The sequence below is a fragment of the Aedes aegypti genome, chromosome 1 (genome assembly GCF_002204515.2).
Source record: "Aedes aegypti strain LVP_AGWG chromosome 1, AaegL5.0 Primary Assembly, whole genome shotgun sequence".
Lineage (NCBI taxonomy): Eukaryota > Metazoa > Arthropoda > Insecta > Diptera > Culicidae > Aedes > Aedes aegypti.
Genome location: NC_035107.1, coordinates 83,614,518 through 83,758,696, shown reverse-complemented (window position 1 = coordinate 83,758,696; position 144,179 = coordinate 83,614,518). Strand labels below are relative to the sequence as shown.

Genomic DNA, 144,179 nt, shown 5'->3' with positions numbered 1-144,179 from the left:
TTCATCATATATGAAAGAGGTTTTTGATAGGCATCTTGCAAACTAAGAAAAACTCAAATTATTTTTGTAAATGTTGCAATTGCATTGAATTGGTAATTATAAACTATTTCTATAGTGTACACATTCAATGATGTTCAAATTTACAGAATTCGAGGCATTTCTAGACCGTGTCCGGTATTGGGTGCCACCTTTCAAGATCGATCAATTTGATACTAAAATACATCATCAAAACTCAATGTCTAAATTCATATTTATATTTTCAAATTTATTTTTGTACACTATAAAAATGATAGTATTTATCATAAATGGGTAACACGAGCCCATCATATCAATATTTTTCGAATTATGAATTTAGTGGCTTAAGTGTCCGGTACTGGGGGATCTCCCCCTACTCAAAGATCTCTGATCAATTAGACCAGTTTTTTTTTTAATTTTTCGTTATTCTCCAAATTTATCCTGACGTTTTCTCATATTCTCAAAATATTTAATAATAATCTAAAAAATCTAGGAATTTCTCGTTATCATCTGCATTCCCAATTTGTACAAAATTCCATCCAGAGTTTCTTAGTTATTCAACAACAATTCAGAAATAATCAAAGAGTTCTTTAAGATCCTCAATAAGTTCAGAAATATACTGTAAATTTTTCAGCAACATTCCATAAGTGTCCTAACATTCTTGCATAATTTTAAATTATTTGCTAACAAATTAGAAAATAACTCGGAGATTCCTTTAGTCCTAATTCAGCTTAGAAATATTTTAGGTAATTCTCTACTTAGTTCAGAATTAACATACGAATCTCTAGTTATCCGTCCAGACATTCTTCAGGGTTCTCTATACTCCTCAATAGGATCTGAAATTTTCCTTCAACATTCCCATTTTGTCCGGATATTCTCTCAGATTTTTAAATTACTAACAATTTAGAAATATCCTTGAACATTTCTGCAATCTTTAATTAGTTCAAAAATATTCTTGGAATGTCTCGTTATGTTCAACATTTCAAATAAGTTCAGACATTCAGAACTCCAAGAGAGCTTGAAGTTGTCTGTAATCTTTCTTGTGTTTAGAAACAACTTAGGAATCATGTTATCCGTAAATATTCCAAATTTGTCCATACATTCTCCAAGCATTCCAATATATTCACCAATAATTCAGAAGTAATCTTATACTTCTGTATAGTCTTTCAATTATTTAGAAATATGCTGGAAATTTCTGGTCATCCTTCAACACTTCGAATTATTCAGACATTCTCCCAGAATTCTAAAGTAATCAACAACGATTCAGAAATATTATCATAGATTTCTGCTCAATCAGCTCAGATTTCTTGGGAAATTCTAGTTATCCTTCGATATACCATTTTTTTCAGATTTTCTCTCTGTTTCTCAAAGTATCCAACAACAATTTAATAATAATTTTAAAATTCTCTACAATCTTCGATCAGTTTAGAAATTTTCTAAAAATTTCTCGTTATCATCTGCATTCCCAGTTTGTCTAAAAAATGCCTAAGTTATCAAACAACAATTTAATAATAAGCAAAGTGTTCTTTGTGATCCTCAATAGGATCAGAAATATACCGGAAATTTTTAATTAGCATGAAAGATCCATACGTGCCCAGACATACCAACAATTCAGAAATTCTCTCAGAGAGTTATGTGATACTAAATAAGCTAAGAAGTATTCTTGGTATTTCTGATAATGCTTATATATTCCAAATTTATTCAGACATTTTCCCAGGATTCCAAATTATTCATCAACAATTCAGAAATACTTTAATTTATTTCTGTGATAATCAAAGTATTCAACAACAATTTGAAAATAATTCAGCATTATCTTAAATCCATTATAAATTTACAAATAGTCTAGGATCATCAACATTTCCAAATTGTCCAAAATTTCATTCAGAGTTCCTAAGGAATTGACCAGCAATTCAGAAACAGTCCAACAGTTCTTTATGATTTTGAATAAGTTCAGTAAGATACTAGAAATTTCTCGTCATCATCAGCATTTCCCATGTTCCCAGACATGTTTTCAGAATTTTAATGTATACAACAACAATTCCAAAATTCGCTTAGAGGTTTCTGTGGTCCTCAATTAGTTCAGATATATTCTAAGTATTTCTGGTAATTCCTTAACGTCCCCAAATTTATTCAGATATTCTCTTAGGATTCTCAAAGCATTCATCAACAACTCAGAAATACTCTATGAAATTTTTCTGCGTGCTAATTAATTAAAAAATATTTTAGGATTTTTTCGTTATACTTCAATACTCCTAATTTTTTCAGATATCCTCTCAGAATTCCAAGGTATTCATCAACAATTGAAAAATCATCTTACAAATTCAAAAATAATCTTAGCAATCTTTGTTATTTTCAATGAGTTCAGAATCTACATGAGAATCCCTCGTTATCTTTCCGTATAACATTTGTTTCCAGACGTCCTCTTAGATACTCAAAGTATCCAACAACAATTTAATAAAAATCCTGGAATTCTCTGAAATCCTTGGTGAGTTATCATCAGCCTTTGTTTTTCTTCCAGGATTCCAAAATATTGAGCAACAATTCAGAAATAATCCAAGAGTTCTTTGTGATGCTTAATACATTCAGAAATATACTACAAAGTTTTCGTTATTCTCAACATTCCCTAAGTGCCCAGACATTATTTCAGTATTTCATAATAATTATTAATTAACAATTTAGATACACTCTTAGAGATCACTGTGTTACGTTATTAGTTTGAATATATTCTACGAATTTCTCGTTATCATAAATATTCTAAATTTGTCTTGACATTTTCACATAAAACCAAAGCGTTCAACTACAATTCAAATATACACTCAGGGTTCTCTAAAATCCTCAATAGGAACAAAAATGTTCAAAACAATTTCCTCTCAGCATTTCCATTTTGTACGGATATTCTCTCAGATTGCCAAAGTTTGTAAACACAATTCAGAAATATGCTTGAACATTTCTGCAATCCTTGATTGGTTAAGAAATATTCTTAGAATATCTCGTTATGTACAACTTTCCAAATAAGTTCAGACATTCTCTCAGAATTCCAAAGTATATATCAACATTTAAACAATCATCTTAAATATTCAAAAATATCCCTGAAATTCTTTGTTTTTATATTTTGTTCTGAAATAACCTAAGAATCTAACATTTTAATTTTGTATGAATTTCAAAGTATTAACCAACAATTCATAAATACTCAAAGATCTATGTGGTTCTCAATTAGCTTAAACATATTCTGATTTTTTTTAATATCTTCCAACTTTACCAAATGACGCAGACATTCTCCCATAATTTTAAGATATTTACCAACATTTCAGAGCTACGCATCCTCAATAATTTCAGAAATATTCTATGAATTTCTGGTTATGTTTCGACATTCTCAATTTTTCAGACGTTCTCTCAATCCTCCAAAGTATTTACGAACAATCCAAAATCAATATTGCATTTTTAAACATAATTTTAAAGTTTCCTGTAATCCTCAACTAGCTAAGAAATATCCTAGGGATCTCTTGAATCCGCGATAATTCAAAATGTGTACAGGCATTCTTCATGAATTCCAAATTATTCACTTAAAATTCAGAAATAATCTTTGCATTTTCTGTGATTTTCATTTAGTTCATAAATATTCTAGGTAATTCTTGTTATTTTTCAACATTTACGATTAGTCCAGAGCGAGAGTTACAAATTATTTTTCCACAATTTAAAAAAAAAAACATTCAGAAATATTTTGAGAAAGTCGAAAGTTCTCGTTATTCTTATCAAAGATCTTAGAGGTCTATGTTAACCTTCAGGTTACCCTTCAACATTTCCAATTTGTCCAGACATTCTCTCATAATTTTAATGTATTTTCCAACAATACAGAAATACTCTCAGGGATCTCGGTGATCTTCAAATAGTTAAGAAATATTCTATGAATTGATCGTTATCCTTCAACATTCTCAATTAAAACATTATGTGGATAATGCAAAAATAATTTGATTGTTCTCTGAGATCGTCAAGAAGCAATTTTTCGTTATCATCAACAATCCCGATTTGCCTGGGCATTCTTCGGGAATTTCAAAGTATTACAAACAATTCAGAAATTCTCCTATAGATGTCTATGGTGCTCAATCAATTGAGCAATATTCCAGGTATTTCTGGTTATCTTTGAAAATTTCTAATTCGTTGAAACATTCTTCCAGGATTTCGAAAGTAAATTGTTGATCTCTAAAATAATCTTGTTAATTCAATACTGATCTTAGAGTTTTCTGTGCTCCAAAATTTGTTGAGAAACAACCTAGGATTCTCTCTGTTATCGTTAACATTCCAAAGTTGTCCAGACATTCTCTCAGAATACCAAAATATACAACATCAATTCTGAAATAATTTACCAATTCTCTGTGGTTCTCAATTAGTTAATAAATTTTCAAGAAATTTCTCGTTGCAATCAACACTTCCAAATTACTCAGACAATCTATAAGAATTTTAAATTATTCACCATCTATTCAGAAATAAAATAAATAACAATAAACTGATTATCTTTAGGAAAAAAAAGCTTTCAGCCGCTGTTTATCCGTCTTTATATTTTGAAATACTTTCAGAGAGAATATTTTCGTGATCTATGTTCGTTTCTGATATATTCCAGGAATTTGTCGTTACCTGGCTACATCCAAATTTTTTTTTGAGACTTTCTCTAAGAATACCAGGTATTCAACAACAATTCAAACATATTTTTATAATTCTTGGCGATCCTCAGGATTTCTTGTCATTATCCGCATACTCAATTTGTGCAGAAATTATCATTAAATTCAAAAGTATTTATCAACGATTCAGAAATATTCGAAGAGTTTAATGTGATCTTCATTTGGTTACGAACTAATCTATCAATTTCTGGTTATTCTTTAACATCCCCAATTCATTATGAGATTCTCTCAGTATTCCAGAGTATTCATCAACAAATATGAAACATTAAAAAAAAAAATCAAAAATGACCTAAAAGTTCTCTGTAATCCTCAATTAGTTCAGAAATAACCTAAGAATCCCTCGTTATGCGTCATCGTTCCAAATTAGTCCAGTTAGTTTTTTTCAGAATTCCAAACTATTCACCAATGCATCAAAAATAAGCAGTGAGAAACAACTTAGAAATATATTGTCATATATATTGAGGTGTTCGGTAACCAAATCCCACTCGCTCTACGCGCGTGTGTGTACATGAAATTGATAAATATGGGTTGTAAGAAGCTAAGGGCAAATATGATCTCAACATCGATGTTACTGAATCGATTGAAATTCAACATGTCAAATCGATTGACCGATGTTTGCTCCTAAAATACGACCAAATGCAATTTCGCACGATTTCTTAATTGTTTCCATTGAATAACGATTGAAATACAAAATTATATATGAAACACTTACAGGCTAATTCAAATCTAGGTTTATGATTTATCAAGTCATTAAAAAATACTTATCAATTTCTTCCTCTTGAATCGAAACAAAAAATTAAATGAAGAAAATCGATTCAATCGATTTTTTGTGCTCCCAACATCGATAAAAAAAAATGAATTTTCGGAACATCCATTCAAAATCACCAAAATTTTAAAAAACTTCAAAATAATCTTATAGTGCTCTGTGAGGTTCAGAGCTTTTCTTCCCTTTCTTACTATCATCCAACATTCAAATATGTCCACAAATTCCCTCAGATTTCCTAAGAATTTGCCAATACTTCAGAAATACTCAACGAAATCTGCTTTGAAAAATCAGAACAAATTGAGGTTAAGAAATATCACATATTTCCAATATGTCCAGGCAATCTCCCAGAATAGCAAAGCATTCACCAACAATGCAAAAATAATCTGAGAGTTGTCTTTGGTTCTCAATTAATTCATTTTATGCTTCAACAATCTGATACTGATGGAGAATGAATGGACTTCCCCGCTATGTGGTTTCTTTCGATGACAAAACGAAGTTTTTTGTGGAGGTGCTGAAAATCGAACCCATGATCACTAAATTTTTTTGCAATAGGGTCGATGTACCAATAGCCGCATAGCTTAGAACAAAAAATCGTATAAAATCGACAAATAACGCTACCGTCATTATTTTTTCAACATCTGAAAGCTTTTTATCTTGGATTTGTGGGAAAAATATGAAAACTACGAAAACTCAAATGTTTGCATTTATTATCGCGTGTGCCACTATAGGAATACATGTGCCTATAGTAGCTCTATTTCTAATTTCTGTTCCTATAGCACTAGCATCACAGCGTTGGCAAAATACTTACCAAAACCGTATTTTTACAAAACTTTTATATTTTTCCTACAAAGTGTGGATCAAAAGCTTTCGTTTGATGAAAAAAAAGTTGTTCATTCTTCAATTATTTTGTGAAATAAAAAATAGTTTCTCTCAGTAGTGCTACTATAGGAACAATAGGTTTACTATAGGCGCAAGGGAGCTCAAATTTTAAGCAAAACTAATTATTTCGATCATTTTTTGAACAATATCAAGCTGTGTATCAATGGTACTTAGATAAATAGCTCCTGACCTTCATGTCAAAAAATGTTTTGAAAAGGTTTATAGCTAAACCGCCGCAAAAAGCCACTAGTGTGACTATAGGGGACTGTCCACTAAGGGAACACCAACCCTAGATATAAAAAAATGTTGCTCACATTTTGTTTGCCGACAAATTGTTATCGTTTTTTTTCAATTTTTATCAAACGTTTTGCAATACTTCTTACAATTTCTTTGATACTATTGAAATGGAAAACTAGCCTATATGATTTCAAAGCCAGGTAGATCGAATTTTCGATCCACAAAATATAGTTTATATCTATGCTATATAGTTCGTCGGAGATAACAATTCTCAAAAACTCATATCTATGACTATAGAGAAATTGACTGAAAATTATGATATTATGCTCCACTGTGACAGGCTACCAAGGTCGTTCAGCCCAAAGTAAGTTATTTCAGTTTCTTGAGTAATTGTTTTGTTAATGTCCACCCGATTATGGCATTCTTATAATTTCCATTATCTGAATTACACGCGATTACAATACTCCCCATAGCGGTACTTGGATGAGCTCACTACTACCAAGAAAATTTGAATTTGAAAGCTGACTATGTTAATCCCAACGGAAAAGCCTCCAGTTTCGCCTTAAAGCCGCCCGTTACATGGGAGTTACCTTCCTCCGATTTACAGAGTAAACGATTGGGTGCTTCGATCCATCTTTCCCGAAGTGCCCTTTCTCCCCGCATTTCCTGCACATCTCGGATCTGTCGCCACCGTTACAGATTGTCACCTGATGTCCAAAGTCCATGCACTTGAAGCACCTCATCGGTGGCCTTTCGGGTCGAGAGACGAGCCTCAGTGGGCAAACCGACCATCCAATTTTCACCCTTTCCTTCTCCACCAGTTTGTTGGCTGCGGCCACTGGTAGCCGAATCGTCGCTAACTGTGTGCCACCGTACGACTTTGGAACTAGGATTGTCCGGACCACATCTCCAATATCTCACTTGTCTCGTTTGTCTTGTTTTCCAACGAATTAGAAACCAACTCCTGGCAGACCGAGCTCTTGATCACCAGATCTTTCTTGAGCTCAAAGAGCATTTCTCCTCTCTGAGTTTGCCTTATTCTGACCACTTTTTCTCTGAGGTCTTTCGGCTTCGGATCGTCTCTGATCTTGCGAAGAATCGCTGTGTAAGTGGTTTGGACGTTTGCCTTTCTTTATACCTTTCTTTTTCTTTTCACTTCCTTCGCTGTGTTTCTTCCCTCTGTTCTTCTGGCTCTTTCGTCGCTTTCTTAGTTTTCTTCGAGTCCACTCCTTCTCCTGGCGAATCTCTATCACGCTTCGTCGACGGCTTTTTGGCATGTGCCTTAGGGGTTTTAGGCGCGTCAGCAACTGTTTGATCCTTAGCACTTTGTAGTGCCTTTTCGTCTGCCCCGGCTCTCATTTTCAGCGCTTCCTTTTCGTTTTCGGCTGCATTTATAGCGGATTTTATGCTCGTAACTGGATTCCTAATCTTGTGATGCATATTAGTGCTATATTTCATGTACTCGTAGAGTTCATTGACCTACTTTTTGACCTCCATCAACTTAGAATTCCCCGTTAGGCCTTTCTGGCAAATGCTGTTGCTCGATTACAACACAAGGTAACCATACCATCTACCAGATCTGCGGCAACAGCTTTAAAAGTTATGGGTGATATGCAGAGCAACGTGTTCGGGTGGCGGCCGACCAATGAGAGAATGTGTAATCAGAGGATCAGAGGCCGGTTCTTCAACTTCATATTAAACGCACACGGAAGTGCTTATAATATGATAAAGACGATTTGTACAGTCACCCCACAGTTATGGATAGCACAAAAACTGGGATATCTCATAAAATAGAGTTGCAATTACGCAGAACACATTTTCTATTTGTGAACCATAAATCTGTACAGCATCGCAATAAATTAAAACAGGGTTTCTCAACCGGTGGTTCGCGGACCCCTAGGGGGCCGTGACGAGCTCTCAGGAGGTCCGTGAAGCCATTGAGAATAAGTGTCGTTTCTCTTGATATGAGGAATCTTTTCCTAATATATTAGGCGTTGTCAACAAATTACTTCTTGGGGGAGGGGGGAGTAGCCTCAAGCGTTGTGGCTCTCACAAAAATTTGAAATTTTTCATACAAAAAGCGTTACGGACGAGGGTCATAAATTTCCAATTCTAGCATAACGTAATTAACTGTCATAACGACACTGTCTTATTGCCCATTTGCAAATTTTGCGTCTTCCAAATATGTTTAAGCCGTAATTTTTATTGTTTCATTCAACTGTGATAATACTGGGAAATTACTTTCTGTCGACTAACATAGCAAGCCAGAGATGGTTTCTCAACGCGGATCCGTTCTTGTTCAATTTAGTGTGATCTTTAAAATAGTTCATTTCCTGGCAAGATTCTCCAAAAATTTCTCAGAACTTCGTTGGTTATTGGAAATATTGAACAAAGCAATATTTTTCACAGCTTTTACAAAAACTATTCGCGGAAGTCTTGTGAATTTTTCATTAGGTTTTCAAATACAATTTTCTATTGATATTTGTTGCAGTGATCTATGGTAGATTTCTGCAAAGATTCCTCACGGATATCTGACAAAGCTTTCGAAGATTTTCTGGCGAAACTTTTGACAAATTCTCCCCTCAGCAGAATATAGCAGAGCATAGAAGCCCATTAGCAATTCTTTAAAATATTTAATGCAGAGCATCCAGAGCTGACGATTTCTGATGAAACCTTCAATTATAATTATTATTATTATCTTTATTAACGAGATTTGCAGCCCGAGTCTGGCTCATCTCGGTGAAAAAAATGAAACCTTCAATTGGGTCCTTTGATTTTTCGATAAAAACTTATTTTTATTAGGTAGGGTCGTGTTCTTGTTACTAATTTGGCAAATTTTCCCGCACAAATAACAGCTATATCTATTGAAATTTTAATTTAAAAAAAATATGGGTTCAAATTTGACCCTGACCCTTGACACTTTTGATCATGTTTGACGTTCACTTAGTCGACAAAAACGCCACAGGGGCTACTTTGTAACACTGGGGTTGTTCCTATCTAATGTCGAATTCGTTTTTGAACCCAGGTTGGAACTGGCGCAACCCGTTCTGAATCACAGTTTCAACCCCAACCCGATTCAGGATCGACCGAACTACAATTTGCATGACGTTTGTTTGTTTATGTGTTGATCACCGACCCAGTTCCTAAAATCGAAAACGACATAAGATTTCAGGGAAAACAAAATAAATACAAAATTTAAGTATCAAGGGGTGTGACAAAATCAAATATATCAGGAAAAAGGTTTTTTGGCCGTAAACCAACGAAATGCATATAAAAATTGAGTAAATATTCTGGCCTAAACTTAAGCATTTGGTACTAAAATTGGGATATGGCTTTAGGACTCTATTGACTCCTGGGAATATTTTTGTTGAGATGCTAGTGGGATTTAGAATCTTGAATAATGTAAATTATTCTTTTCACATTTGTTTCACGTCGGCAGGTTTTTTTTGAAAGCTGCTGAGCTCACATTTGGGCTAAAATGCGTTGTTTTAAAGAAACATTTTATTTGCAAAGTTTCGGCGGAGAAAAATTCATCATCTAAAAGTGAATCGTTGTTGTCCCAAGTTTTTCTTTATTCTAAAACAGGACATAAATACGATTTACTACAGAGTTTAAGATCTTCGGATGCAGAAAAAATCCACAATGTTGAAGAAAAAGATTAAGATGCCCAAGGTTTATTCTATTTGGCCTGTATTAGTTATGGTTGGATTTTGTCAGAGTGCATATTTTTGAAAATATGCTAGTAGTCAGAAATCTACCGTTTTGATTCATATTACGGACACTTAAGGCCTCAGTGAAGTATGACCCAGCTTGGACCATTCTGTGTGATTTTTTAGCGTTATCGAGGTTCGGAAGCCCTTAACTTTCGGATGGTGGGTAAAGAATACGCGTCCGCAACTTAAATAATTTTAAATAAATCAAAACGTGTGGCCTTTTCATGATTCTTATTCCGGACTCTCCCTCACTTTTGCCTCATATTCCGGACGCTTTGATTCGAATAACGGACAGTTACTGATAATCATTAATGGAACAGTCAAATCATCAATTGAAATCGTTCAACCACTTAAGAGACGTCTAACGTAGTTGGGCATTATAAATTTGCAATGATATTTATGGAAAAAACCTAATAAAACGAGCCTCGAAAATAAGAGCTTTTGGATGGCGAAAATTGAAACATTTCGTGTGAAATGTTTCCCATACAAACGAGAGTGTCCGGAATTTGAAGCTGTCCGTAATATGAATCAAAACGGTACATTCCTGACACATTTATTAGTAAACTCCTCCAAAGAATCATAGCAGGAGTCTTGCATTTGATTTCAAGAACATTCACCTTTGAGGGTCCGCAAGACGTTTGTAAAGCTTCGAAGGGGGTCGCAACATCAAAAAGGTTGAGAACCACTGAATTAAAATATGCTTCAGCATATTTTTTCCGTCCTTAAGAAAAAAAATGTCAACCGTATTCCCAGAAGCGTTGATTCATGAATGTGGGGCATTGAAAACCATACCACAGTTATGAATTAAAGGTAAGACGATATCGAAACAAACGCCAAAACGTATGCTTTCACAAGCACGCCATTCGTTTTCCTCGCAGATAAATTATAGTGTTTCGATCCATAATATGAGTCGATTTGATCCATAATAGGGATCCTCTTCTCCCACTGATCCACATCTGTGGGGTGGAAATCGTTTGAAATTTCTATCGAAATCGACACATTTACGTAAATAATCGAGTATTTTGAGGTGTAGTATCAAAAACAACTTTATTTTGCAGTGCCAGGGAGGTAATTTTGTTTTGTACAGCGTCACAATGTTTTTTAATCGTATCTTGTTCTGAAAAATGACCCTTAGTTGATCCATAACTGTGGGGTGACTGTATGTGCAAATTGAACGCGAGTACGACAGCTGCCCAAGCCATGACGTCAAAATCATCATAGGAGATCTAAACGCTCAGGTTGGCCAGGAGGAGTTCAGACCGACTATTGGAAAGTTCAGCGCCCACCAGCTGACGCACGAAAACGGCTTACGACTACTTGATTTCACCGCCTCCAAGAATATGGTCATTCGTAGCACCTACTTCTAACACAGCCTTCCTTACCGATACACCGGGAGATCACCACAGCAGACATATTCGCAAATCGACAACGTTCTGATTGATGAACGGCACTTCTCCGACATTATCGACGTCAGGACCTATCATGGCGCTAACATCGACTCTGACCACTATCTGGCGATGGTTAAACTGCGCTCAAAACTCTCCGTCGTTAACAACGTACGATACCGACGGCCGCTCCGGTATGACATAGAGCGGCTGAAGCAACCGGATGTCGCAACGGCGTACGTGCAGCACCTCGAGGCTGCATTACCAGAAGAGGGTGAGCTGAATGAAGCCCCTCTTGAGGACTGCTGGGGTACAGTGAAATTACCCATTAATGATGCAGCTGAGAGCAACATCGGGTACGTGGGACGGAATTAACGGAACGATTGGTTCGACGAGGAGTGCCAGGTGGTTTTGGAGAATGCAGCGCGGGCGGTCATGCTGCAGCAAGGGACCCGGCAGAACGTGGAACGCTATAGACGGAAACGGCAACAGCAGACCCGCCTCATTAGGGAGAAAAAACGCCGCCAGCTTCGTGCCGCGAGCTGAGATGTGCAGGGATAAGGATGAAAGCATTTTGACGGACGAGCGTGAGGTGATCGAAAGGTGGAAGCAGCACTTCGACGAGCACCTGAATGGCGCTGAGAGCACAGGTTATGAAGGTCGGGACAACGGAGGAAATGCCTTCGTTGATACTGCGGAGGATAGAAACCAACCAGCCCCCACTTTGAGGGAGGTTAAGGATGCCATTCACCAGCTCAAGAACAATAAAGCTGCTGGTAAGGATGGTTTCGGAGCTGAACTCATAAAGATGGGTCCGGAGAAGCTGGCAATTCGTCTGCACCGGCTGATAGGCACAATCTGGGAAACAGAACAGCTATCGAAGGAGTGGAAGGAAGAGGTAATATGCCCCATCTACAAGAAAGGCGACGAGTTAGATTGTGAGAACTTTCGAGCGATCACCATTCTGAATGCAGCCTAGTATTATCCCAGCTCATCTTCCGTCGGCTGTCACCTGTAGTAAACGAGTTTGTGGGAAGTTATCAAGCCGGCATCGTTGACGGCCGATCGACAACGGACCAGATCTTTACTGTACGGCAAATCCTCCAAAAATGTCGTGAATACCAGGTCCCAACGCATCACCTTTCCATCGATTTCAAGGCGGCATACGACAGTGTCGACCGCATAGAGCTATCGAAACTCATGGACGAGAACAGCTTTTCCGGGAAGCTCACGAGACTGATATGAGCGACGATGGAAGATGTGCAAAATTGTATGAAGGTTTCGGGCGAACACTCCAGTTCGTTTGGATCCCACCGGGGACTACGACAAGGTGATGGACTTTCGTACCTGTTGTTCAATATTGCGCTAGAAGGTGTTATGCGGAGAGCCGGGCTTAACAGCCGTAGTACGATTTTTACGAGATCCAGTCAATTTGTTTGCTTCGCGGATGATATGGACATCGTCGGCCGAACATTTGAAAAGGTGGCAGACCTGTACACCCGCCTGAAACACGAGGCAGCAAAAGTTGGACTGGTGGTTAATGCGGCCAAGACAAAGTACATGCTAGCTGGTGGGGCCGAGCGCGACAGGGCTCGCATAGGTAGCAGTGTTACGATAGACGGGGATACGTTCGAGGTGGTAGACGAGTTCGTCTACCTTGGATCCTTGCTGACGGCTGACAATAACGTTTGCCGTTAAATACAGAGGCGCATCATCAGTGGAAGTCGGGCTTACTATGGCTTCCACAAGAAGCTGCGGTCGAAAAAGATTCACACCCGCACCAAATGTACGAAGTACAAAATGCTCATAAGGCCGGTAGTCCTCTACGGGCATGACACGTGGACGATGCTCGAGGAGGACCTGCAAGCACTTGGAGTCTTCGAACGTCGGGTGCTTAGGACGATCTTCGGCGGTGTGCAGGAATACGGTGTGTGGCGGCGAAGGATGAACCACGAGCTCGCCCAACTCTACGGCGAACCCAGTATCCAGAAGGTGGCCAAAGCTGGAAGGATACGATGGGCAGGACATGTTGCAAGAATGCCGGACGGCAGCCCTACAAAGATGGTGTTCACGTCGGATCCGGTTGGTACAAGAAGACGTGGTGTGCTGCGAGGTAGGTGGGCGGATCAAGTGCGTATCGATTTGGCGAGCGTGGGACAGAACCGAGGATGGAGAGATACGGTCACGAAGCGAGTATTGTGGCGTGAAATTGTTGGATCAGTGTTATCCCAGACAACCAAAATGTACATATAACCAAATCACCTTTTGCGTTATGCGATGCTTATATGTTCAAAGTTTCACGTATAAGATATCGCGAAAAGGCCTTATACGTACAAAAGTGGAGGCGATATGCGTGCATATTTTATATGATGAAACATAACATGCAATGCGATTGTGTAGATTTTCTTGCGAATTAGTCTGTACTCTTATGCGACTTAATTTATGATAACAAAGTTTATTTGACAGCTGCTACGGATTGATCCGACTTACTTTGTACGAGTATACGGGACGAAATAGAACGTACATATGAACTCATAAAATAGCGTTTTATGCGAGGAAACTCATCGATCAAACGATTTCATCCACCATGTAGTGTGGGGCTGATGCAGTTTGTACAAATAAACGACTTTGCTCGTATACTGTTATGCGACTTCTGGTTGTCTGGGATCTGTTTAGATGTTAATTAAATTAATGAATGGAATCACCTCAAAACACAGACAGCGTAACTTTTTTTAGCACAGGCAGAAGGTTGAAAAACAAAATTTCTTCATTTATTTTTTCCTGACTTAACAAGTTAAAACGTGTCTATTTATCTAGCAAATCTGAGTAAACAATCCCGGCAGTTGATTGCTCGAGATTCCAGTTCAAAACCCGTCTTGTACAGATAATCCGTAATAAATGTCACATTGAGCCGAGCATTATTGAAGAAAGTAATCTTCCTCCCATCGATGCCTTCCGATGAAAAATGAACCATCGCCAAGTGATTTATGAGTTCTGAACGAACCGGCAGATAATTCCAGTGGCTTGCATATTTTCTCCCCCCGTTCCAAGTTGTTTTATGCTCTGCTAGACGGAAAATGCCTCTCTCTCAATGTGTTAGGAAAAGACACGTTCGGAAATCGAAAAGTTCTTCAAATATTTCATCGCATCCATGCAGTTTTCCTCCGATCTTCGCTCCACCGCTTTCTGGGCTAGAAAGTCATATGGCGAAGGGGAGGAGAAATTTAAATTTGGGTAACAATGCAGCTGTGGAAGTCGGAACGACGATTCGATTTCAAACTTATGATAAGGAAAAAGTTTGTCAAATAGAAATAAGAATTTACGACTGCCGGAATCAGGAAGTCCCCTTATTTGAAGCCTTCCAAAGCATTGCTTTCGGATTTCCGCTGCGGAATTTTCAGCAAAATTTCCCCCTTTTCACCATTCCATCAAATGGAACGCAAACAAAGTCCCCCTGCGTTTTAATCGTTTATTACGCAACACTTGCACTCCAGACTCCCAAACATCGCGCGTCCCGCTTGCTGATTCACAGCCATTGCGTAATTGCGATTCAACGGAATTTGTATTCCAAACAATCGTCGCACAAAGGGGTGTTTAAGTGAATCGAGCTGGCCAAAAGTAATGTTTAAATTCGTTTGCTGACGTCATGAAATAATGTTTTGCACGTGACACATTAATAGTTAATAGCTCATACATTTAAGGCGCAGTGGTTTTTTTTTTCGGATTATGCAAAAGATATCCTGGCAACACTGTATAGAAAAAAGAACCTGAAGTTCGTGAACACAAAAGTCAATTTGAAAAAAATGAAATGTAAAATTGTGAAAAATAATGAAATCGTTCTAGTAAGCTTTGATCCCACAACTTGCAATAGGCTATACTGGGCGCGTTTACCAACTATGACACAGAAAGTGTTAACCCTGGCTAAATTAGGCCTAGAAATAGTTTTGGCCAGCTAGTTTCACTAAATCCCCCATAGTGCGTCGTCGTCTGTCTTTTCAAGACCATACCGTCAACTTCTTCGCGTCGCCGTCCGACGTTTCCTTGTTCTAGCCAGACTATGTTGAAGTGACTGCGTTGTTCCAAATTCCGTTGCTCTCGAGAGGGGAAAGATGCATCCACTTCACTCCAAGCCAAGTCACAAATCAGCACAGCAGCATTAGGTATGGGTCATTGTTCCTTAGACAACCCCTCTCGGCGACTCTCAGTCAAACATCCCGAGCAGAGGGAAATTGCTGCAGAATACCAAACTACGGTACTGAATTCCAGATAATTTTCATGATTTATCACTCTAATGAGATTGACAGAGCCCTCCCCCTCATATTATACAAACACCAAACTGATAATTGGATCAGGTATTGCAAAACCTGAATAATACATGGTGAATTTCCTTTCAGAAGTAACATTTTTCAATAGTGGTTCAATACCTCGTTATTTATTCTTGCTCGGGAAACGACCAAGACTACGACGACACACGTTCTCCTTAGCTATGATTAAGAACGGTGGCAGTCTGCTGCTCCCCTAACCATCTTTGTTCCCATATTGGCGGAAAATTGCGTATGAGAGATTTGTTTACAAAACGTGCATTGAATGGGGAATTCTTCCAGCGTCAGGCTGCGGGTAAAACGTTTATTCCTCACAACAACCGATGATGACGAAGACGTCGTCGGCACTAGGATTGTGTGAAATGCAACGCAAGAGAAACTGTTCACACTTGAATTTTCCTTCGTCGGATGTCGCGAGTGGAAATTTGAGAATGATGCTTTGTTTTTCCAGCCTCCTCGTTATGTTTTATAGTGTGGAGTTTGCTACAACCGATTCGGAGAGGGTGCGATACTGCTGTTGGCATGTGTAAAAGAAGATAAGAAACCGTTCCGGAGATAATGATACGCTTGTTAATTAGTGTCCAACCATTGATACATTGGTGAGTTGCCATACAAAATTGTGACAAACCCTTAGAAATTTGTTTCTTTTAAATATTTTTGGAAAATTCTTAGTGTTTCTTGAATTTACTGAAAGAATCTCTGAAAGAGCTTCTACAGAAATATTTAGTTTAGAAATTGGATAAAGACAATTTATATATTCATTACATTTCACTTTCATTACACATCCTCAATGCGATTTTTGAAAATATGTTTTTATCAAGCATGAGTTCTAGATGTTTGACTTCAAATGACCAACTTATTGGAGCCTCTCGTGACAACATGTCTACTTTAAGTTTTCAAAGAAATAGTTTTTGGTTTAAATACGAATATCATTAGTTGATTTTGGAAGCGTTAGGAGAAATCTTCCATTTTTGCAAGTATGAAGAAAAAATATCCAAACTTATTGCAATCTACTACAGATAACACGCAGGATTCGTCCTTTGGCGGACAGGCCTGTGTCATCCGCAAACAAGAATTTTTGACATCCCTGAGGTAACTCAGGTAAGTCAGATGTGAAAATATTGTATAATATTGGTCTCAAAATGCTGCCTTGGGGAACACCAGCTCTTACAGGAAGTCTTTCAGATCTAGAGTTCTGATAATTAACCTGAAGTGTACGATTTGACAGATAACTTTGAATTATTCTAACAATGTATGTTGGAAAATTAAAGTTTTTTAATTTTACAATCAAACCTTCATGCCAAACACTGTCGAATGCTTTTTCTATGTCCAGAAGAGCAAGACCAGTAGAATAGCCTTCAGAGACTCTATGACACTACCCCGAACGCCACTACCCCGAATGAGCCATTACCCCGAATAGTATGAGATACAGTGCAGTATCTTGTTTTGCGAGCAAAAAAGCGTCTCTAATGAAAACTGGTAATCAATGGCACGTAATGGTAAAATGTTCATCATTTGTTTCCCTTCTTTTATACGTCAGCTATTCTTTCGAAATATCTTGTTGGCAACTATCTTCTTCTCTTTCTTTCTAAGACAATGCCTGTTTATCAGCTCAGTGGACACTTTCGCAGTTCATGGGTTCATTCATAAATTTCACAACGCCAAAAATTGCCATTTTTTACACCTGCCCACCCGCTCGTACATTGGCAAACTTGAATTTTCGTTTATGTGGACCATCATTCTGTTCAAAATGACCTTTTAAAGAAGTTTATTGATGGAGGAAAGCAATTTCCAAAAGGGCTGCAGGGTTCAATTGATATTTTTTTTAACATTTTTGTTTCTCAATTGAGAAAATCGTTTTTCAATTCCTTTCTGCAGATACTGCCAAATAATGTTCATAGTTTATGTTTATGTTTATTGGTATTCATCAACAGGCTGAGTTGCCCAAATGATGATAAAAAAATAAGTACATGAAACGTCATTAATCAAACAATAAAAGCGAACAAAATTTACAAACAAATTAAAGCAAAAACAGACATTTAAAAACAACTATCTTCTAAAATATTCTGAGAATCTACTACGGAGTACTTAGCGAGACAAGTGGTAGTCAAAGAGAGACGAAACGCGATTGAAGGTTCGTTGGAGTCCATTGATAGCTCCATGCATTGCGTAGTTTGTGCTACGATAGGGCAGTCGCAGCATTGCACTGTTACGCAAAGCCCGAGGTTGAACGTTGACGTTTATCTGTTGCAATATAGATGGGCAGTCAATCCGGTTACCCAGTGCATCAGCGATCAGAAGAGCCTTAGCAGTATCCCGTCTGGATGAAAGTGGCTCCAAACGAATCAGCTGACATCGGCTCTCATAGCTGGGCAGACGAAAAGGATTATTCCAGGGTAGTCTTCGAAGGGCATATCGAAGGAAACGCCGTTGAATGGATTCTATTCGTTCTGCGCCGTTGCTGTAGGATGGGCTCCATACAGTTGAGCAGTATTCTAGCGAGGAACGGACTAAGGAAGAGTAAAGTGCCTTCAGACAATGAACGTCGGTGAAGTTTTTGGCACAGCGAAAAATAAACCCAAGCGTCCTGGATGCCTTGTCTACTACGTACGAAATGTGCTGTTTGTACGTTAGTTGGGAATCCAAAATTACTCCCAAGTCCTTAACATGCTCTACTCGTTCTATGTCCGTTCCACGCAAAGTGTATTGATAGACAAACGGTTGCTTTTTCCTTGAGAAGGTTATCACAGAGCACTTGTCAGGGTTGACTACCATACGATTCACACTGCACCAGTTGGCAAAGGCGTCAAGTTGCTGTTGCAGAAAACGGCAATCGTCGATGGAGCGTATGCGGAGAAATATTTTGAGATCGTCCGCGTAAGAAAATCGTGGTCCTTTAAGCCCCAAATTCACATCGTTGAAATACAGGAGAAATTTCAGGGGGCCCAGGTGGCTTCCTTGAGGGATACCCGATGATGCAGAGAAAGTTTCGGAGTGACAGTCTCCTATGGCAACAAGTAGATGGCGGTCTGTCAAATAGCTATGAAACCATTGTAAAAGATTCCCGTTAATTCCAAGCCTTTCTAATTTTGCGATCGCTATGGCATGGTTTAGCTTGTCAAAGGCCGCGGACAAATCAGTATAAATCACATCTGTCTGCGCTCTTTGGGTCATACTTTCAGTAGCGTATGAAGTGAGACACAGTTGGTGGTCGTAGAGCGCCCAGCGATGAACCCGTGCTGCCCATCGCTCAAATACTGTTTGCAGTGGGAAAGTAATGGTCCCATGACTACTAGTTCGAATAACTTCGAAACTACACTCAGCGATGTTATTCCACGATAATTATTTACATCTTGTTTGCATCCTTTCTTATGAACCGGGAACATAAGTGCTTTCTTCCAGAGCAAAGGGAAAGTTCCGCATGATAATGACAATCGGAACAGCCGACAAAGAGGGTGCAGTAAGTGATCGATATTTGTCTTAATCAAAGCTGGAATGAAGAGACGAACCAGCCAAGGGCTGAAAGTCTCGTTAATAAAGACAATTCAATTCAGAAAAGCTGGAGGTACACCGTCAGGTCCTGGATTGAATGATGTTTTAAGTTGGGAAGCAGCATCGGCTATCATCGGTTCATCAATATGGAAGGTGCTTAGCGAATGACTAAATAAAGGCAGCCCATTGACGGCAAGGTTGACTTGGTCCGCATCCAACGTTTCGGCGGAGAACACTTCGGCGAATTTGGTACCGAATAGTTGACAAATCTCTGAAGTTGATGATCCCAATCGGCCGTTGTATAACATTGATGAGGGCAAGCCAGACTCTTTACGCTGCTCATTCACAAAATTCCAAAAAGCTTTCGGATTAGCTCTCAGTTTTCGTTGAATTCCACGTTGATAAAGTGAGTAGGAGCGTTGACTCACGCGCTTATACTCCTTGTTCAATCTGAGGTACCGGCATTTTAGCTGAGGAGTGCGATGCTTGGTGTATTGTCGTAAGACGGCTCGTTTCGAAGTTTTTAGTCGCCGAATCTCGTTGGTCATCCAAGGGATACGCGTTTTGTCCTGAAAAACCTGTTTCGGAACATGTCGATTGATAACGTAGGAGAGCACATTCGAGAAGGTTTCCACTGCTGCATCCACATCTTCAGCGTCAAGAATAGTGACCCAATCCAGGCTAGAAAGCAGATTAGCAATACCGTGGTAATCGGCTTTTGAGAATTCATAGTGAACAGCTTTGGGAGCGATAGTAAACTCGCAAATCAATTGGTTTTCGACGGAAATAACAAGAGGGGTATGGTGGATGGTTGACTCCACTAACGGGGCGAGGGCGCGATAAATCGGTGGAGCCACTTCGATCGAACTGACGAAGCAAAGATCCAAAATCTGATTGTTTTCGTTGGTCACACTGTTGATTTGAGTAAGAGTAGCTGTACTATAACCGTCGATGAGAGTTATTGCAGCCGGATGCAGGGTTGAACGCTGGGGATCTGGGTATAGAAAACCATTCCCGGATGACCGCCAAGAAATGCCAGACATGTTGAAATCACCCAACACGATGACCTCGTCGTTAGCAGAAGCGTTTTCTGCAACCTCCAGAACTGATCGACAATGAGTTTCGATGAGATCATTGTCACGTACGCGATCTGGTGGTATGTATACAACACATAGAAACAACGTGCGATCTGCTAATTTTATGGATATCCAAACTTGTTCCAAGCAGGTGCATGAATCGTTTTCGATTGGATAAGCTGTTAATTTTCGGATTACGGCAAGCAGAACGCCACCTCCTGATGACTTCCGACTGTTTCTTTGTTTGCGGTCACAGCGAAAAATTTCATAGTTGGAACCGAAAACCGAGTGGGATGTGGTGCGACAATCGAGCCAGGTTTCGGTTAGAGCAATTATGTCGTAGCAATTGTCAGAAACAGTTAAGCGGTAATCCTCTAACAAGCTATTCATTCCACCGACATTTTGGTAGTATATGACTACATTGTCGGCACGATGTTGGTTCATCGTAGACTTACAGTTACTCCGAGTCCCAAGGTTCAACGTTGGAATTTGTTCTAAGCGTAAGTGTAGAACTAGCCCTCGTGCGTTAAAATACACTCAAATAAAGATTTAAAAAAAAAAAAAAAATTGTTCTAAGCGTGGCGCTTCGGCTTGGTTGCATTCCGTTGTGCTCATCATATTACCGAGTGTCCCATCAGTCACAGCACTGAAAAGTGAGTTGATATGAGACAGCGGAAGTTCGTTCTGATAGTCGTACTTGCCTGTCAAAACAGACTGGAAGACCCCCGAACACCTACTAACAACAGGGCCAGGACGGCTGTGATGAGCGCTGGCAGGATTATGCACGACTGTGTTAGAGGAACTAGGGGCTTCCAAAAAGCTTTCTACGGTGCGTCCTTGCTGAAGATTCGATCGGTTGTGTAGAAAATTGTTTTCAGGAGTAACGTCACGCCCAGCCGTTCGTACAGTAGGCTGCGTGAGGGGAACTGAATCACACAACGAAAAACAGTTACGAAATTGGTACTTGCCTGTGCAAGCTTGTTGGAAGACCCCCTCTCTACATGCAACCACAGGACCGAGACGGCTATGATGAACGGAGACTGCATACGGCCGGACTGGGTTGAAGAGATTGGGGCTTCCATCAGGCTTTCCAGAGTGCGTCTCGGTTGTAGTCCGCCTAGTGTTGCAGAGTCGACGAATGCGGCTGTTGAATGTAGGCTGCGTGATCGAGGCAGCCGAACTTGACGTTGGGAGCTGAAACATGAGCCAACGTCAGGAAGCGAAGAGGTTCTACGATATGGATACTTGCCTGGAAGAGCGGTCTGGAAGACCCCTTCTATATACCCAAACACAGAAACGGAATGACTTGGATGGCTGGAACATTGTTGATGTGTGAACGAATTACAACGGAGAACGTCGTCGGTTGCTGGCACGACTGTGTTTGAGTGAGAAAGGGCTTCCAAAAGGCTTCGTGTTATGCATTCCGCTTCCGCAGCAGACGATTCTAACTCCTTGTCGTAGGAAATGAAGCGTTGGTTGTAGAGTCGCTCGTTGCCGGATTTAAAGCTGGTTTTGGGGAAATTCTGACAATGGCTGGCATGTTTTTTGATTGGAGGTCTTCAAATTCACGAAACAGCACATTTTGAGGCCAAGATTCGCGTGAGAGGGCATCGTTCTTCAATTGTTCCTCCAGACCGACTTTGAATGACACAAGGTTTAAGGTCGATGGGTCACGGCCTTTCGGAACGAGTTTAATGACTTTCATCTGTTGATTTTCGCCGATGGTCAAACATTCGCGAACCAGGCTGCTAATATCATCTTCGGTGGTAGTTGGGCGGAAGGCCGAAAGATGAAGCCAGAATAAGTTGCTATGTAAGCTAACCGTCCTAACAGAGGCACAAATTTCCTTCGTACCACTGCATTGCTTGGGTTGTGGCACTGGGGCCAGCAAATCACCGTTGTTTCCACGTCGTCGTTTGGAGCTTGTAGGTGTGATGTTGTCACCCCATTTGAATCCTTTGGAAGTAGTTGGCTGCGGTGTTACAGGATTGGATTCTATTCTAGCAGACAAGGTTGCAACACTTAAGTTCAGTTTAGAGATGTCATCTTGGATAGCTTTGATAGCAGCGGGTAAGAAACCGCCATCTATTTCATATCGGCTGACGATGTTTCGGAAGTGCCCATTGGAAAAGAGTTCGGAGTAGTTGTCGCACATCCAATAAATGTTTTTTTCATGCTGACGAAGTTGATCAAGTGGGAAATCAATTTTGGCACAAATTGCGTGAAATAACTCGCCGCAAAATCCTCTGCAGAAAATGCCTTCTTGATCCTGAACAACTTTTTGGCCGCATTTGCAGGACATGGTGATCTTGTTTGATAGAAAGTGGTGAGTATATCACCCGATTGAAAAACAGCCCGAAAGTAGACAACAGTTGAGCCACGGCTTGTGTACAAGTGTTGAAGCTTGCAACTATTCCTGGTAGATGGCGCTTCGAGAGAAAAAATGCGCGTGGAGTTTACTTGTAGCGAGAGATAAAAGCAGTAAATTGAACACTTCAATCGAAAAAATTAACGCGACGAAACCTGACGATACACTCGATACAACGTTTAACTTTCACAATGTATGAATAACACGACACGAGAACAAATGGAGCTTTATCTGACCCACGTAGACAGCGAGCAGTGTTGCCTTCTCTTCACGTTTTTAAGATGGATCAAGAATTTAAGATCATCGTCTATACTCCTAGCGCAGACAAACAGACGTCACACTCTCATCATTGTCCATCGACCACCTTTTTAACGGTCAATTCAAAAATATGTTAGGTAGCCAATCCACCACCCGCAGCGCTCGCATCATTTTTGTTCGTGTTTGACGTTTACACACTACCGCCATCTGTTAGCGTGTCGGCCAAACACACCGATTTTAGCATTGGGCGTACATGTCCTCGTGACTATGATTTTGATCCAGATTTGTTCTAAGTGTTACGTCTGTTTGTCTGTGCTCCTAGATTAGAATTTTACTTCACATTTTTGAATTGCAATGCTCCTGGTTTCAACAATGGAATTTGTCGATGTTTCAAGATCATTGTCTATATCAAGTTTTGTTTGTAAAGAGAAAGTTACATCAATATTATTATCGATATATGTTTCATATATATTCTAGCCGGCTCGAAAATGATTGAAAGTGGAGCTGATATGATTGAACACCGCTTTATGAGATATTTGGAATGTGTCCGGGACATTATCAGAATTAAAATCAGCATGAGAAAACCAGATGGCTACAATGGTGGCTAGAGTCGGTCAACACCAAATCAATCGTAGAAAGGATTTTAAAAGAGACACAACACGTAGAGCAATCAGGGTATTGAATTGAGAAATATCCTGAAGCGCACTCATCAAATAAAATTCTGCCGTTGGAATTACTTTGAGAATTATTCCATGACCGATGTTTGGCATTAAAAACACCAATGGCAAAATTTTTTGACATATTGCGAGTAAATTTTTTGTAAGTCAGTTTGAAGCAAATTAACTTGCTGTCCAGAGCATTGAAAAGGCAAATTGGCAGCTTTGAAGGTATATTTACCAAGCTGAGTTTCAACAGAAACACCCAAAGTTTCAAAAAAATTGGTTTCAAACGACGAACAAAGTTGATGTTTTATACGCTTATGAATGATGATTGTAACTCCCCCACAAGCTCTATCAAGTCCATCATTACGATAAAAAAAAGTTAGGATATCTTTTGAGTTTGGATCCATGTTTCAAATAAGTTTCAGTAATATCTGTTATATGTATGCTTATCTGTTAGAAAATTAAACAGCTCGTCCTTTTTACCATTCAAAGATTGAGCATCCCAATTTATCCATCCATTATAATCCGATTACAATTTTATGAGTCAATTTTACACCAACTTGTACTGCTTCAGCCATTGTGGTGGCTTCAAATCAAAAGTAGTTCTTCTTGCCTCCACTAGAATTGTTGGAAAACTACCTGAATATAGAAAGATGTTCACCAGACAAGTTCAATACACTTTGTATTGTTTACTTTCTCAACTTTGGTAAGGTTCTCAAAATTCTCTCTTCACTATTTTTCAACTGTACGTACATCTACCATCTTCTGCAGGTACCTAATTCATCTCCTCCACTATATCCCTATGCCTCTTAATAGTGAGACAAATCTTCAGAGCGTATAATGTCACCATTTTTCCTACTACAATACGTTGTTCACCACGTAAAAGGCAGCAAAAACTAGTCTCTATCATTAATTTTCCAGTTTCGTGCATGTGGCGAAGGAAAAAGACACCGCATTTGCTCACACCTTAGGGCGCTGCCATAGTAAACGCGTCGAGCGATGCGTGCGCGTGTGCGAGCCCGCAAAGCAGAATATCAACAACAGGAAATCCTTTGATCGCATCGCGTTCGCGGACGCGGACGCGTTACTATGGCCGCACCGTTAGAGGAAAAAATAAAATAGTCGACTCTGTGGAACGTGTGCTTGCCGCTGCACCCATTCATCATTGCTCGGTGACCTGTGGTTACGTCGTCGTTCGTGTCCGTGTCATTCTCAGTTTTACAAACACTCGCACCCAAAACAAGGGAGAATGTGGTGCGGAATGAAGAAGCATGTCCTTTGTTTTGACCGACAACTACGACTACCTCACATGTACCTTGTTGTTGTAACCAATGGCGTAGGAACAGGGAAGAGGGGCAAGGCCCCTAGGATCCTGTACAGGGTGTCCGCAAATTATCCGTACAAACTTTGAAAGCACGGATCTATGCCATCAAGTGGAATAAATTCAGTATTGCACGAATTAATACATTGACCGATTATATTCTTTAGCAAAAAGTTTGACACATTTCCATTTAAATATTTGTAAAACAAAGCCACATGTGTTGAGTGGTCTTAAAGAAAGCTGTTTTTGAGCTTTATGACGGAAGAGAAATGGCCATAGAAGTCACTGGAAATGAACCGTATAATTTTCCATTTCCAGCTTAACTTGAAACCAATAACCTGTAGGTTACTTCAAATAGTAATAAGAAATTTGGCTCCATCTGTTTGAGATTTTAGGGAGAAAACATCTCTCGAAAAAAAAAACATCTCGGAAAAATTTAAAATCGCCTATCACGGGAAGTAGCAATCATTTCAAAATTATTTAAAATTCTATTTTGTGTTAACATATAGATTAGACTGGCCCTCAAACAAAAAAGTTGTAAAACTCAACGGGGCATCCCCTAGATATGAGCCTTAGGGTAAGAAAAACGCTCTCTCAAAATTAATTGGTTGCTCCACCAGCTGGCGCATTCGATTTGAAGTTTGTATGGGATAGTCGTCTCAAATATATTGAAAATTGATCGTATGTCACTGTTTCGTTCCGTATACTAATTGTTCGCATTCAAATAAACCCAGAATGATAAATACACTAGTTGATACCCTAATGAACATAATTGCAGAAGGTTTTATCTGGATTTAATCTCATTTTCATTACTCTTTCAGTTGTTGAAACTTAGGCTTAGATCAGCACTCCCGTACAGTCACTTATATGCATGCGACATGTGCCTCAGCTCGCCCAGCGTCATAGGTGGCTATGATGCGCTTAGTGGCTACCTCCAAGCTATGTTGAAGAAATACAAGCAGTATTGCATGATATACTTCAGATGGTTAAACAACCAACTTTATTAATTTTGATCATGGTACAATCTTCTACAATATTCTTCGCTATTACATCAAGTAGTGATTTTGACATTTTGGGTCCAATTAAACGCGATCATTAATTTTCCTGAACCAAACAGTAGATGGTGTGCTGTTGCTCATATGTTTGAGCTGAAAATCCCATATTAACTTCAATTCAAATGCGCCAGCTCATGGCACGACCAAATGAGCTGAATTTTTCAGAAAGGCTTCCTCTAACCCCAAGAAATAATCCTGGGGGGTGTCCCGTGGAATCATACAACTTTATTTTTCTCCCATACTGAGCTGGGCCAGTCTAAATAGATGTATTTAAAAAGGTACATGGACATTGATTTTTTATTGTTTTCAATGCGAGATCATCTTTCTTATATTTTGTTGTTGTTGTTTGTTGTTTTGTTGTTTACGAACACCCTGTAGGCCGTCCCTAATCTATTAACTTAGGACGAAATCATAAGTTTTGCGATAAATATTTCCTAAGGGTTTGTTCACAAATTTCATAACGCCAAAAATGGCCATTTTCAACACCCACCTACGCCCTCATAACGCATTTTGTGAGAATATGTTCCAAATTTTGTATGACCTGTTACATCTTACCACCCCTTTCAGCGTTATGAAATATGTGAATGGGCTACAATAACTTCTTACATCATTATGACCAATTTATGTAGGATTGTCAAGGTTTTTTATGAAAAACAATTAAAATGAAGCTTGAGACAGTTTTTCGATTATGCGTATATTATTTGTCATTTATGCTTTTTAAAGCTCTTTTGACCAAGAACAACTTTACCTTCCATGCCAAGGTGTTCAAATAGTTTGATCTTGCAGTTTGTCCCGTATCTCTATACGTTCAACGCAATGTGCGTCGGTACAAAAACACATACCCATAAATACTTTACACAAAATTAAAAAAAAATGTTCTGGACCCCCCGACCATTTTTTTTTTTGATTTTGGTCGCACATAAAAAAGCAAAGTCTAATCGTTTTTAGTTTGAAATTTCAGACTTACCTATTTTTTTGTAATAAAGTTTATCCACAAAGACACCGTGAAACCTTACACAAATTTCGGAGGACTTAAAAAACAAAAAAAAACATGACAAATTTGGAAGGGGAGAAGGTAAAAAATGTTGAAATTTAGCGTGACATAATTTATGTACCATCCCTAGTGCAAAAACCTCGCTTGTCGTACACAGAATCATCGACATGAATCGCGCGACAAAGGAAAGATAAGCCGATTGATTACTACTGAGCGGTTCCATTTGAATTCGAAAGTCGGTTTACTTTTGTATTTTTTGATTTGGATGATATTTTGCACATGCTTTTTTTATGCCCAAAAATGCCTTTTTTGCATCATCGGCTCGCCATTTTGACTCTAGCCTTACTTTTGAGAAGGGCCTAAGAAAAAAGCCTTAATAATTTTCAAAAAATTATAACTTAGAAACGGTTTGTCCGATCAGTTTGGTGTCTTCCGCAAAGTTTTAGGTTATTGTTGGGACTATCTTAAAAAAAATATACACTGTAAAAAAAAATGTTGTATTTTTTATATATCGAAAATAAAGCTTAAAAATCAATTTTCTCAAAAATCGTATTTTTATATGTTAAAGTAGACAAAAAATGAAGTCTTTTGCACAGTGGGTCAAGATGGAGAAATCATGGACAAAAAAGTTATGATTTTTTTTTAAAAAAGGTGAATTTGTTGCCTGTTTTTGTGTGCGAAAAGGGCCATTTTGAAACATCGGCGTGATACAGAAAAGCGTCAATATGCTGGAAATACGGGTCCCAAAATTCGTATTTTCTGAAGAATCCAAACAATGCTGTTTTAAATGTTTTATCATAAAGCAGCATATTCACTCCATGATGATTTGCCAAATTTATAGTGGATGGCCTGCATGATGATGATGATGATTTCTCTCATAAGAATTCACCTAAGTAATCCATACATTAACTCCAACTCGTATAATACCCGATTTAATTTATTGAAAACTTTGTCGGATATTATAAAAACAAGTTTTCTTCAGATCAAATAATATTGTGAGATTTGTTAATACTTTCAACGTGATTTCTTCTTCTTTTTCTATTTTTAAATCCACAAAATGATTCCGAAAAAAAAACCCAAATTCAACTTAAAAATACTTAGCTTTTCAGAAGTTCAAAGTTTGTCCCCGCATCCCCTCCCAAAAATCATTGATTCTATTAAATATTGTACTTCACTGAAAATTCCTTCATTTATGCTGAATACCTTCAATAAATTTTCCCAAAACATTATTACAAATTCTTCCGCGAAGTTCATCTAAAATCCTTAGGCAATATTTTCAAAATACGTCAGAAATTGCGTCAGAAGTTCTTCAATAGTTATTTATCTGGAAACTCTGCTTCAAATCATCGGATAAGGTATACTTCAATTATTTATGAAAAGGGTTTTCGAAACGTATCTTGTCTCCAAATCTCCAGAGAATGTTTTTGGAAAAAAAAACAGGAATATGTTTGCTTCCGAAACTTGCATAGTAGAAAAGGAAACTGTGGAGAAGTATTTATAAAGAAATTTGTAAGTATCTTCCTTAAAATTTTCTTTGGAAATAGTTATATCAATTATTGTCGGAATCCATGTTTTCGGATTGAATTTTTGCTCAATTCCAGTACGAAATCCCTAGAGGCTTTCTGACAGGGGTTTTGGGCAATGCTGAAGTCAAGGAAGGAATTAAAAAATATTAAGGAATTTCAGTAGTTTTTTTTTTAATTTGCTAGAGGTTTTATTTAAAAAGTTTTGAAAAACTGCAGAATTCTTATAAGTGTGGCTCCTAATTTCTGAACTTTCATCAGAAATTCCTCAACACAATTTGAAAGTAATGCTTTAATTTACTCCAAAATTAAAATTCAGTAAAACCAAACATTACGAATGTTGCTAATGTCCTTAAAAAATACCGGCAATATTTTCGAGTTAATTTTCTGCAGACTATTTTCAACAGCGCGCACACTTTTCTCTCAGAGAGTTGTGTGATATCTCCTACCAGGACATGACTAGACATGTTTGAACAAAATTCTCCAATAGGTCCGAATTGGACCAACCCTGTTCCAATTCGGACCCCCCCCCCCCTGTTCTAATTCGGACCACCCTATATTTTATCGTTTTTGCTATGGTAGTTATAAAATACAACTCCGATTTATTAGGTATCAAAGCTTATTGAAGTTATTCTGCAAGCTCAAGCATAAAATATAAACCCAATGAGTGAAAAATTTCATTTTAATTCGAGTTAGAAGCTTAGCTTAAGTAAAATGTGGGCCTTCCTAAGCCGAGTGGTTAGAGTCCGCGGCTACAAAGCAAAGCCATGCTGAAGGTGTCTGGGTTCGAATCCCGGTCGGTCCAGGATTTTTTCGTAATGGAAATTTCCTTGACTTGCCTGGGCATAGAGTATCATCGTATCTGCCACACGATATACGAATGCGAAAATGGCAACTTTGGCAAAGAAAGCACTCAGTTAATAACTGTGGAAGTGCTCGTAAGAACACTAAGCTGAGAAGTCGGCTCTGTCCCAGTGGGGACTTTAATGCCAAGAAGAAGAAAATGTGAATTTCTTAAAAAAACGGGAGTGAAATCCGAAACTGGTTCAAAATTTAGGACAGTCAACTCTTTCTTTCTTGATTTTAAACGGATCATCGTGAATATATCTCCCATTCAGATAAAGATCAGATAATATAAGATGATGAGATAAAGAACATATTTTTTTTTTATTTTGTAGCTTTCTGTTGAGTTGATAAAATAGGGGAACTGTGGGTAAAATGAACAGAGGGGGTAAAATAAACAGGTTTGTGTTTTTCGATGATTATGCTATAAATCTATGCAAAACATAGCACCATCCTTAATCCTCAGACTAAGGAACTATTTCGACAACTGTAGCGCTATCTTGAACTGTCAAAAGCTGGAAAAGTAAACAAAAACAAAGTACAACTCTCCGTTTTCTCATATGATGTTAATTTTCACTCGTGGAATTTAAGGTTTTTATGACTAAAACCATAAAAAATCTATTGAACTGCGTAACACATCATATATTTAAAGTATTTATGATAAGTAGACGGGAATTGAAAGAATTTTTACCTTCAAAATTCTTAGAACAAATGATTTGAAGATATTGATTATTTGAGGGTAAAATAAACCACTCGAGATGGGGGTAATATGAACACCACGGCAGGGCGAATACTACCGGTTTTTATTTCAGATCCCGAGAGTTTTCCGGAGAAAATACAAAGACTAAACGTTCCATCGATTCCGGAAAGTCTGTGAGATATGCATTGATCATGTACCAAATGTCGAGAATCTTGCTGCAACCCGTTCAATTTGAATGGTGTTCATTTTACCCCCACTACATGTTCATTCTAACCCCAGCATGTGTTCATTTTACCCCCACTATATGTTCATTTTACCCTCAAGTATATGTTCATATTACCCCCGTTACATGTTCATTTTACCCACATGTTTGGGACATTGACTGTGGAAAGAAATTTTCAAAATGATAATAATGTTGATAGAATTATATTTCCATCACAATATATCAACTTGTTACATTGCATAAACATTCTTCTTCAATTCTGAGCAATAGAAAAAGAATCTGACAGCTTCATAAGCAAGAAAACATGAAAATTGCTTATGGTGTTAATTTTACCCCCAGTTCCCCTACATTAAAAAAGCCTTTTTTGCTTTGAACATATGTACATAGTTAAACATTAAAACTTTGCATAAAATATCGTTTCAACCTGGTGAATCCGGTGGTGAACTTATATGGAAAACTGAAAAAGACAGCATCGAGTTTCGGGACATCAAGTTGGAAAAGTATCGGCTAACATTTAAGGGTCAAAGTACGCTGTATTAAAGTGATTATAAAACAAAGGCAAACATTAAATTTTCAAGCTCAAAACACATTATATTGTGTAAGTGAAAGTTGAATGTATTGTTCTTAGCACTCGCAAACGTTTTTTTTTGTATCGTAATGTCAAACTATTTTGGGAAGCTGTATCCAGAATAGGCTGTATATGCTTTTCAAGTAACTGGTTTATTAATTCCTTGGTTTTTTAAGAGGTCTACCGTTCTACTTAGATTTCTTCGAAGACTTTTTCTAGACTGCACCAGATACAAAGACATCATCGATCAATATTACAACTTCTGTGATTTTCTACCAAGCCGAGAAGACTTTCACGGAGTGGAGGTCTTGAAATAGACTGAGTGCTCGTTGAAAATCAAGGGGTCCCTATTGAACCATATCAAAAGTTCCGGATTGGACCAACACGCATTTTGTGATTTTAAAACTAGTTGAGCACAAACAGTGTATAGACATATAAAAACCATATGATCAGATGAAAGTTTAGGCTTGGGGGATTTCATTATAAAATAACACAGAAACTTTGAAGATTTATTGTCGCTTACAGAAGATTGGAAATAATGCTGACCGACAGCACATTAGAGCACTTCAAAACAACAAACTAATATAGAAATCAAACGAATTAACTGAAAGGCGTCGAATTTTTTGTGTTAGATTAAAGCCAGACGGTGTGTAGAACAATGATATACACGATCTTTACCGACGCGCCAGTATTGAGAAATGCTTGATGGTCCGAATTAAAACAGGGTCCAAATTGGACCAGGTTTCCCTATGTTGTTGACCCCAGTAAGGTATTTTAATTCTTTAAGACCCCGGTAAAACGACGGTTCGTAAGACAATTGCGGAAGGAACTAAAAATAGTTTTTTTTCTACTTTTAATTTTATTGTTTCTTATTTATTTCTTGAAGTTTTACAGCAAGTTTTCATTCCTTGAAAATTGTATGGGAGCCAGAAAAACAAGTCAATCTTCTACGAATAATGTTGATTTTCCTGTTATACGCCAAAAGCACCTAAAAATACCATTGGAAAGCTTGAAAGCTGTAGAATGTTTTGGTATACTCAAGTCAAAACTGGTAAAATGTCACTCACATCCCTTTGTGTTTGAACCCCTGAATTGTCTTAGAAAATTGTGAAAGGAAGTCTGAAGTCATTCCTAGGATTTCCTCCATAGGATACTCCTAAACGAAAAATCGCTAGCTACGTCAATGTTTGTAACGCCTTATGACTGCAAAAGGATGAGGGATGATGCAGCGGTAGAAGCAGAGACAGCGCAGTTCAGGTGCTTTGAGGCGTCATAACAAAAACAGAACCTAGCATTATCCTCGGTAACTGCTACCTCTTTGTCTCATCCCATCATCGCAAGCTATCGAAGCGTAGCGAACTGTAATCAAGGCTGATTCTGTTGTGGCGCCTGTTGACTCAGGGTTGAACCTGCAATCCACGAAGATGCAGCCTTTTGAAGTTGTACATCCGGTTAAATCATCCCTGTGCAATGTGGTCGAATGCAGCCCATCTACGACGTAGACACAACCGGAACCAAATCCACTCATTCGAACCGAAATCGCAATCCATCCATGCAGGTGAATTCATACCACATCCATAGAAGGGACGCATACCTTCCCATTTCCACAGTTCAACATTCTTACCAAAAGATAAGTGTTGAAACGTCCTCAACTGGGGTCGTCATTCATCTCCCTCTTCAACTCTTCACCTGGTCGTCATCGTGTTCGGTTGGTGCATGCAGAGTTCAAGTGGCGCGTGACTAAGTGAGCTCACGGATTGCATCTTCGGGCGGCTGAAACGATGACGACATGATATGATAAACAACAACGTCAGGATTGAGTGCAGGCAGAGATGTTGGCGACGAATGTGATAAAAGCGAGTCCGAAGTAACACACCCAGTTTGTAAAAGTGTTGGCTTTCTCGGAGGAAAATTTTCTCAATGTTATGGGAGAGTACGAGAGAGAGTGCGCACTCGGGAAAGCGTAAACAAAACGTAAACATGGCAAAAAATACGGAAGAATGGAAACTCTCGGAAAGTGGTTTGTGCTCTGGACAAGAAAGCGGAGTGAAACATGCTCTCAGTTTGATAACTCCGGAAATGAGAGCGTATTACTGGCTTGATTCATTCCGAGCGATGGAAATTCTCCCGGGACACATTGGCTTTATGGTTTATTGCCACGCATACGAATGCTTCATTATCTTTTAGTTGTTCAGTTCAAGGCGTAGAAGCATGGTCCGAGTGGAAGGATATACTACGAGACATTTGTATTATCTAACGTATTGATTAACAGACTGAGAAGCAAGCACTAAAATGTGTGATCGTTATTTCAAGAATCTCACAAATATACAATTAATATTTGAATGTGGCCTTACATTAGGTATTTTGTTAACTCCTCTTCAACAAAATTTCGCCAATTCACTTGATTCATGGCCGTCTCTCTTCATTCTAGGCTACGAATTATTTTCTCCAAATCTTGGTGCACCAGGTTAATCAACCTGTTTTGATATGCCCCCGCCTTCTCTTTCCGACTCGGTTCAAAGCGAATACAATTTTCTAAAAGGATGTTGTCTGGTATTCTTGCTGTCTGCCCTGCCCAGGGTATCCTTCCGGCTGGCCTTAGCCATCTTCAGCATACTGGATTTGCCATAGAGTAAATGCATAAGTTTGTTGAATTCTTTGCCGCCACATATCGCCCAACTGCACGCGGTTTTGAATCTTTTATCGTTACTCTAGTCAATCTTACGAATTTCTAAGGATGGCTGTTCTCGTCCAAGATCCTTCATAGCTCTACATAGTCGATACTGTTGTATGACGGCATGCCGCACGGGAAAGATCTGATCCGTTGTTGAGTCACCGTCGATTGCCCGCTTCATAACTTTCCACGAGCTTTTTTGCTATAAGATAGTGATTGAATTATAGTTTCCACACTCCAGTTTGTCACTTTTCTTGCATGTAAGGTAGATTCTGAATATCAGCCGATGTAGGCAACCGGCCCATACTGATGAGTTCAGCTTATTGTTCTTGAGCTGTTGGATGACATGCTTAACTTCCCCTATAGTAGCTGTTTAGTATCCATTGTCCGCTGCACTGACAACTTCGCTGTCATGACCATCTGTGCCTGTACTCTCTGCATCATTCAGGTGTTCATCATAGTACTGTTTCCGCCTTTCGAACACTTTGCGTCCGTCGGTCAAAATAAAATGCTTCTGTGCATTTTAGCTCGTGACACGAAGACTTTGTGGGACATAATTTTCGGATGCACTAGATTCCTCAATCAAAGGCGTACATTGTGGACGATGTTAATTAGAAAACAAATAATTCCAGATTTGCAAGTAATACTTAGGGAACAAGATTTAGAAGTTTTAAAGACAATAGCCGATTTTATTATCGCATGTGATGTTGATATATAGTACTATACTTGAATTACCACTTGGCAGGCTATGTGTTATTATAAGTGAAGCCAAATAAATATAAGGAAAAAAAAAAGACTTTGTGGGATGCGTTGAGTTTCTGGTAAAACTTCTGGGATTCTTGGGAACTGTACAGCAACGTGATGTTAAATCATTGATAATTTTTTTTTCGCAAAGCTTACTGAATGTGAATAGTGGATTTTTATGAATCAATGGCTGTTTGAAACGATGTTAAGTGGACTGTAGTTTGCCACTGCTTCCTGGATAGTTGAATGGGAAACCCAGAACGAAACACTTCAACATCGGATTACTCTCGGAACGACAACTAAACTTTATTCTCCCGGAACGTTTAACTTGATTTACTGATTCGCGTTACACTTCTGTTGGGTCGAGTTAATCAAAGAACGTCACAACTCTTCTAAAGACCACATTCACATAAAACTGAAAATAAAAAAGTTAGACCAAAATAACTAATTTTTTGGGTCCACCCTAAGACAAAACTTTCAAAATCAATTTTCTTAGCTCAAATGAAGAGTTAGATCAATAGTGTCTTCGACAAACTTGTTCAAAATAACATTTTCCAAAAGTTTGCAGAAGACCGCAGCCACAAATTTCATCAAACAAAAAAGTTGGGTAAAAATTTTAACTTGACCCTATTCAACTTTTTTCTTAAAAGATGCAAAACTCAGTTACGAATAACTTCTCTGAAGACATCGTACTTCTAAAATCGACGAGAACAGAGAAAACACTTTTTTCCGGATAAATTGTCGATTCGTTCCATTGTGCATTGATTTTTTATGGAGGGTGGCGAATCAGGAACACCATGGCGAAAAATAGGTGCAAAGGAGCAAAAATTTTAAGGAAAATGAATTTCCTAGCGAACACTAAATAATTGGCAACCATATATGTCATGAAACGGTAAATAATCCGGGGTGGCGAATAACTGGTACATGGCGAATACCGGTACACCTTCCCTACTAGACTTTTTGATTGAGGCTACACGTGACCTTGAGCATACTAGCGACGTACATGGAAGTGAACGGCAGAATACATCGGCTAATCTTGGTTTGCTGGAGACTTGCCAACTACTGTGTTTTGAACTCTTTTATCCTTCCTCCACAAGCCTTGCATGATGAGCTTCAACACGATGATCATGGGTCCGGCCAATCCAATGAGATTGAAAACTCTTAAGATATTTGACAGAATTTCTCGCTTCGTACCTTCTGCCTTTCTGAAGATGATTCGGTCAACGTTGAGAAAAAAAACATCTTCGTCAGGCTTCCAGATGATTCCCGGGGCCTTCACTGATTGTTTATAGCCGACCAAGAACTTTTGTTCGTATTTAACCTGAGGTGCAGGAATTCGCTAATGTTGGAACACCACTTGTGAAGTTCAAATTTTCCACTACCAAATAGCGCTATGTTTTCATCCTTCAGCTGAATTGTTTGTTCCTGTGTCGATGTCACAATAACCCTCGCCGTATCGGGAAAGCGTGCAGCTCCATCGATACATAATTGCTTCACTGCCCGAAAGGTGCGTTGTCTGTCCGTAAGTTACCGTTGTCAATCGATGCACATGAGAACCGCTTGTTTTGGTAGGTGTCCACAATATTCGCTGAAATGGTTGGTGGTTCGAAGCAAATTGGACTTCTCGGTACATTTTACTGCTGTCTGTGGTGAACGCTATCTTCGGAACACAAAACCTCAATGCAATTTCATTCAACTTCAGCTGCATCACATGACCAACGAGTAGATTGTCATTCAATGGTCTTCCATTGCTTGATACCACAGATCCATCAAAAACAACGCCACATTTGGTAGTGCTGCTGTCAGGCTTTTCAACAGCATGATTAGGAAGGAAGTAGTCCTGACCAGGTTCAGGCTTGTAGTGATCCAAAGGACCCAGTTCCACAATATGGCCCAGAATTATGTATTCGTTGATGAAGTCTTTGTAGTCCGTGGACAAGGTCCAGTTACGCGATAAGCGTCTGTCCACCCAGACAACCAAAAATCGCATAAGAAATAACGTAAAAACTCGTTTATTTGAGCAAATAACCTCACATCCGCACAGCACGGTGACAGAAATCGTTTGACTGACGAGTTTATACGGACGACGACATCTTATATGGAAACTTTGCATATGCAGTAACGGACAAACAAAATGTACTAAAGCCGTTTTCCCATAAAAAATGGTCAACTTCAGAGAGCTATATCTCCGCCGTTTATCAACCGATGCTTTTAATGTTTTCTGTGACAAACTACAAATTATCTCAATTTTCAAAAACTATTGAAAAAAATTGTGTGAAAACTATTAGCATAGCATAGCATAGCATAGACTGACTGTACATGTCAATGGTTGCTACTCCGTGATTGATCGGAACTGGGAAGAATTGCACTACGATCCAAATGAATAAGGGATGGGAGTTTCCGCTTACTCTCGAAGTGCAATTTTAGCAGATCTAATATTATTGATCAATAACGGCGCCGGCCAAGTCCTTACAGTCAGTTGGGATGGGGAAGGAATGTTAGGGTGTAATGATTGTTGCTTCTAGAGACCGAGAATACCTCTGCATCTCCACAATCACCACGGGAAGGGTGTTTATTAGTGAGGGAGGAAACGATCTGGGAGTCACCTCTGGTCGGTGATGCGATCCATGGACAAGGGGGAAATATACGACTTATATTTAAAGCTAGTTTTGTATTTTTGTCTCGAGAAGTTTTTGGTAGAAGCTTTAAAAAATAGGTCAACATCTATAATGTCGAACAATTCAAAAGATATTTTTATTAATGTCGAAAACTGAAAATTACATGTATATATTTTAAATTATATGAAACAGGAATAATGCCGACACTTGTAGTGACGAACCATACATAGTTTGTTTGAAAATGACATATGAGTATTACTGTGCATTTTGTCTCGATATGGTAGAAGTTTTAAAAAATACGTCAACATTCACAATGTCGAACAATTCAAAAGATAATTTTTAATAATGTCAAAAAGTGAAAAATATATGTATATTGAAATTGTATAAGAGAATAGCATAATGCCGACACTTATAGTGACGAACCATACAAAGTTTGTTTTAATATTACATAAAAGTTACGCTTTCAAGAAAAAAGTGTTATCATAAGCATGAAACGAACTCACCAGTTGGTAATCCATTCTCGACTGAACACAAAACTGACACTGACAGCAAAACTTCTTGGCGTTCCGAAAACAAACCGTCTTGCTTGGGCCTTCCCAAATACCTACCCAGAAAGACGCTCCAGAACAGGAAGAAAAAAAAATTCTCCGGCGACGAAAACACGCGCGAAACCGTGAGCAAAATCTATCGGACGACGCAAAACCGAACTGTCCTGCTTGGGCTTCACAAAGCACTACCCAGCAAGACGCTCCAAACAGAAAAAAAAATTCTCCGGCGACGAAAACGCGCGAAATCGTGAGCAAAATCTTACGGACGACGCAAAACCGAACTGTCCAGCTTGGGCCTCACGAAGCACTACCCAGCAAGACGCTCCAAAACAGGGAAAAAAAAATCTCCGGCGACGAAAACGCGCGAAATCGTGAGCAAAATATATCGGATGACACAAAACCGAACCGTCTTGCTTGGGCCTCACGAAGCACTCATTGAAAAAAATTGTGTGAAAACTATTGATTCTAAAGTTATTGATAGGTTTAATTTTGACATAAAAAATGCACCAAGACACAAAGTGATGTAGCAGACAAACTATGCGTCGTAACATATCGGTGTCTTCAGCGGATTTGTTCATTGAGTGATAAGGGCTCAGTATGACCTCATTCAGAAACCATCGAAGCATATACAAAATTCAATATAGAATCTCTGGCAATCTCAAACGGTCGTTGGACTACTTGGTAGACATCACTGAGTGAACCTGTGTGTATAAAACATTTTGTCCAAGAACTTCCAAAGAATCACTGGTCACGCTTGCAGATTACAAGAATTGTATTCAAAGGAGTAATTGGATAACCTTGATCTCAAAACTAAACTGTATCAGCCGCTCCGTATCTTGTTCATAAACCTTCAAGACAGAGATCACTAGTAATGCTTGTAGAACTAGAGACTGTACTCGAAAGAGTTATTGGATGAACATTAATAGTAGTTGAACTTGATTGATTCCATTAAAAGATCACTAGTTGCGCTCGTACATCTAAAGGTGTTATATAACCTAAAACAGTTCAAAGGCTTAAAACTTGGCAAAATATATTTTCATGAGCCTTGAACGGTATGAATACTGTTCAATAACCTTCGGGAGATCGCTAGTTACGCCTGTAAATCTGATAATCAGTTTCCCACGGAGCTCTCTAGACTCTGGTTGACCTAGAACATCAAATTATATTGGTATATATTGGACATAACTTTATAAAAGCTTTGCGAACAAGTGTTTTTGGTTATAACTTTCAGTCTTAAATAAAACTCAGAAACGAACTTTTGCTTACATCCGTCGTTTCGGATACATATATTGTGCTTTTTTAAGGAATTAGTTTTGTTCCGTTCTATCGTTCTGCCCATAGCATATGCAACATTTGTCAAATAAAACGAATTCCCCGTTTGGGTACTGTACAGGCAAAGATAACTCAAAACGATCCGGATCGCAAAACTGAAATGCAGTTGCCTGTTTTGGTGCCACTTTCACTCTTGTTGTATCTATGTTGAATCTTTCAATGTATTTCAAGAAATACATGATTTTGCCGGATCTAGTTCGAGTGTTCAGTAAAAATATAAGAATCATTTCAAAACCTTTCTGTAATTAAAGTAAAGTGCGTTTTTTTTCTCCCCAAGAAAATGTCTCTCTGGACACTAGACTAAAAATGGGTGGCATGATGGTTTTTTTTCGCTCGGCCATGGTGTACTGTATTGAGACGGTGATATATTCCGAAAACTGACAGCTACACTCCCGTCAAAAAAGTTTGGGTTCACTTCCTAAAAACATACAACGGACCTATGCAAGGGTTCATTATTTGACGTTTTAGCGGTGCCGTGTTATTTATGTGACCATGGCAACCAGTGAATTCGGCACCGCTCAAACGTCAAATTAGTGAACTCGTGCACTGCCCATAACTGCAAAACAGTCACATTCGACATTTTTGACAAAATGGAGTTAATACCATGGAGAGTCATCAAATGATAAATACTTTCGATCAACTTACTAAAATCTGTGAGATTGTTTTAGAAAGTTCGAAAAAAATACCAAGTTGTTTTGTCACATTGGTAATTATAACCGCATAACAGTAACATTGAAATTATAAATGAGCCTCGTTATGTGATAGCTATGAAATTTCTATCAGAACTATTTTCTGACAACTCACCTAGTATGCGATATGAGTTGTACAAATTATCAGTCTCAAATAAGCATTTTTGAGTTCCTGGTAATTTTTGGATATCTAAGTTTCCTCCCATACTGCCATAAAATGCACACTTATTATTCCATTTACTCAATGCCTACTTTTTGTCGAATGTTACAAATATGCAGTTATGGGCAGTGCATTGGTCCATAGTATTCTGTAGTCATGCAAAAGTTTGAGTACTTGATGACGTCATTGCTATCCATTTCGAACGAATTTGTGAAAAAAAAATGATCTAGTGGTCCAAATGGTACATGGTACGATAGGAGTGACGTTAATTTTAATGCCATGCGCTCGGTAAGTTCAATCTCAGATGGCATCGAAATAGCAAGCACTTCGCGAGCGTGTTGTACGGTTTTACCGTACGTGCCGAAAGAAAAAAAACCCGACCCACTTGTCATTGAGGAATTTTTCAGCTCTCTCAGTGCCCTTGTGTGCAACAATAGTTGGCGAGCTATGAATTCGAAGCAGTTGATCATGAGGATCCGGAATTGTATCCAGAAGATGGACGTCAGTGCCGTCGCGCGCTATTGCTAGAGCATCGCAACTAAGTTGCGTCGTACGGCTGATCATTGCCCCTTCTCCAATATTCATTGACGTGTTTTGAAGAACAAACATTATGGTTTTAATAAAACAAATAGTGAATTCGTAAAAAAATACTATAGAGTAAGGTGGGGCAAAAGTTCGACCTTAGTGGTATAATCAAAGTTTCCAGGAAAACAAAAGCAGTTAAAACAAAACAAATACCATACAGTGAACCGTCAACATATTGGCTATAATTTTGCTGAACAAACTTGTGTCAAAATATTTACCCATTTTTAGTTATAACAGTTTCAAAATTAATTGTCTTATTCGAACTTTTGCCCCACCGGTGGGGCAAGAGTTCGATTCTAGTGTGGGGCAAAAGTTCGCTGGCTAAAACACAAAATATCGATCCTTTTATGATAGGCATACTTTACACCAGCAGTAAACTTAAGTTTGACGAAAAATACACACTAAATTTTCATCTAAAAATTGCCCAAAATCGGGTTAATTGTAATACATTCAAAAATAGCAGTTTTTCACAAAACTATGTGGAAATGTAAAATTTTGGTGAAAATTTTCACACGATCAGACAAATTTAACTGAATTTGAAGATAATTTGTTGATTTTAGGCAATTTGCAAATTTTTCTGTGATTTTATACATGGGTCGAACTTTTGCCCCAGTGATTCGAACTTTTGCCCCACTATGGGCCAAAAATTGTTTTCAAGCATCTATCAAAAACTAATACACCTCAAAGCAACCTTATGATAGGCCTAGAAACGCCCTTGCATAAAATATTGAAAAAGATTTTATCTTCAATTGGTTCCATGCAACGAAAGTTTGACCAAAAATTACAAAATTCACGTCGAAAAACAACAAATAGCCATAACTTTTCCAAATCTCAATCGATTTTTATGATATTTGGATTGAAAGTCTCTTACTTGAATAGCATTCGAACCACCATGACATTTATAAGATTTGTTTCGAATTGAGCAGGAAATCTTAAAAAGAAACTCTTACCCCACTCGAACTTTTGCCCCACTTTACTCTATGACTGTACAAATTCTCATTTTTTATTGAACAACCGTTATTTAAATGATATCCTGGAGTAGTACTTATACAGAACCTAATAATTAGAACTTGGCACAAGGTACGAGCGTACGATTATGGTATTGAAGTTAAATGAAATATATATACCAATAGCTTTGTAACTGGTTGTATTTCACTGTCCCAAAGTTTGAAAATATTCGGCTTTGTTTTCGTGATGTAATTCGGTGTGAGACACGTTTTACGTGAATCAAGAAAAAGTTTTGGAAAACGTTTGATTCTGGACCGCACATTGTGATCAAATATGAGCTATGTAGCCAAAAATATGGCCCGGCTCCCTACTTTGACTTGCATTTCACACGAAATATTTCAATGTCTGCTGGTCAACAGTTCCATTTTCGAAGGATTTTATATAGATATCTTTGAAAATTAAGAACACTAAATTGCTTGAGACGTCTCTCTAATGGCATAGTGTGTTCAATTTATTATTTTACTCTTCTAAACACATTTTTATAAGCCTTCAAAATGTCCGAAATATGGGGCAAAAGTGAGTAAGCGGTCTTTTTATTTAAAGTTTAATAATTTGCGGAATAAACTTCATTCTGCAATCATCTGCTTGTGAAATGCTTTAAAAGCATTATAAAACCGATGAATCAGACACAATGATGTATGTTACACGATTTTTGATAAGTTATACTTCACTCAAGCATTGAGGTCCATGAAACTGCTGAATATTTTAATGAAACACATTTCAGTTGTTTGAAGAATGGTTTTGGAATGCAAAAAATGTGCTCTGAACTCAAGTTGAATACGAAGTATAAACATCAATTCTGAGGGTCAAAGAATATTTAACCCTTTGTTATGTTTGGAGTCAAAATGGCCCCAGAGCACTTTGAGGACGTTGTAACTTTTTGGTTAGTTAACCGATTAGGGTTTTTTTTTCATACGTTGATGAATTTTTGCGAGTTTTTTTTTATATGCGGAATGATTTCTTCCAAGACAATTAGTTTCAAAATTAGTTTCTAGAGTATTTTTTTGTGAAAAGTGTACATTGTCTGCATTTTGGGGTCATAAGGAGAGTATCGAAAAGTAGTTGCAAACATTTGAATAGCAAAAAAGAAATGAAAATTTGGAGTAAAATTTCAGAATCATGGATTTTTTTATAGCTTATTATGTTTACAATGCAATACATAGAAAATATCAACCAGATTCTTCGTTTCTATAGAATGCCCGCACTTTAGCTTTGACATCCTGCATTAATTTCTGCACAGTAGCTTTTGTGCACTTTCTGGATGCAGCAGACCAATTTTTCATGAACTGGTCCATGTCAAGGGACACTGTTCCTTTCTTCTTGAATGTCCGCTTGACAATAGCCCAGTAGCGTTCGATCGGCCGCAGCTGTGGACAATTGGGTGGGTTGATGTCTTTCTCAACATACTGGATGTCGTTTTCCAAAAACCACTGTAGTGTAGATTTGGCATAATGTGCCGATGCCAAATCCGGCCAGAATACTGGAGGAACCTCGTGCTTCCTGTACAGCGGGAGCAATCTCTTCTGCAAGCATTCTTCTTGGTATACTTTTGCATTTATTGTCCCTTTCGTGAAAAAAATCGAAGACCGCAAACCGCATGTGCAAATAGCCTGCCAAACGAGCACCTTTTGTCCGAATTTTTCCATCGCCACTGTCATATCCGCAACAGGAACATCCTCCTCAGACGATTTGGTGTAAAATTGCGGTCCCGGAAGTGTTCTAGCATCCTCCTTTACGTATGTTTCGTCGTCCATCAGAATGCATTGGTATGGATTATCCAAAAAATGGTTGTAAAGCTTTCGAGCTCGATTTTTGGCACGACACTTTTGTTCCGGGGACTGTTTGGGGGTCTTCTGCTTTTTGAAGGTCCTCAAGTTGTGTCTTTTTTTAATCCGCTGGATCATACCGATGCTGGTTTTGAATTTTTTGGCCAAATCCCGAACAGAGGCGGACCTGTTCTGTTGAATGTAATCCACCACTCTTTGGTCCAATTTGGGTCAACAGAGCCAGGTTTTCGTCCGCTTCTTGTCGAATTATCGAAGGATAACTCCTTACCGAACCTTTCGATTATCCGTTTCACACTTGCCGGTTGAATTTTTACTCGTTTTGCGATCCGATTGAAGGAAATACCCTTCTCGGTGCACCAGATGTGCAAGATTTTCTTTTTAACATCAATTTCAATTCGCGACATCTTCAGTACAAACTATACGAAACAGCAAAGAGGTTGAAATATTAATTTTTGACATGTGAACAAACGCATCCGTGCGAAAACACTGAAAAAAAAATCATTCGTTCGTGCGCAATAAAGTTCCAAACATTTGCGACTACTTTTCGATACACTCCTTATTGACACCAAATTCAAATCACTAACTTCGAGAAATATGAATGGATTTTCGATTTTTAGGAGGAAGTTTAGGAACCGAATTTATTGGATTTGTAGTGAAAAATATAAGAAAAATCCAAAGGGGGCTGGTTCATCGCGAGGAGGGGTTATTGTGAAAAAAGGTCCAAAAACAGCGAATTTTCGAAACATTGGGCGCTTATATCTCAGAAACAATTATATATATAATTATACTTTTTCAGAGAAGATTTGCGTCAGGGAAAGGACCAACATAGTACACATTTTTTAGTTTGGAATTTTACCGTCTGATGGCGCTAGGTTGGAAAATGTTACTATATGGAGCTTACATATTTTTTATGACGTTCTAATCTCAAGATTCTTGGGATTTGAAAGAATGATTACTTCAGCAAAGTTGCTCATTGTATCAAGGGCTGTAAACTGCATGTCTGCTTAATTCGAAAAACTGGAGGCGCTTGCTGGTGAGCATCAAATATTTCACACTTATATATCACAAGTTTGAGTTTTATTAGAATATTGGTGGATTTGGCAATGTTGCTCATTTGATCGACGGCTACAAAATATTTTTTCAGTTGGTTCAATATGTTGCCAGAAGGAGGAGCTAGTGAGCATTAAAATTAAAAACTCACATATTTCAGGATGAAGATCAAATAACAGGCAGTGGTTTGAGCAAAGTTGGTAATTGGGCCAAAAGCAATGATTAACGTGCTTGATTAGTATGAAATAGTGTCATTAGTTGGCATTAAGCATCCAATATTTAAAACCCATACGCCTCATGATTTTTAACTCTAGAAGATTGGTGCTTTCGGAAAATTTGTACATTCGTTCGCCATTATCGAATTAAATCAAGTTAATATGTAGGTTCTCCATAACCTGGCAATACGAAACTATGGTGAAGCAAACGAATACGAATTGTTTATAAACCCGTTACCATGAAATTCAATAGTTGTCAACTGAGAACTTACAATTAAGTTATCAGGGATTCACAAGGCTTTGAAATATTCAGCTCACAAGGGGTCCTCAGTTGCCAAAAATCGAACCTATCAGACAAACCCTGCCTATCGAACAACTTTACCGAAAATCTTCTTCTTCTTCTTGGCATTAACGTCCTCACTGGGACAGAGCCTGCTTCTCAGCTTAGTGTTCTTATGAGCACTTCCACAGTTATTAACTGAGAGCTTTCTTTGCCAAAGTTGCCATTTTTGCATTTGTATATCGTGTGGCAGGTACGATGATACTTTATGCCCAGGGAAGTCAAGAAAATTTCCATTACGAAAAGATCCTAGACCGACCGGAAATCGAACCCAGACACCTTCAGCATGACTTTGCTTTGTAGCCGCGGACTCTTACCACTCGGCTAAGGAAGGCCCCACCGAAAATATCAACATTATTACTGAGCTGCATCGGCAGATATAAAAGATTTAAATTTTCAAAGCCTTCCTGCTCCACTATCTACTAGGTTCAGCGATAAGTGACAGAATATCGTAATGACAAATAGTCTTCAACCTAACAAACAATTTTGCCAACAAAGTTGGCGTCATAGCAGTTTTGTATCATGAGATACCGTTTTGTCTCAAATTCCGAACAGACTCATATTCCGAACACTCAGTTTTGGTATGGCGATTTGGTTGAAATGTTTCGTTGAAATATGTCACCAAATAACAAGAAATTAACAGTCAATTGCAATTCAATTTAACCGTCTCCAATATAATTTATACCGCCGGAGCAGTAATGATATTCTAGTTTGAGACCAGTAGAACAAGCTCAGATAAATTTATTTGCGAAATTATTCATTTGAATACTATTTATTCGTGTTGTTCGGAATTTGAATCAAGGTGTTCGGAATATGAGACAGAATTAACACAGTGTTCGGCATTTGAATCAAAATGTTTTTCCATTCTTTTGCGTAAAAACGATAGTGAAACTAATTAAATCAACGTTATTATCGGTATATCCAACAGCTAAGAGTTAGACTTTGCAAAGAAATTAAAATTTACTGTTGGCCTTAAGTGTTCGGAATATGAGACAAAACGGTATGAGTTGAAAATATATGATGCTCTACCTCCTAGCGGTAGAATGCTTAACATTTTACACATGCAGTATACAGCCGTTGATCTAACCATAAGAATTATACCGAAAACAACAGCCTTCTATCGAAACTACATCAGCCAATATTAAAATTTAAAAATTATAAATGCTCACTAGCGCCTCCTAGTTATAGAATTCCGAACTAACCAAGCAGTGCAGCATGCATGCATAGTCTTAAACCTAACGAACAACTTAGCCGAAAATGTCGACATCCTAGCCGTTTTACAGTGTGAGATATGTGAGCTTGAAATATTTGTAGCTCATTAGCATCTTCTAGTTGTAGAATGTTTAACTAAACAAACATGTAGTGTATAGCTTTTAGACTAATGAGCAACTTTGCCGAAGACATCAATATTTCAAATCATCAGAAATTAGAACCATCGTAAGATCTAGTAACAGATCGTCATAGTCGCTTAGTGGAATCCGAAAACTATGTTTTTTTAGCTAGCGCCATCACGCGGTGAAATTCCCAACCAACCAATGCGTAATACTTTAGCCCTTTCCCTGTTGAAATCTTCGCCGAAGAAAGTATAATTTCATATGGAACTCCTTCTGAGACCTTAAAAAAATCCCTGTTTCTAGACGTTTTTTCACAATAAGTGATGAACCATCCCACTTTTAAATTTTCTTATTTTTTACCAAAACTCGATTTAATTGCTTTCCAAAACTGCAGAAAAACCGAAAATCCATTTGTATTTCGCAAAGTTACAGCGATTTGCATTTGGGGTCAATATAATCCCAAAACACAGTTAACGTAACTTTTTTTTCGCACTGACAGAAGGTTAACTGATTCTGCATCAGAGTGTTTGTTCGTTTTACTCCTCCGAAATCATTATTGTTTATTTCGTAATGATCGTTATATGGATTATTTTCCATAACAATCGCACAGTTTCTAACATATGCTGCAGTCTGAATCAGATCACTTCCGAAATTTCTTCTCCTGGTGTGAACTTCAATCTCATAAAAGCCATCCATTGACTCTTGATAGCCAAATTTTGTCCCTCTTGTGCCATCTTTCAACACATGAGTCATAAAATTTAGACGCATTTCTCCCGTACACACGGATTTACTCTTTCCTTCAACCCTCGTTCATTCACACAGAAAAACTGTCATCGTCGTCATCAATTCCGGCATAGATATTGTGTAGTAGCTACCTACTACTAATGGAACATAGAACGAACACTGTTCTCGTTTTTGTTCCCCATTTTCGTCACACTTTCTCCCTACATAGATAGCAGCGCATAGAATTGTTTTTGAATTTTCGACTTTTTCTTCGACCAAGTTGGGAGAGATTTCGTCGCTCTCAGGAGCAAAACTGTATAACCAAAAGGACATTTATCGAAACCTGAATTTTCCACACAGCGTTTGCAAAAAATGACTCACAGAAGGAAAATCCTTAGAGAGCAACACAATGCTCGCCAATTTCCCATCGGTCCCCGAGTGCGAGAGAGAGTGTAAGAATTCCAGAGAGTTCATTTCCCCATTCCGACGGTTCTTCGACGGGTCGCACAGTGTCTAGGTTTCGATAATCCACTCCACAGAGGCTGGAAAACGGGTCAATCGGGACGTACAGTCAGTATCGTCGTGGTTCTGCTCCGAGTAGCATAGACAGCATCAGTGTCAGCGGAATTAGTGTGCTGACGCTATTTTTTGGTTCGTTGGCCATTACTATTGGATATTCAGCAGCGCCGTTTAGGTGATTTAGTTTTATGAAGTGCCATCCAGAGTGTAGTGTTGCTGCCACAGAGATTTAGTTCGCTTCTAGTTGCGATCCTGATGTTTCATGGAGTGAGGTCGGAAGCTCCAAAAAGTGATTTGGAGGGAAGCTGTTGGGCGGAAGCCCTCTGGCACTGTTCGCTGGGTGTCCTGTTGTGGAAAATGCAATTGTCGGCTGTGCATAATTGAGTTTTCTGCACCATCCGGATAGGGGGAAAACTTCGTTAACAGTGGTGGAATTTGTGTCGATGCTGGTGCATATGAGTTCGAAGTTTGGAAATTGAATTAGGCTGGTGAAGTAGCAGATGAAAAATTTATCCCTGCTGGAAGAGAAACCAAGTGATTGGTGTTCAATTAAAGTGAAAGTGTTTGGAGAGAGTGGTTGAAGGAGAAGAGAGGGTGGTGGCAGTCCAAGGAGTGTACTACGGTAGTACTACGAGGGAAGTGAATACGTTGGAGTCTGGGAACTTGAATCCCGCTCTCGTCGTCTACCGAGAGACGACTGCTGTGTATCGGTATTTGCCAGAAAAGGAACAACGGCGGTTTTCTCCGGATTTGCAGTGTGTGATAACAGAAATGAACAGAAGCTGCAGCAAGTGAAAGCAGAAAAGTAATCAACTGTGAGAGCAATGTATTTGTGACGTCAATGATAACAGGAAAAGTGTGAAGACTCACACAAGCGTGGAAAAAGGACATCGAACGCGCTATGTCCGAAGTAAGCTGATGGGTGATTTGTTTTTGTTCGGGAAACATATTTGATTTTGTGTGAGATGGTAGCTTTGAGGTTTATTACTGATGAAAAACCATGGTATTCTTTGAAGGACAACTGGTCGATGGGACATTCGGATAAATGTAATGTTTGGCGATAGCAATTTTCTTAACTTTTATTGAACCGACTACAAGTTTTAATTAACTTGGAAATTAAGATTTGAGTTGAATCTTTGTGGAAAGGAAGGCTCATAGACATTATACCACACCATCGGAGCAAGTTTGAACTGGTGTGACAAGAAGAAATACAAAGTTTTTTGCATGATGTGAATCAATTTAAGGGGCTGTCCATATATTAGATTTTAAAGTCGCCTACCTCTCATCATTTTTTTCTCTATGGATCTTTTGGTCTTTGGTCAGACCCTTCTCCCCTCATGACCAAAGATAAACATCTCAAACGTAAACATTTTAAAGAAGAAAAAGTGTCCTTAAACATCTTGAAAAAATGACAAAAAATTACCGTTTCGGTACAGCAATTATCCCATCTCTATGTGGCCATTTCAAAATGCATTCGAAGTCAATCGAAAAGCAACTGAAAATTATGTAAAAAAAAAAAAAATTTCTCCAAGGAATTTATTTGTTCATCTTCCTAAAGTATTCTACTGAAAAGCTTATATGTTTTTAATGATAAAAATATTGAATTGCTCTGGAAACGACAAACAGACTAATAAAAAAATGACTGTGTTTTCAGAGAAAATCCGAGCGTTTCAGTCTGGCAGATTTATAGTGCCCATCAGAATTTACTCAATGAAGTTTTACCAAATACAGGAAAAGAAAACTCGGAGACAGACATGAAGTTGGACTGAGAATTGCGTAGTCTTGTTTTTTTTATCTTGTTTTCAATGCCTCTCTTTGAAAAGTTATGCATTTCAAACAGGTGCAATAATAGTATTGGGTGTTGAACTAGAAAGATTGATAAGCAATAAAAAAAAGGAGATATTTCAGATTATAAGGTAATTATCACTAAACATTTTTTGCCATAAATGCCGAGGACCATGAACCTTGAAAGAACCACCAATCATATCTGATAACCGGTTCGTTGAATGCCTTGAATCTCAAAAAGTTATTACAATTATGAGTGCTAAAAACATTTCGGAAACTGGGCTATTCGAGTAAACGGAATATTCGGGGAACTGGCGTTCGGGGAAAAGAAGCAAAACCGTTTATGATAAGCTGCTCTTCCATATGCTGCATTATGTTTTAATATTAAACTTGGCCCAAGCTATTGGATTTTTTTGTTTTCATAGTTTTTCTTCCTTCTTTTAAGATTGGCTGTTTTTTTAAGTTATATTTGCAAAGGGTGATTTGTATTAGAGTAAAGTGGAGCAAAAATTCGAGTGGGGCAAGAGTTTCTTTTTAAAATTTCTAGCTCCTTTTGAAATAAAACTTAAAAATGTCATGATGGTTTGAATGCTATTAAAGTAAGAAATTTTCACTCCAAATATCATAACATTCGATTGACATATGGAAAAGTTATGGTTATTTGTGGTTTTTGACGTAAAAATTATATTTTTTGTCAAACTTTCATTGCACATAACATTTCTATGTTAGGGCGTTTCAAGGCCTATCAAGGATCAAGGATGCTTTGAGGTGTATTAGTTTTTGCATAAATGCTTGGATACAAATGTTGGCTCATTGTGGGGTAAAAGTTCGAATCTGCGAAGCAAAAGTTCGACCCATATATAAACTCATGGAAAAATTTGCAAATTGCCTAAAATCCTCACATTATCTTTAAATTTAGCGAAATTTGCCTGATCGTGCGAAAAAAGTTTCCAAAATTTCAAATTTCTTCTTCTTTTCTGGCGTTACGTCCCCACTGGGACAGACCCTACTTCTCAGCTTAGTGTTCTTATGAGCACTTCCACAGTTATTAACTGAGAGCTTACTGTGCCAATGACCATTTTTGCATGCGTATATCGTGTGGCAGGTACGAACCCAAGCAGCACAGTTTGTTGCAACTCAAGAATAAAATTATCTCTTGAAACTAATCAGAGTTATCAATTGGTGAAAATATGACTTACAATCGCACTGAATAGCAACGCAAAAAGCGCAAGAGGCGAAGTCTCTTTGCAACATATTCAAGTAAGATCGAAATTGCTTATTTGTTGCAAAATACTTAAAAGAAAAAAAAAATGAAAACAAAAACATGAACGAGAATCGAACTTCCGACCTCAAGATCACCAATCACCACTTCTACTCACTACTCCACCAGCTCTTCGAACAATTGCTTCGCTAATGCACTATAAAAGCGACCACCAATGGGTTATGATCAAAGCTTGTTGCTTATAACTTGACTGCACCCTTCGGAATACAAGTTCATTACTGGCGAAATTAGGCCACGCCTGAAATAATCTAAACGTTTCGCAAAAACTTCCGCGCAACACTTGAGAAACACCTTTTAGACAAACAAACTGTTGCTAGACCATGTTTTCTTTGTTAAATGATACGTAAGGTGCAACTCAACCATATTGCAACAGGATTGAAACAAACAAACTTCTAGCTGTCATACACGAAGTTTAGTGCAACTTTCTCGCAACTGAGATGAATGTTCTATGGGAACGAAAATTGAATGCAAGTTGCGGATGCTTTAAATGAAAGTAATGTGAAACATAACATTAAAACCGGTGTTTTGGGAGAAGTTTCAAGAGTTTGTTTGAAATGTTGCTGAAAACATCTTGATAAATTTGACTTTATTGCTATTTGCAAGGGACATTTGCAGCAAATCTTGTCATTTCGAATATGTTGAACGTCAAACAAGGAGTGAAATGCATGTTCATTGGAACGGCAATGAAACTTTATGAGCCTTGATATTGATATGGAACCGAACTAGAACCAGATAAGTTACAGATGCTTTTATTGATACGTGATTGAAACCATTTTTGAAAAGCATTTCTTTGGAAGATGTTTCGCGTGCTACTTGGGAAGATACTCTATGCCCTGGGAAGTCGAGAAAATTTCCAACCCGAAAAGATCCTCGACCGGTGGGATTCGAACCCACGACCCTCAGCTTGGTCTTGCTGAATAGCTGCGCGTTTACCGCTACGGCTATTTGGGCCCCTCAATTTCAAATTTACACTTTGTTTTACAGATTGACACTTATATTGAGCTGTTCGGTAGTAATCCAATCCGCATGGTTCTTCTTCTGTCTGGCGTTACGTCCCAACTGGGACAAAGCCTGCTTCTCAGATTAGTGTTCTTATGAGCACTTCCACAGTTATTAACTGAGAACTTTCTTTGCCGATTGACCATTTTTGCATGTGTATATCGTGTGGCAGGTACGAAGATACTCTATGCCCTGGGAATCGAGAAAATTTCCTTTACAAAGATCCTCGACCAGCGGGATTCGAACCCACGACCCTCAGCATGGTCATGCTGAATAGCTGCGCGTTTACCGCTACGGCTATCTGGGCCCCTAATGGTTATTAACTTAATTAACTCATGGTTATTAACTTAATTAACTCATTACGCGTGGTAGTTGGCCGAGCACGTGGATTTTTTTCATAATTTCACCCAAAATTTGTCCATCTTTACCACGCGTATTTAGTTAATTAATTTAATAACCATGCGGATTGGATTACCGAACAGCTCAATATAAGTGTCAATTTATAAAACATAACTTGATTATGTTGAACAAATGGTAGCTGTGATAGCTGTAAAGTAACATAATTTTGATTTGTCATTATATAATCAAAACAGGCTGCTCAATAATGCAGCCTGAGAAGTACGGTTTCTGCGACTTTGTTCATTCTTTTGGTATATGTAGGTGAAAAGGCTGAAATCAAGTCAAAGTCACTAAAGTTAATACGAGGAAGGGAGGTGTAAACCTTTATACCACCCTCTCCTAGTAAATAAATTATTTTGCATGTAGAACCCACAAACGTATCAATTTGCATGAATTTACGACTAATTTATCGACATTCATATTTATGACCGCCCCCTATGTAGTACCACTGTGCAGTGGGGCAAAAGTTCGCAATGAATGAGGCACAATGAAATCCAATATGTTGAAGGTTCATTGTGTGGTATTTATTTCTTTTCAACTGTTATTGTTTTTCTAGAAATTTTGATTAGAGTAAAGTGGAGCAAAAGTTCGAGTGGGGCAAGAGTTTCTTTTTAAGATATCTAGCTCAATTAAAAAAAACTTATAAATGTCATGTTGGTTCAAATGTTATTCAAGTAAGAGATTTTCACTCCAAATATCATAAAAATCGATTGAGATTTGGAAAAGTTATGGCTATTTGTTGTTTTTCGACGTGAATTTTGTAATTTTTGGTCAAATTTTCGTTGCATGAAACCAATTGAAGATAAAATCTATTTCAATATTTTATGTAAGGGCATTTCTAGGCCTATCATAAGGATGCTTTGAGGTGTATTAGTTTTTGCATAAATACGTGGAAACAATTTTTGGCCCATAGTGGGGCAAAAGCTCGAATCAGCGGGGCAAAAGTTCGACCCATGTATAAACTCATGGAAAAATTTGCAAATTGCCTAGAATCAACATATTATCTTCAAATTAAGCTAAATATGTCTGATCTGCGAAAAAATTTACCAAAATTTACATTACCACTTACTTTTGCCAAAAACTGCTATTTTTGAGTACCGTAATCCGGGGTAACATTGATCATTTTTTTGAATATTTCTTAAATATTTGGTTCGAAAATGCAATAGTTGCAAATTTTATTTTTTTAAAAAAAGTACTGCCACCTATAGCTCGTGACTATATACTTTATTTTGTTTTTTTATAGGTTTAAGCATGTTAAAAAAAATGTTTTAAGTGATATTTTTATATAGCTGATATGGGGTAACATTGATCACCTATATAAACAACGTTCGGTAATATTGAAAATGTCGTTACTTACTAAAATCATGGCCCCTGAAGCCAAATATGAAGGCCAAATGCTTACAAGTCATTTACTTTTTGAGTTATTTTGAAATTAAAAACATCTAGAACCACGGAATACGCCTAAAGGTAGGCAATTTCCTAAGGGAAAGCTACATTCTTAACAGTAATTCGGTAATGTTGCCTAATTGAACATACTTATAAAAGTTTCGACAACGGAATCGTTTTCGGCTATGCCGTTTTAAGTAAGAACCGCATTTTCCTTGCTCATATCACTTACAGAACTTATGTGAGACATGAATGTTCGGTAGTGTCATCCTTAACCATTGAAATCATTGTTTCGAAAAGTTGCCAAATTTACGCATAAGGTAAACGCAATTTTCGCAAAAATCTTCACTTTTATCAGCTGGTGAATATAAGAAAGAGAAGCACCATTCATGATTTGGAAATATTCCATCAATAAAAGCTAATGCGAACTTTTTATGGGATGGGTCATTCCGATCAATGTTACCCCGCTGATCAATGATACCCCGGATTACGGTATATTACAATTAACCCTGTTTTGGGCAAATTTTTGATGAAAATTTAGTGTGTATTTTTCGGCAAACTTTAGTTTACGACTGGTGTAAAGTATGCCTGTCATAAAAGGCTCAATATTTTGTGTTTTAGCCAGCGAACTTTTGGCCCACACTAGATTAAAACTCTTACCCCACCGGTGGGGCAAAAGTTATTTTAGGACAATCAATTTTGAAACTGTTATAACTAAAAATGGGTAAATATTTTGATAATTTCATTTTACAGAAAAACTTTTTAACTACAAAATATCGTAGGCTGAGTGCACTAGGGTGGCCCATATTGGTCAGACTACATTAAACCACTATGCAAATTTGAGCAGAATCAATCAACTCTAAGAAGGGGCTAGACGAGCTTGAAGTTTGTAAGAAGAAAATCGTCCAAGCGGTTCTAATTACATTTCCGACCATAGGTGGCGCTTTATTTGATTAATTTCTTGAATTATTGATTTGAAGATTTTGCAATCAATAAACAAAGCACTGCAACAAATCGCAAGCCCTGTTGTAAAAAAAACAGGACAAAAATATTCTACCTATGAAAACATGAATTTTGGTTTCAATTTACCATTTACCTGCTTTTAACTGCCCAAAAATCGATTATTGTATTTTTTCTGGGGAATCTCACATTCTTGGAAATGTCGTACAATCTATCAGGGATTCTTCCATTGATTTTACAACGTTTGCTCCAGAAATTTTTCGAGAAATTTCTCGAAATAGTTCGTTTTCAATTCTTTAAGGTATTCCTCCAAGAATTTCTGCAAGGGACTTTCTTTTTCAAATATTGAGGGTGTTGCCTGAAAGTCCTCTTATAAATTAGAAAGTCCAAAGAGAGATTTCTATCGGAATGGTTCCAGAAATATTTGCACTACAATAAGTGCGTCACGTTCATATAGAGGTTCACAGAGAGGTGAGCGATTGTGTGGTGAACAATGTTTCATGTATAATATCATCCCATATGAAATAAAGACTCAAATTTTGCGTACCTAATGAATGTCTTCTAATTCTTCAAGGGATCCCCACAACAGTTTTTTTTTCCAGAAAACTGAACTACTAAGCATAGGACATTTCACAAGCTAGTTTTCAATAAATCAGATAGATTCCATGTGAAAATGACGGTGCTTTATTCACCGTTATTATCAAACAAAAAATGCCATCAAAACTTCAAACGCCATACGGTTTATTTACCTATTCTACGCCTCTGGGCAGTTCTTAAAAAAATCCTTAGACGAAATTTGAGGTTACGCTCTTTTAAAGGTTGTCAAACACGTTGATTTCTAATTAACTAACAATGTGTTAAATTACCGGAAGCCGGTTTGAAATGTTTTCAATTATATAAAATCATTCAGAACTTACTAAATTTAACTGATTATGTGCAGGCTCAAGTGCTTTAAGACATAATAGAGTCGATTACATTTTTTAATTACCTAAGTCTAGCTTAGCTTAGACTGACCACACATGGTTGCTATACCGTGGTTGACCGAAGTCTGTTAAGCTGCACAAAGAATCAACTAGAAGTTCGAATGGGATTGGCCACGATCTTCTTCAGTGTGCATAATTCTGTACCTCTATTAATACAGGGTCAATAACGGCGCCGGTCACATCCTTGCAGTCAGGTGAGATTGGGGGAAGGAATGTTAGTGTGTAACCTTTGCTAATTGGAGACCGTGTTTTCCACTGTATCTCCACTATTACAGTGGCGATCCATTCAAAGTTTGTTGAATAAAAAGAACCTTTTGTAAGTCTTCACTTATAGTGTCGAACCATTTTTTTAGTTGCAAAATTAAAGGTAAAAAGAAAGAGGTGTTTTGCAAAAAATAAATATATATGAATCAATGTTCATGCCGACACTCACAGTGACGAACCATTCATCTACCGTAACTACGCTAACGCCAATTCTCACGTGACAAACCATTTAGAGTTTGCTGAAGAATGTTGTCCTAACGTTGTAACGATTAAATGTGCAGTCATACATATTTTACAGATTTGAAATAAAAGCATGAAAGGAGCTCACCAATTGATCCTTCATCCTTGACTGATCAGCCACAATCCACTATCAGTTTCACTCAACGCATACAGACTAACTGAGAAACTAATCACTCTGACGACACAAAATAAAAGCGCGAATTTCTTGGACTTCCACGAAAAACTTCGCACTGCCCAAATAAACGCGAAATACGAAAAATAAACAAACATTCACAATAAACAAATAATATTCATTGTTAGAAAATCAATAACAAATGCATTTTTTGAACTTTAACTTGAACTTGATTGGCCGCCCGTGGATGCTACTCCAGTATAGCCAGATCAGCTGTACCTACACAACTAGATGACTGCTTGGGATTAAGACACCCTCAGTGTATTTGTGCTGGTGATCTTCTATTTTAAGGCAACAATGGCGCCTGCCACGTCAGAATGCAGACTAATGTGGGCAAGGGGGAGGAATTGATGTTGCACTTATATTGGCCAACTGTAGACCGTGGAGTCCGACTGCATCTACACCAGTTCATGCGGAAGTGGATTGGGGAAAAGCATGGCAGAGAGGTTTGCTTTTGTTGATAGCAGACTGCCTAAGTATCAGGCATAAGGAAAGGCTTGCTATAATGATAGAAGAATGGAAGCGTTAGGGAAACGGTTTCTTGTCCTTCTCTAGTTCTAGCGTTAGGTATGAACGAATAGTTTGAGTGTCATAGATTAAGAATTGAAGATAGAAGCAAATGAGAGATACAACTACAAAGTACGAGGAAAGGAACGGGCTTGGGATTGAACCCAAGACCAAGGCTGCGTGCAAGATGTAGGTATATCGCCTCCACATTTGTACTCTTATATCCCATCATAAACAATGGTGTGTTTACTGGGTAGACCACCAACCCCGTCAATAAAAAATGCATTTTTTCTTTTGAAATTCTCTAGAAAGAAGACTCGAAGAATAATTGTTGTGGTCAACAACAAGCCACCGAGATGCATCATACCGCACCACACCGGTGGACGAACATGCTTCATGTTGAGGCCACAAACACACCACAAATCAGTCATACTGGCAACACTTTACTCACCTGATATAACTCCTCATGCACTCATTCATGTTGTATACCTGGAAACATAAAACAGTTAGTATCAAATCGTTGAAACACAAAGTTATCAACTTACCCTCGATCATTCCAGATCGTCAATAGAAGCTACAGCATTGTTATTGTTTACCTTTGCATTGTATCATTCTCTGACAGTTCCAGAAGATTCTGCTGTTCAAATAGGTTGTATAACAGTTAAGCCACAATACTTTATTGTATACAACAATAGGCGATTAGAATGTTCCATGCAGCAAAATAGGGAAGAGTGAAATATAAATTTGAAGTCAAAATATGTTACATATATAACCGTGATTTCGAACACATCTCCTTCGTATAATTATTCCCTACCGGATCGTATCCGTGTTAACAATAATAATGTAGTGCAGAATATATTAGATTCAAAGGATCAATAGAATCACTGTAGCTACTGTCACTAAGTATAATACAATTGCGTTTATCATGGTGAGCATATGGCATGAGCACGTTTGACCGAATACGTCATCTTTGCGTAATAATGTGAAACAATGTGAAAGAACAACCTATGATTAAAGGAAGGGTATATTCAAATTGAAATATTATCAACTATAAAATATTGCCACTAAATATTGCAACTGCATAAATATAAAGAACAGCCTATTATTCTAAGAAGGCAAAACTAAGCCGAACGTTCATTCGGTCAAATGTCCATAAGCCAAATATCTATACTCAAAAGATATCGCTTCCAATGAAACTGCCTATCATGTACTTGCTTTTTTCATCAGACTATCACCAAAAAATCTAATTTTCTTTGAGTCAAATGCACGTGATACATTATAGTAAGCATATGTTACTTAAACACATGGATTTTATAACAAATTAATCAACTTTTAACTAATCTAGCTCGTTTAATACTTTTTGGATCATAAATTACTTTCATAATGTAATTAACAACATTACGACTATTTCGGGGAAATGATACATTCGGGAAAATAGTTTTCGGAGTAATAGTTTATTCGAGAAAACGCCGTTCGAGGAAATTGCATTCGGAGAAATGGTTTTCGGGGAAATATCGGACAATCTTCAGCATGACAATCTGAATAATTGGCAAGATCTAGTGTTTGAAACATAAACTTTACATGTACTTTCTAAGTGCAAATTATATTACATTACGTTCTTCTTATTTCTGGCGTTACGTCCCCACTGGGACTGAGCCTGCTACTCAGATTAGTGTTCTTATGAGCACTTCCACAGATATTAACTAAGAGCTTACTATGCCAATGACTATTTTTGCATTTGTATATCGTGTGGTAGGTACGAAAATACTCTATGCCCTGGGAAGTCGAGAAAATTTCCAACCCGAAAAGATCCTCGACCGGTGGGATTCGAACCCACGACCCTCATCTTGTATTGCAGAATAGCTACGCGTTTACCTCTACGGCTATCTGGGCCCCCCATTACGTATTACATTACGTATATTTGTTTTCAAGAATTCCTAAGGGCTTTATGTATGGTAAACGAATTCTTGGAAACCTTCATGGATTACTTTTTTATTAGTTTATTAATTCACAACCCATAGTAGGCTTACAGTTAACCTCTGATATGGAATATCCAAGGTTTATCAGCTGAAGAATTCTTGTTCCTTTCAATGCATGACATATTGTTGTCCTTTATTGACTCTTCTTATTGCTTCTACTTAGAAACCTCTAAATGGAAAGGCTTTTTTCCCAAGTAATTTTTCACTATATGTGCTACTAAAATACAAGACACCGTGAATGATAGACCAACCTATCAACCAATACGTTACATAGAAAGTTATGATTCAGTTTTATCTCTTATTTGGCTCATATATCATACTAGCCCGAACCTACGAGTCAGTATTGTAGTATGTACATTAATGGACAGACTAAAGTACATATTGGCCATTTTCCCATACAAAATAATCAAATTTGGATACTTGGTTCTCGGATTCATTTGCTCACATTGATTTGCAAGTTTCATCAATGATTGAAAGTGATTTTAAAATTTTAGGCTAGAAATTTAGAGCTTTTCAACAACAATATTTTTTTTATGCAAATCTGCAATTTTTACAGAAATTTGATATCAAAACAATTCTTGTATGAAAACGGTGAATGCGATCGAACTTTTGAGAATGTAAGGTTAGATAATGAAGTTTATAAGTAATTACTGTCGATATACCGTAACTTGATATCCAGGACCGAAGTCCGTACAGGCTCAAAATCCGTACACTTCATACAAATAGGCGTTTTAGGATTTAGATTCATACCTTAGGTATACGGATTTCGATCAAGCACGGTGAAGAGTTACAGGATGTACCAATTCTAAAATTCCGAAAGTCAAAGGAACAAATTTCTGTATTTCCAATACATTTATGCTCACTTCTGTAAGTAAGCTATATTAATTTGTTGATAATAATTTGAGAACTTTTATTCGAAAATTTTTTTCAACATGCTCGACAAATCATGTTGTTTTCTTTGACAATCAATATTTTTATTCTTATTAAACAAACAGCTTGCAAGTAATTATTCAACTTCAAACAATACATCGTCCAAGTTTCCCCCTTTAAGATCGATTTTAGAATGGACATCGAGTTATGGAAACATCGCATTAGCATAAGCATAAGCATTGATGACCGTACAATTCGTAGTTGCTACTCCGTGATTGATCGGAATAATCAAAATTGCACAAGAAACCAACAGAAGTAGCTTGGAAGTAGCATACCATCTTCAATGTACAATTTCGAGGACTCCAAACTAAGTAATGTCAATAACAGCGCTGGCCACGTCCTTACGGTCATCGGGGGGAGGGAAGGAATGTTAGTGTGACATCCATTGTTACTAGAGACCGAGATCACCTCTGCATCTCCATGGTTTTCACAGGAAGGAGTTTTGTTAGTGGGAGGGATCAAAAGCTACATTATCAGGATTCACCTTGGTAAGTGATTCGATTTATGTAGCCTCAATTTTAGAAGTTATTTATCAGTGCGTCGACATTTTTAATGTCGAACTATTCAAAATTTATTTTAAGAAATTGCGACAAATAAATGAAAAAAAATAGCACGTGTGTCTCAATTAATGAACCACGAATAAGGGCTTTTGCCGACACTTATAGTGACGAACGATTCATAGATTGTATAACGATTAAATGAATGTAATATTACCAGGATATAAACTTGTGTTATCACAAGCATGAAACTATTTCACCAGTTGGTAATCTATCCTTGACAAAAAAACACAATCTCGGCATTAAAACGCAAAAGCTGGAATATACAATCACTCCGCGCGAAAACAAACTATTAGGCTAGAACCTACGCAAAAGTGTAATATTTATATCATGGAAACATCGACTTATAAAGAGCAAGAAGCATGAAAATTTGAAGGGACCGAAAAATCTATAGGGTTATTTAATATATCGAGTTGTGGTGAGTCGGCTGTACAATATGTAATCGGCTTCGTAATGCCTTATACACTTGAGCCTGCACAAAATCAATTAATTATGATGAGTTCTCATTAAACTGAATGATTTTATATAATTAGAATCATTCAAAATCGGCTTCCGGTATTTAAATACATTGTAAATCAATTAAAAATCAACGTTTTTGACAGTTACGTAACTCAAAATTTCGTCAAAGGATTTGTTTTTAATCTGCCCCGAGATGAAGAATAGATATATAAATTATCTCACGATTGAAGTTTTGATGGTTATTTTTGTTTGATAATAACGGAAGCACTGTGAAGATACTACGGAGAAATCACGGGAAAAAAAAAGAAACATATGTTGAAATTCTTTTAACAGTTATCGAAAGAATTAGAGACGGAGCCTAGGGCTAAATATCTCGTTAATAAAGATAGAACAAATTTAGTGACGGATACTCTGGAGGATTCACTGTAGGAATAAATGCATTTTGAAAGGTCTTTCTTAAAAAAAATCCCAAAGGAATTCTCTGGGAGAATTGTTTGAGAATCTCGTTAAAAAATTCCTTCAACTATTTTGATGAATTTTTTCGATATTTTCTTCATTGTCGGTTGGCTCATCTGCATGGTTATTTGATTAATGAAACCATTGCGTGAGTTTTAAGATGGACCCACTATTAGCAAAATTATAAAAATTAATGATTCATAAATGAATGAATAAAAAAATAATTTCCATTTTTTTCCTACACAATGTACCTGGGGGATTTCCAATTCATTCTACATTACGTTATCAATTTTTTAAAACACTTTCCTCGGTGCATGTACAATTCGGTTCCGCAAAAAATATTTATTTGAAACAAATAGAAATGTGTTTCCTTTTTACCATTCCTACTTCAAGTTGGGACTCCATCAACTAATTTCAAACAAAGTGAGTAAACCATCCGAAGCGGAAACTTTTGATTTGCAAATATTGAAAAAATCTTAGTAAAAATTTCAAACAGAACAGTATTTTCAATGTTAAAGAGGCATTCAGGTAGAAGTCTTCAGTTGTAGCCCTATTGTGATTTAAACGTGATTAAAAACGCCAAAGCTATCATCTCACAAAATAAAAAGCGCTAGAGTTCTATCAATGAATTCTACTTTCAAATTGCCGCTTTTCTACCACAAACATCCAATTATACCGCACACAGAGTTGGTCCTTACCTTCCGTCTGTGGCTCGTTTCATTCACCGGTTCTGCGAGCGTACAACCGCATACTATCCCAGTCAGAGACCCCCTCCCGGCCGGAGTGGAGTAAAGTGAAAGTGCAATAACTCGTTCTCTGCCGGAGAATAGTGCAGCCCGAAGTGCTGCCAACCCGACCGCAACAAAATGGACAGCTCACCGGATTTATCGTTGAAACTTCGTCGCGGATCCAGCGACTCCCGCGACTCATTCTACATGGACTTTGCCCAGGGCATCGATTCGGACATCGAAGATGTCGTGACCCAGGCTTCGGGTGGTGCCCCACACAGTTCGCATACACCGGTGGGAACGGTTACCACTCCGAGTGCTTTGGCCCCTATCACGACAAGCAGCACCACTGCCAGCATACCGGACGTGACGGTTATGTCGGCGTGTGGCACCAGCCATTCCGGAACGGCAATAATCCCCGAAGATCCGGAAGATTTGGACGATGATGACATGGAGGAGGAGATGGGACCGGTTCCGCCGCCAATGCCGGAGCTGGGGGACCATCCGATCCCTTCGGTGGCCGCAGGGATGGATATGCCGTTGCCGCCGCTTCCAACGCTGGACATAGACGACAGGTTAGTAAACGTAAACGTTTTTGTAGAAGAAGATAGTTCAAAATTATAACTTAAGCTCAATCTCACTTTATAAGGAAACAACAATATTTTTTATATCGTTTAACGTAACACAGCAAATAGCATACAATATGTCAACCTCCCATATCTTCCTTACCTACTTACCATAAAAATAGTATTCTGTGCAATTGTTCTGTACACATTAGTACTGGAATGTAAGTACAAACTTATCATTTCGTAGTGAAAACTCATTCTTCAAATCATAATGAAAAAATTGGCTCAAGAGAGCAATTTTATCCGACGGAAAGGAGAAGATATATTCATGAGTAATTTTGCTATTATATAGCTTCATATTGGATTATAGCACTGCAAACATCTAAAAAAATACCAAACAAAATTAGCTCAAAAGGGATTTGCTTCTTCAGCAATATCCTTCATTATGGTTTGAAGAATGAGTTTACACTATGGGATGATGAGTTTATTTTTACATTCTAGTACTAACGTGTTTGAACATGTTTCAAAATTTCTCCATAGTAATTTCCATATAAACCTACATCGTCTTTGGGCCACCTTTCAATCACCAACTAGAGAGCTGAAAGTTTCACAGAACGCTACTTTTACAGTAAGGATAGTAATGAAGATATGGGAAGTCGTATTTTCAAACATTTTTAAATTTCGATTACAAATTTGGTCGAAATCGGTAATGGTCGATCACATCTGCTATGAAATAACCCATTTGTAGTTTCCGTTTCAATCGTCCCCTCAGAGTTGTGACGAAAAACATGTGATGCACATAATGATGGTTGACGCGACACGATAAAATACAATTGTCTAAATTGCCCAAGGGCAGATGGTGTCGATCCGCTAGAACTCATGGCACATGGAAATATTTGACTTGGTGCTGCATTACCAACGGTTGAGAAATACTGTCCCTCGAATAGCTGGGCAAATAAATAGCGAAGGGGAACATTGAGCGAGTAAGTGCAATATTTGACCCATATTTTTTTCCCCTGAGCTGCAGCATTCCAAACATTACTCGAATGTGGGTGAGTTATGAATGATCTTATTATATGATAAGAAGTTGGAATGAGAGCGCAACCTGGAAAAAGGGATTTTGTTACATATCCCGAGCAATCAGTCAGCCTAGGGACAGCCTAGGGGTAATATCACTTACTTTTTATTGATTGGCATTCCTTTCCGAATGTGGCACTATTGGTTGGGTCGAATCGGAAGGATAAAGGACGAAAGGGAGGCCAATTGAATTGAAATACTGGCATATATTTTTTCCGATCAATAGAGTTTACGTGGGTTGAATGGGAATAATAGTACACCATCATGTGGTTGGGAAGTAGAGTAAGGTGGGGCAAAAGTTCGACCTTAGTGGTATAATCAAAGTTTCCAGGAAAACAATAGCAGTTGAAACAAAACAAACACCAAACAGTGAACCTTCAACATATTGGCCATAATTTTGCTGAACAAACTTGTGTCAAAATATTTACCCATTTTTAGTTATAACAGTTTCAAATTGATTGTCTTAAACAAACTTTTGCCCCACCGGTGGCATACTTTACACCAGCCGTAAACTTAAGTTTGCCGAAAAATACACACTAAATTTTCATTAAAAATTTGCCCAAAACCGGGTTAATTGTAATATACTCAAAAATAGCAGTTTTTCGCAAAACTAAGAGGAAATGTAAAATATTGGTGACAGTTTTCGCACAATCAGACAAATTTTGCTAAATTTAAAGATATCATGTGGATTTTAGGCAATTTGCGAATTTTTCCGTGAGTTTATACATGGGTCGAACTTTTGCCCCGCTGATTCGAACTTTTGCCCCACTATGGGCCAAAAATTGTTTCCAAGCATTTATGCAAAAACTAATACACCTCAAAGCAACCTTATGATAGGCCTAGAAACGCCCTTACATAAAATATTGAAAAAGATTTCATCTTTAATTGGTTCCATGCAATGAAAGTATGACCAAAAATTACAATATTCACGGCAAAAAACAACAAATAGCCATAACTTTTCCAAATCTCAATCGATTTTTATGATATTTGGAGTGAAAGTCTCTTACTTGAATAGCATTTGAACCACCGTGACATTTATAAGTTTTGTTTTGAATTGGGCTAGAAATCTTAAAAAAAAACTCTTACCCCAATCGAACTTTTTCCCCACTTTACTCTAATGATCAGGAAAATTATGTCAGTTTGAACCAATAACCATTACCAACCATTTGGGTGTAGTGCTTTGAAATAGAACCCTTCAATACTTCAGTCGTCGCGCTGTTGTATTTTGTACAACACTGGTGAAAAACCTCGCTTTTCGTTCACAACAGCAGCGTGGTGGTTCTGACGGTGGCCAACCACGCGACGACTGGAAGGTTAAAGCCACTTTTTGTTATTTTGATTAGTATTATATTGCCTAGACAACCAGAAGTCGCATAACAATTTACGAACAAAGTCGTTTATTTATACAAATTGCATCATACCCACACTACCTAGTGAGTGAAATCGTTTGACCCAGGGCTGCCCAACGTACGGCCCGCGGGCCGCATCCGGCCCGCGACCATATTTTGTGCGGCCCGAGGGTTCGAAGATTCTTCTCATATTTGGCCCGTTGACTATTCTACCAACCCAAAGTTACAACATACCAGGACTATTTATTTTTCAATTGAGTGTCAACCGAATATTTTGGCTAGGTAAAAATTTAAATTATTTTGTTAGTTTTTTTTGTAATCTTCTTATATATTTAATTTTACGCGTGATTCAAATTCTAAATCTCAGATTCTGGATATCTCAACAATGTGTTTTATCATGATTGGGCAAAAGTTTGAATTTTCATACATAATTTCACTGAATCATAAGCTAATATTCTCACAGAATCCAGTTAATAATTTTAACCAATACCTGGGCGTAATTCACGCAGAATCTTTGACAGTATTATAAAGAATACAAGCTTTTTACTAAACCTTGAACAGGATTTAAAAAAAAAACCTGGGCACGACTTTGATGGAAAACATTTGCAAGACTCTCACAGAATTTTCTCCAGTATTCCAAGGACTTCTTCCCAGGATTTTCAACGAATTCAATACATAATTCTGGGCTAGATTACAATATAACGCTATGTAACTTTTTGTCAAAAACTTAAGCGATATTATAATACAATTTTGAGCAGGTTTCTTTTGAATTACTTTTTACCACTCTCAATGATTTCAAGCTTTCTAAATGATTATTGAGTAAGATTCTGAAGGAATCCAAGATTTTCGTAATAGCTTGATCAAGATTTAAGCATATTCTGGGTCATGGTTATAGTACTTGGTTGGATTCTGATAGAATATGAAGTATGATTTTTATAAAATCCTGGGAATTTTTTAACACGATTCAAATTTCTAGATTCTTCGAAATATTCTGAACTGCATTATTATTTAATTTAAAAGCAACTCTCACAATATCCTGCAAAATGCTTAACATCAATTACACTGCGGAACACGTTTTTGTCTCCAGCATCAAAATACCTCTATTTATTTAATTAAGGGTTGCTGAATCCATTGCCATTTACAGAAATATCGTAGCACGTCTAGTTTTTGAGATATTGGTTGTTGGAAATGCAAAAATTGACTATTTCAGCCAACTTGCATGCAAGTTTGCCAGCTTGTAAGGCAATTAATTTGCTTAATTTGCCACAGAATTCAAACTTTACGTCTGTAATAATACTTATCATCAAAGTTTATAATACTTTTGATGCGAAAAAGTTATTTTTTGATGGTTTAGAAAAGTATTGTATTTTGCCATATAAGAGAAACGAAGAATTTTGTATGGAGACTGCAAGCATGTAGAAAAAATCGGTTTAATCTAAATTTAATCGTGTAATTTCAACCAAAATATATCTAAAACAAAAGTTTAAGTCCTCTTTTGCATGCTTGGTGGATAAGATCACAAAAAAGTTTGATAAAATACACTTCAAAATTTAGGTAAACATCAATAAAACCAATGTTTCAAACAACTTTGGCGACCTGTAGCTAAAAATTGTGACGTGCTGGGAAATTTCTGAGAACGGCATCAGGTTCAGCAACCCCAAATCTACTAGAGACACATAATTTGATCCTTGAGACAAGCAAAAATGTCATTTTTGTTGCGCTGTGTTATCTGTTTTACAATTACTTAAAATGAAATATATTTATACAGATTTTTGGCAGATTTCATAAAATTAATTTGCCGATTTTTGTCAGATTTCATGCAAATATTTGTGCAGTTTACAAATGCGGCCCGCGACACAAAATTGTTTCTGTGATTTGGCCCGCCGTTCAAAAAGGTTGGGCAGGCCTGGTTTGACCGATGAGTTTCCTCGCATAAAACGGCATTTTATGAGTTCATATGTACATTTCGTTCCATCCCGTATACTCGTACAATGCACACTGGGCCAGGAGCAGAATTTAGCCAGACAAAACCTCTAGCGCTTTAGGAGTGCATTATTTCGGGTTGGTGTCAAAGGAGACTTATCTTGAATTTGTTTGTTCTTCAATTTGATGATAAAAGTTAGTTGGGAATTTCGCCGCATAGGTGGCGCTGCGATGCAAACTTTTTTGTTTTGCGTCCTAGAGCTTTTGCGTCTTCGGCAATGTTTTAGAACGTGTAAAAATACGACAAGTTGTCGAAGACACCAAAGTTCTAGGACTTCAAATAACAAAGTTATGGTAAAAAATGTGTAAATCACTTAAGTTTTACGTTTTTTCTACTTTTTACGTCAAAGTCGTAAAATGTTTCATTTTAACAACCATGCGTCGCTTAATTTCGATAACATGCATATACTGTATGAAAAAAAATCTTATTTTTATACACATATTTGAATTTTTGAACAAATTATTGTAAAAATATCATAATTTTTAACATAACTTAACTCAAAACTCAAAAAGTTGCAAATTTTTGCAAAAACTTATCAATGATCCCAAATACGCAATATTTCATTTACCAAATGTCAAAGTTGGCCGGATGTATATTTTGATATATTTGAGATATCTGAATTCAAAATAATCACCTTTTTCATATAAATAGAAAAGACTTATTATTAATTTTATCATTGTACTACAAGATTGTTGACACATTGCGTCAGTCAAGTTTTATCAATCAAATACTTTTCATTAGTCAGGTGTTACAGTATCTAGATATTTTCATATTGTTGTGTGGCTCTTATGTCATCTCCAGCAACTGTCTAATTCGCTATGGCCTGCTATAATTCATTTTTTACATCCTGTTATGACCGCGTCGAGACAGTTCTCTCTGACATAAATCACAATTTACAAATCATTAGTATCAAAATAAAAGTATTTGATTAACAAATCTTAACTGACGCAATGTGTCAAAAATTTTGTAGTATAATGATAAAATTAATAATAAGTCCATTCTATTTATATGAAGAGATGATTATTTTGAATTAAGATATCTCAAATATATCAAAATATACATTCGGCAAATTTTGACATTTGGTAGATGAAATATAGCGTATTTGGGATCATTGATAAGTTTTTGCAAAAATTTGCAACTCTTTGAGTTAAGTTATGTTAAAAATTATGATATTTTTACAATAATTTGTTCAAAAGTTCAAATATTCATATAAAAATAAGATTTTTTTTCATACAGTATATGCATGTTATCGAAATTAAGCGACGCATGATTGCTAAAATGAAACATTTTACGTCAAAATCGTAAAAAGTAGAAAAAACGTAAAATTTAAATGATTTATACATTTTTTACCATAACTTTGTTATTTGATGTCCTGGAACTTTGGTGTCTTCGACAACTTGTCGTATTTTTACACGTTCTAAAACTTTGCCGAAGACGCAAAAGCTCTAGGACGCAAAACAAAAAAGTTTGCATCGCAGCGCCACCTATGTGGCGAAATTTCCAACTAACTTTTATCATCAAATTGAAGAACAAACAAATTCAAGATAAGTCTCCTTTGACACCAACTCGAAAAAATGCACTCCTAAAGCGCTAGAGGTTTTGTCTGGCTAAATTCTGCTCCTGGCCCAGTGTGCAATGTAAGTCGGATCAATCCGTAGCAGCTGTCAAATCAAGTTTATTGTCATAAATTAAGTCGCATAAGAGTAAAGACCAGCTCACAATGAAATGTATACACACGCATTGCATGCTATTTTTCATCATATTTTCAATTGCCAAAAATAGAACCCATTTAAAAAAAATATTTTTCAATTTTTGGTTTTATAAACATCATTATACTATTGATACACCTTATGGAGTCATATAATATCGAGACTACGGAACGGTACACTTTGAAGCCGATTTCCGAAGAGTTGGACTATGCTATTATTTTATAGTTCCGTAATGTTAATTGTGAAATACATTCTACATACTTTTTGACGCTAAAATAACTTCGATGATTTTTATAAGCTTCAATAACATGTGGGGCATGTAAAATCAATAATCGCATAAGTGATCTTCATTGAAGAAATAAACATTTCCTTAAAACTATGTAGGAATACGATAGAAACAATGAAATCTATCATCGCAGTCTGCATCTTTAAAAAGACGTATTTACAAAAACATGCTCTGGGTTTCACAGGTTTTTTTTATTCGAAACAAGTCCTAATGTTTTTTTTTTCATAAATTGAGCTTGTTATAAGCCTACCTTATGAAATCAACGGAAATTTACAGAATCATGCTATCAAACCTCAAGAAACCAATAGGAATCTTCACAACTGCTCGTAAGGTAACTACAAGAATACGCTTCACTCTGAAGCATCTTGCTAGAAAACCATATGGTTATGCCTAGAACTCTCAAGATATCGCTTAAGTTAGCTAGAAAAGTTTGCGATATTGGTAAACATTCTCAACTCTCCATCGAAAATTTTCAAAAGTTTATTTTTCCCAAATTACCACTAGTACTCCCCAAATTCCACTGAAAACCTTTTCAAACCCCGCAAGATTTCACCAGGAATACTCAAAATACCACCAAAAATCCGTAGTACCTCGCTAGGGATTCACAGGACGCCATAGAAACACTCAGTACAAAAACATCCCAGTGTCCGCTAGAAATCTCCGGACATTCTCAAAAATCCTTTGAAAGTTCTGAGAAGCCCTCCAAAATCAAGAATCTCCTAAAGATTCTCCAGAGTACAGTTAGTAAACTCATAAGCCCAGCTCGTAAGGATCATTTTGATTATTTTATGGGAATCGTATCCCTGATTAAAAATCTTGTATAGAATGTTGGATTGACTTTCAAAAAATTTTTAACGAAGAAGGAAGTAGCTCTATTTAATAATTAAAGCTCTCTCAATCGTATGTATCGCACGCTTAAATGATATTATTGAGAATAAAGTGTAGTTTAAACTGTGTTCGTATTTGTCATGGTGGCGGTATAAAATGGCGCAATAGAGGTCTAAAAATTGATATAAAATATTTTGCGGATTATATGTTTATACTTCTGCGATTCATAAGAATAACGCATTTTATATTATGAAATTCCTTGAATTTTAAAACACATGACTTTCGTTTTATTTATTTTTTTCTATTACTGCGGTTCGTTTTTACATAAACAATATGTGTCATTCCAAATTATTGATTGAAACATTGGGTAAGTCATAGACATTTTATTGCTCCTAGGCTTCGAAGTATATCTACCTACGAAGTTTAGTACGCTATCGTTCCTTTGACAGTGCTTGTGTTTTATTCATATTATTTTTATGTGTTTCACCTACTGGCAGACTCAAGTGGGCTGGTCACACTGTATGAATTACTGAGAAAAGAGGTTGGTTTCTTGTTGAGATACTGGTTAGATTATTGACCTTATGGAACGTTGCGAAAGCATGACCAATGACTATCCCGAAATTATTAAGCACGTACGTGCTTTAAGTAGTTTGTGGGATCTAGGGAAGTATCAACGAAGATGGAGCTCTGAAATGTAATCAATGTGTCTATGATCTGTTGTGAAAATTTTGCCAAAAACGGATCCATTTTGTTGCCAAAATCGAGAGGTGCCAAAAATGGAGCATGCCAAAAACGGAGCATGTCAAAAACGGAATCCTACTGTATATGCATATATATCGCCTCTTTTGTACGTATAATGCCTTTTCGCGACATCTTAAACGTGAAACTTTGCTCATGTAAGCATCGCATAGCGCAAATGGTAATTTTGTTGTTAGACAACCAAAATATACATATGCAGCAATTCCATGAAAAAACAATCTAGTGGGTCACCGAATTCCGTGAAAATTTGCTATTTTGTTCCTTATCCGAAATAAGGATACACGTGTTGTTGGATTTTTTGATTAGGGTGACTTTTTCCAAAAATAAAAATAACAAAGAAAAATCGCGACTTTTGCAAAATTTTTATTTGTTTTTAATTATAACTTTTGAACCGCTTTTGAAGGCCTCGGGACAAAAGGGGCTATTGCTTTTCTCATGTTTTCATGAAAATTCAGAAAATTTTACGTTTACTGTCAAATTTTCAACGATGTATGTTTTCTAGTTTCTGAGGTATATTTTTTTGAAAATAAAAAATCAGTCATTTTTTATCGGCAAACACTGTAGGTCTCAGTGCATTAGATTTTATATTTAAAAAAAAAATCATTACTTTTGAACATAACAACCGAATTCCAATCTTGTTTATGGAATGAAGCTTAAAATTTCAACTTTTCAGAAAAAAATATAAAACTCTGAATTTTGACAAGTTTGATGATATTCTATGCCCAGGGAAGTCAAGAAAATTTCCATTGCGAAAAGATGTCGACTATGCTTGCTTTGCTGGTAATAACAGTAGAGCTGTTAGACATTATCCTCGAAGGCGCCGCTAGAGCCGTATATGCCCCTTTACACGCATATTCAACGTGGCTAGCAAAGCTAAGCTTGTCTTCGATCATTACCTCAAGATGCCTAAGGGATCGCTTGGATTCTATGATGGAATCACCTACCTAGTTGAGCGTCTGTTGCTCGGACTTGCGGTTGTTGACCACATCCTCCTCAGTCTTATGATGGGCCAGTCCTATTTTCCTAGTCCATTCCTCATTTATGGAGATAGAGTGCGCTGCTGTCAACTCTACTTCCTCCATGGGTTCGTCAGGATGATGTTCAACAATGCGTTCCACGCCTTCTTGTGCCAACCGGATCCGAAGCAAACACCATATTTGCACGGTTGTTGTCCGGCATTCTTGCAACATGCCCTGCCCATCGTATTCTTTCAGCTTTGGACACCTTCTGGATGCTGGGTTCGCCGTAGAGTTGGCACATGGTTCACCCATCGCCGTCACACACCGTTTAACTGCACACCGCTAAAGATCGTCTTTAGCATCCGACGTTCGAAGACTCTAAGTGCTGGCAAGTCCTCCTTGAGCATCGTCCACGTTTCATGCCTTAGAGGACTCTACCGGCCTTATGAACGTTTTGTACATGGTACATTTGGTGAAGGTGTGAATCTTTTTTGACCGCAGCTTCTTGCGGAGACCATAGTAAGCCTGACTTGCACTGATGATGCGCTTCTGAATTTCACGGCTGACGTTATTGTAAGGCGTCAGCAAACATCCACGGTAGACAAACTGTTTTTTTTTTTTTTTTTTAGTATCATTCCAAACATTACATTCATTTCTTATAACTAGGTGTTCTGTGTTATTTGACAACACTTGATTTCACCTGCTTATAAGAGAAAAAAAACGTTTTTAACATACTTAACCTAACTTAACCTAAACATATAACGCATTAATCGTGGCAATAGAAGATTGTAACGATTTTTGCCTGAAATTATTAATGTTTGTATTTGACATTTGTTCCAATGTTTCAACATTGGATATTCTATGTAACTCATTGGTACTATACCAGGGAGGAAGCCTCAGAATCATTTTCAAAATTTTATTTTGAATTCTCTGCAGAGCTTTCTTCCTGGTATTACAACAGCTAGTCCATATTGGTACAGCATACAACATGGCTGGCCTGAAAATTTGTTTGAATATCAACAGCTTGTTCTTAAGACAAAGTTTTGATTTTCTATTAATAAGGGGATAGAGACATTTTACATATTTATTACATTTGGCTTGAATGCCCTCAATGTGATTTTTGAAAGTTAAATTCTTATCTAGCATGAGCCCTAGATACTTAACTTCATCTGACCAATTTATTGGAACCCCTCTCATCGTGACAACATGTCTACTTGAAGGTTTCAAATAAAGAGCTTTTGGTTTATGTGGGAATATTATTAGTTGAGTTTTGGAAGCATTAGGAGAAATCTTCCATTTTTGCAAGTATGAAGAAAAAATATCCAAACTTTTTTGCAATCGACTACAGATAACACGCAGGCTTCGTCCTTTGGCGGAGAGGCCTGTGTCATCCGCAAACAAAGATTTTTGACATCCCTGAGGTAGCTCAGGTAAGTCAGATGTGAAAATATTGTATAATATTGGTCCCAAAATGCTGCCTTGGGGAACACCAGCTCTTACAGGAAGTCTTTCAGATCTGGAGTTCTGATAATTAACCTGAAGTGTACGATTTGACAGATAACTTTGAATTATTCTAACAATGTATGTTGGAAAATTAAAGTTTTTTAATTTTACAATCAAACCTTCATGCCAAACACTGTCGAATGCTTTTTCTATGTCTAGAAGAGCAAGACCAGTAGAATAGCCTTCAGATTTGTTGGAACGGATCAAATTTGTTACACGTAAAAGTTGATGAGTGGTCGAATGTCCATGGCGGAATCCGAACTGTTCATTGGCAAAAATTGAATTTTCGTTGATGTGGGCCATCATTCTGTTCAAAATAACCTTTTCAAAAAGTTTACTGATGGAGGAAAGCAAACTGATTGGACGATAGCTAGAAGCTTCTGCAGGATTTTTGTCTGGTTTTAAAATTGGAACAACCTTAGCATTTTTCCATTTGTCAGGAAAATATGCTAATTGAAAACATTTGTTAAATATATCAACTAAAAATGATAAGCTACTTTCTGGAAGTTTCTTGATGAGGATGTAGAAAATTCCATCATCGCCAGGAGCTTTCATATTTTTGATTTTTTTAATAATAGTTCTCACTTCTTCCAAATCAGTCTCCCAGGCATTTTCGAAAACGTTCTCTTGATTGAGAATATTTTCGAAGTCCTGAGTAACTTCATTTTCAATTGGACTAGTAAGTCCTAAATTAAAATTGTGCGCACTTTCAAACTACCTAGCAAGTTTTTGAGCTTTTTCGCAATTAGTTAGTAATAATTTGTTTTCCTCTTTCAATGCCGGTATTGGCTTCTGAGGTTTTTTCAAGATTTTCGATAATTTACAAAAGGGCTTAGAGCCAGGGTCCAATTGAGAAATTTTATTTTCAAAATTTTTGTTCCTTAATTGAGCAAAACGTTTCTTGATTTCTTTCTGCAAATCCTGCCATATAATTTTCATAACAGGATCGCGAGTGCGTTGAAATTGCCTTCTCCTCACGTTTTTAAGACGGATCAAGAGTTTAAGATCATCGTCTATAATCACGGATTCAAATTTTACTTCACATTTTGGAATTGCAATGCTCCGGGCTTCAACAATGGAATTTGTTAAAGTTTCAAGAGCATCAAGTTTAGTTTCTAAAGAAATGTTAACATCAAGATTGGAGTCAACATACGTTTTATATATATTCCAATCGGCTCGTAAATAATTGAAAGTGGAGCTGATAGGATTGAGAATCGCTTCTTGGGATATTTGAAATGTAACAGGGACATGATCAGAATCAAAATCAGCATGAGTAACTAATTGGCTACAGAGATGACTAGAGTCGGTTAAGACCAAATCAATCGTAGATGGATTTCTAGAAGAGGAAAAACATGTGGGGCTATCAGGGTATTGAATTGAGAAATATCCTGAAGAGCACTCATCAAATAAAATTCTGCCGTTGGAATTACTTTGAGAATTATTCCATGACCGATGTTTGGCATTAAAGTCACCAATGACAAAAAATTTTGACTTATTGCGAGTTAATTTTCGCAAGTCAGTTTGAAGCCAATTAACTTGCTGTCCAGAGCATTGAAAAGGCAAATAGGCAGCTATGAAAGTATATTTACCAAACTGTGTTTCAACAGAAACACCTAAAGTTTCAAAAACTTTAGTTTCAAATGATGAAAACAGTTGATGTTTTATACGCCCATGAATGATGATTGCAACTCCCCCACATGCCCCATCAAGTCGATCATTACGATAAACAAAAAAGTTAGGATCTCTTTTGAGTTTAGATCCAAGTTTTAAATACGTTTCGGTAATAACTGCTATATGCACGTTATTAACCGTAAGAAAATTAAACAGCTCGTCCTCTTTACCATTCAGAGAACGAGCATTCCAATTTAATATATTTAAATTATTATTTGGATCCATTAGAAAAACGTAATCCAATAACAATTTGATTTGTAAATTTCACACCTACTTGGACTGCTTCAGTCATAGTGGTGGCTTTGAACATTGCATCAATCATTAGATTCAATTGTTCAGTTAGAAAATTAAAATCAGAGGCAGACATGTCATGTGATTTCCCATTGGAATTTTCGGTAGACGAAGAAGCGGAGTTACCTGTGGCGGTAGGGTTTTTTCCATTTGATTTGAAACAAGTAGAATGGGTACCCATGGATCGAACAAGGGAGGAGTTCGAATTTCCTGCTACGATATCGGCAAAGGATTTTCCGTGGGTAGATACATTCGAAATTGAAAGATTCGAACGGCTACCCGACGGATTAAAATTAGTTTGTGAATGAGCATGATTATGATCTTCCTGATGGGTATGATTCATGATCAAGCGATCGTTAACTGAAAAATGAGCATTTTTCGATACTCTACCAGGCAAATTCCGGAAACGACCGTTATCGTAACGGATATTACCTTTCATCTGCCTGGCACGAGCCTCAATGACCTTTTTGCGTGAAGGACAATTCCAAAAATTGGACTTATGGTTAGCCCCGCAATTACAACATATGAATTTGGTGGTATCTTCCTTCACTGGACAGACGTCTTTGGCGTGAGAAGAACCTCCGCAAATCATGCATTTAGCATCCATGCGACAATTTTTTGTACCATGACCCCACTTTTGGCACCGACGGCACTGAGTGGGGTTCTGGTAATTTCCTCCAGGTTTCTGGAAATGTTCCCATGTCACACGGACATCAAACAAAAGTTTTGCTTTTTCTAAAGCTTTAATGTTATTTAGTTCTTTTTTGTTAAAGTGAACTAAATAAAATTCTTGAGAAAGCCCTTTCCGAACAATGCCAGATTGGGTTCTCTTTTTCATAATGATTACTTGGACTGGGGAAAATCCAAGTACCGTAAAACGGGGTAACTTTGATAGTTTTTTGGAAGAAAACTTCAATATTTATGCATGCTGTTTCAAAGAATTACATTTTATATTTTTAAAACAAGTACTGACATCCTAGCTATCGATTGTACTTGATAGATTGCCAAAAGATTTATTCTGTATGGATATATTATTTTTCATATAATCGAAAGTCGGTTTTCTGTTTTGGGGTAACTTTGATAATCGAACAAAATTTATTGAATTATGAAACATTTATAGGGCGTTACATACCTCTAGGCGTTTAACGCTATATGTAAATTTCTGACTTAGATTACAAAAATGGTCCCAGTTTGTAAAAATGGATTTCGCTAAGAGATTTGAGACCGAATTCATGTTTTACTATAACTAGGCTGTCAAGGATAAGTGACGAACTCATTATGACGTCATCAAATAGTGATCGCAGAACCGATTGTTTGTAAGCGTTGCAAAAATGCTAAAATCTCATAAATTTTCAATATTTGTATATAAATCCTCAAATGCACTTGATTCCAACGAAAATAGCTTTGACATGAAGTGTCATACTATTACTTTTTACTATTTCATTCGTTTTTCTTAACTGATTGACAGAAACTTCGTTTTTTTCGTTTAATATGTCGTGGGTCTCGCACTATCAAAGTTACCCGCATTATCAAAGTTACCCCGTTTTACGGTATATCATTTATTCCATTTTTGATCTCTTCAGGTGATTTATAGTCACTTGAGAGACCTTTCAAGACAACTTTGAACAAACGTTCAGTTTTGTCGTCATAAGTAAAAAAATTGTGCTTCTTCTCTTCAAGATGTTTGAGAAGAAGCTCACGATCTTTAAGAGTTTCCGGCAAAACGCGACAGTCTCCTTTCTTTGCGATTTGGAAGGAAACCTTGATTCCCCTAATGGAGTTCAAGATCTCCTGCCTAAATCCCCCAAATTCGGAACAACTGACCACGATAGGCGGCAATCTTTGCTTCCTCACTTGAATCAATGAGCCTGGGCTAGAGGCTGCTTCGATTTGGTGTTCGGAAAATTTGTCTAGAGCATCGAACTGATTGCTCATTTCGATACAATTATTCATTTCACCCTTGGAAGAAAGTTCGCATTCCGGGGAAACGTCCTTACTTCCATTCTTGCCACGTGTAGTGACAGTTTTAAAACCCACTTTTTTGGAAGGAAGTAGTGAATTCAGAGATTCACCCTTCCTTTTGTTAGTTGTTGATACCATGTTTAATTAATAAACGAAAGAAGACGTGACCTTCGAAAGGTTTTTTCCCAAGACGGTGTCCAAGAAGGATTACCACCGCTAGCTTTCGCCAACGGGTCCAACGAAAAATCGAAGGCACGGGTCCAAACAAGGATCGTAAAGGGATCAATAGTAGCAAAAATAGTACCGTAAAACGGGGTAACTTTGATAATGCGGATAACTTTGATAGTGCGAGACTCTCAACATACTAAACGAAATAACAAAGTTTCTGTTAATCTGTTAAGAAAAACGAATGCAAAAGTAAAGAGTATTAGTATGACACTTCATGTTAAAGCTATTTTCGTTGCAATCAAGTATATTTGAGGATTTATATGCAAATATGGAAAATTTATAAGATTTTAGCAATTTTGAACGCTCTCAAACAATCTATTCTACGATCACTATTTGATGAAGTCATAATGAATTCGTCAATTATACTTGACAGCCTAGTTATAGTAGAACATGAATTCGGTCTCAAAACTCTTAGCGAACACTATTTTTACAAACTGGGACCATTTTTGTAATCTAAGTCATCAATTTCCATATAGCGTTAAACGTCTAAAGGTATGCAACGCCCTACAAATGTTCCGTAATACATTCAATTTTGCTCCATTATCAAAGTTACCCCAAAACAGAAAACCAACTTTCGATTATATGAAAAATTATATAACCATTCAGAATAAATCTTTTGGCAATCTATCAACTGCAATCGATAGTTAGGATACCAGTACTTGTTTTAAAAATATGAATTATATTTCTTTTAAATTGCATGCATAAACATTCAAGTTTTCTTCGAAAAAACTATCAAAGTTACCCCGTTTTACGGTACTGAAAAGTACTGTTTTGATAGCACTGAAAAGTACCGTTTTTAATTTTAGCACTGAAAAGTACTGTTTTTGTAGCACTGAAAAGTACTGTTTTATTGCTTTAGGTAGTTTTTAAGAAAACTTCCAAGAGCAGAGAGAGTTCGTGTACGCACAGCACGAAGGTACGATGCGCACTGAACTGGTTGACCACCTCGAACGTATAACCGTCTATCGTAACACTGCTACCTAGGCGAGCCCTGTCGCGCTCGGCCCCACCAGCTAGCATGTACTTTGTCTTGGCCGCATTCACCACCAGTCCAACTTTTGCTGCCTCGCGTTACAGGCGGGTGTACAGGTCTGCCACCTTTCTAAATAGTCGGCCGACAATTTCCATATCATCAGCATAGCAACAAATTGGCTTGATTTCAGAAGAATCGTACCCCGGCTCACCGCATAACACGTTCTAGCGCAATATTTAGCAACAGGCACGACAGTCCATCACCTTGGCGTAGTCACTGGCGGGATCCAAACAAACTGGAATGTTCAACTGAAACCTTCACACAATTTTGTACACCCTCCATCGTCGCTCTTATCAGACTTGTGAGCTTCCCGGGTAAGCTGTTCTCGTCCATGATTTTCCATAGCAATACGCGGTCGATACTACCATATGCCGCCTTGAAATCGATGAATAAAACATGCGTTGGGACCTGGTATTCACGACATTTTTGGAGGATTTTCCGTACAGTAAAGATCTGGTCCGTTGTTGATTGGCCGTCAACGAAGCCGGCTTGATAACTTCTCACGAACTCGCTTACTACAAGTGACAGACGACGGAAGATGATCTGGGGTAATACCTTGTAGGCCGTTAGGCATTTAGAATGGTGATTGCTCGAAAGTTCTCACAATATAACTTGTCGCCTTTCTTTTATATGGGCATATTACCCCTTCCTTCCACTCCTCCGATAGCTGTTCTGTTTCCCAGATTGTGCCTATCAGCCGATGCAGACAAAAGACCAGCCTCTCCGGGCCCATCTTTATGAGTTCAGCTCCGATGCCATCCTTACCAGCAATTTTTTTGTTCTTGAGCTGGTGAATGGCATCCTTAACCTCCCTCAAAGTGGGGGCTGGTTGGTTTCCATCGCCCGCAGTTTACGAAGGCATTTCCTACAATGTCCTGTCCTTCATTGCCTGTGCTCTCAGCGCCATTCAGATGTTTGTCGAAGTGCTGCTTCCACCTTTCGATCACCTCACGCTCGTCTGTTAAAATGCTCCCATCCTTATCCGTGCACATCTTGGCTTGCGGCACGAAACCGTTGCGTGATGCCTTGAGCTTCTGTTAGAACTTGCGTGTTTCTTGAGACCGGCAAAGCTGTTCCATCTCCTCGCACTCCGTCTGCTGTTGCCGTTTCCGTCTATAACGCTCCACGTTCTGCCGGGTCCCTTGCTACAGTATGACCGCCCGCGTTGCGTTCTTCTCCTCCGGAATCTGCGTACATTCCTCGTCGAACCAATCGTTCCGTTGTCTCCGTCCCACGTACCCGACGTTGCTCTCAGCTGCATTTTTGATGGCTGCCTTCACTGTTCTTCAGCAGTCCTTAAGAGGGGCTTCATCCAGCTCACCTTTTTCCGGTAATGCAGCCTCGAAGTGCTGCGCGTACACAGTTGCGACATCCGGTTACTTGAGCCGCTCTAGGTCGTACCGGGGCGGTCGTCGGTACCGTAGATTGTTAACGACGGAGAGTTTAGGGCGCACCAGATAGTGGCCAAAGTCGATGTAAGCGCCACGATAGGTCCCGACGTCGATAATGTAGGAGAACTGCCGTCCATCAATCAGAACGTGGTCGAATTGTGATTCTGTCTGCTGTGGTGATCTCCAGGTGTATCGGTATGGAAGGATGTGCTGGAAGTAGGTGCTACGTATGGCCATATTCTTAGAGGCGGCAAAATCAATTACTCGTAAGCCGTTTTCGTTCGTCAGCCGGTGGGCGCTGAACTTACCAATAGTCGGTTTGAACTCCTCCTCCTGGCTAACCTGAGCGTTTAGATCTCTTATGATGATTTTGACGTGATGGCTTGGGCAGCTGTCGTACTCGCGTTCTAGCTGCGCGTTAAAAGCGTCTTTATCATCATCAGTGCTTCCGAAGTGAGGGCTGTACACGATTATTATGCTGAAGTTGAAGAACCGGCCTTCAAGCCTCAACTTGCACATTCTCTCATTGATCGGCCACCACCCGATCACGCGCCTCTGCATATCACCCATCACTATAAAAGCATGTGTGTTGCCGCAGCTCTGGTAGATGGTATGGTTTTTTTTTTTTTTTTTTCCTTCTAAGCAATGGGGGGATAATCTGCTCAACAGACTCCGGACCGAGGTCCGGGAGTGTGGGGTTGGGGACCATTTACTACGTACAAGCAGTAAACAGGACTACACCCCCGACCCACTAAACCATTTCCATTGCCGCCAAACCCTTCGTCTCTCCGGGACCACCAAGAAGGCATTGCTTCGGAGAGGGGCTATTGCACATCGCATCCTCCAGGTTAGCTGCGTAGCCATGCAGCAACGAACATCGATGACACGCTTATGGGGGTCCACCAAGGTAGCATGCTGGCGCATTGCCAGCTTCCCGGGTGGTCCTCACCTCCCGTTGTCCGCTGAAGGCGGGCAGGGTCGACCACTAAGCCCGCGCCCAGCTGCACCGCAGGTATCAAGAACTGATACTGCGGGCTTCGCAATTTGACCTACTGAAGGCTCAGGCCCTATCAGCTAGCACGAGCTGGGATTGCTGACGAAGGGGCCTCCACCTGCCCCGAACAACCAGAGGCTCGTATCCACCCAGTAGGCCGGCGCCACGACAGCAGCGCTACCAGGATGTTCTCCCCGCGGCCACTTAATCGCTGTAAGGGTCGATTTCGACCGTAGGGCACCGGTATGACCTACGTAGCCGACTGCGAACCCTTGGACCACCTGTTGATTAGCGTCTGCACTAGTCACTCCTCGAGTCCACACGCCACCTCCTTTGGAGTTCCGAGACGATGTGGGTGATAGCCGATGAAACGGCATTCCAGCCAAACTCGTCTGCACACATCCTCTGGACCAAATTGTCCGGAGTCGTGTCCCGACCGCATGTGGCAAACATGCGGTCACGCATTGTGCGGAAACGCGGGCACACGAACAAAACGTGTTCCGCCGTTTCCTCTAAACCTGCACAAACTGGACATTCGGGAGAACCCGCATGACCGAAACGGTGTAGATATTGTCTAAAGCATCCATGACCCGAAAGGACCTGTGTTAGGTGGAATGTTAGTTCCCCATGGCGCCTATTGACCCAGATATCTAACCTCGGAATCAACCTGTGAGTCCACACTCCCTTGGTGGAACTGTCCCACGCACGCTGCCATTTGACCATGGAGGCCAGTCTGGCAGTCCTGCGTATGCCTCTTGTGCCGCGCATTTCGAAGCACTCTATGTCTTCCATGATAAGGATACCAATAGGCATCATACCGGTGATGACACAAAGTGCATCGTGTGACACGGTACGGTACGCGCTCGCAACCCTCAGGCACATTAGCCTATAAGTACTCTCTAGCTTGCTACGGTAGCTATCGGTACTCAAAGCCGTGCCCCAAGCCGGGCCACCATACCTCAGTATGGACGAGGCGACACTGGCCAGAAGCTTACGCTTGCTGGCGTACACCGCAGAGCTATTGGACATCATCCGGGACAGTGCCACAATAGCTGTGGAGGCTCTCTTGCAGGCATAATCGACATGGCTACCGAAGGTAAGCTTGTCGTCGATCATCACCCCCAAGTGTTTGACGGAGCGCTTCGAAGTGATTGTGCAGTCGCCTACACTGATCACCGCTTGCTGCGCCGACTTTCGGTTGTTGACAACAACAGCCTCCGTTTTGTGGTGAGCCAATTCCAGTTTCCTGGAGCTCATCCACTCCTCCACAATTGCGATCGAGTGGGCTGCAGTCAATTCCACTTCTTCGATCGATTCACCGTAGACCTCCAGCGTAATATCGTCGGCAAAGCCAACGATGACCACACCCGCCGGGAATTTCAATCTCAACACCTCGTCGTACATGACATTCCATAACACCGGACCCAGGATGGAACCTTGCGGGACTCCTGAGGTTATGTGAAAGCACTTCCGACCCACCTCTGTGTCATAGACTAATACCCGATTCTGGAAGTAACTTCCGAGAATCTTGTACAGGTACTCGGGTATCCCCAGACGCAGGAGCGCATCAGCAATAGCCGCCCAACTGGCACTATTAAATGCATTCCTTACATCCAGAGTCACTACTGCGCAGTAGCGAATACCCCTCCTCTTACGCTGGAGTGCTATCTCAGCGGTTTTCTTAACCGCCAGAATAGCGTCTACAGTGGACCTCCCTTTCCGGAAGCCGAACTGGTTGCCTGAGAGACCATTTACACCCTCAGTGTACCTCGACAGTCTGTTGAGGATGATCTTCTCGAGCACTTTCCCCACCGTGTCAATCAAGCAAATTGGTCTATACGCCGACGGGTCACCGGGTGGTTTCCCCGCCTTTGGCAATAGTACCAGGCTCTGCCTCTTCCACGCATCTGGAAATACTCCCTCGTCCAGGCATATCTGCATAGCAGATCTGAACATACCGGGAGCCTCCAAGATTGCGACTTTGAGGGCCAGGTTTGGAACTCCGTCCGGGCCTGGTGCCTTCCCCATGCTTAGGGATTTTGCAATCCCTACAAGTTCCTCATCAGTTACTCTATCCTCATCACCAGCCCCAATCCCCGGCTGTCCTACAAAAGGAGGCCATGGGCTAGGGTTGTGGCGCGGGAAGAGCCCCTCGATGATCCCCTCCAGCATCTGTGGAGACTGCTCCGTAGGAGCAATTGCACCTCTTGTCTTCGCCATTACGATCCTGTAGGCATCACCCCACGGGTTCGCGTTGGCACTCTGACAGAGTCCCTCGAAGCAGGCCTTTTTGCTTGCCCTTATCTCAGACTTCAGCGCGACTTTGGCAGCGGTGAACACCGCCCGTCGTTCTTCACGCTCCTCCTCCTCCTCCTCCTAGATGGTATGGTTGCCTCTAAACGTTCGTACCATAGATCCCTTCCAACACACTTCCTGCAACGCTACGATGCCGAATCCGCGGTCCTTCAGCACGCGGGCGAGTATGCGTGTGCTCCCGATGAAGTTGAGAGATTTACAGTTCCACGTACCGAGCTTCCAATCGCCAGTCCCTTTACGTCGCTGTGGTCTTCGCCGATTGTCCCGCCGATTGCAGGGCCTGACACCAACCCCCTAGATTTCCGGAGGACCACTATTTGCGTCACTATTTGCGCTTCATAAGAACAGCGGGAGAATGATAGAGAGAACTAGTGGCACGCAGCAATGATCTGCGCCACCTGAGTAAAATCCATGACATTGGGTGACACTAGTTCCAAAACGCCCAAACGCAATGACAGCGGAACGGCAACGGAAAGCGGAACAGATTCGCCAGCAACGGGATCCAAGCGGAGCACAAGTGGAGTATCAAAGCAGTCAAAACGGAAGTAACACAGTTGAACACGCTTTGGCAGTCATTCTTTGAAACGAAGATTGACATGGTGTTACTATCGGACCCATAACGCACACCAGCCAACAACGGGAACTGGGGGGCGGGTAGGTCTCAACAGCTAGTAGCTATAGGGACGACAGGACGATACCCAATCCAAGAAGTAGTCTCTAGCTCAAATGACGGTTTTGCGATAGCAAAAAGTAATTGCAGTTGTTACGCATCCCCAAGGTGGTCGGTTAAGAAATTTTCTCACATGGTCGACAGGAAAATAGCCGAACTAGCTAATTGACAGCTATTAGTGATAGCTGGTGAGTTAAATGCATGGAAAGTGGAGTGTGGTAGCCGCAGCATCAACCAAAGAAGCCAACTATTGTTGGAATCCCTGGCCGCATAAAATGTAGATCTGACAAATGTCGGCACACTCTAGAAGAAGAGCTGGTTGCTGTGATATCACGAGCGTGTGATGCTTCCAATGCGAGTACAGCCCTTCCTAGAGAGGGCAGGCCGCTGGTGTACTGGTGGTGCGAATAAATTGCAAATCATCGAGCGATCAGTCTTCGGGCTAGGCGAAGATTGCATCGCGCACGCACAGAAGCACAAAAAGAAGAACGCGGTGCAGTATTCAGTGAGGCAAAATTAGCTCTGAAAAAGAACATCTAGAGCTGAAAATGGACATGCTTTGATACTCTTTGTTAGAGTGCCAACTCGAGTCCGTGGGGTGACGCCTACAGACTAGTAATGGCTAAGACCGAAGGTGCCGCGCCGCTCCAAGAAAAGTCTCCTGAGCTGCTGTGATCGGGGATTCGATAGCTGATTTCCCCCTTGTTAAGATTACCTTGAAAAGATACCTTTAAAGAAGTCTTCACAGAATATTCCACAAAATTCTTCACAGACATTTTCACAGAGGTCGACACAGAAGTCTCCAGAGAAGTTTTCAACGAAATTTCCGCAGAAGTTTTTAGATAGCTTCCACAAATGACTTCAGATATGTCTTCACAGAAGTTCACGAAAGTCCTCTGCAGAGGTTTTCCCAAAAACTGATAAATATGTTTCTAAAGAAGTTTAAGCAGAAGTGTAACTATCATGCAAGATTCTTCGAATAATGCTCATACCAATCGAACCGTGTCACAAAAAATACATAGGATACAAGATACAAATCGCTGTCAATTGAACACCATGTATCTCAAACCCAAATCAATCAACCCGACTGATGACCTCCGTCCATACAAAAAATGCCTGGACTTTACCCGTACGCCGTTTGAACTTCATAACCTAAAGGTCTTCAAGCATTGTCACCCATAATTGATTATCCCTTCTACTTTCCCGGACAAATTAGATTCGTTTGCTTCTGGTGCGAGGAAAATGTCCATTGCCGTTCGTTGCTCGGAGTTGTACCATTCGTCTCGCTTGGCCATCGCCGTCAATCCTCCTCACCATCCCATGTGTATTCTTAGCTAATAAGAGCCGGCAACGGACGTGGAAATACTGCGATAATGGAAAAACTTTTGGGACGTCTCCCAGGCAGGCAGGCGTTGATATCCGATAGCCGCCAAACACGGAGATTAATTATTTCTAGATTGAGGATGGGTGGGACTCGTCCACCGAAACGTAAGGCTCGTGGTCTACCTGGATGTTGCGGAAAAGTGGCTCACGTGTTTCTAGGAAAATTTCAATTCCATCAAAACACCATTCCTTGAACAGGAAATTCGCGACAAGTTCCAAATTTGCATTTTCTGCTGCACAAATCGAACATTACCGACGACACGAAAAATCGGGCTACATGCGGAGCAATAAGTGCCATCATCTCATTAAAAATCAACTTGACTGGAGTCTCTTCTGTTCCAGATCAGATCCAGCTTTGTACGAAGCTGCTTCCGATGCTTGCTCTGTCACAGAGATACTCGTTAAAGTGATAGCGTGCTCGGCATAAATTATGTCAAGTGATTTAAATAATTTTGCTCACGCTCGTTGTTTGGCAGCTCAAATTTGCCCTCTCTCCCGTGAATCGCCGTAAAAAGTTGCACTAGGGGTTGGGTCGTCAGCTGAACGCGGGCTGTTGGACTGTCTCCAGTTTGATGGTGTTTTTGTCACAATCGCGTTGACGCCGGGGGATTTGGAATGGGAAGATGGTCATAAATTTTCCTATCGGCTTGGCTATTGTTTTCTTTGGATAATAAATATTCTTCTAGTGGTTCATTGGGTTCAGTGAACCTGTGAAGCCTAAGGCCCCTGTTTCTACGGAAAATGGCCTTGGGCTTAGCTCAAATCTACCCCAATAACGTGCAGAAAACCCTCCAAGTCAGCACGTTTTTCTATGAAATCTCACATCTAACGAAATCTTGAAATGGGATCCCCGAGCACCTCAACCCGGGCGGTAAGTCCCTCTCCGTCACAAGCCCTACTGGTGTCAACACGGTATCCCACATCACCTCCTTCGGTTTGACCACTAGGCCTTCCGGACTTCCCTACTTGGACACCATCTTAGCCTTACCTCAACATTTAATCCAGAGTACCCCTGATTTTCCCACACCGATTTTACCAAAACCAATTATCTTTCTTCTTCAATGGAATTGAATTGATTGGTTTTTACAATAGCCTCGCAAACCTCGAATTTATAGTTCATGATACACCACCGTACCGTGGCGGTTAGCTCTGCAGGAAGTGAACATAATATCGGTCGACCAACTCAACCACTCGCTTCGTGGTCAATATCATTGAACTATGCACCGTGGCAGTAACTTGAGACACTCAGTCGCCTTGGGTGTATTGACGTCCTTCCCTTTTGAGGTCCTCAGGCTCGACTCGGACCTACCCGTTGTCGGAATACGCCTCAACGGGCCTATAAGGATTTCCGTTTTGAACATCTATCTCCCTTATGGAGCCCTTCCCAACCTCCGTGTGCGGATTAATCGCATCTTCGAAGTACTACCCGGTGACCCGGCGATGTTGGCGACATGAACGCTCATCACCCAAATTGGGGCGGGCAGTGTTCCGATACCAGAGGAATTGCCCTACTACGTATTTTCGAGGAACATGAACTTATTGTGGCGTGGTAAATGGCTTGGCATGGCGTACCATTGGTACCTCGCGTACCTGCAGGAATAAAATAGACCCCTTTGTGCGGTCCTTAGCCTCTTGCCCAGCAACTCCTATCCCTACCTCCTCGTGGTACTGGCCGGGGTACGAGCAACCTTGGGAAAGATCGGGTAACCAACCCTCGGTGGAAACTTTGGTCGTATGCTGACAAATTTCTCAACTTCATTGGAAGTACTCGCATACTCTCCGATGTACTGAAGACCCGCGGTTTCGACATCGTAGCGCTGCAGGAGGTGTGCTGGACAGGAGCGAACATTTAGAGGTTATCATACCATCTACCAGAGCTGCGGCAACACACGCGAGCTGGGAACAGCTTTCATAGTGATGGATGATATGCAGAGGCGCGTGATCGGGTGGTGGCCGACCAATGAACGAATGTGTAAGTTAAGAATCAAAGGCCGATTCTTTAACTTCAGCATAATCAACGTGCATAGCCTACACTCCGGAAGCACTGATGATGACAAGGACGCATTTTACGCGCAGCTCGAACGCGAGTACGACCGCTGCCAAATCCACGACGTCAAGATCTTCATAGGAGATTTGAACGCTCAGGTTGGCCAGGAGGAGGAGTTCAGATCGACGATTGGAAAGTTCAGCGCCCACCGGCTGACGAACGAGAACGGCCTACGACTGATAGATTTTGCCGCCTCCAAGAATATGGCCATTCGTTGCACCTATTTCCAGCACAGCCTCCCGTATCGGTACACCTGGAGATCACCTCAGCAAACAGAATCGCAAATCGACCACGTTTTGATCGATGGACGGCACTTCTCACACATAACCGACGTCAGAACCTATCGTGGCGCTAACATTGACTCCGACCACTACCTGGTGATGGTGAAACTGCGTTCAAAACTATCCGTCATCAATGATGTACGGTACCGACGCCCGCACCGGTACAATCTCGAGCGGCTGAAACAACCGGATGTCACCAATGCGTACGCGCAGTATCTTAAGGCAGCGTTGCCGGATGAGGGCGAGCTCGATAGGCCCCTCTTGAGGATTGCTGGAGGACATTCAAAGCAGCCATTAACGACGCTGCCGAAAGCGTTGTCAGAACGGAGCTCAAGAAACGATTGGTTCGACGAGAAGTGCCAGGAGGTTTCAGAGAAGAAGAATGCAGCGCGGGCTGCAATGCTGCAGCATGGTACGCGGAAAAACGTGGAACGATACAGACTGAAGCGGAAACAGCAAACGCGCCTATTCCGGGACCAAAAGCGCCACCTGGAAGTGATGGAATGACAAGAGGTGGAGTTGCTGTACCGTTCTCAAGAAACGCGGAAGTTCTATCAGAAGCTCAACAAATCCCGTAAAGGCTTCGTGCCACGAGCTGAGATGTGCCGGGATAAGGATAGGAACATCTTGACGGACGGACGCGAGGTGATCGAAAGGTGGAAGCAGCACTACGATGAACACCTGAATGGCGCAGAGAACACAGGCACAGAAGGTCAGGACAACGAAGGCGATGGGTACGTCAGCACAGCGGACAGCGGAAATCAAGCAGCTCCCACGATGGGGGAAGTTAAGGATGCCATTCAACAGCTCAAAAACAACAAGGCCGCTGGCAAGGATGAAATTATCGTGCAATCACCATCCTAAACGCCGCCTACAAAGTGCTATCCCAGATTCTCTTCCGTCGTTTATCACCTATAGCAAACGAGTTCGTGGGAAGTTATCAAGCAGGTTTCATCGACGGCCGCTCGACAACGGACCAGATCTTTACCGTGCGGCAAATCCTCCAGAAATGCCGTGAGTACCAGGTCCCTGCGCACCATTTGTTCATCGATTACAAGGCGGCATACGATAGTATCGACCACGTAGAGCTATGGAAAATCATGGACGAGAACAGCTTTCTCAGGAAGCTCACAAGATTGATCAGATCAACGATGAACGGTGTGCAAAACTGCGTGAAGATCTCGGGCGAACACTCCAGTTCGTTCGAGTCTCGGCGGGGACTACGACAAGGCGATGGACTTTCGTGCCTGTTGTTCAATATTGCGCTTGAAGGTGTTATGCGGAGAGCCGGACTTAACAGTCGAGGCACGATTTTCACGAGATCTGGACAATTTGTTTGCTTCGCGGACGACATGGATCTTATTGGGGGAAAATTTGAAACGGTGGCTGATTTGTTCACCCGCCTAAAACGCGAAGTAACAAGAGTCGGGCTAATGGTGAATGCGTTGAAAACAAAGTACATGCTGGTTGGCGGAACTGAGCGCGACAGGACCCGCCTAAGAAGCAGTGTTACAATAGACGGAGATACCTTCGAGGTGGTGGACGAGTTCGTCTTCCTCGGATCCTTGTTAACGACTGACAACAATGTTAGTCGGGAAATACGAAGGCGCATCATCAGCGGAAGTCGTGCCTACTATGGGCTCCAGAAGAAACTGCGGTCAAGAAAGATTCATCCCCGCACCAAATGCACGATGTACAAAACGCTCATAAGACCGGTAGTCCTCTATGGGCATGAGACGTGGATTATGCTCGAAGAGGACTTGTAAGCTCTTGGGGTTTTCGAACGCCGAGTGCTAAGGACGATCTTCGGCGGCGTGCAGGAGAGCGACGTGTGGCGGCGAAGGATGTACCACGAGCTTGCTCAACTCTACGGCGAACCTAGTATCGTGAAGGTAGCTGAAGCTGGAAGGATACGCTGGGCAGAGCATGTTGCAAGAATGCCGGACACCAACCCTGTAATGATGGTGTTCGCTACGAATCCGGTCGGAACAAGAAGGCGTGGGGCGCAGCGAGCTAGGTGGATTGACCAGGTGCACCAGGACCTGGAGAGCGTGGGTCACAGTCGAGGATGGAGAGAAGCGGCCATGAACCGAGTGAATTAGCGAATTATTGTTGGCGAGGCTTTATCAAGATAATTGATGTTAAGCCAAACTAGTAAGTATGAACATATTGTCCTCAACAACGGTGCCGCGGAATCATCCATACCTCGTACAAGTAATCGACCAGGCAGGAAGGCTCTACACTGGTGGACGGAGGACACCAGAAGAGCAGTCAAATCTAGGAGGAAAGCCCTACGCGCGGTTCAGCGTACCACCCTAACAAGGAGAATGCGACCCTATATCGGTGGCGGCACCTAGAATGCAAAAGGATAATTGCCGATGCCAAGCCAGCTGGGAAAATTTCTTGGACGGCATCAATCCTACACAAACCTCCTTTGACCGCTGGAGCAAGATAAATGCTCTCAGTGCACTATGGGCCAGGGACGCAATCTGGCGGGACGAACTAATAACTTGGTAACGAAGCGTTTCCAGCATTCGGTTCGGTGTTTTCGGCAAAGTTTGTAACAACGAGGACCAGCTACTGACATACGAATAGTTCGTAAAACGTCCGCATAGATGGCGCCACAATCTAACTTCTTACTGTGACGTTCTAGAGACTAGACTTGTTCGGCAAATTTGTTCATTTTGATAAAATAAACAACACTCTCGAAGACGTCAAAATTCCACAGCCTACTGTTTTCGAGTTATTTGCGAAATAAGACCAAATTAGTGAAAAAAAACTATTGACGTTGGATAACGTCTTACGGCAACATACTGGGGTACAATTTCGAAAAACGAAAAATCGCTCACGTCACGAAAAGTGGTTAGATTTTGACTGTTAATAACTTACTCCTGCCCGCATAAATTTTCAAGGTTCTTGCACTAATCGATTGGAAATCTTTCAACGAATCTCTTCAAATAATGAAAACTATTTATTTTCATGACTAAACTATTGAAAAATTGGTAATATCGAGGCATGTTTTTTTTCATAGAAAAGCACATATTTCTTGCTGTTATAAGGTTTTGACGTACCGTAATTTCGGGTGAAATTGATCATTTTTCATGTTTTTTTTGTCTGTTTTCAATCATGTTGAAAATGCCAAACAACTGAATACAAGTACGACAGTCAGCCTCTTTGGCTCATGGGCCAAAATTTTATATCAAATGTGGTTTTAGTGCTAAAAATCATCCCTTAAATAGAAAATCGGTGAATCCCATTTCGGGGTGAAATCGATCACTTGTCAATGCGATTATTGTTATTTTTTTTTAACAACTCTACATAATGACTATGAGCTCCCTGAATCCAAATATGCTTGCAAAATTCTTAATAATGCAATATGTAAAGAAATAATGAATAGTTAAGGCGATACGGGAGACCGTGTTATTTTCCCTATCTTTCGTCTCACTCTAGCAATAATCATCAAAACTTTGTGGAAGCAAATCTCGAGTTTTAGTGAACCGATGAAGCTGAAAATGTATTGGGTTGTGCACTACATATATAGAATCATAGTGATACATTTTGGCATCGATATATAGAGTGGTTCTTGGGATTTGCTTCTTGAAATGAATAGGGTGACTATGATGACGTCCCGTGCGGCCTTAACCTTCCAGTCGTCGCGCGGTTTGCCAGCGTCAGACCCACCGCGCTGATGTTGTGAACGAATAGCGAGGTTTTTTCAGCAGTGTTGTACAAAATACAACAGCGCGATGACTGAAGTGTTAATTTCAAGAATTGTGATAAAAACGCCTAAATCTAGGCAATTTCTTAAGGAAATACCTGATATCCAACAGAAATTCGTCCTTCGTCCTTCGGTATGATGCTAACACGCTTGGCGTGGATCGCGCACAGGTTGGTATCCTTAAACAAATCGATCAGATAGGCCACTCGCTTCCTGCAGGACCATGACGGCCGAGCTCTGGAATCGCAGATTTGCCTCTAAATTTCCCCGGATACCACAATGAAGCAGAAAAAGTTATTCATGGTGCGGAACTTCTTCTAGTATTGAAAGGAGATCATGCCAATCATCGTGACTGGCAACTTTAACATCGATTTGAGCAAAGAGGAGAACATGGAGCTCACGGACTTCATGGAGAAGTACCTCAACCCCAAACTGGATTCGGAACCTACTAAAGCAACCAATCTTAGTGGATCATGCGTGGACCTAACGTTCGACCGGAATATTTGTTTGGGAAGCAAGACTTACCGCTCATGCTTGTTCTTCCATCGACCGAGTCTATCGGTGTTGAAGTGTTAACCGAACCAAACTTACACCACAGATTTGCTGTGCTAACACACAATGTCCATAATAGGTCAGAATTGACATGCAACAAATAATATGATAATTGATTGGATTTTTGTCAGAAGAAATCTTTCACAAGTTTGTGCCGGTCTCAAGCCAGGAAATAGATGAAGCTAACGTTTTCCAACGTCAACTTGGCGGTTGTATCTCGGAAACAACCTCTTACTTTTTACCGACGGTTCATATAACGACCACTTTTTTACGACCGATATTCAGATTAATGATCGTTTTTATAAATGATCAATATCTTAAAAAGTATTCAAAATAGAGGGTCATGATGTTCAACAACATTGTTTAGTAGTTCAAGGGCTAACATATGGTGGTATATAGAATTTTTGTTTTGCGGATAGCTCAGGATTCTGACCACTTAGAAAGATGGCGTCTTCGGTAAACTTGTTGAGAAGCTCAACTCTGCCCAAGACGCCATGTCTATGTGGTCAGGATCCTGAGATATACGCAAAACAAAAATTCTATGCTCACTAGCGTTGACTGGTGGCAAAATCTCGAATCTCGTGGCTAAAATAATGATAGTCCTTGAGTTACTGAACAACTTTGCCGAAGCAAGCACACCCGGTTAGAGGAGAATAGCAAAATAATAACAAAATTTACTTTTAAAATAGAATGTGTGAATAGCAAAATTTGTTCTTTGTTTGTTATTTAAAAAAAATAACAAAAATAATAACTATGGTATAAAACTTAAATAATAACATATTTTGCCATTGTAATAACAAAATAATAGCAAATATATAGACAACCATAAATAACAAAAAATGTTATTATTCTGACATTGATATCAAATCACGGAATGCTATCGACTGAGGTTCAAGATCACTGGGGAATTTTTCGGCTTCGCAGTCATCAAAGCAATCAAACGATTATTATTTTTCTTGCTTCCAACGTTTCGGTGTTTATTACACCTTCATCAGGGAAGTTCTAATTCCCTGAAGAAGGTGTAATAAACACCGAAACGTTGGAAGCAAAAAAATAATAATCGTTAGATTGCTTTGGTGACTGCGAAGCCGAAAAATTCCCCATTGATATCAAAATAATCACTAAATAAGCTATTCACAAGTAGATCAAAACAATGGTAATTTCAGCTCTTTGACTTGAATATCTTAATATAGCATGATTGAAAAATAAACTTTTTGCTTCCCTGCTAAAAAACTTTTGCCTTTTGAATCTTCAATGAATATCATACGAATAGTAATATGAGCTATTATGGTAAAATTTGATATTGGTGTGTTCTCATGAATTATTTAAATAAAGTTTTCAAATATCAAAATAATGACATATTTTACTGTGATGGCGATGTTTGTTATTCTTTAGATAATTAATGTTTTTTAGATTTTTTGCACAAAAAACCAGTTTTACCATGATAGTATATTAATTTGTTATTGATTGATTATTACATGACTTTCAAGAATAATAAATCAATGATAATTTTTGCTATGATTGTATGTTTGCTATTGATAAAATATTTAATGTCATATTAATAACATAATAATGGTTAAAGTAGATATGATTGCAATTTTTTTTCTTATTTTACCATTATTTTGTTATTCACCTCTACCCATACCTTCTTACTAAAGAAAGAACCACCACCAACATGCGAATGCTGCGGATCAGTGCTCAATGTACGGCATTTGATCCTTGAATGTAGAAAATTCGACAGACAACGACAAGACAATGACATTAGCTCAACAAGTTTACAAGTAGCATTAACGAATGAAGAAATTAATATGAAAAAGGTTTTATAGTTCCTTCATAACACATTATATACAAAATTATAGAGTTACTGTTAAAGCTAGTGAACTGAATTGTATCTGAATGTAACAAACATTCTAAACGACACGAATGCACCCTTTTGGTGTCAAGTGTCGAAAATAAAGAAACAAACAACAACCTCTACCCGGGCACTTGTACTACCTGGTGGTACAATTTCACTTAAGCATGGTTGCCAACTACGACAAAATTTTGAACTCTTCATGAAAAACTGGATAACAGTTGAAGAGTATTGCTATGTTGCTAATCATTCTATTTTTCTATTCCGCTCAAGTTTTATGGTTTTGATCTTTTCTTTATTCTTTTTAAACTAGAGGGTGCGAACTCGAATATTTAGGTTGTTCAAATTGAACACATCCTTTCTACGAGGGTGGTGTGGTAATTTGGCATAAAGTCGTTTGGCATAATGAATCTGAAACCAAGAATTTCTTAATATGACATTAATTTTAACGTTTCTATTGAATCTTTCTGATGACATCAGGCTTGTTTTGGAGTCGATTGACACAAAATGACACTTTATTCAACAATCATATGCTCTTGAATAAACTAAAGCATATTAGGAAAGCTATTGCCGATAGTTTTTTATTATTAATCCAGAAATAACCCTTCTTTCAAATATTTATTCTTCTTTTGAGTTTCGCTATTGGAATAAATTTTTGCACTGAAGATTTTGATATATTTAGCACACATTTACCGTTATTTCAAACGTTCTATGTTTTTTTGTTTTCTAAATATGATGTTACCATTATTATGGGTATAAGAACCGTTGATCTAAAATTTAAATAAATTTCACCTTCTTTTATACATAGGCTGTTCTTTGGAGCTAAATTTTTTAAATATTTTATTGTTTCCATTTGACAAGAGTGTGGCATTTGATAATATTGATCTGCTCAAATTATCAGCGCAAAGAGACATCGATTACAGCAGTTACTTCGATGGGTTGTGCTACTATTCCCCGAATGTCAATTCCCCGAATGTCGTTTCACCGAACGCCAGTTCCCCGAATATCCCGTTTCTCCGATTAGCCCATTTCCCCGAACAGTGTTTGGCACTCATAATTGACGTAACTTTATACATATCAGGGTGGTGAACGAACTGGCCATCTAATATGCACCCTTCTTTATTTAATTATTGGTTCTTTCGAGTTTCACCGTCCTCAGCATTTTTGCCAACAACTGTATAGCCGAGAATAACAGAATATCTTCTTATTTGATTGCTTATCGTTCTTTCTCGTTCACTATCCAGCCACGTCCAAGCTTCTATTGGTTTAATCACAAATGTTGCCTTCTTTTAAGAATAGCATGTTCTTTATATTTAAACTGTTTCAAGTTTTATTATTTAGTAAAGCTAAACGTTAACCATTTTAAATTTTGCTGTTTTAACAATTCTTGCAAGACGTGCTGTTTTAATGATAATTACTTTAGAACCTGCCAATGTCCAACATTTTTTTTTTGCAAACGCGTGATCTTCTTTCGAGATATGCTGAAAAAATATTATATCAGTCACAAATTTCCCCTTCTTTCGATAATAGATGGTGTTTTTAATATACACTTCCAAAATTAAAATTTATATTGAATCGTTGAAAAGTTTTGCTACAAATATTTTCTTTTAAAAATGTGTTGTTCATTTGAGTTATGCTGTGGGAAGAGATTGATCTGCCGCGAAATATTATATGAGCGTTATCTCTATTAATAACTGTGAATTTTCTTTGTCAATTTACTATTTTCAAATGTGTATATCGCAACTAGCTCAAAGAACTCTATGTTCTGGGATACAGAGAAAATTATTATTCCGAAAAGACGTTCCACTAGACCCGTTACGAGTTTTATTCAGTAATGCTCTCTAATGTCAGCTTGGAAAATCTCTGAACGAACACCACGCTTGTTGAGAACCTACCAAAAATGTTTGCTATGGGCTCGGTGGTGTTGATCTCGGGAAAAGCTTCAAAAATGTTGATATTTATTCTAAGTCAATCATTATGCCAAATGGCCATTATGCCAAATGACCATTATGCAAAACGACTTTATGCCAAACGGCTTTATGCCAAACGACTTTATGTCAAACGGCTTTATGCCAAACGGGGTACAATCTTCTACGAGTGCTAACCGTTGTTTGTTAGCTTGTCACGCAGAAAACCACATTCAAAACGCACCCCTAACATATTTCACACAAAATATCATTAATTCAATGCAGACATTAAAACAAATAAATAAACTGAATCAGAAAGTTTCTGGCTGTATGTGAGTTAGAAACATATTTTAGAACAGTTGTAAAAGACTTATGCATAATTTGGACCAATCTAAACTTTTCTTTAACAGTTGGCGGTCTTCTTGTTACATAAATTGTGTAACAACTTTTAGCGTGATGAAATCATGACCAGGCATACTCCGGTCATTTTTACGAAAACTTTAGTTTGACAGCAGCCTAACTGCTTGCTGATATTCAATTCGCATACCCCAGTTCTTAAACAGTGTTGCCAGCCACATGAACATTTGTGATTCGGCTGACTGTATGGCACGCAACACTTCATTCATCGTTGGTGAATATTCGGTATCGATATCTTTATTTTTTTTTTTGGTATTCGCAGAACACACCCCCATAAAATTGGCTCTTTTATAACAATCGAGCAGTGTTGATATCTATTACCAAAATATGAAAACTTGAACGGCCATTTTGGAATAGTAGTTTACGGAACAAGTTGCAGAATGATGATTTTTACAGCACGAGTCGTAAATTTATCCTACGAGGCTTGTCGAGTAGGATAATTACGACGAGTGCTGTAAAAATCAAGTTCTGCAACGAGTTAGTTATAGCATTTTTTGCAATTTCATAGAAGACCACTTTCAGGGTTTCAGAAATTATGTTTGGAAAGCATTCACCATTATTTTACAATTTCTGAAAGATTGTCGTGTAATGATTCATTACGCAACTCGAAACAGTTGCGTAATGAGAAAGCGTTGCGTAACGAATCATTGCAGCATTAGTTTCAGTTGCGTAATGACTATTCCCGCACTGCATACTTCAATACAGGAAAGTAGGCCGTTTCATGACAGATTGGCGTGATGAAAATCAGCCTATTACGAAGAGAAATTGCAAAAAGTTCTTAACCTATGCTTCAACTTTGTCGAATATCTCGAATCAGTATTTCCACATCTAGGCGTTGCATTTTTCAAAAACATAATTCTAACCCTATTTTTTACGATCGATTCTTTTAACAACCCCCCGATAACGATCGTAAAAAAATTGGGGATTGAGGTGTACACCAGAACTTCATTCGATCGAAAAGCTTTGGACGATAATGAAGAAGAAGTTCTAGCAAGCCAGAAAAACATAATAACCGATGAAGCTTTCAAGAAAAACTGGGAGAAATTGTGTGAGAAAGATGGACAAAGCCACGCCCAAGATCTCATGAGCAGTGTTAAGATAAATTTACGAGCATTCAGCTTGGGGGAGGAATGAATGTTTTGTTAGAGTCAGAGCTAGGTGATCCGAATCTTTTTTGTGCATGAAGAAAAATAGCTCACAAGACTCTTTTCTTCAAAAACAATAAACTTCCTGAGCCTAAACTTGTTATAGTAGTTCTCCTGAAAATGCCACCCTGCTACTCATTATAGCAAAAAAAAAAAGGTTTACATACACAGGGAAACAACAGACGCAGCTCAGGATCAGTAATATCCTCAATGTGTAAGAATTGGCGCTCGTATTATTATAATGGCACCGGTTGCGTCCGAATGCAGGTAAATTTGGGGATAGGTAGGAAATGTTGACGTGTTACTTTAAGGAAGCCATTAGAGTCCTCTGCACTTCCACATGAAAACACTGGAAGTTTGAAGATGGGAATGGGTTGTTTGTTAGCAGGATTTATCTTGGTTAACGATATAAATTTATTAAAATTTAATATAAAATTAATGTTTGAGCGTGAGCATAGATAACCGATACTTTTTTATTCATCCTCACAACGTGAATCAGACACAATTGATCCAGATTCCGTCACTCGCTCCTTAGGAGCAAGCAACAGAATCAACGGACAAAACACTAGAAAATGATGTCCTGTTACTCATGAGCTGAAGAGCTCAAAGAATGATCAACATGCCAAGTTATATGATTGTCTTTTCTTTTTCAAATTTGTGCTTTTGAAGATTTAAGATTTGCATCTTAAATAGTTTGGTTAAGGTATGGTTTCCCTAAGTTCATTCGATGCTTAGATTGCCTGCAACTGAAAGTTCCAACCCATAGTCCATCTGGTCACTTATATCAGACCAGATGAGCACAACATTACCATTTCAAGTCATTCCACGTGGCTCCGCTTGTATATGTCTACCATTTCCGCTACATCTTGCTTTTGCAACGCTAAGCTGATGGCTTCCGTTCCCACAGGAGTTATTAGCAAGGATCCGTCAGGTAGCCAACGTTATGGGAGCTACAGTTTACTGCCAGCTAACCATCAGAGCAATATTTTTTTCTCAGATGAAAAGGAAAACGGAAATTGCTGACGCCCGTTTCCCGCTCCTTTGTACAACAGGTAGGCAAGCAAATGGATCAACGTCCTGTCGTCGTCATCGTTTTGATTTTTCATCATCAGCACTTACCTGGTCTTGCGAACGGGTGGTTACCCGATCAGAAAAAAATAACAGAAACATCATTCAGTTATATCAAAAGTTTGCCAAATACTGGCATGGGAAAAATTTCCTACCAAATTAAAACAGAATTACTTGAAAATGTGAAAAATGCATGTGATATTACTTTGTTATCTTATTATTATCTATTATTGTACTTATTATCTTCCCTAAGGTTACTCGTATCCCCCACGAGGAGATAGAGATAGGAGTTGCTGGGTAAGAGGCTAAGGCCCACACAAAGGGGTCCATTTTATTCCTGCAGGTACTCGAAATACTAATGGTACGCCATGCCCAGCTATTTACCGTACATACATCTTCCTTGGGCCCAGATAGTTGTAGCGGTAAACGCGCAGCCATTCAGCAAGACCAAGCTGAGTGTCGTGGGTTCGAATCCCACCGGTCGAGGATTTTTTATCGGGTTGGAAATTTTCTCGACTTCCCAGGGCATAGAGTATCTTCGTACCTGCCACACGATATACGCATGCAAAAATGGTCATTGGAACAGTAAGCTCTCAGTTAATAACTGTGGAAGTGCTCATAAGAACACTAAGCTGAGAAGCAGGCTTTGTCCCAATGGGGACGTAATGCAAGAAAGAAGAAGATGATGAACATCTTCTTTGGGCCAATATTAAAACCTCACCAAAACGGCTGAAAATTTGACAATTGTGTTATTCCTTTCTGATCGGTCATTGGCGGGAAAGTGGTCGGGGTTTCCGCTTTCGCCTTCATGCAGTTTACACTGAAATGAAAATCATCGTACGGTAGACGGGAATCGTTCCATCACCGTCATCGTGGTTGCTGTTTTTCATCTCTGTACAGAACTACCATTGAAATCATTCGATGCCTGAAGCGTCAGCCTTTGAGGTGTTGCCTTCAAGTGGCTTTCGAGTGGTGGAAGAAAAGTGTAATTAACTGAGCTTTCCATAGTTTTTCCGTCGTGGGAATGTGCTTTTGATGGAGGTTTTGAAGGTGGATTACCAATATGAGCGTTGCCTGCAGCCTTTTCGAAATGATTGATTTCCAATCCGATGGAATCTCTCCTCTCTAAGCTTTTTGACAAAAGGCAATTTCAAGTGCTTTTGATCCTTGCATTGAGAACGAAATGGACAAATCGACAGATTTGAATTGCTTCAACAGCTTTACTATTTGAGAACATGTCACCAAAGCGATGGTCGTCGACTTCGTCGAAAAGCCGCCATTCAAGCGAAGTGGAAAATTGAATTGGATATGGGTGTCGAGACTCGGAAATAACCATTTAGTCCACGTGTCCGTAGAGACGGAACTGCATGACTGTAGAGAGAATTTGAGTCTCAGATCTGTTAAAAAAGATTTCGACAAAAACACATTTTTTTACTGTTCCAACATGAAAACCGTTAAAGCAAAAAAAAAAACAATTTGAGTTCGGAAACAAAATTTGCTATTTAAATTTCCATCACATTTATGGTTCAGTGCCAAGAAAAAAACATATGGCGGTCTTCCAAAAATGACACAATCGCATTTGTTCGCATCACCTTCCCATGAAAAACACACATATCGCTATCGAAGGATTGTCACGAAGTGCCAGCAGCTTGTTTTGTTATTTGATTTTTCTATCCACTATCGTCGAAAGAAAATCCGATTCCGAAGAAGAAATGGGGAACGGGGTCGACAGGGAAAAGGTCACCGTCATCGGAATTCCACTTCGGCTAACGACAGCCCCTGATTTGGCAGGAGGACTCGTTGTTTGTCTTTTTGACTAACATCGCAAAACAAATGGAAGGAGGGGAAATGTGGGTGGATGGTCAATTCATGTGAGGAAATCTGCAAACATAATCCGATTCGGTTGACCAAAGATTGATGATAAAGGATTTCGGTTCAATATCGATGAAAATGTTGACACAATGAAAGCAAATTGTGAGATAAGAAGGCAAAGAAAAAAGTCTAAAGGCAAATGAAATCCGAATAGCAATCAAAATCGCAAATCGAGATCTAAATCGGAATTGAAATCCAAACCTCATAAGAAATCGAATTGGAATTGGAATGACAATTAAATTGCAATCAAAATCACACGTATTGCAAATTAATAGCAAATGAAATCGTAATTGAACAACTGTTTCTAATTGTTTCAACTGGTTTGACCATGTTTATCGCTGTCTTCGACCGTTTTTAGCTGTTTTCGACTGTGCGTGTCTGTTTGTGACTCGTTTTGGAAATTTCTGACCATGTTTGACTGTTACTGATTTTTTTCGTTGCTTTGATTGTTTTCGACTGGTATATGCTGTTTTGCACAAAAAAGTCGGTTGTTTGGATGAAATACAGAGGGAACTCCTGGAAGAATATCTGGAGAAACTCCTGAAGATATCCCCGGAAGAACTCCTGAAGGCACTTCTGGAGGAATTCTTAAAGGAACTTCTGAATGAATTTCATAAGGAACTTCTGAAGTTATTTCTGAAAAAAATTCTGGAGGAATTGTTGAAGGAATTCCTAGAGGAATTCCTGGAGAAACTTTTGAAGTAATCCCTCAAATAATTACTGGAGGAATATTTAGAGGAATTCCTGAAGCAAAATTTGAAAGAAAACCTTGAGTAATCTCTGAAAAAAAAACAACTGGAAGAATCCCTGCAAAACTCTTGGAAGAATTCTTCAGATAACTTTTAGAAGAACTCCTGGAGTAATAATCGGAGGAATACCTGGAGAAATTCCTGGAGTAATCCCTGAAGGAATTCCTGGAGGAATTTCTGAACGAACTTCTGGTTGAATTCCAGAAGGAACTTCTTGAGGAAGTCCTGAAGAAAAACCTGGAGGAATAAATTTAGAAATTCATAGCGGAATCCCTGGAAAAACTCCTGGAGTAATTCATTAAGGAACTTCTGAAGAAATATTTGGAGAGATTCCTGGAGGAATATTGGAAGGAATACCCAGAGTAATCCCTGGAGAAACTCCTGGAGGAATACCTGGAGAAAATCCTGGAGTAATTTTTTAAGGACCTCCTGGAGGAATATTTGAAAGAATTCCTGAACACCTGGATTTACCTCTGGAAAAAATCTTGAAGGATTACCTGGAGGAACTGCTGAAATAATCCCTGAAGTAATCAGTGGAGGAATCCCTGAAAGAACTCCTGGAAAAATCCCTGGAGGACCCTGAAGGAATTTCTGGATTAATTAATAATTATTAATTAATAATTAAGAAGAAACTTCTTGAGGAATTCCTGAAGAAAATCCTGGATGAATAAATGAAGGAATTCCTGGAGGAATCCCTGGAGAAATTCTTGAAATAATTCCTTAAGAAACTCTTAGAGGAATATTTGTAGGAATTCCTGGAAGAATATTTGAAGGTATACCCAGAATTATCCCTGGAAAAACTCTAGGAGAAATTCATGGAACATTCCTGTAGGAATCCTTGGAGAAACTATTGGAGTAATTTCCTAAGGAACTCCTTGAGGTATATTTGGAGGAATTCCTGAATGAATATTTGAAGGAATACCCAGAGTATTCCCTGGAAAAACTCCTGGAGGAATCCCTGGAAGATTCCTGAAGGAATCCTTGGAGAAGCTTCTGTAGTAATTCCTTAAGAACCTTCTGAAGGAATATTTGGAAGAATTCCTGGATACCTGAAGTAACCAGTGGAAAAACTCTTGAAGGAATACCTGGAGGGACTCCCGGAATAATCCCTGAAGTAATCAGTGGATAAATCCCTGAAAGAACTCCTGGAGAAATCCTTGGAAGAATTCCTTCTGGATTAGTTTCAGAAGAAACTTTTTGAGGAATTCCTGAAGAATATCCTGTAGGAATAAAAGAAAGAATTCCTGGAGTAATCACTGGAGAAACTCATGAAGTAATTCCTCAAGGAACTTTTGGAGGAATATTTGGAAGAATTCCTGGAAGAGTATTTGAACAAATACCCAGAGTAATCCCTGGAAAAACTCTTGGAAGAATACCTTTATAAGGAGCTCCTTTAGGAATACCTGGAAGAACTCCTTCAGTAATCTCTGTAGGAATTCTAAGAGAAATTCCTGAAGAAACTTCTGACTAAACTCCAGAAAGAACTTCTGGAGGAATTCCTGAAGAAAATCCTGGAGGAATAAATGAAGGAATTCCTGGAGGAATCCCTGGAGAAACTCCTGGAATAATTTCTTAAGGAACGCCTGGAGGAATATTTGGAGAAATTCCTGGAGGAATATTTGAAGGAATACCTGGAGTAACTTCTGGAAAAACTACAGAGGCTAATTCCTGAACGATTTCACTAGAAATATTTGAAGGAATTCCTGCAGAAACTGCTAGATGAATTACTGAAGTTTCTCTAGGAGGATTTCTTGAAGAAACTCCTGGGTGAAATCCTGAAGAAATCCCTGCAAAAATTCCTAATGAAATCCCTTGAAGAATTCCTTTTAAAATCCCTGGAAAAATTATTCAATTATCACATATTTTTGAAAGCATTACCAGAGATCGAGACGGTCGAACGAAAGCCAAAGGATTGCGAAGATCGATAGCCCCGCAGCTAATCTCAAAACAATTCATATCTTCTACACATTATCAAAGAATTTTTAACATTCAGCCAAACAATTCACTATTTATTCATGGAATCATCCAACAATTTGAATTTTCAGTACTGGTGATACACATTCAATAGAATAACTAAACATTTGCCTATCAACTTGTTCCAGGAATTTGTATGATTCCTAAAATTTATTCACTACAAAAACATTCTTCAAAATCATTCATCTCGGATGCATTTCATTTTTTCGCAAACGCTGAAAACACAAATAAAAACAAATCTGTCACCTTTGCTTAGTATTGCTATAATCATGGTAATGCACAGAGATCTCACAACTACATACACATGACAGAGAATGCTTCCACTCGTGCATCCACCGGAGAGTCCAAAATATCGTTGCCGACGATATTTTTTGACAGCCCGCCCAACTAACATTCACTCATTTAAGAAACACCATTATGGCAGTTTTATTCAGCATCATGCTCAATAACATTTTAATAATTTTCATGGCCAACCTTTGTTCAGGCGTTGTTCACACAAATCTGGAGAAACTTTAAAGCATGTCGTCGAATTCCAACTTTATTTTTCAGCTTTGAAATCGTTTTACAAGCATTTAGTTCAGCTTTTATACGACTGTTCCAAAAATAATTAAAAACAAATAAAAAACAAAAAAATATTTTTCAGGTTGAATGTAGTGTACACAATTATCATGATATGACAACCATATTTAAAAATCACCTGGATACTGGATTCGAACTCGAGACCTTCCAATCGTCAGCGGTTTGCCTTGCCATCTGCGCCATCCTAGAATAGGGTCCTAAAGCCCTGTCCCAATTTTAGTGCCAAACGCTTAAGTTTAGGCCAAAAACACATGTTTACTCAATTTTCTAATGTTTTCCGTTGGTTTAAGCCCAAAATTTTTTTTTTAGATTTTGTCACATCCTTTGGCTTAAACTCAAATTTTGGGTGTATTTTGTTTTCCGTGTCCCTTACGAAATGTCAGATAGGAACAACCCCAGTGGTCGAACTAAAACCCCTGTGGTGTTTTTGTCGACTAAGCGAACGTCAAACATGATCAAAAGTGTCAAGGTTCATTTATGAACTAAATTTTTTAATTAAAGTTTAAACATGATATAGCCATTATTTGAGCGGGAAAAAATGCTAAAGCAGTTACAGTAACATGCTTTTTCGTGTTATTATTTTAAAACAAGATTTCATTAAAAATTTTAGGACCCAATTGACGAAAAAGTGCAAAATATAAATAGTGCAAAATATAAACCTCTCATAGCTGAATATTGATCTTGTTTGAGCTTCTATTCGACATCGTCTAATCAACACATGGTACGCCAATCAACAACTGAACAAGCATATTATTCAGCTGCTGTTTAGTGCTGATCCAAGCTGAGTTCAGTCGGCTATTTTTAGCGCACAGTGAGAAAATTTATGTCAATGATAGTCAAAAAAAATGTTTATTCACACAAAGTGAAATCAGTCTGAAATGATTAAGGTGAATATGCATCGAAGCCATACCTCAAATTTTCAAGAGCACAAATCTAGAGAACCAGACTGCGCAGCAATTCGAGCTGAAAACCTAATCGATTGGTCACACGCTGGTGGTGACCAATCGATTAAGTTTTCAGCTTGATTACCACGCGTAATGAGTTAATTAATTTGGTCTAACTAGTTGCGGTGGGAGTGCAATGTCGGCACAGGCATCCTCGAACTCTTCTTTATCACTGTCGTCTGCGATAGCTTCTCCCAGTGTTCCGCTATGGCCAGGATTACCAATCGGTTGATCGATAACACCGGCAGGCTGGGCTGCATCCGACACAACGGTTTCCATCGGTCGATCGATTTCAGGAAGTGCTGCAGGACCGGGATGTTCGATATACTCGTTCCAAAGCTCCATGAACTCAAACTTTTCCGTTCGTTTTTCTGGTACATGGAGGGCTCCTTGTACAAGTGTACGGGATGTACAAATGAACTCAGAAAAGAAGTGTTTTATGCGAGGAAGCTCATAAATCTGACGAGTTTATCCACGGTGTTTTGCGAGTTTGATGTAATGAGTATAAATTAACGAGTTGTAACATGAACTTTCATGCGATTTCTGGTTATCTGGGTTGACCTTTACACGCTTGCTCGCATCGTCCAAAAACGTCATATAACAGCGACTTCCACCTAGCGACGAAACCTCCACTGGTCCGCAGAGGTCGGAATGTACCAATTCAAACAATTCTTCTGATCTGGACGCACTACTTGTGAACGGACGCCTCGCTTGTTTGCCGCAACACAACCAGCCAACGATCCATGTTGAAAATCGACTCCGTTTGCGATCCGCTTCAGTTTGTTCAGACCGCCTTCGTGTAGATGACCAAGACGTCGATGCCAGAGCTCAATTCCGCCCGCCAAGAACGATTTCTCCGGACGAATGACTCTGTACAAACCTCCTTCCTCGACTCCGCTGACGACCAGACCACCATTTTGGTCCCGAACCTCACATTTATCTTTGGTCCAGAACCTCACATTTATCTATTCGAGCTTCCTCCAGGCCGCTCGCGCATCGGTCGCATCCAGAACCAAACTGTAATTATAGTTCTCCAGGCTCAAACAGATGGTTGCCAACGCCCTCTGCTTCTGATCCTCCGGCACTAACGCTTGAGCTTCGGCCGTTTCGGCACTCACGGCTTCCCAGCATCTTTCTCGGATGAGAATCATCCGCATCGCAAACGCCCACGTCGTGTAGTTCTCCCTACCGCGCAGCCTCTTGATGGCCGGTAACGCCACGGAACCTCCACCAACTCGAACGCTTCTTGCTTCGGCTGCGGTCCTTCCGTTTTCTCCACTTCCGTTATTGAGGTGATTCAGCGACATTTTGAACTCAAATGAAACTGCTTGAGGTTTCTTGAATTGAAATATCTTCCAGACTTCCTCCGGTTATGGTCCTCTTGCTGGGCTGATAACCTATTGCAGAGCAATCAAATAAAACGTCTAGGAATGAAAATTTTATTCTACCTTAGCAACTTATAAAAAAACACATAGCGACGCGTATTACTGTGCTACTACGATCGCAACAGATACCTTCCCGAGCAAAGTCTAACATCAAAAAGAAAGCAAGTCGAAAACATATCTTGTTTTCAGCATCAAGTTGATGTCATAATTTGATACCATTTTGTCATTGAAATATTTGATATCATATTTTGTTTTCGTTCTGCTATCATTTAACATTTTTGTTAATGTTTTTATTTTATCCAGCTTTTTACGCTGGCTATAAATCAACAAGGGGTGATTTAATTTTGACATTTCTTGCTCATAGATTTTATAGCGAGGTCTTAGTAGGCAATGATTTCATATTGTTGATCGAACTGTCAATAATTTTCTCTTGATGATGTGTGCATCTACAACATCTTCGTATTGAATTTTATATTTTTAACCATTTTCTTATAATTTTTATTTATTTTGTACAATTTTAGGCAACCAATTATTAGGAGTCACAACAATTCTTCTGGTGTGAGCGAATTTCAGATTATTTGGATGACGGGATTGATTTGAACACGCAAAGTTACAGCAACATGGTCACATTACGTCAAAATACTGAGATTATCCTACCTGTCACTGTTCGTCGGCCATTCGTTTGCGATAATCGATGTTATTAAAAGGCTGATCATATTAGGATTCTGGATAATTTACAGAAGTGAAAATTGCGCACTTTCATATAGAAACAATACGCTTCGAGCTGGTAGTCGATTTGTATACCGCAGGATTTCCCTTTATTTTCAATCATCGGGTATCGAAATAATACATTAAGATAAATACAAATATTTGCTTGATACCGCAACAAACTAAGAGCTTTGAAAAGCTAGCTGCTTTCACTAATGAACTTTCTTAGTAAAGGAAGACAATTCTCCCATGCATCAATAAATAAATGAATAAATTACTAATTTCTAAGGTCTACGAAAAGCCACAGTGTACGTCCTCATGTCCCAAGTTACAACCTCAGTCTCCTTTGTCAAATGGCTTAACCCAGAGCACAAACTTCCGCACGCTTTTGCTATGTTCGCCAGCTCACCCAGAAAGCTCTCCCTGATTCTAACAGGTATTTCTATCCCACAAACTTGCTTGACCAACACAAGCCCATATAACATTTTTGCTCTATTGGTAACGGTAGAGCAACCAGTACCTTACGCAAATGCGAATAACGTAGGACTTGTCATTTACTCTCATCTACCTATCCCCCATGATATTGAATGAAATCGTGACAATCAATGACAAATCGATCAACAACAAATCAGTTTGTTCTGGTAGATTAATCGGAATCACTGGCATACATTCATATTCAGACGTGACTTTGTATTTTGAAATTCCTTTTCAGTTTATGAATTCTGCAACAATTTCATCCTCCTAAAATAAATAAAACTGGCATTAGAGAAAACAACAAAATATAACAAGGATTTAAAATATGAAACTTTTTTGGGATTCGGTATCCTGGAAACACGAATATATTTGTTGTTCGTCAACATGAAAAAAATACTTGTGTTGAAGATTGCTACGATCCAACTATAAAAAATTATAGTGTATTTAAGAACCGTCAAATAGGGGTGATTCAAAAGTTATGGCATGTTCAGCGTAAAAAGCTGGATATATTGTGTATTTCATTCACTACTGGACTGCGAAGTGCGGCCTCATAAATGCAAATGTGTGAATAAAAGTGCGGGATTGCATTGAATCCTGTTGATGTCTTTAGAGCTTATTCTTTGATTTACGAAAAAATAGTCCCCCAAAGACACCTACCCGATTTGATGCAATTGCGCACTTTTATTAGCGTTTCCGCACTTGTAAAAATTTCAGCGATAGTCCAGTGGTGAAAAAAATGCGCAATAATTATCAATCTATTCGTGCTACATGTATAAACACTATGAGAATATAAAAATGAAGCATTTATTTTGTCACAGGCTCGTTTCAATATCAATCACAAAAATGTATACCTCAATGAGTTCTCAATTTACCCTCCACGATAGCAGAAACAGTTTTCAAGTTGCTGTAACTGATAGCAAAATTAGTTTTAAATTTGATCTCATGGGAACATTTTTCTGCTCTCAGTTTTGATATTTTAACCGTTTAAACGACCAAAATGACAGCAAACTGAGCTATCGAAATTCGCGACATCACAACATCAAAATTAGTTTTCAATATGATCTCAAACTTTGCTCGGGTTGCCATTTCATCTTACCCCAGCCGTTTAAACGCGCCCCAGTGAGCTTACATTTTTCCTTTTTTCTACAATTCGTGGGCGAACTAAATTTTAATTTCCACCAAAGCAATATGTTTCGAAATGTGGGAATTACACCTGTTCTGTATATTTGGAGCGTAAGAATTTGCCTATTGATTATTTTGTTTTTATTAAAACCATTTTTTTCCTCAAGGGGCTAAATTTTGTTTATTTGTGGGTATTTTACAGTTAAATATAACTTAACTTTTCAAAAATAGATGTACCAGGTAGCAATTGTTTGCAGGTAAATTGGATTTGTTACTAGTTAAGCTATCGGTTGATAAATTATTCATTTTCATGAAACACACTCATTCTTTGAAGGAACTTTTGACAACAATTTTATCATATTTACAATTTAATTTTTGATAATTAATGAATTCTTTATTCGTAAACAAAATACTCATTCTTTCATCGAATAGGAACAATTGAATAGATTTAATAATTTGTTTTAACAAAACAAATGTTCTTCATCAGGATTTTCATTTCAGGAACATTTCAGCATTTTTTTAATATGTACTATTCAGCTGATTTCTATACATTTGACAGCAACATTTTTTTTATAGAGATCGGCCATAGTAATATCGTTTAAACACAAAATAATAAGTTTTGGATATTTTAAATTTGATATTTTTATTATTCCTTCCAAAACTAGCCAAAAATTACGATGATAACATCGGAAGAAAAGTATTTTTCACGGCCTTAACTGTTAAAACATTGTTAAGCGTTTGAATTTGAAACAACATTTTATCGATTTTCTCCGCATTTCTTTATAATCAAGGTTAAGGTCAACGTTTTGCAAGAAAAACTCGTATTTTTTTATTTTCGACATACTGCACTTTCGAGGTTTTGTCCATTCGACGTTTTGTCCCTTCAACGTTTTGGGTTTCAACGTTTTGGAATGCGACGTTTTGTCCTTTCGACGTTTTGGCATTCGTCATTTTGTCTTTCAACGTTTTGTAACCCAACCGTTGAATGTATTTAACTTTATGTACGCCCACTATGCAGTGCTTTTAGCTGATTTTGACTGTGCATGACTATTTTTAACTGGTTTTGGCTATTTTTGACTGTTTTTGATTGGTTTGATTGGTTTCAACTGGTTTATGCTGGTTTAACTATTCCTGCTTTTCTATGTTTTAATACCGTTTTTTTTTGTTTTACCTGTTCTCGATTGTTATTAAAGTTTCTGTTCTTCATTGTTTTGGCTTTTTTTTTAATCTTTCTGATTTTTCTTCTGTTTTGCTGTTTTTCGACTATTTTTGTCTGTTTCGACTGATTTTGATTTGTTTTGTCTGTTTCAATCGCTCATGGCAGTTTTAAGTCGGTTTTTACTGTATTGACAGATATGTTATGTTTAACACTATTTTTGCTGTTTTCGAATGCCTTTGGCTGCTCTTGACCTTTCGTGACTGTTTTTGGATCATTTTGGCTTGTTTTACCTTTGACAATATTTTACCATTTTTGTTTGTTTTTGGCTGTCCATGGCCATTTTTTACTGTTTTGGGCTGTTTTTTGTACTTTTTTGATAGTTTTTCATTACATTTTTCTTGTTTATCTATATAAGTCCGTTCCGAGCGTTTTTCACTGTTTTGACTGTTTCAAACATTTTCGACAATTTTTTTGCGCTTCTTCACTGTTTCTGCCGTTTTTTTGTATGTTTTGGACCATATTTGGCTCATTTTGGTAGTCACAGCTTATGATTGTTTGTTTGTGGACTGGCTTCCATTGTTTTAGACCGTTTGTGACGGTTTTGATACTCTTTACTCTTTGACTGTTTTTCATTGCTGCCACAGTTTTGACTGTTTTTGACTACTCTTGCTCATTTTTAACCGTTTTTGGCTGATTTTGACTGTTTTGTCCGTTTGTTTCTGTTTTTTTTCTGTTTTTTGTTGTTTTTTTTACTATTTTTGGATGTGTGTGGTTGGTTTCGATGGAACCTTGATAGGGACAGTGTTTCATGATGTTGAAATTTTTAATAAAAAAGTTTTGTCAAAAATCCACTTATGATCAATTATCAAAATATAGTTTTTTTGTCAAAATAAATTCGTTTTGAGGATATTGAATCTTGAAAAAAAATCTCAATTTTATTGATTTGCATTGTAACCTTGCTGGAAATAGCTATTTTAGAGTTGTTTCAGGTTTAATGCAAAAAATACGCCATTTTCATTAGTTATTAGCGATTCTCCTTCAAGAACAACAGGATTTTGAGTGTATAGGTCATATTCTTTGTTTTTGACTTATATTTCTTTATGGAAAAAATTTTGAAAATCGACCGAAAGTTATTCTTAGACAAGCTTTTGTTTAAAAATGCCTACATCATGAAGTTTTGTTCCAAAAATCTGTTTTTATTGAAATTATATGGCGAAAATTAAAAAAAAAGAACATGGGATTATTTTGTTATTGGAAATAAGAGTTTTATTTGTGAATTTGATTTTTTTACTGTAGCCTAAACGTCCCGCCACTACTTCTCCATAGAACATTTTGCTCTTAAATCACCAATTTCGGAACTAGAATTTTCCAAATCAATTGCATGCAAAATCTCATAAGCCATTTTCAAAAGTCATTCTCGGATCAAAATGATTGATTTATCTATGAAAAACATTTAATCTATCTGATTGATAAAATGTGTGAAATCTAATCCAAAGCGAATATAGTCCGACACGATTTTTTAATATTTTCGACTCATTCTGGATACTTGAAGGTGAATTTTCAAGTTATTAACTACTTTACCGGCAATTTTTTTTTTACCGCAAAATGAATATTCAAATTGTTAACTTTTTTGCTTTTAAATATTTTTGCACTATTTTTTCACAAATTTGAAAAAAAAAAACTTTTCTAGGTTTAGGATTTGTGTCGATGTTCATCATCGGTCATCTAGTTATAAAGATATTAAAAAATTCTTTGGGAGATCGACGCGTAACCTGAGGAAGGTTCTCCTCAGAGATTTCTCTGGCTACAGAATTTGAAAAAATGAAGCTTTTTATGCAGCCGTCTTTAAATAATAAGCATTTATGTTTCTGGAACCACGCTGACCAAATAAAGATCTTAAAAACTTAAAAAACAGATATCTCCAAGAATTCCTAATTGACTTGTATGAGTTTTTCAGAGTAGCTCCTTATTACTTGGCATTATATAGCCCACATTTTATTTTATTATTTTTTGATAAATTTACCAAAAACAAAATGACCGCCAAACACATTTTTTATTGAAAATGTTGGTCCCCCAAGTAACATCGGAATATCTTCAAAACCAGATCACCAATGATTAAATCGACACGGATTCCTAAACTAGAAGAGTTGTTTGAGAACTTGTGAAAAAATGCTGCAAAAATATTGAAAACAAAAACGTTATAACATTTTTAATATTTATTTTGCGGTAAAACATGAAGCTGCCGGTAGAGTATCATCATACCTACAACACGATATACGGATGCGATAATGGCTACATTGGCAAAGAAAGCTCTCAGTTAATAACTGTGGAAGTACTCATAAGAACACTAAGCTGGGAAGCAGGCTCTGTCCCAGTGAGGACGTTAATGCCATAAAGAAGAAGAAGAAGATCTCTTCGATTTGGCGCAAAATGCGTCTGGTATAACCCAAATGGAATTGAAATCGAAATCTAATTCGATCTATTTGCGTAAATTTCAAATTATACTTTCGATTCTTCACGTGATCATCTCGTTTACAATTGAAATCATTTGAGCATAGCGTTTTGAGTGTGCGAGTGTCTTAATGTTATAATGATTGCCATGACCACTGTTCTCGCTTTGCAGCGCAATCACGCTACGAAGTTGTCATGAACGCTTCAATAAAATTAAATCATCCCCATCAAAACCCCACTGCCAAGCGTCTGTCATAATACAGCCTGCTGGCCATTTACGTGCAAATCTCAGACAGTTTGAATTCGGAACTTGGATAGACTACTGACCCGAAGCAAGGTCGGCAGAAGATCAGCGGAGACAGTCGATACACAAAATATGTCTCGCATAATTTTATGACAATCGGTTGGATTCTCGCTATGGTAACGACTCAAAGAAGATTCGTAAAATATGAAGCGTCTCCATGGATTGGCGAGCTTTTAATGTGGACACAATTGTTGCTCGGGCAATAAAAGAGAGATGATTTTTCTGTCCACTGTCTCTTCCGTTTTGGTTTATGATCGTAATCTGGAATCATGGCAATGATGGAACAACTCACGCAGTCCGGAATCAGCCGGGTCAGTTGATTGCGAGATTTTGTTCGCTGTTGACGACGAGGGTGAAAAGTGCTTTTGGAAATTATGCTTCTCAAATCGTTGCGACAGAATGGAGCCATTCCGCAAATTGTGTTCAATAGGTGTGAACCAACTCAGAAGGAGAAAAGTGTTCTATCATCCATCTAATACTTCTTATTTTCTCTTTCCAGGGACATCGAACTTCCGCTGCAACCGTTGATGCCATCCCCATCAGTGCCACAGAACGCTATAGTCTCGCCGGAAACGTTTAGCAATCACACCTCGCCGGGTCAATCTTCACAGCATTTGGCCGGAGTCGTCACTCCAACGCCTTCATCGTTTCCACAGCTTCATCAGCACATCCATGACGACGTTCAACCACATCCACAGGAATTCCCTCTCCAAGGGGAAGAATCCCGTGTCGGTTCCTCTTTGGAAACCCAGAGTAAGACACACCTCGGATCGTCCTCAACCTCTTCCGCCTTCCAGCGAGTTCACACGCCAACACTGAGCGTCAAAACGAATCCCGTGGTCATCATCCCTGGATCTTCTACGCCCACCCAGCTTCAGCCATCTCCCGGAGCCCTACAGAGGCAACCTACAGCCACTGGATCCACAACGACCACTCAGCACCTGGCCGTGCTCTACCATTCCCACCATCACCATCTGCACCCGATTCTGAACACCACCCGGCGGCCGTCGAGACTCCCGGAGCCGATTTACTACCACCACCAGCAGCAGCGGGAGGTTAAACCGTAAGTTAAACGCGATGGCACATACCATTGCACACTGGGCCAGGAACAGAATTTAACTTGACCAAATCTTTAGATACAAAATAGGTTAAATCGGATAGGTACGTAACTCGACAGTCTCCGATTTGGAGCAAATTTTATATAGATTGTATATATATATATATATATATATATATATATATATATATATATATATATATATATATATATATATATATATATATATATATATATATATATATATATATATATATATATATATATATATATATATATATATATATATATATATATATATATATATATATATATATATATATATATATATATAAATTATGTGACAGAGTCACATGGAAAGGTTTTTTAAAAAACTGAAAGACCGAACTGATCGGTATGGAGAACGAAACTAGAATGATTTATTACTTGTGAATTAATTGTTACAGAGGCCTAGCTTGGAAGAGGAAAGAGCCCTAGCTAAGTAAAAATATTGTAACTGGATCGCGTCGTCCGGTCGTCGACGCGTGTTGCTGATTCGGCGAGGTGTGCCAACGTGTTATGATAGGAATGCTGGTTGCTAGGTGACTTCGTGGAAGTTGGTGGGCTATGGTTGCTGAGTGTTGGCTTGACGATTATACTGCTGACGGTCACTTTATAATTGTGATGGTTGTTCCAATGCGGCTAAGGATGTTGACGCTTGCTGTTGTTGTAGTTGGAGGTTTTGGAGCTTGGCAGAAATGTCTGCTAGACTGGGGTCGGTTGTTAGAGTTGGGGTTTTAGTAGAGGGTTCGATTGTAACTACTCCCCCCCTAAGTGAGGAACGTCTCGGTCCGATTTTTAGTATGAGTATGATGATAATGATGATTGTGGCAGTTCCTGTGAGCGAAAATCCACCAAGTAGGCTCCAGAATTTGATGTTCATGTGATTCTGTTTCAGATAAACGTGTTCCAGTTTCTGTCGATTATTTATCGCTGTGTTGCTGATTTCTGCTATATCGTGTTGTTTGAAGAGATGCCAGTGAATTGAGGTATTGTGGATTCCACCATATAGAATTTCTGTGTTGACTGTAGTTTCTGAATTTTTGAAGGTTTGGCCATTAAAATTTACCGTACAGTTTGAGAATTTGATAATGAAGTTTCCAGTGAGTCTTCTGTTGTCGGGTCCGCAGTTTGTCTCAAGAAGATGATGTTTGGCGTTCGAGATTATGATGGTGTTCTCGTTTACCAGTTGATGTGTGGTATCGTTTTTGAAAATAGAGTTACAACTTGTTGTTGGTAACGGCGATTTTTGTAAGCGTGATTGCTTCCTGAATGTTATCCAGTAATTCATTGATGACGTCGATATTGAGCATTGTGGTGATGGCATCTAGTGTATCGAGACCAATCTTGTTGTTGTTGAGTGATCCGGCTATTTGGTTGATTGTTTCAGTGAGTTGTATGATCCTGTTGTTAATATTTTCGTTTATCTGGTACTGTTGATTATTTTGTTTGATGAGGTCGTTCATAGTTGAATTGATGATTTCTAAATCGTGGGCGTCCGGTGATCCAGCAATCCATTTCCATGCCGTGCCTATGGAATCCCATCTTTTGCGTCTGTGTGTCCGTCGTGGTTTCAGCCCGTAGAGGGTTGAGTATAACTTTTTTATTCGAAATTTGATTACTTCTTGTAGTGGGTTAGTGGGGTTAAGGTTGTTATAAAAAGTATTTGTTATAATTTCTATACTTTCCTCTATTCTTGCTAAATTGATAGGGTGTATTAGTTTTAGGGATCCTGTTTGGATTTTACAATCAGTTTCTTTGATCTGCACGATTGGATCATTTAAGGTATTAATGATGTGTAGTAGTGGTTCACCGTATATGAAATAGAAGTTTATGTGCAATAAAAGTGTGGCATACATCCAATTTATCTGTAAGTTAAAATTAGTGTTAGTTTTGTGTTAGTTTTTTTTTTGAAATAATTGTTATAATTAAGGCTTCCTCTTCCGTTTTAATTTGGACTTGTGTAATTTTATATTCCTGGTATCTATGACGGTTTTCTTCCTGTTCTGTCTAACTACTTGTTTCTTAAATTTGTTCTTTCGTTTGTTTGGAATTCCCTGAATTTTGTTGTATATTATGTCTCCTTTTTTGAATTTTGGTTTATCTTTCCTATTTTTGTTATGATTTTCTATGGTTCTCTTTTGGTACTCTCCTAATTTGACCATGATTTCATCGAAAAGCGTGTCCCTATTTTCCAACAATACTTCGGGGTTCAAAGGCCCTTCTTCTTCCTCCCTAACGGCGAAAAACACTTCCACGGGTTTTCTCTTATGTGCGGAGTGAATGGATTCGTTGTATAATGAAGTAGCAATTTTGTAAAGTTCTTTGTTATTCAGATCTGGATATTTGCTCTTTGAGCATCTAAAAATTTCGCTGAGAGTTGAGTGAAATCGTTCAACGATTCCGTTCACCTCACTATGGTCTGAAGGTGTGTAGTAGGTCTCTATTTCAAGTCTTTGCAGAAGGCTACGAATTTCGACGGACTTGAAAGCGGTTTCATTGTCGCAGACGATCATTCTTGGTTTGCCATGTGTGGTAAACAATTTAACCATTCCCCTTTTTACGTCAGGGATACAACGAGATTTAATAGGAACTAACATGGCATACCTTGAGAATTTATCTACTGCCGATATAAAAAGACAGGGGGAGGAAATGAAAATATCTACATGAAATATATCCCGGGGTTTTTTCGGCATTGGTGTATACGCGAATTTAATTCGGTAGGGAGATCTTTCATACTTACTTTCCAGGCACGTGGTGCACAGATTGATGATGGTTTGTACCTTTTTCCGCATGTTTGGAAAGTAGAATCTTCTCTTGATGGCCTCATAATTTTCGTCGGCACCCCGATGTGCTCGCTGGTGGACGTCTTCCAGAGTTTTATCTTGATCTTCTTCAGAGGTGAGATCCTGTAGAATAGTCTGTGTTAATACAATTTTAAAAGTTTTGTTCCTGGAGAAATAGTTTTTGTACGCTATTTGCAGTGTATTTAACCATTTTTCCGGGCATAATATACAATTTGTCCGGGTAGGGTGCATAAAATCCCGTAAGATTTTTATGGCATAGGGTATACCGAATGATGCTCGAGTAAGGGTCTGTCGAAATCTTGAGGGAAAGATTTCTTCGCGTACTTCGTTGTTCTGCGAACCTTCAGAAATTAAAATTTGATTACGATAATAATTTAGAGGTTTCTCAGTCATTCTAATTAGATCCTCGTTATCGGATTCAGCTGAATGAACCGTTTCAGCGTCCGATGAAGATTCTTCTTCTTCGTCTTCATTAGCATTAATTTCTAGTGTGTTGCATTCCTTTTGTTGTGGAATTCTAGACAAGCCGTCGGCGATAACGTTTTGTTTTCCGGGTCTGTAATGGATTTCGTAATCGAATTCCTCGAGCCGTAATTTCCACTTAATTAATCTGTCATTTGATCCTTTAAGGTTCAAGGCGTAGGTTAATGGTTTGTGGTCGGTGTAGAGACTGAATTTACGCCCAAATAAATAGGGTCTGAAGTACTTGCACGCCCAGTCGATAGCAAGCAATTCCTTCTCGATAGCTGAGTATCTTATCTCAGTCTCGGATAGCGTACGAGAAGCAAAGGCGATAGGCTTGTCTGATCCAATGGGACCCTGTGACAATACCGCACCTAATGCGAAGTTAGAAGCGTCCGTCGTGAGGACAAATCGTTTTGAGAAATCCGGGTATTGTAGTACGTGGCTACTGGTTAGGATTTCTTTGCACCGTCGGAAAGCATCAGTAAATTCTGGTGTGTGACGGATTGTTTCTCCTTTTCGGAGTTGTTGCGTTAGGGGTTTTGAAATTTTAGCAAAATCCCTGATGAATTTCCTGTAGTAACCAATTACACCTAGGAAGCTTCTCAGCTCCTTTTCATTCTTTGGTATTGGCCACTCTCGAATAGCTTTAATCTTCTCGGGATTTGGTTTTACTCCTTCTGGAGTAACTATATGGCCTAGAAAAGCGACCTCCTTTTGAAGAAATTCACATTTATCTATTTGAATTTTCATATTGTATTTCCTCAACGTTTCCAATATCAAATTCAAATTGATCAAATGTTCTTGAAGGCTGGTTGAATAGATGATAATGTCATCCATATAAACCAGACAACGAACGCCAATATGTTCTCTGAGAATGTTGTCCATTACTCTTTGAAATGTGGCAGGGGCATTTTTTAATCCGAAGGGCATTCGGATAAATTCATAATGTCCGCCCTCGACACTGAAAGCAGTTTTTTGGATGTCACCTTTATGGATTTCGATTTGATGAAATCCGGAGGCCAGATCCAATGTCGAAAAGTACTGACATCGGCCAAGTTTATCCAGGATGTCGGTAATGTTCGGTATTGGGTATCGATCGTCAACCGTCTTCTCGTTGAGCTTACGGTAGTCGATGACTAAACGCCATTTCCTTTGACCAGAAGCATCGAGCTTCTTTGGCACTACCCATACGGGCGAGGAATATGGGCTTTCTGAAGCACGGATAATGCCTTGCTCCAGCATTTTATGAATTTGTCGTTGAACCTCTGCTCTATGACAGAAAGGATAACGGTACGATTTAGCATATACGGGTAGATCGTCTTTAGTAATGATCTTGTGGCGTATAGCATTTGTGAACGACAGAGTTTCTTCTTCGTGATGAAAGACATCTCTAAACTTATTAAGGACTTTAAGCAATTTGGGCCTTTCCTCAGGATTTAAGTTGTCGAGTCTAAGTTTATCAGCGAAGGGCTCTGTTTTTGCTTTTGTAGTTTGGTCAGCCTTTTGTGTTCTGTTAACGTAATTAGGATTTGGGGAAATTTCTTCGAAGTTGAGAAGATCTGTGTACACAGCATCCTTGTCGATACATAACTGTAATTGTTTGTTGCTGAGATTTATCATCGGAAAAGTTGCTATACCGTTATGAGCACTATATACTCCTGAAGGTATAATCACATCTTGTCCTATGACAAGATCGTGTTCGATTAAGAAGTCTCCTTCCTTTTTTCGAACTGGAAATTCTTTAACCAAAGTCTCACCTTCATGAAAGTTGAGTTGTTCTCTGGTTGGGAATTTTTTATGAAGAGGTATTTCGATGTCATTTATGCAGATCGTGTTAGAGGCTGTATTGATTACTGCACCAAGTGTCCTTAGGGATTCAAATCCAATAAGACCATCGAAAAAGTCATGGAATCTAAATAAGAAAAATTTTAACTTCGGTAGATCATTTATAAAATTCACGAACGGATTAACGTGCGTGTATCGATCGATGCGATGTAGACCACTCAGATTCTTTATTTTCTGTTGTGGTCCTGTCCCGATGCTATGGGTTGGTACTAGTTCGGGAGATATATAATTATAATTCGCTCCGGTATCGATTAGAAATCTCAGAGGTCTATTGACACTTCTGGGTACTTCCAGATACGGGAGAAAATTATTACTTATTCCGGGATCCCTTGATCCGGATCCGTACAAAAATTTAATTCCTCATACTCCTCATCTTGTACGTAACTTTCCGCTGAGTGTTCCTCATTCGGAATGTTATGTTGAGGCTCAAGTTGGTTAGAACAGTGAGGCTGTTCTTCACCTTCGTGCATATTAATTTGCGTTCTGAATCTAGATTGTCCTGAAGGATCAGGTTTTATATTTGGTGGTGTTGAAAACCGCGATTGGCCGTATTGTCCAGGCCCGTTCTTAAAGTTATTGATCCTGGGTTGAGAGTAACCCTGGGAAGAATTTTGAGTTGGATTCATTGGTCTATTCGAGGTGTTGTACCCTCGGCCGGTTTGTCCTGCAGGGTGAAATTTTGTGTTGTTATTAAAATTTTTCGTGACGTTAGAATCGTGGAGCTTCGCGAGTCTTTCGCGTCTTTTCTGGCTGGCCACGTGTTGTTCTAAGGCCCCTTCATAGGCCTCTTGGAGATCCTTAGGTTTGTAGATTCTTGTTAGAGAAGATAGATGGTCTGGCAGGCCATCTATGAAAGCATTTGTAACCATGGTTCCATAGCTTAGCATAAGGACTTTGGCACAACTTTTAGTGTCATCGTTTGCGAGGATGTTCGCATTTATGTCAGCTAAGAGTTTTTTTGATTGTTGGTAGAAGCTTAATAGATCTTGACTACCTTGCTTCAATCCAGAAATTTTTGAAATGAGCGTGGCTAGATCACGCTTATCGCCGAGTTCGTCTTGGAGGGCTTTTTTTATATCGGCCCAAACCAATTTGACTTGCCCGCGAATGAGGATATCATTCGCTTCATTAATAATTTTGTCTCTGATTATGCCAGTCCATAGTGGCATAACATGGTCTACTGTGGATTGGTCATTAATTACTTTCTCGCAGTATTTTATCTTTTGATCGACGGAGTCGATCCACGAGGACAACATTGCTGGTTCCCCTGTGAAAGTTGGGATGAGTTTGATGGGATCAGGTACACTGAAACCGTCGAATTTTCTTTCAGCTGGCATATGCGCAGCTGTAGGTTGCAATGTTGAAGCGTTTCTGTTTTGGGAGGCTTCTAAGGCGGAAATCTGGAGCCGCTGTTGCTCCATTTTAGCCATCAGCTCATCGATTAAATCTTGTAGATCTGCTGACATTGCTCTAGTTAGCATTTATTCTGAACAAAACTAAGTTTAGTAAAGGCTTCAAGTAGAGCCAAAAGAATTTTCCAAAAAAAGAAGATCGCTGAATACCGAAAAATCACTTCTCGCAAAAATATGTTTTATCAATTCCAAGCAGATATTTTAAATCACAATTGTTGTCATCAATTCACAGTTTACTCTAAATTTAGCACTTTATTATCGATTATTTAGTTATTTGTATTGAATTTTCCAAAAATATACTGAATACCGAAAATCACTTTCCAAAACAAGTTTTATATTTTCACCAATTTCACGAATTTTTGTTTTAAATCACAATTTTTGTCATCAATTCACAACTTCTGTCATCAATTCACACTTTTTGTCATCGATTCACAATTCACTTTAAGTCACCAGTTTTTTAGTTATTAGTTTATTATAAAAGGAAAATTATTATGAGAAAGAAAAGGATAGTTTTAATTTTAAAAGATACTCACCACAAATCGACTGGTATGCCACCAGTGATGCCTAGGCGGGTAAGCTGAGCTCCGGGTTGAGAGCGTTATAGTTCCTCCGGGGCCAGTGGGTTCCTTGCAGCACTTCCAGCGATCGCCTGATCACTACACTACACTAAGAGCGATTTTCGAACGCGCGACGAATAATTAATTATTGTTGGCGGGTTTTCCTGATCGCGGCAGCACACTGTGATTTTTGATCGACTTCGGAGTTGACACTACATGGGATCACTATCCCCTCGGAAAACGACTGCGCCAATTATGTGACAGAGTCACATGGAAAGGTTTTTTAAAAAACTGAAAGACCGAACTGATCGGTATGGAGAACGAAACTAGAATGATTTATTACTTGTGAATTAATTGTTACAGAGGCCTAGCTTGGAAGAGGAAAGAGCCCTAGCTAAGTAAAAATATTGTAACTGGATCGCGTCGTCCGGTCGTCGACGCGTGTTGCTGATTCGGCGAGGTGTGCCAACGTGTTATGATAGGAATGCTGGTTGCTAGGTGACTTCGTGGAAGTTGGTGGGCTATGGTTGCTGAGTGTTGGCTTGACGATTATACTGCTGACGGTCACTTTATAATTGTGATGGTTGTTCCAATGCGGCTAAGGATGTTGACGCTTGCTGTTGTTGTAGTTGGAGGTTTTGGAGCTTGGCAGAAATGTCTGCTAGACTGGGGTCGGTTGTTAGAGTTGGGGTTTTAGTAGAGGGTTCGATTGTAACTTATATATATATATATATATATATATATATATATATATATATATATATATATATATATATGACATTAAGATACTCTCTTTGTTTACTTTATCTTTAATCAATAACTGAGTTATACTATTAGCTTAAGATTGAACTATGTTCCATTAATTTGAAGAGCAGTGAAGACTATCTCTATTCCTAAAAAAGGAAAACGAGATAAAATGTATCCTAAGTCATAAAGACCTATTAGTCTCATATCAATTGTGTTAAAGACTATAGAAAAAGTGTGTGTGATTTTATCAATGCAACATACATGCCGAAGTTTCCATTATCTGACTTTTTTTGTTGGGGTTTGGTCGCAGTGGTTGACCATTAATTGATCTTGTGTGGTAGCTATCTGACTCTTAGTTTGCTTATCAATCTGGTAAGTCAACAGTTACGGCACTACAAACATTGGTAACAAAAGTGGAAAAACTCTTTCAGTGAAAGAACTAGCACTTTGTTCATTCTTGGACATTGAAAGAGCCTTTGACAACGCTTCCTATTCTTCAATGACACGTGCAATGAAGAAAAGGAGTTGTAACAAGAATATCAATAACTGGATCAATAATATGTATGCAAAAAGAGAAATCACTTCGTCTATAACAGTAAGGACTACAAAAAGCTGTCCACAAGGACTCACCTCTATGATGGTCTTTAGTAGTTGTCGATCTTCTTAGAAAGCATGGAAGAAAAAGGTTTCGAGGTTGTAAGATTTGCAGATGATATAGTCATTAGAAGAAAGTTTGACAACATCATTTCAGAGAGAATGCAACTGGCCCTAAATTTTACCATGTTTAGCGTATTCAGAAGAGCCTTAACAAAAATCCTTCAAAGGTAGTAATTGTCTCTTTCACAAAGAAAGGGAAGTTCATCCTAAAAGCTTTGAAGCTTGGAGGAGTACAAATGCACCTTTGTGAACAGATCAAATACTTTTAAGTAATTATGGATTCTAAACTGAATTGGAATGCTCATATTGAGTATGTGAGTACTAAACTACTAGTTCGTTTTGGGCATGCTCCATTTTTTTTTGGCAGAAGGAGCTTGGAACCAATACTGATAATGTGAATTTATCGTCCAAAAGTAATATATAGAGTTTCCCTGAAAGAATAGGCACGACTTTACCATACTGCCATTTTGAGACTAAAAATCTGATTTTCACACATTTTATTCTCTTACTTAACAAGAGTAGGTTTTGAATTTTGAGCGATTTTTTTCGCTACCTGTTTGTTAATGGTGTTATATTTCTGGAAGCTCTTCTTATCAGTTTGCACAAATTGCGTTATTTCTGAGCGACTTTTTGGTACGAAACTCGTGCTAGGTCATAAAGTACGTACAATAAAAATCTTAAAAAATATACTTATCATTGCCAATACGATAAATTATTAGACTATCACTTATTATATTGGAAATTATAAACTTATGTATGTGAAATGTTAAAAGAAACTAAAAATCCAAACTGGAGAAAGACGCGTCAAAGTGCTTAAGCTGTTCACTTCATTTGTCATGGACAGTTTAAGTTCCTTCAATGATAGTAATAAGGGACATGCCACAAAAGTTCAATCCAATGGACGCAGTGACTTAACCTTACAACAATAAAAATATACTTACCTCTTCTGTGGCGTTTATGTATGAAACGCTAGCCAAGGGCATTGAGTGGTATGAATAAAAAACTTCACTACAATGTAGTAATACTACATGTGGCATCTACTCAGAAACAAAATCCAAAAAGTTTACTACACTTTTGGTATGAACAACAAACCTTCAGGCGGCAAACTAAGGCTCACTGAAATATTAGTGCTAAAGACGCCAAGGCCGACGCCTTTTATGGAAAGAGAACCATCGGTGTATCTTTTTCTTCTTCTTCTTGGCATTAACGTCCTCACTGGGACAGAGCCTGCTTCTCAGCTTAGTGTTCTTATGAGCACTTCCACAGTTATTAACTGAGAGCTTTCATTTCCAAATTTGCTATTTTCGCTTTTGTATATCGTTTGGGCAGATACGAATATACTCTATGCCCAGGGAAGTCAAGGAAATTTCCATTACGATAAGATCCTGGACCGACCGGAAATCGAACCCTGACACCTTCTGCATGGCTTTGCTTCGTAGCCGTGGACTCTAACCACTCGGCTAAGGAAGGCCCCGTCGGTGTATCTGTGATCATGATTTGGAAATTTTGTGCGTAGCCAGTCCAGGACGGTTGTCCAGAGAACTATCGAGTTGACCCCGGCACGAAACTGGTTTCCAATCGTATTGTCTACTTTAGGCTTAAGTAAAATTTATATGATTTTGGCCTACTTGTTTACACATAATTCTTGTGGATCAAAAATAAGTGCTTTCATCATATAAGAGAAATAGGGCGTAATATTATCTCAGTGTCTTGAGCGCATTTATTTTCTTTCTTTGATAATGTGCTGAAGACAACAAGATAGTTTAAAGAGTTGTTCAACATAACTTTTTTTTAAAAAGTTCTCAAAACTTTAGCTTATTGGTGTTACAGAAAAATTAAAGGGAAAAACGGCGGAGATATAGCAATCTAAAGTCAACCGTTCTGTATTGAATTCATTTGCTCATTTATTTGATGATAGAAGGTTGGTTGCAGCCTTTTTTATTTCACGTCCAAGAGGTTTTCATCAGTGCAATTTGATAATTTGCGTGCGCTTTACTTAGAAATTATTGTATTAAGAAAGTAAGAAGGCCGTTAGGCCGAATATTGTTAAGCCATTAAGCTGAATTCCATTAGACCGAAAAGGTCGTTAGGCTGAAGAACATGAAAGGTGATAAATACTTACTACTGTTTCAAATGGCTTACACATTCATCAGTGATTTTCCTTCTATTAAACAACTGCTGTTCTTTCTTATTATATTTTGCATCAGATATTTTAAGCTCTTACGTGATGAAAATTATTCCAACCTTTCAACTATAACAACCCATTTGATCTAAAAGTTCATTCGGCCTTAAGATTCATTGAAATTATGGGTCATTTTCGACCTAGTGTCCCTTTCGGCCAAATGACCATTTTGACCTAATGACCCTTTCGGCTTAACGGCATTCGGGCTAACGGGAAAGAATAAAAAAATTGAACAATTAGAGAAAAAGGGTTAAGTTTCCGCCAAAATTTAACAACTCCTAGAAATATCCTTTTTAAAATTTACTAAAAGTCGAAGTTTACCGGATACTTGTGTTGATATATTTAAAATATTTAAATTCAAAATAATACTTTTTATTAAGAGGAAAATAACCATCATCGTTTAACAAATTTTCAGAACCAGTATTCATGCTCAAAATGTATACAATGTTCAAGAAAATCTATCATTGCATTACACTTGCTATCTGGATTGCGATGATAGATTTTTATGAGGATTTCTTTAAACTTGAATGAAAAAACTGGTTTTTCATTTTCGATTATTACTGATGATTGAATGATGGATTCTTGAGCCTTAAACAGAACTTATTTGGTGCCACGGATTCCCAATGAGGGATGCTTTTGAAATCAATGTGGATGCGAACCTCCCAAAGATCTCAGAATGATTTCTCACGCTCAGTATCAAAAGGGCGTAACTGCAATGGTCGATTTATTTTCAACGATTTACTATTCAGATAATAACTTGTTCGGGTGACTGTTTTTAACTGCTATTTTTCAGACGAAACAATTCATCGTCCTTGCATCGTGAAATGTTATGAAAATCGATTGAATTTCATACACTAATCTAAAGAGAAAATCGATCACTTTAGATACACCTGTATGATAATAAACGCAAGATTTGTCAGATATAAGTACGTGTCACTTGGCAAGCGTACCAAAACATCACGTTTGAAATTTACCCCAGATGATGTAAAGATTCTGTTATGATTATTTAGAGTACCGTAATTCGGGGTGTAGTTGGTCAGTGGGGAGAAGTTGATCATTCACGTAGCTACATGTATAAACTGTCAAAAGATCTATGATTCGGTTTCAATTAGCACAATTTTTGTGACGTCGTATATCTGATGGCTGCCCTTGATGTTCCTAAGTTCGGTTTGACATTCAAGATAATTATACCATGAGAAAACAGATTTTTTATGGAATGTTTGATGAACTGTTGAAGGGTTCTTCTCCAAACAATCGACTATTGACAAGGCTATATAAATACTACATTTAAATAAACTGTTTCTTACATTGTAGATATATTCTGTAAATCCAGTTTAGCATTTGCATTGTGGATAAACAATAATTTTCTGAGTAATAAATGTACTATTTTGTGCGCGAGTTGCTAATTTCAAAGAAAATTGCATACCTTTAGGCGTTTAATGTGGTGTGTTCTGTAATTTTCAACATTCAAATTAAAAATTGACCGATATATCATTAAGTTGTAAGCTTTTTGAGGATTGATCCAGATTCAGGGACCCCAAATTTAGTGAAAAGCATATCTTTTTATTTTAGGAAACTTATCGCAATAATTGATCAACTTCACCCCGGAATCAAAAACTTCACTTTTTGATTTAAAATAAATGATGAACCAGGACATGTTTTAAAAATATTTGGGTAATAATACACGCATTCTACTAGGAGTTACAGAACAGAATCGCTCAAAAGTGATCAACTTCACCCCATTTTACGGTACTCTAGTAAGATGTTCACCAATAATCTACCAAACATCTTTTGGCGTAGGACTAAGTCTTTGTTTACTAAATTGAGGTACACTTCGTGAGTACGGAGATTCAGACGTGTAACGAAATTGGGGAAGATCTTGAATGTTAAAAACTCTGTTGTTTATGAATCAACATTAACGTAAAAAAGTAAAAAAGTTTGAAACTTAGCAGTATGATTTATGTATAAGCGGTAAAAGTTGTTGTAGAATATGAGCCCTGTAGTTTTTAATAAATCTCCAAAAACCTCCTGGCAAAGTAAGTCAAAAGTCTCAAATTTCATACGATTGTCTGAAAAGTTTAACAAAATTTACTCAAGGATTTCATCAAAAACTCAAGAAGACCTCACCAAACACGGTGTCTATTGATATTTAAAGGAACTTTCTGATTGGCTTCTCTGGAGAATCTTTTCGGCAGTGAAGGTTTTTTAATCCTGCCGATATCTGCCAGGGAACATAGGAATTATACAAAGATCTCATTAGTAATCTTGAAATTTCATAACATAAGCATACATAAGCACCTCTAGAAACGATCACAATCAATCATATCAATATTTGCGTAGTTATTAAATGAAAAATTTCAATAATAACTAATACATTAGATGCTTACTTGTAACACATGTATGAGACATCTTCCTTTTATTCATCAATTAAAAAAAACGATACTTATTCTAGATGGCTTCGTGGACCCCTAAAAAGCCCTCGCGGCCCCCAGAGGTCTGCCCTAACCTAGTGGTGACGGACACGGCCACAAATCAAAGCCTTGTTGAAGATGTCTGGGTTCGATTCCCAGTAAGTCCATGTTTTTTTTTCATAATGTTAATTTTCTAGGCAGAAAAGCTACGAAAAAAAAACTAATACCACACATGACGTAAATTTAATATTAATTAAAATACTCGAGATAAACCTGAACTGATGTACGTTTGAAAACTTTTGCACTTAAAAATGCGAACATCTTGTAAAATTATCTCCAATGTGACTGACAAGCTTGACAATCCAAACAATATCAAATTGAATTTGAAGAACAATTACACAATCTAGGTGATTTTTTCCGTCCAACAGAAAAAATAACATAGGGAAGGTGTACCAGTTATGAACATAATGGTTCCCTGTTTTGCCATACGTGAAAATTTGATTATTTTCAATTTTTTAATCATTATGTGTGTTAAAGTAGTTTGATATCAAATAAACAAACATTCAAACATATTCAAAATCAGAAAGTTTCCGAGAAACCAAATATGACCGAATCGGGAACTACTATAGCCATAACTGGTACACATTCCCTAATTCGGTAAATATTGGCTTGTTTAATTGGCTCTTACACAATTTATATAGAATGAAAAATTGCTGAAACAACTTCAAAGCCGATTTGCTAAAAAAAAGGTTTGTGTCACATACATCATTTTGCTTATAAGTCCTTCAATTAACACCTGTTCAATTTATATGAAACAGTTGATTATTTTGAAATAATTTTGGCAGATGAAATATTAGTTATTTATGCAACCAGTTGCAAGTCGTACATTTATCCTACAAGACTTGTCAAATTGGATAAATACGACGAGAGCTGATTGAATCGAGTTTTGCAACGAGTTCCATTAAGCATTTTCTGCAACTACGAAAATTGACGTTATGATTGGATTCTTTCAAGAAACATCGATCCTATTTTCACACAAAATCTCTCACCTGAGTAAAAATCGTCGGGTCGTCCAATGAATCAGAAGCTAGTTGACTGAGTCATTGAGGTATCCAAAGCAATTCAAAGGAGGCAATAATTTGCCGACTTCCGAAATAGATCTGAAAAGCACTTCTCTTCAAAACCGTTAGCATCACCTTTCAGTACTGTTTTAGTTGTCGGAAAAGTGATCCTAATGTTGTTCATTTCATCGCTGCGACATCTGTTCGACAAAATTTCTATATATTTTAATCTATTTTTCACCAAATTTTATATATTTTAAACTATATTTTACTGAAATGAGAAGTAAAAATATCCAATATCAGTCTCCACAAACACCCCAAAAAGGCATGGCTAAGGTTTTGTGTGGCCAAATTCTGTTCCTGACCCAGTGTGCATTAATGCCCATTAATCTAATCATGTGAATCCACTTTTCAATTTATCCCAACGCGCCCGCGACGACACGATGGCCAGGGGTGAAGCACTGGCGACGACGTTGTCGGCACTCTACGGGAAGCTGCTGGTCGTGATGGGGATTGCCTTTCCGATGGCCGAGGTTATCTCCACCTACATTCCGCCCTCGTTTTATGAGGTAAGTTTAAGTGTGGGGAAAATTACTGCAGGGGTAAGGGAAAGACGGTTGTGAATTTGATTGCCTGATGAGCGACATCGAGATGGATTTATTTTGAGTGATGGCTGAGTGGCTAAATTTGATATAATAAGATTTGTTTGGCAAAGTGGCGGCGGTGACCTTGGCCAATTGGAGATTTCCGGCCGGATTGACAGGGTGGATGAACTAAAGTGACGAGTTGCGAGCCCGGATAAATTGTAGAAACAAAAATAGATTAACCTTCAAATATCCCAGTTTCTTCTTCTTCTTGGCATTACGTCCTCACTGGAACAGAGCCTACTTCTCGGCCGCGGACTCTAACTTCTCGGCTAAAGGAGGCCCTCAAATAATATGATAATATCCCAGTTTAGGTTTACGATTAAAGTTTCATGATGCATTAACTACGCTAAAGCAAACAATAACGAATTAGGTTTCATGGTGCATTATCATAAGCTGAAAGTGTGCATTTATTGTGTTCCAGAATAAGAGCATAAGCAATATGATCTGTTTCTATTTTAAGTCCTTTGTCTAACGGGCTCACCAGTTGTTATCCATTCTCAACTGAAAACTATTCAGCCGCGAGAAATCAAATTACCAAAACAACAGCAATTGAATAAATATCAATAAAATTCAAAATTTCTATCTCGAACAAATCATTCAATTTTACTCCTTTTTCCACAGGGTTTTTATTTATATCTCTACATAGGCAGTATGGTATTCCTGTTATTCATGTACACGACGCTTCTCTGGGGCCGTCCGAAAACGCCCTCAGTATCACCGGTAAAAAGTAAGTCGCTTTTCCCGATCACGTGCCATCACAATTACAAGAAAAATCCATCACATTCCACAGAGCAACCCACCAAAGCGAAGATCATCCACCGCGCCAGCACCACCTGTTCCACGGATAGCGGCGAGCGTTCGGACAGCGAAGACGACACGGTTAGCTCCGAGCCCAAGGTCATGATTCCGACGCGACGAATGTCCCTCTCGTCGTCGGCCACTTCCCGAATCCAGCACTTCGGCAGCTTCTACCTGCGGATGGGCGCAGTCGGTACGGTTTGCAAAAGACGGTTTTTAAATCACACGACGGTAATTTACGACCATTTCTCTCCCCGAAACCATTTCAGCATTCGGCATCGGCAGCATGATCTACTCGGGGCTGGAGTTCGGGCAGTACTTCGAGCTAGAGCGGGACACCAAATGCCACAATGTGCTGCTCGCGTTGACTCCGGCCACCCGGATGGCATTCATCTTCATCCAAATGTATTTCATATTCCTTAACAATGAGGTAAGGCGCATTCTTGGAAGATGGCCGGTTTTGCTTTGATGTTTTTTAACTGAACGATGATGAACGATTTGCTTTCGATTCGATTTTGCAGCAAATCAAAGTCTACCGGCACAAGATTTTGGCTCGTTTCGGACTGATGCACATGATCGGGACCAATCTGTCGGTGTGGTTCTCGGTGTTGATTCAGGAAACCAAACACGAGATCTTGACGTTCTACAACCCGGAGAATCGAACGCTGCGGATATCGCATAGATTAGGTAAGGTTTTTAAGAATGTTTAATTGTTATTTATGATTAAGTTAAAAATGGAAATAATTGGATTCGACCATGTTGTTTTATTAATAGCAATAATAATCGTTCCAAGAAATTGTCACATTCATAATTAGCAATGCATGATTTCTGAAAAAAAAATACATCAACTAGGTATGAGCATATACGACCGTACAACTCGTAGTTGTTACTCCGTGATTGTCCAGAACAATCGATGTTGCACAGCAATTCAATTATTGGGGTTTGGGATTAGTTAACCATATTTAATGTGAACAATTAAAGAGCTCCAAATTTAAAAGTCAAAAACGGCGCCGGTCACATCCGGTTGGGGAAGGTGAGAAACGTTAGTTGGACAACCATTGCTACTAGAGATCGAGTAAACCTCTGCATCTCCACAGTTGTCGTGGAAAGGATATTGGGTTAGTGGTATAAGATAAGGATCTTTGAATCACTTATTATTAGTGATACGTTCCATGATGTAGGAATACCTAACCGAATTCACATTATTACCTTAGGAAGCCACTTAGAGGAGTAACACAAAACTTGTAGGAAATCGAACCCACTTCCGTCAGCGTTATGAGATGACCAAGTCGTATCAGATACGACTCTTACCCCCTAGACCAGGGTTAAGTCCTAATCAAACTTCTGAAGAGATATATTAGAAATTCCTCAAAGCGGTTCTATAGATTGTTAGACACCAGAGATTGAATCCTGAGAAAATTGAAATAATCTATTACGAATCGCTCTCTGTAACTGAGTGATTCCAAGCAACAGCACCAAAATTTGGTAAATTTTTTAATTCATTTTTTTCTATTGAGCTGAAACTTTGCACAGTTTTCCAGTTCCATCTAAATCGTCATTTTCCGATATCAAATCTTCAAGTTGAGTCACGACTAACTTTTCAAAAGGGTGTATGTGAAAATGGTTCAAAAATATTCAAAAAGCTGCACAGCAAAAACGGTTCGTTCGATTGTTAGACAACTAAAGAAACAAAGTTAGACAACTAAATAAAGATTCCAAAAAAAATACACACAGTAAAAAAAATATTAAAAAACAGAATTTTTGACACAAAAACTCAAATATCTCAAAACCCTATCGGAATACCAACGTAGTTTTTTGAGGGAAAACGGTCCATTATATTAGCTATCTACCATAAAAATTAGGTGATGGTAAACCAATAAACAAAAAAGTTATGACATTTCAAACATGTCACAATTTTCACATTTAGTAGAAAAAAAAAAATTTTTTCGGTGTAAATTATTACGGGAACTGCAGTTTGTTGCTGATTTTATTGTTAAGGGCCTTGCGTGAATTAAACAAGTCGTTTTCATGTATTCATTAGTATTATGTATATTATATGTATAAATATTATGTATATGTATAAATATTATATGTATATGTATATATGTATAAATTAAAATGAATTAACAGATTACACGAAAATAACTTTTTTTTACCAGGATATTTTTTTTAGAGTATGATCGATGAGTTTCTAAATGTTATATATAAACTTTAAAAGTTTTGGATTTGGGTATGCGTTATGAGATCATGAAAACATTTTATTAATACTTATTTATTTATTTATTGTTATTCAATTTTTTTACAATATCGAACACTTTTACATCATTATCCGTACAGTTCGAGTATAGTTTTGCTTTAATTTTATTTTCTGACAATGGAATGAAACAGTGAAATTTTTGGGTTCCTTGGATCGTTTTCGCGTTATTATATTGCTCGCTGAGCTCTGATGCCGTTAATTCGTACTCTTCAGTAGTAGTAAAACAAAATGATAATTTTGTTAAATCTTCTTCTTTTCTGCGATTCGCCCAATCAAATAGTTCTTTTGCAGTTTTAATTGGATGCTCACGTTCTTTGGCTAAACTTGCTCTTGTGGCCATGCGCTTTATGGTTCCTCCAATAGCATCACAAGGACCTATGCCATGTGACGTAGCAAAGAAATGCCATTCTGCATCAATTCCGTACTTTGATTTAAATTGACATAGGCTCGAAAAATTCTTACGGTTTTTGTACTGCGATGCTGCTCCATCAGACATGAAATATATCTTTCTGATTTCTTTATCCTTATCAACGCGTAAAAAGTTAATCATTTTGGCAATGAACAAATTTACAGATACTGAGTCGTGTCTTGAATCTTCGGAAATTACATTAAAACTAAAATGTTCAATTTGCGTACTTCCATTGAAATAAATAACGAACGGATGAATTGTAGCTTGTTGTACGTTCCAGTGATGGGACTGCACTTCATCTTGCAATATAAAGCTATAGTTTTCAGAAAAATCACAAATGACTAAAAATTCACCATCTTGTAATGTATTTTTCGTATTTGCTCTGTTTTAATAAAGTCGTGAGGTAATTCTTTCTAATTTCAAGCAAAAAAAATGACACAAACTCATCTACAGGTTTTACAATAGTTTCTAGGTCACACCTATCCGTGGTCACCCATTGCTCAAATGATAACTGATCAATATAATTTTCTTCAAACTCAGCGAATAAAGTATTTTCCAATGATGAAGAATCTGGACAATCCGAACAAGATCGTAGATAGCAATTTAATGTTGTATTTTCACACAAAAGACTACCAGTTAACATTTTAATATCCTTTGATAAATTGATTCTTTTCAAACTATGTAAGATTAGGTTAATATTTTCGTGTGTTGTGCACACACAAACATTATGTGTTCCTGAATTGAATAGAAGCTTGCATTGCCTTGGACGAAGGCTTGCAAATGAGGAAAAACCTACCTTAATATTTTCGTTAATTTCCTTGAAGCGTGTATACGCTTCTTTCAAAGTAGTCATCATTAATCGTTTTTGGATTGCTTGACGCTTTCCATCTTTTTTTACAGATACATAATCTTTTTGGCCAGGCATAGCTCTACTTACTTCATCGTCTTCAAAATATTGAATTATTTTTTCTTTTGTCTCATCTGTTAATGAAGTACTCGACCTAGCATCTTTGGTTGCAAGACAGTTATTTTTGAATTGTTTTGCCTCTTTTGCTGTATTTCTATTGGTTTTGAACTCATCAATGGCGTCTTGAATAGACCACGAGCTTGGCAGCATCGACAAAATCAATAATTTTTCTTTCCTTGTCGTGGCTAGATTCGAGAACCTTTCCTTCATATTCATAATTACCTCATCGTAGTCTGTATTTTCCACATCCTCAGGTCCTAATTTGAAGAGGTTTCTTCGTACAGCTTCGTTGATTTCACGGTATTTTTTCTCGGGATAATTGACGTAACCCATCTTCGTCCATTTAATCGGAGTCACTTTTATTCCAGCTATCCCTTCGTTGAAGCGTTCGATGTTGACCTTCTGGATGCACTCATCTTCTGATTGATTTGTTGAAACAGATGTCGCTGATGGTACCGTGGCAAGACTATCTGCACTTGGTACTTCTGGTAACTCCTCAGTTGTTGTCGGTGCATCTAGTAATTCCTCAGTTGTTGTTGTTTTCGAACTTCCTGCAACCTGATCCACCGATGATGTACAGATTGCCCGTTTGTCAACGTTTAAACGGCAGGACGTACAAATGCTTAAATTTGTATTCAATGTAGACATTGGAGCATAACCAGCCGCTTTCAGTTTATCTATGGTGCTTTCGGTGAGATTTCATAGCTCTTTCGAACACTTTTTTTCTGCAAACGGCCTGCAACAGTTGAGAAAGCGACTACTCATGTTGCTCGTTAGATTTTAATAAACAAAATCACTTTTAAGTTTTTACTGACTAGTTTGGTGTCGTTTGCTTGACTGAAGAAAAATTTTACAATTAAATCTTTTATAACCATAGTGGTAGTATATTTTTAGCTTTTTCGTGAGTATGTTCATGGTATGTACCTATCATGTTTTTGATGTTGTTGAAGTTACTCGCTTTCTCCCAAATATGATTAACAAAGTCTATTCTCTACCAAGGCGGGTCTATACCCAGGTGTAATCAGATTTTAACTTTGTGGAGAAAACCAGCGCCGAGAAAACCGACCTGCTTTACGTATACTAGATCACCTGGGTATAGACCCGCCTTGTTCTCTACGAGGTAAACTTTTTGCAGGTAAACTAGTCGTATACCTGTATAGAAAACTTTTTTTGTAGCTTTTGTCTTCAATATTAGATTTCTTATAGGTTTCTTTTATCAAATGGTTTCAACACTATTGAGAGAATTTTTCTTCAGTTACGTACAATAAAAATATGACACTATCAAGACTTTAGATCACAACACTGGATCGCGTCTAACTTTCTAATAGATGCTATAATAGTTATGAATAATTAAATAAAATATCATGAAAACAACTTGTTAACCTCATGTGGTACCCTTAACAAAAAATTCAGCAACAAACTGCGGTCCTAAAAAAAATTAACAATGAAAAAAAAAAATTTTTCACTAAGTGTCAAATTTGTGAAATATTTGAAATGTCATAACTTTTTTGTTTATTGGCTTACCATCACCAAATTTTTATGGTAGATAGCTAATATAATGGACCGTTTTCCCTCAAAAAACTACGTTGGTATTCCGATAGGGTTTTGAGATATTTGAGTTTTTGTGACAAAAATGATGTTTTTTAATGCAAAAAAAAAAATTTTTTTACTGTGTGTATTTTTTTTGGAATCTTTATTTAGTTGTCTAACTTTGTTTCTTTAGTTGTCTAACAATCGAACGAACCGTTTTTGCTGTGCAGCTTTTTGAATATTTTTGAACCATTTTTACATACACCCTTTTGAAAAGTTAGTCGTGACTCAACTTGAAGATTTGATATCGGAAAATGACGATTTAGATGGAACTGAAAAACTGTGCAAAGTTTCAGATATTTTTGAAATGGTCGATCAGAATCGACTTGCATGCCTCCGTGGAATCCCTCCGGTGCAGAATGCGCCCTCTCCTGGATGGAGGAATCCTGGACCCAGTGCCCCGGGACTCCTCCTTCTGACGAAGGCTCCCTGTACACGCCGGAGCAAATGTTGGAGTACACCAGGGACTTATTCCAACGGCTACGCACCTGCCGTTACCAGTCGGAACAGATCAACGCCACCAACTCGTTGGTATTTGCTTTCCTTGAAAAATATGGCCTGTGAGCCATCACCAGGATCGCAAATTGGAACGCTTGCTTTCTGAGGAGCAAATCCCGACAGCTGTCCGCCTTCCTGGACCAGCTTTCGGCAGCTGATCAAAAAAACATCTTACTCGAGGAACAGTTTGGCTTTCGACGCGGTCGTTCTACCGTGCACCAACTGACTCGAGTAACCAACATCTTCAGGCGGAACAAGTGCCTTGCCAAATCCTCTGCAATGGCAGAGAATTTATCTGTTTGACAGGAAGTTCACGGTTTTTTACCTTGTCAACTCAGACCCACTCAACATCTCCGCAGGTGTTCCACAGGGTAGTATTTTAGGTTCCCTACTATACAACCTGTTCAACTTGGACATGCCTAAGCTCCCTGAAGGCGGCTCTCTATCGCTATTCGCTGACAACATCTCAGTCGTCTACAGCGGTAGATACCCGAGAGCGCTAACATCTCGACTCCAGAGAGGCCTAAATGTCTTGTCAGATTATTTGAACAGCTGGAAGATCTGTACAAACGCGGCGAAGACCCAGGACATCCTCTTCCACTATTCCAAATCCCTCCGGCTGAGGATTGTAAAATCACCCTCGGTGGATCAACGGTGGGATGGCCTGATGAAGCCGACTACCTTGTATTAACGTTAGACAGCAAGCTGACAAAACGGTCACCAAAAGCAACATATTGCGTAAAGCACTTTACCCACTGATCAACCGAAAGTCAACTATGTCTTTGAAGAACAAGCTTGCTGTTTACAAACAAGTCATTCTTCCGGTCATTGAATATGGCGAGTTGGGAGAGCCAAAACCCACAATCTGAGGCTCCAGAGGACTCAGAATAAATTCCTCCGGATGATCCTCAACAGTCCTCCGAGAATGAGGACAACCGAGGTCCACCGTCTGGCCGAGATAAAAACCTTTGAGGAGCGCTTTGGTGGCTCAATCGATAGGTACAGGGCTCGTTGCCAACAATCTGGCCAGCAGGTCATCCGGGACCTCGTTCCCCCCTAGGCTATCAAATTTTTGTAGTGTAAATAGTAGTAGTAAGGTTATTAAATCACTCTACCTCCTCGTGGTACTGGCCGGGGTAAGAGTAACCTTAGGGAAGATAGAGGAAACCAACCACGATGGGAGCTTTAGTCGTATGCTGACAGGGAAGGGGGTTTAGCTTCTGCAAACCTGGGGCGTCTGTACTCCATGTTAGGAGCGACTCACAACAGCGTCTGTTCTCCATGTAAGAGGCGGCTGATCATCGTCCGAGTGCCAGAGAAGGACTCTTAGCTAAACTGCGCACTATGGCCCTCCGGAAATCTAGGGGGTTGGTGTCAGGCCCTGCAAGCCAATCGTAAAAATACACCAGCACAGGAAAATCAACGAGAGAATACGGACCAGAACAATAGGCAAAGATCACAGCGACGAAAATGGATTAGCGATTGGAAACTCGGTACGTGGAACTGCAAATATCTCAACTTCATCGGAAGCACACGTATACTCTCCGATGTACTGAAGATCCGCGGTTCCGACATCGTAGCGCTGCTGGACAGGTTCGATGGTGCGAACGTTTAGAGGTAATCATACAATCTACCAGAGCTGCGGCAACACACGTGAGCTGGGAACAGCTTTTATAGTGATGGGTGATATGCGTGATCGGGTGGTGACCGATCAACGAAAGACTGTGCAAGTTGAGGCTCAAAGGCCGGTTTTTCAACTTCAGCATCATAAACGTACATAGCCCACACTCCGGGAGCACTGATGATGACCACGTTTTGATCGATGGACGGCACTTCTCCGATATAACCGACGTCAGAACCTATCGTGGTTCTAACATTGACTCTGACCACTACTTGGTGATGGTGTAACTGCGCCCAAAACTAACCGTCATCAACAATGTACGGTATCGGCGCCCGCCTCGGTATAACCTAGCGCAACTGACCCAACCGATCGTCGCCGCCGCATACGCGCAGCATCTCGAGGTAGCGTTGCCGGAAGAGGGCGAGATTGACGAAGCCCCTCTTGAGGACTGCTGGACCAATATAAAATCAGCCATCAACAACGCAGCCGAGAGCATCGTCGTGTACGTGGAAAGGAGGATGCAGCGTGGGCTGCACAGCTGCAGCAAGCAACGCGAGAAAACATGGAGCGATATAAAAGGAAACGCAAGCAGCAAACCCGCCTATTCCAAGACAAAAAGCGCCGCTTGGAAAATGCAGAATGTGAAGAAATGGAGCAGCTGCATCGTTCACAAGAAACGCGAAAGTTATACGAAAAGCTTAATGCATCCCGAAAAGGCTTCGTGCCGCGAGCCGAAATGCGTAGGGATAAGGATGGAAGCATCTTGACGGACGGATGTGAGGTGATTGAAAGGTGGAAGCAGCACTACGATGAACACCTGAATGGCACGGAGAACACAGGCGCCGAGGGTCACGACAGCGGAGGAAATGACTACGTCAGCACGTTGGATGAAGGAAACCAACCGGTCCCCACATTGAGAAAAATTAAGGATGCCATCAACCAGCTCAAGAACAACATGGCCGCTGGTAAGGATGGTATTGAAGCTGAACTCATCAAAATGGGCCCGGAGAGGTTGGCCGCCTGTATGCACCGGCTGATTATCAGAATCTGGGAAACGGAACAGCTGCCGGAGGAGTGGAAGCAAGGGGTCATATGCCCCATCTACAAGAAGGGCGGCAAATTGGAATGTGAAAACTATCGTGCGATTACTATTCTGAATGTCGCCTACAAAGTGCTATCCCAGATTATCTTTCGTCGTCTATCACCAATAGCAAATAAGTTTGTGGGAAATTATCAAGCTGGAGGCCATGTACCGAGTTAATTGGCGTAACATCGTTAACGAGGTTTTATCAAATTAATTGATGTAACACCAACTAAATAGAAATAAATAAAATAAATGAATATACAAAAAACTCCTCAAAACATGCAGTCTTATAAGAAAATGTAAAAAAATGCCAGCTGGTTTCTATAGAACCCTACAAGAATCACTCACTGATCATTCCTTGATCTCACATAGCATGATTTGAAAAAAAAAAAGATTTACCAAGAAATTGACCAAAGGCAATGAAAATATTCCTGTATGAAGTAATACAATACTTGTGATCTCCATATTCTCAAAGGGAAGGTTCTGTAATGACGTCCATCTTGATAAAATAATAAACAAAACCTTCGGGAATCAAAGCAACACAATTTGAAAGAAATAAAGACACCTCATGAAAGCACGAAAAATAACAGCTATCAGTTTCTCTGATGGAATTACTAACAAAATCAATTTTCTTCTTTGTGCTTTGATGGATTCACCATAAATCACCATAAAATTGTGATATTTCATTAGGGTGGTTCATTTACTTTCCATTAGGGTGGTCCTTTTTGTTAAAAAATAAAAAAATAATAATAAATAGAATTTTAATTGAATATTGAAGAAAATAGTATTGGAACATCTCTTACATTATCGTAAGCCATTTTCTACATTTAATATGTGGTATTTTATTAGGGTGGTTTAATTATTTTCCATTACGGTGGGCCTTTCTGTCGAAAAATCATTGAATGGGATATTAAAAACAATAGTATTTTATCACCTCTTTCATCATCGTAGGGCATTTCATTAGATTCGTGATATTTCATTGGGAAGGCTCACTTATATTTCATTACGGTGGTCCTTTAAAAAAATTGAGAATTTGAATGGAATAATAAATACAAGAGTAATTAAACATCTCCTATGTCTAACAGTGGCCTAACATATAATAAGTGATATTTCATTGGGGCTATTGTCCTCAGTTTTGCATAAGGGTGATCATTTAATTTGTAAATTAAAAAAAAATATTCTCAACAGATCTAACAAATCAACTTTGTTTGTATAGTTTTGAATCATGATTCTTCATTGGCATGCAACTCTTCGTTAAGATATTTTCATTACGGTTTTCTTTTGAATAGTTAAAATAAAACGTTCCAATAACAATAATCAGTGAGTTCAGTGAAGCACAACTCTAACTGCCATAATCAAAATACAGATAAAAAAGGAATGAAATAATGTTTGACGTATTCAAATTATGACAATAGCTTGATGGGCAACGATGAAGGGCAACAAAAGTGTTTAGTTTATATTTTCAAAAGAGATTGTCAGCCTTGGGCTCATTCATTCCCAAAACAAAAGTACGTTGCCTTCTGCTTGCTATAGTACACGCGATTCGGTTGTGACAACGTAGGCAATTCCAGTTTTAACAATCAGTTCTCGTTTATTCTTCAAAGATGTAACAAAGTTCCTTATAGAAATTTCGTCGGAATTTCATATGGATTTTTTCGTTGGAGTTTTCAACGAAATTTTCTTTGGAGTTTCTTTTGGAATTTTAATCGGAATTTCCTTCGAAATTCCTTTTAAAATTTTTTATTGGACTTTTCTACGAAATTTCCTTTGAAATTTTCTACGGAATTTTCATCCAAATTGGAAATTTATCCTGAATTTGCTTCGGAATATCCTGTGGAATTTTCTTCGGTATCTTTAGAAGTGCCCTTTTGAATTTTCTGTGGTATTTCCTTCGAAATTTCCTATGAAGTGTCCTTCGGAATTTCATTCTGAACTTTTCATTGGAATTTTCTTCGAAATTTACTTCGGAGTTTCGTTTTGAGTTTCCTTCGAAATTTGCTTTGGAATTTTCTTTGGAGTTTCCTTCCGAATTTCTTCTAGAGTTTGTATCGGAATTTCCTGTGTAATTATCTTTGGAGCTTCCTTCAGAATTGTATTCCAAATATTATTTGGAATTTCTTTCGAAGCATTGGAATTTACTTTGGAATTTCCTTCGAAATTTTCCTTGGAGCTTTCTTCGGAATTTCATTTGGGATTTCTTTTGGACCTTTGAAATTTAGTGCGGAATATTCTAAGAAATTTTCTTTACAATTTTCTTTGGAATTTCTACATAGTTTTCTTGAGAATTTCCTTACAAATTTGCTTTGGATATTCCATAGAAATTTTCTACGAAATTTACTTTTAACTTCCTTTTTTTATTGCAATTTGCTTCGGGATTTGCTTTGGAATTTTCTTTGGAATTTCTTTAGAAATTCCCTTTTGAATATGCTTTGGATATTTTTCAGAATTGTCGTCAAAATGTCGTTTGGAATGTGCTTCAGAATTTCTTTTAGAATTTTATTCAATTTTTTTCTATTTTTCGGGATTTCCCTAATATTTTGAAAGTTTTCATCGAAGTTTCCTTTGGAATTTCTTTTGAAGCTGTGATTTTTTCTTCGAAATTTCCTTAGAAATTCCTTCTTGAATTTCATTCGGAATTTGCTTTGAATTTTTTTATGGAATTTCCTATGGAGTTTTTGGAACTTCTTTTGGAATTTACTTCGGAATTTCCTTTGGATTTTTTTCGGAATTTCTTTTGGAATTTTCGACGCAATTTTCGACAGAATTTCCTCTGAAATTTGATTCGGAAATTCCGTTGGATTTTTTTTAGTTTCCTTCGGAATTAACTTTGGAATTTCCGTCGAAATTTCCTTAGGAGTATCCTTTAAAATCCCTTTGCAGTTTTCTTTGAGGCTACTTATCAAATTTTCTTCAGAATTTCCTTTGGAATGCCTTTATTACTTCCATCAAAATTCTCTTTGAAATTTCTTTCGGAATTTCGTTTGAAGTTTACTTCCAAATTTGTTATAGAGTTTCCTCGGAACTTCCTTTGGAAAAACCTTTGGAATTTCCTATGGAGATTTCGGAATTTGATTTAGAAGTTTTGATTGGAATTTTTTACGGAATTTTCCTTTGGACTGTTTTACGTAATTTTCATCAGAATTTCCGTTGAATATTCTCGGAATTTAAATTTGGAATTTCCTTCGAATTGTTTTTTCGGAATTTTTAGGAGTATCCTTTAAAATTCCTTTGTATTCTTCGGAACATCATATCTCATTTACTTCAGAATTTCCTTTGGAATTTCTTCATGTATTTCTTTCAGTAAGTTATTTTGGATTTCTTTGGAATTACTTTCGGAATTTCCTTCTTCAGTTCTTCAAAATTTTCTTCGGCGTTTCCTTTGGAATTTCTTTCTGAATTTCTTCTGGAATTAACTTTGGAATTTTCTTTGGAATTCGCTTCGGAAGTTCCTTTGAAATTTCCTATGGAATTTTCTTTGCAATTTCTTTTCGAGCTGGCTTCGGAATTTCATTTGGAATTTTCTGCGCAATTTTCGTCAGAGTTTTCTTTGAAATTTGCTTCGGAACATCCTTCAAAAATCTATTCGGATTTATTTTTATGGAATTTCTTTTTGAATTTGCTTTAGAATTTCTTTCGGGATTTGCTTTGGAATTTCGTTTGGAATTTCTTTTGGAGCTACCTCCGGGATATGATTTGGAATTTTCTACGTTATTTTCGTCGAAATTTACTTTGCAATTTGCTTCGGAATTTCTTCTGGAGTTTCCTTCGGAGTTCCTTTTGGAGCTTCATGCTAAATTTGATTCGGAATTTCATTTGGAATTTCTTTTGAAGTTTTGAAATTATTTCGGAACTTTCTTCGGAAGTACCTCTATAATTTTCGTTTCCTCTGGAATTTTCTTCGGTATTTCCTTCGGAATTTTCTCTGGAATTTACCTTCGGTATTTCCTTCGGAATTTTCTCTGGAATTTCCTTCGGAATATCCTCTGGAATTTTATTCGGAATTTCCTTTGGTATTTCCTTTCGTATTTCCCCTAGAATTTTCTTCGAAATTATCTCTGGAATTTCCTTTGAAATTTCCTCTGGAATTTTTTTCGGGATTTTCTCTGGAATTTCCTTCCGAATTTTCTCTGGAATTTCCTTCAGAATTTTCTCTAGAATTTCCTTTGGAATTACCTATGGAATTTCCTGATAAATTTCGTCTGAAATTTCCTTCGGAATTTTCTCTGGAATTTCTTTCGAAATTTACACTGGAATTTCCTTCAGAATTTCCACTGGAATTTCTTTCGTAATTCCCTCTGGAATTTCCGTTGGAATTTCCTTCGGTATTTCCTTCAGATGTTTCTCTGGAATTTCCTTCGGAATTTGCAAAACTAAATTGGAAAGGTCACTGAGGCTCAATGCTTGATCTCTGAGATGAGTGCATCTGAAATCACGAAGTAGCAAGCGGATTTTGTATGAGACGAGGACTCCGAACTGGTTCAGCTTAGTGAAGTGTTGCATTCCGAATGAAAATCACGCAAAACTTTTCAAAAGGACCTTTCTAACAATGAGAGGCTTTCTAGAAAACTCTTTTGTTGTTAACTAAGTTACCTTCACATTTTTCGTCGAACATTACGCAAATATTATGTAGTAGTCCACACCATAATCTTTCGGTCTGTAGATATTAAGGTTGAAATTTTTACAATGACACCATAATTAAGGAAAGTGGACTAGACTTTTTCGAGAAATCATGGTTTCAAACTGTACGAAAAATGATGCACCCTAATGAAAACGAGAGAAACTCCCTAATGAAATATGTTAACAATGTCCTACGATGATGTCGCATATTAAATGGAACTAGAGGCGCATGAATTCAGAGGAATTTAAAGCCTCTCTAAACAAAAATGAAGACAATGGCCTACGATTACAAAAGAGGTGTTAAAAAACTAAAAGGATCAAATTCAAAATTTCTTGATTTTTTTTTAAATTTTCGGCGAACACCAATGGAAAATAAGTGAGTTACCCTAATTAAATATCACGAATCTAATGAAGGAAATGCCCTACGATGATGAAAGAGGTGATAAAATACTATTGTTTTTAATATTCCATTCAAATTATTATTTTTCGACAGAAAGCCCCTCCGTAATGGAAAATAAGTGAACCACCCTAATAAAATACCACATATTAAATGTAGAAAATGGCTTACGATAATGTGAGAGATGTTCCAATACTATTGTCTTCAATATTCAATTAAAATTCAATTTTTTATTTTATTTTTATTTTTTAACAAAAAGGCCACCCTAATGGAAAGTAAATGAACCACCCTAATGAAATATCACATATTATATGCTTTCAGTGGCCAACAATGATATAGGATATGTTTCAATACTATTGCCTTGAATTTCTCAGCAATTGAATTCAAATCGTTCATTTCAAATTCAATTAACTCCCCCAACTCAAAATCTTAAAAGGCCGATTTTTTCAAAAAAAAATTTTTCCAACTAACACCAGATCTCGACGTTTCATGCATTTCTAAAACATCTGACATCAAAAAAAAATTTCGATTTCGGAAATTTCATGAACCCCCCCCCCCCCTTTGGAGATTTTTCATGGGTCAAAAAAGCCAAACTTTGACCGCTTTGGGGGTCCACTTAATGAAGTCCTACTTTTTTCGAGGAGACAAAACTTTGAGCACTACCATTTTTTGAAATTCGAAAAATCGATTTTCATTGGCACCCTACTGTGTAGGTACAGATATTTTTGCAACAACGAAGTAACAACTGCGTGCGGCCAATCATACTCATGTTTATGTGAGTGGGTCTTAACGTCTTGTTGCATTCCTGTATTTTTCAGATTATGATTCATTAGTTTTAATTACAAAAGCTGCACCAAGCGTTCAATATGGCAGATTTCAAACAATTAAATCGAAAGGCTGATCAACCTTTGTTACGATTGTTTTTGTTCTGTAATGTTGAATAAGATTTCGTCAGAAGTACTGATCAAGATTTCGTTCTATTTATCTTGAACATAATAAGGTTCAGAGGGGCCCAGATAGCCGTAGCGGTAAACGCGCAGCTATTCAGCATGACCATGCTGAGGGTCGTGGGTTCGAATCCCGCTGGTTGAGGATCTTTTCGGGTTGGAAATTTTCTCGATTCTCAGGGCGTAGAGTATCTTCGTACCTGCCACACGATATACACATGCAAAAATGGTCAATCGGCAATGAAAGGTTCAGGAATCTGCGATACCGTTTCAAATTTTTATCTCGATATCCATGACTATCCAGAATCTCAAAATTTACGAGTTGAATTCTAAAACAATATTCTGAAAACTCTTGATAGGATTTCGTTTTTGACTTGAAACAAAAGAGGTTCAAATATTTTCGTTCAAAGATAGTCATTTTATGATAACACAATTAACCTCATTCATTTTATTTTAGGTCACAAAATGATCCCGCACCCTGCCGAAACTGTGGCACATCTCCGAGTAGCACGAGGGCTCAAAGGTCCGCACAACATCTTCGAGTGTCGACGATCAAACATCATTGGAACGCTGGTTCAGGATGCCTCGCCCTTTTTGTTCCCCTGCACCATCGAATACTCCCTGATCTGTGCAGCCATCCTGTACGTGATGTGGCGTAGCATCAGCCGACCCCAAACGGATCCACCTCAGCGACAAGAGAGCCTGCACCCGCTGAAGAGGTCACCCCACCACTACTCGGTTGATTGTGCCGGAGCACACAAAGGACTGTTCATAGGAATTCTGATCCTGGTGCTGACCATCATCTCGTTGATCCTATTCTTCGTACTGATTTCACGGCCCGAATTCGTTAACTTGGCCGTTACAGAAGTCAACATCTGCGAGTTGACCTTGTATGGTACAACGACTGCCGCTACGTTAATTGGGATGATCCAGGTCCGGCACATGCAGTACGATGCGTTCCGGAGTTTCAGCCTGGACGACATTCTCCTGGTTGGAGGTCAAACCGGATCATTCCTGTACAGTACCTTCACCGTCATCGGTGGACAGTTCATGATGCGACGGGACACGGTCCTAGTGCTAATCACTGCCCTGGCTTCCCTGGTGGAAACCGCATGCCAAACTATGTTCATCCTGGACGCCAGCCGGCGATCTGCCGCCACTCAGGAGCACATACGAAAGAAACCCGGACGGGAGATCGTGACCTTCCTTCTGGTCAGCAATTTGGCCATGTGGGCCATCAACACGTTGGAGAAGTCCCGAGCCGAGTCGCACCCAATCCAGCTGCACTTCTACGGCCTCTGGGCGTGGACCATCATTACTCATGTCTCCATGCCGTTGGCCATCTTCTACCGATTCCACAGTACCGTGTGTCTGTGCGAAATTTGGAAACGAGCGTACAAAATGAAACCGGCTTATATGTAATCCGATCCCCGGACTAGATAGGAAGAGCCCGATGGGCGGCCGTCGTTGAATGTGATTAGCTGTGGTGCTGCGCACCGAAAACCAAGGAAACAAAAAACGGAGGAAAACCCATAGCCTTCTTGTTCGTTATAGTCATTATGTATTAACTATTTCCTATCCATTTCATCCCCGTAACTGTTAGGACACTGTGCTCAACTATATATGCTAAAACGTAATCCTTCTTTACATCTTTCTAAGTCATTCTTGTATCATCACCTCATTAGACTCAACCCTCCTGATGGAAATACTCAATGTTTACTCGAAAACAAGAAGAAAACTAAGATATGTAGAATCATGTTAAAATGAAAAAGAGGATCTGTCGACAGGAGTATGATTAACCTAGGAATATTGATAATCTATGAAAGAAGAACAAAATATGTACCTTTGTAAATGATACTAGCCAAAACGTCGAATAACAGAAACGGGATCGAAGATATAACTTATATAGGAAGCGATTGTCCAAATTCGTAAAACACAATAGCCCACCGGAT

At 38.5% G+C, this 144,179-nt stretch overlaps 1 protein-coding gene across 2 annotated transcripts; it reads left to right on the top strand.

Moving 5' to 3' along the window:
- The first annotated feature begins 47,480 nt into the window (after positions 1 to 47,480).
- On the top strand, positions 47,481 to 143,860 carry LOC5568407 (otopetrin-2). Of its 2 annotated transcripts, XM_021841356.1 has the most exons (9): positions 47,481 to 48,312; positions 61,446 to 62,063; positions 111,655 to 112,218; positions 126,847 to 126,964; positions 127,664 to 127,769; positions 127,833 to 128,033; positions 128,110 to 128,270; positions 128,362 to 128,527; positions 142,685 to 143,860. In XM_021841356.1, exons 2-9 carry the CDS (start codon positions 61,627 to 61,629, stop codon positions 143,647 to 143,649), a joined length of 2,718 nt encoding a protein of 905 aa, XP_021697048.1. In that variant the 5' UTR covers positions 47,481 to 48,312; positions 61,446 to 61,626; the 3' UTR covers positions 143,650 to 143,860. The 2 variants fall into 2 exon arrangements, with proteins under 2 accessions (XP_021697048.1, XP_001658062.2); XM_001658012.2 differs by lacking the exons at positions 47,481 to 48,312; positions 61,446 to 62,063 and adding an exon at positions 111,180 to 111,585.
- The last annotated feature ends 319 nt before the right edge of the window (positions 143,861 to 144,179 follow it).

Coding starts and splice junctions, on each gene's coding strand:
- LOC5568407 (XM_021841356.1), top strand. CDS start 61,627: ATGGACAGCTCACCGGATTTATCGTTGAAACTTCGTCGCGGATCCAGC. Junction 112,219..126,846: donor CAGCAGCGGGAGGTTAAACC/GTAAGTTAAACG, acceptor CACGATGGCCAG/GGGTGAAGCACTGGCGACGA. Junction 127,770..127,832: donor CTCAGTATCACCGGTAAAAA/GTAAGTCGCTTT, acceptor CACATTCCACAG/AGCAACCCACCAAAGCGAAG.